General features: G+C 36.0%; 7 protein-coding genes, 1 long non-coding RNA gene and 2 pseudogenes across 17 annotated transcripts; 1 reads left to right on the plus strand and 9 right to left on the minus strand.

The window, feature by feature from the left end:
- Positions 1-216: 216 nt before the first annotated feature.
- On the plus strand, positions 217-5,297 carry UBP2 (ubiquitin-specific protease 2). The gene is made up of 3 exons (XM_086661993.1): positions 217-1,198; positions 1,474-4,082; positions 4,766-5,297. Exons 2-3 carry the CDS (start codon positions 1,480-1,482, stop codon positions 4,992-4,994), a joined length of 2,832 nt encoding a protein of 943 aa, XP_086518119.1. The 5' UTR covers positions 217-1,198; positions 1,474-1,479; the 3' UTR covers positions 4,995-5,297.
- Positions 5,298-5,953: 656 nt separating this feature from the next.
- Positions 5,954-12,004, minus strand: LOC147560003 (HMG (high mobility group) box protein with ARID/BRIGHT DNA-binding domain-containing protein). Of its 4 annotated transcripts, none has more exons than XM_086661995.1 (7): positions 11,850-12,004; positions 10,203-10,468; positions 9,148-9,226; positions 7,890-8,052; positions 7,680-7,808; positions 6,748-7,142; positions 5,954-6,583 (listed from the first exon to the last, which is right to left on the minus strand). In XM_086661995.1, exons 2-7 carry the CDS (start codon positions 10,445-10,447, stop codon positions 6,164-6,166), a joined length of 1,431 nt encoding a protein of 476 aa, XP_086518121.1. In that variant the 5' UTR covers positions 10,448-10,468; positions 11,850-12,004; the 3' UTR covers positions 5,954-6,163. The 4 variants fall into 4 exon arrangements, with proteins under 4 accessions (XP_086518121.1, XP_086518120.1, XP_086518122.1 ...); XM_086661994.1 differs by having other exon boundaries at positions 10,819-12,002; XM_086661996.1 differs by lacking the exon at positions 11,850-12,004 and adding an exon at positions 11,603-11,623.
- A 1,773-nt stretch (positions 12,005-13,777) lies between these two features.
- Positions 13,778-21,573, minus strand: LOC147560004 (protein EMSY-LIKE 3-like). Of its 3 annotated transcripts, none has more exons than XM_086661999.1 (11): positions 21,537-21,573; positions 17,569-18,032; positions 16,916-17,130; positions 16,709-16,818; positions 16,341-16,593; positions 16,014-16,229; positions 15,862-15,930; positions 14,711-14,956; positions 14,563-14,631; positions 14,423-14,486; positions 13,778-14,183 (listed from the first exon to the last, which is right to left on the minus strand). In XM_086661999.1, exons 2-11 carry the CDS (start codon positions 17,594-17,596, stop codon positions 14,122-14,124), a joined length of 1,332 nt encoding a protein of 443 aa, XP_086518125.1. In that variant the 5' UTR covers positions 17,597-18,032; positions 21,537-21,573; the 3' UTR covers positions 13,778-14,121. The 3 variants fall into 3 exon arrangements, with proteins under 3 accessions (XP_086518125.1, XP_086518126.1, XP_086518124.1); XM_086662000.1 differs by lacking the exon at positions 21,537-21,573 and having other exon boundaries at positions 17,569-17,651; positions 17,731-17,969; XM_086661998.1 differs by lacking the exon at positions 21,537-21,573 and having other exon boundaries at positions 17,569-18,333.
- On the minus strand, positions 19,017-21,230 carry LOC147560005 (uncharacterized). Its single transcript, XM_086662001.1, has 2 exons — positions 21,084-21,230; positions 19,017-20,577 (listed from the first exon to the last, which is right to left on the minus strand). Exon 2 carries the CDS (start codon positions 20,495-20,497, stop codon positions 19,190-19,192), a length of 1,308 nt encoding a protein of 435 aa, XP_086518127.1. The 5' UTR covers positions 20,498-20,577; positions 21,084-21,230; the 3' UTR covers positions 19,017-19,189.
- Positions 21,574-22,035: 462 nt separating the features above from the next.
- Positions 22,036-58,137, minus strand: LOC147560006 (guanosine deaminase-like). Of its 2 annotated transcripts, none has more exons than XM_086662003.1 (4): positions 57,913-58,137; positions 23,003-23,196; positions 22,551-22,655; positions 22,036-22,403 (listed from the first exon to the last, which is right to left on the minus strand). In XM_086662003.1, the coding sequence occupies exons 2-4, from the start codon at positions 23,162-23,164 to the stop codon at positions 22,215-22,217; spliced, it is 456 nt and encodes a 151-aa protein (XP_086518129.1). In that variant the 5' UTR covers positions 23,165-23,196; positions 57,913-58,137; the 3' UTR covers positions 22,036-22,214. The 2 variants fall into 2 exon arrangements, with proteins under 2 accessions (XP_086518129.1, XP_086518128.1); XM_086662002.1 differs by lacking the exon at positions 57,913-58,137 and adding an exon at positions 23,414-23,514.
- On the minus strand, positions 39,240-40,648 carry LOC147560007 (uncharacterized). Of its 2 annotated transcripts, none has more exons than XR_015233659.1 (3): positions 40,541-40,648; positions 39,813-40,003; positions 39,240-39,466 (listed from the first exon to the last, which is right to left on the minus strand). It is a non-coding gene; the product is annotated as an uncharacterized LOC147560007 (long non-coding RNA). The 2 variants fall into 2 exon arrangements; XR_015233660.1 differs by having other exon boundaries at positions 39,813-40,015; positions 40,541-40,573.
- Positions 56,664-58,269, minus strand: LOC147560008 (guanosine deaminase-like; annotated as a pseudogene). The gene is made up of 4 exons (XR_015234155.1): positions 58,152-58,269; positions 57,424-57,614; positions 56,960-57,077; positions 56,664-56,845 (listed from the first exon to the last, which is right to left on the minus strand). The product of XR_015234155.1 is annotated as a guanosine deaminase-like (transcript).
- A 47,027-nt stretch (positions 58,270-105,296) lies between these two features.
- Positions 105,297-111,191, minus strand: LOC147560009 (uncharacterized). Of its 2 annotated transcripts, none has more exons than XM_086662008.1 (7): positions 110,345-111,191; positions 109,075-109,489; positions 108,775-108,931; positions 107,923-107,967; positions 106,995-107,157; positions 106,449-106,819; positions 105,297-106,013 (listed from the first exon to the last, which is right to left on the minus strand). In XM_086662008.1, exons 1-7 carry the CDS (start codon positions 110,519-110,521, stop codon positions 105,695-105,697), a joined length of 1,647 nt encoding a protein of 548 aa, XP_086518134.1. In that variant the 5' UTR covers positions 110,522-111,191; the 3' UTR covers positions 105,297-105,694. The 2 variants fall into 2 exon arrangements, with proteins under 2 accessions (XP_086518134.1, XP_086518135.1); XM_086662009.1 differs by lacking the exon at positions 110,345-111,191 and adding an exon at positions 109,973-110,095.
- A 1,281-nt stretch (positions 111,192-112,472) lies between these two features.
- LOC147560010 (G-type lectin S-receptor-like serine/threonine-protein kinase LECRK3) lies at positions 112,473-115,246 on the minus strand. The gene has a single exon (XM_086662010.1). The coding sequence runs from the start codon at positions 115,198-115,200 to the stop codon at positions 112,735-112,737; it is 2,466 nt and encodes an 821-aa protein (XP_086518136.1). The 5' UTR covers positions 115,201-115,246; the 3' UTR covers positions 112,473-112,734.
- A 10,066-nt stretch (positions 115,247-125,312) lies between these two features.
- On the minus strand, positions 125,313-128,027 carry LOC147560011 (G-type lectin S-receptor-like serine/threonine-protein kinase LECRK4; annotated as a pseudogene).
- Positions 128,028-129,433: the final 1,406 nt, after the last annotated feature.

Raw genomic sequence — 129,433 nt, forward strand, 5'->3', positions numbered from 1 at the left:
CCAAAGCAGCCAAAAGCGACTGCTTTGGGCCCCAAGTCAACAAGGGCCCCAAAATAAAAGTTTTATAGGCACTTATTTTTTGGAGAGCAAAAAAAAAATACAATTAACTGCTATAAACTAGGGTCAACTAAAATCTGGACCATAGGATGACGCCATTCCCTCAAATACGTTAACTATTCTCTTTTATCACACGTATTCCTCCCCCCTATTTCTCCTAAGTCCCCCTTATTTCTCCCAAGTTCCCTCCTCTGCATACTCTCATTTCTTTTTAGATTTTGTATTTTCTTCCTCCTCTTAAATTTTAATCTTAATTTAATGTCTTTCAATGTTTTTCTCACTCAATTTTGTTGCAAACTCAATATTCTAGTTTTCTAAATGACACAATTTTGTATATTTGTATAGTATTAAGTTTAGATAATCCTACTACACTGTAAGTATGTAACTTATTATTATTTTTCCTATTTTTTTTTTTTTTTTTGAGAAATTATTTTTCTTTTTTTACTCTAACGTTAGCATTTTACTTATGGAAATGAATTACTCCTCGATCATGGCATCTAATGCGAAGACAAAAGATATAACGGAGGTTAGAAAATCTCATGAAATCTCAAAAAAGTTTTCTTGACAAATCTGGAATCTTTTGCGAAGAAATTATGACATTGAGTAAAGGGCCCCCGATTTTATTTCGCTTTAGGCCCCCCGAACACTTGGGCCTCCCCTGATGGAGACCCAAAGGAGAAAAAACAAATTGAAACAAAACTTGCTTAACGTCGTTTGTAAATGGTCGATAGACTATTTGTTGACGACCCTTTTCGACAAAGAAAAAAAGAGAAACGGTAGAGAGTGAAATAATTTTGAATGAAAGGGTAAAAGTCAACTGTTAAAGTTGACTAACATAAATATGATATTGGGGGCCATTTTAGAATGATGAACAAATAAAGGTACCAAATGTTCAGTTGGTCAGAAATTGGGTCCAAATTGGAATTAACCCTTGTTATTGCTAATAATCTGCTCATATTTCCCACCTCCACTTTAGGTTTTCTGGGGGGTTGTCTTTTCTCTACTTAGAGAGAATAACAGTGGTGGATGAGTTACCATCTTCACCGGACTCCAATCTTCTTCCCATCTCTTTGAACACTTCAAATTACAAACATCGGAAGTTTCAGCTTTCTCAGTTACTTCTCTCATTCAGATCTTTAGGGTTAGCCTTCTATCACTATCACTCTCTCTCCTCTCTCTTATCTATAAGTAATTGCTTACTAATTCCTAATATATTGTGTTTCTAGTTAATTTAATGATTAGGGTTGTTTTCAAAATTGTAACTTGTTTGGGGGTTCTCTTGATCTGTTCCTGGAAGTTTGGCAAATTTTTTTTCTCTTGTTTTTGATTGATTTTGGTCTTAACGATCTGTTTTATTCTTCTGTTACTTGGGTATAAGTTAGTTTTAATTTTTTTTGTTGTTGTAATTTATTTTAGGATAAGATGGGGAAGAAAGTTAAAAAGAAGACTAGAAATACACATAATGAATTGAGGGTTTCCTCTGATTCTCCTGAACCAACTTTAGCTCAATCAAATCCATTGAGTGAGAGTGTGGATGATGGAGTTTTAGTTGTACTTGAGACAAAACCTTGTACCCATGTTTATAAAGATGCTAATTCCGAAATAGTTGGGTCGAAAATTGTATCGTCGGTATCTATTAAGTGTGAAGATTGTAGGGAAATTGCTCTTGATCGGCGATCAAGTAAAGGAAGGAGTAAACATGGGAAAAAGAAAGGAGCAAGCTCTACTGATAGGAAACCAGCCTCAAAATGTGTTTGGGTTTGTTTAGAATGTGGACATTTTGGTTGTGGTGCAGTTGGATTGCCAACAACCCCTCAAAGTCACGCTCTACATCATTCAAAGAGAATGCGCCACCCATGTGTTATTCAATTTAATAATCCTAATTTACGATATTGTTTTCGGTGCAATTTGTTGATTCCTTGTGAGGTATCAGAAGAGAATGGTGAACAAAAAGATGTTCTAGGGGACATTGTGAAGTTGATAAAGGGACACTCGTCAGAAGGAGTTTCAATGGACATCGATGATGGTGGAAACGTGACAAAGTCTGAAAATTCTGATTCTCTAGTTTCGGATGGAAAAGGACGGTATATGGTCCGTGGGCTTATGAATCTTGGGAATACTTGCTTCTTTAATTCAATCATGCAAAACTTTCTAGCTGCCGATCCGTTGCGCGATTACTTCATGAAGCTGGATTCCGCATTCGGGCCTTTGACTATGGCATTGAAGAAGCTATTTAGTGAAACAAGTCTCAAGACAGATTCAAGGAATGGGATGAGCCCCAAAAACTTATTTGGTTCTATATGTGCAAAAGCACCCCAGTTTAGGGGATACCAACAACAGGACAGCCATGAATTACTTCGATGTTTACTTGATTTATTGTGTACTGAAGAGTTGGGTTCAAGAAAATTACTCAAAGCTGAATGTTGTGAGGTTGCGTCTTCCCATTCTGCTCCTGCTATGGTTGACGCAATATTTGGAGGCCAACTCTCTAGTACTGTTTGTTGTGTAGAGTGTGGGCACGCTTCTATTGTTTATGAGCAATTTCTGGATCTCTCACTTCCATTACCATCAAAAAAGTCTACTAGCAGTAAATCTGTAGCAGTTTCTAAACTCAAGAAAAAAGTTTTGCCTCCTAAAAGGGATACAAAAAGAGGAAGAGCGGTTCAGATAAAGGGTAAACAAAGTGACACTCCCGTATTGTCTCACACAGCCGCTGGACAATCCAAAAATATGGAGTCGTCTTCATTGGTAACACCTGCTAGTCTGCCGGTCAAGGAAGAAACAATGGCTTCAGTTGATGATTTTTCATGGTTGGATTTTATTGGACCAGATTCAGCAGCAGATGGTTTGGATTCTGTTTCTGAAACTCTTGATAACTCAATTGTTCAAGATTCTGATGATAAACTAGTTTGTGAGACTGATCTCAGACAGAGTAGTTCTGAATCACAAAGCCAGGTTTTGCCCATGAATGAGGAACCAACGTTGGAATTGGGATCTTCTGCTCCGGTTTCTTGCACTGATGAAGTCCCTTTGCAGGCTCAAGGGCCTGAAGTTATCTTGCTTCCATATAAAGAGGAAAGTTCATTTGATGAGAAGCCAGTGATCAACAACGAAGTTGCAGCCTCCTCATCTGTTGTTGATTGTGAAAAGGATGCACTAGAATTTGATGGTTTAGGGGATTTATTTGATGAACCTGATTCTGATTATGTTCCAAGTGAAGGTCCTTGGTTTGCTGAAAAAACCTTCGCGGAAAATGATGTATTAGACTCTGGATTTTTGGATGGGATCAGCATCGAGTCGGATCCTGATGAAGTTGATAATAAGGACGCACCAGTGTCTGTAAATACCTGTCTGGCATATTTTACGAAAGCTGAACTTCTTCTCTTGAACGAGCATGGCTGGCATTGTGAAAATTGTTCAAAGAGTTTGCAAGGGGGTTTAGTTGATGCTCGAGATAATCAGCTAAAAGTAGCACTCAGTGGTCCCATTAATGGAGATCAGTTAAGGAGTCAAAGTTCTCATCTGAATGAGACTTTGGCTAGTACTTCCGAGCCAACAAAATCAGAAAATTGTGAGCATCAAGTTGGCGCTGTTTCTACATCATTATCAGAAGGAAATATCGATTCGACCTCATTATCAAAAGAAAATGTTGATTCTTCGTCTATTAATGAGAACTTGATAGCCCATTCTACGAGATCTGGTGGTTCAGCAAATCAGGCATCGATCGACGATTCATCTAGTGCAAATGAAATGGATGGTGCTCGAAGCAATAAAAAGAAATCAAAGAAAAAGGAATCCAAGTTTTCAGCATCAGGACAGGATTCAGATGATAGTGAGGAAGTGGACTCTAAAAGGCTCAAGGTCAAGAGAGATGCAACTAAACAGATTCTCATCAACAAGCTTCCAACTATTCTAAACATTCACCTTAAGAGGTTCAGCCATGATGCTCGTGGCCGCTTAAACAAATTGAATGGCCACGTTGATTTCGGAGAGACAATTGATCTTAGGCCCTATATGGACCCTAGGTAAAGCTCAAACCTTCTTAACTCTTATAATTTTAACCAATTATCCTTTTTATTTTATTATTCTTGTGTTCTGATCTTACTTTCATTATTGCCAATTTTGTTTTGCTTACTTTCGCCGTTGTGTTATATTCTTAAGTCTGTCATTCTACAAATATCTTCATTATATCATACCTATATAGAGAAAAAATAACCGATGATGCTCACTCATCTTTTTTTGTAGCCATAACTGTTAACACTTATTATATAGATCTTGGGCGTGGATATGATCCTTTACTAGCAATATTTACTTCTGCTTTTAATTGCTTGATTTCATATACAGGTACGAGGATAGGGGTCTAACCTTAAGCTTTGTCATGATTTTTATCATACTATAGGAAAACAGTATATATTTTATGTGGGTCGAAGAGTGCTCGATAGAGCAGTTCGTAAAGTTATTTATAGAGAGGAATTGAAGTCTTGCAAATATTGGGCACTACCTGCAAGATACATGAGCATTTTCATATAGAAATTGAGTCTGGGGAATCTTCTCAATCTGAGTATACAATCTTAACGAAATGCACCCAAGTCTGAAGCTTGTATATCGTAATGACCGAGTTGTAGGCGGTATCTGTTATTTTATGATTCTTGAATTGGTAATTTGATTTAGGGTTGACAAAGATTTATGTTGTTCTTTGTCTCTGCAGGAGTGTTGAGAAAGACAATTGCCACTACCGTTTAATCGGTGTTGTCGAGCATTCTGGAACAATGAGAGGAGGTCATTATGTTGCATATGTGAGAGGTTCAAAAAGCACAGAGGAAGATAATGGGGCTGCATCAACGTGGTTCTACGCAAGCGATGCCCACATTCGTGAAGTTACGTTAAGTGAAGTTCTACGAAGCCAGGCTTATATCTTGTTTTACGAAAAAATTTAGAAATCATTTTATTCTTTAGCTAGGTATGAAATCCATATTTTTCGATACTACTCCCCTAAAGTTAAATTCATTTTGTAAGAGTTTTCATCCCCATTAGAGAGAAAGGGGTTGTGAGAAACAAGAGAAGAAAAGAAGTTTGAAAAGTTTTGTATTTGATGAAAGATGTGAAAATTGAGGTGAGGGCTAATTATTTTTTTGAGGGATTATATCAAATTCCTTTTCTTTAATGTAAAAGTTTAGAAATTTTTTAATGAATCCTTGGGAAGGGTGGTTACTGTTGTGAACCACCCACCCCTAGAAGAAGAGAATGCTTTGAGTATGTTTAAATTGTATGTTTTGCTGGTCAAATCCTAATTTCCAAAACCCTAACCCCAATTTACATGTCAAATCCTATCCAATTAGCAAGACAAACTCTCCTAACCATACGACCTAAGAATGGATGAAGATTTTCTTCAATTTCACTTAACTTCTTCAAAGATCCACTTCAAAATCAAACAAATTCATGGATGAGATCACTTTTTTTTTTTCTTTTTCCTTTTTTGAAGATATTGATTTCCTACTCCCATCTTGGTATCTCACTTACATCCCTATTGGAGAATTGAGTAACTAAATTTGATACTATCGGAGAAAGAATTGAGTAATGTAGTAACTCGTTGAGATTAGAATACGGAGTTAAATTTTCAGATTCTGAATTTTTCAATAGCGAACTCCCAGATCTCTCGTTCCCTTGTTTTCTCTATCCCAAGCGGTCACATTTCCGTCGGAAAAAAATGTAATTGCGTTCTTATTAGAAAGAAAGTGATCGTTAGGTGGAGTATAAAATGACTATGTAACTATAATGTAGGAGCTCTCAAATTCAAATATTGGACCCTGAACTCTATAGGAAAAGATCCATAAATTAGTCGAAAATGACCCATGAGGTAACTCGTAACCCACCAAATGAGTTTTGGATTACAAAATTGGACCAAAAGAATTTGATTGATCTAGTAAAAAGACGACATCTCGTTAGCCACTAAAGTCTGAGATAGAAATCCTGATGTATCTAATACATAATTCTAACTAATTCATTATAATACTTAGAAGAGAACTGGATCGAAGACGATAAAATTGTGAAGGAGCTTCGTGCTATTCGGGAAGTAGTAATATAGTATGTGCTAACCTTCATCAAACTATGCCTCTTTCTTTACTGGTTCTGTTGGATTCTCCGACGAGCTTGATCCAAGTTGAACTTTACTTGCATCGACATCCTTTCTCAATTCGATACTCGTCATTGGCTTTCTGGATTCTATCCCATTATTGTTGCCCGATTCGATTGATATGTCCATTTCTGAATCCTTCTCTGCAGTTTTGTCCTTGTCAGAGTATTCACTTTCACTAGTACTAGTTTCACTTTCATGACTCTGAATTGAATCGCCTTCTTCAACTTCCATTTTTGAGTCTGTTCTCTCAGTTTCTACCTCTGCTTCCCCGGCTCGTTGCTGAAGTGGCACAGCATGACTGATAACTTGCCCGCATTTTAATCTCTCCTTGTACTCTTCCATTTCGCTCTTGTAACGTTCCTTGTCCTTCAAACCTCTTTCTTGATAAACCTGTCAACCGTAGAGGTCCGGGAAAGTTAATAGTCACTGTAAAAACATAGAAACACAAAAAGTGGTCGAAAAAAAATCGGGTTTGGTAAGGCCAGATACCGGGGTGGGTACGATGGACCGAACATTAGGTTTTTCACTACAAAAAATTATGGCACTTCACTTACAGCTTTCTCCACCTCTGTTAGGTTGTTCCAAAGTTCACCGATCATCCTACTAATCTCCCTATCTTTTCCTGGATGAAGTGGTTTCAGTCTGGCATGTTGTTCTTGAAAGAAAAAATTGTACCCGCTCCTATTAGGCTTCGGATGATCTGGATCTCTCTTTTTCATCTCACATTTCTTGCGTCGGCGACGACGACGGCGTACAGTCGATGTAGTGGCTGCTTCTTTGCTAACAGGGACCGACATCTCTGTGACTTGGCCACTTGGTTGCTCCGGAGCGTGATAAAGAATTCCTTTCAGCTTTTCTGTGCCAAACGTTACAGTTACAAGGTACCCGTGTTCAAATTTTCCGTCAATTACTCCAAGCACGGGAGTACCTGAAGATGAATGAGCTGCAACTGGAAGAATGATGATAATTAAGAAACCAAAAACAATAGCAGAGAAATAATTATTTCCTAATAATCTTACTTAGCGTTGGACTCAGAAGTTGATGTGATATTTTCTCTGAACAAATACTTCCATCAATTGTTTTTTTAAACCTCGATAGTGAAAAATCAAACGTAAGGATAATCCCATGAACACAAAGGAACAACTCAGTAAAATTCTAAGTGGTCGAAGCACTTAGCATAATGGCAAATGGTCCTAAAGAGAATTGGTTCGGGATCTAAAAGGCTATATTCTACACACATTAGCAATCTATTTCCAAAAGATTTGTGAGAATAAGTGAAACCGACAATTAGCTAAAGGTAAATTTTACCCATCACCCAGTATAGATGAATGTGAGCTTTACCCCGCTTGTAAGGTGGAAACGATTATCAATAATGTCTAGCTGACGGGTTATGTAGGACAGTGATCCGTGACCCACCTTACAAGAGGGTCTGCAAAATCAAGCTCCTCATGAAATTCCTCGATACAAGAAAAGTGAGAAAATAAACCTTCGGTTCTGATGTCTTCTTCAGTAGTTCTCTTTCTTTTGGGTGTGGAAGATGCAAGAAATTCGGACGATGGAGTTGGTGGTTCAAAATGACTTTGATATGGTGATGGAGAAGGAATATGATAAGGATCTGCAACACATTATAAGGAAAAATTGAAAATCAACAAAGTTTTCGCAGTCGGCAAAGTCAAATGAAGTTTTGTATGTATACCAGAGGAACGGGACCTCCAACCCTGCGCCCTAAAGAAGTATATCTGCTCATAGTGATGAATCAAAGAGACGTAGTACTTGCGCAAGACGAAAGATGCATTTGTAGCCGTAGAGGGAAAACTAAAAGCAGCAGTCACCTCTTTCCATCTTCTATCTCTAATTACCTGCATCGATATGTATGTCCTAGTTAGAATAAACGGCTAATAACGGTTAACCGAACAGTAGGTTACAAATGATGACTAGAAAAGTTATTTGTACAATCTCAGGAAACATCAAAACGAGAACATCTAGGTTGTTAATTAAGTAAAACAAGATTTTGGAATTTTAATCACACAAAAGTTAATGCAAACCCGTGTGATATGGATACTCCTTTTTAGTAATTTTTTCTATGCCGTATACTTGGACAGTCATATACTCATGTCGGATACTCAGATTACTCTCACTCATTCCACTGAGCAAGATGCGAGATTTTTTATCTACACCTTGTGTGTACTTGCCCAAAATCGCTTTAGAAACTAAGACAAAAAATAACGTATTTTTGGTGTACTATAACTTAAGTACATAACACAGATTGATCTAGAGTAACAACAACATAGAAAAAGGATCAAACAACTCGGACATGAACACAAAGACACATGTATTATGAACGATCTTATTCTTGTTTTGGCATTTCTCCACTCATTGTATCCGAATTGCCACACCAGTGCCAGATTCCAGTAAGTATCACCGTATGTTGTATGATAAAAAAAATTCCGAAAGGAAAAACGCAACTAGATAGGTCTTATAGTGGACAATATAAAAAGAATGAAGCTTCATTAGATAAACCATAAAATAATCTAACCAATGTCCAAACATGAATAAAAAAACAAAGAACAGCAACGTGATTGACAACACGCACGCTAAAAGCTCTTACTGACATTAGAACTAGTTGTATCATGTCAGGAACAACATGGAACTGGACATGAAATTAATGAATTCATAGTTTTCTTACGCACAGTGGCAGTTCAAAATATTGGTTATCTCGAAGTTATTATTTAACCCAAGTCTCTACCATCTTAGGAATGGGGATTCATATAACCTAGAAACAGAAAGGGCTTAGGACTATATACAACATTTCTATAATTATTCACAATGTTATAGATGACGATACTAGGAAAGGGACTACTTGAAGCATATATATGTAGATCAATCTGTCAGAAGTCAAGATAATCGATAAAGAAACAACATGCTAATCTAAGTTGTGCGTTATGTCATCTCACCTTCTCAATACCACCTCGAGAAGTAACCTCCACAAACAGTTGATGCAAGTCTAACTCCTTGCCCCCTATAATAGGAATCCTATAGTAGATGATCCAAAGTTAAAAGCAGATAATGACAGATCTAAACATAAATTCAACAAGCAAAGACACAAGAAAGGAAAACAGTGAAGCAACCATAGACAATTGAGACATGTTTAACAAATTAGGTCCATATATCGACCATTGACAACTCAAGAAGAATGACATTCCATTCACAAATCAAATAAAGCACTTACCTAGAATATCATAGAAGGAAGATTGAAGTTCAAAACAGGTGAAACTAACATACAAGAGAAAAACCGAGGCTTAAAGTGCTTACAATTGGCGAGTATATCTTTATTTAAGTCATGTCGAGTCATGAATCAATCATAGGAAAATAGTAAGTTGTAGGATATGCATCACAATCAAAGCGTAAGAAGTACCTAAGCTCAATGGTCTCATAAATCAGTTGTTGGTTACTAGTTCCTCTCTAATAGGTTAGTCATTCAATTAAGAGGAAAGCAATGATTTATCGATAAGTAATTTGTTGGACAAAATGATATCCAATTTATCTAGAAAGAAGTTTTTTAATGGGAAACAAGATGCAGCTCAACCATTGAAAATGATAACAAGTGTTTGAAAACATCAAGTTCTCAAATGTGTATGCCTAATTGCAAGTAAAATGCCAGGAACCAAGACTTCTATTTCAGTGATTACGGGAAAAAAAATAAAGCCATAAGAATCAAATCGTAAAATAGTGTAAATTATTTTTATGAATCCATTACTGAGTGAGCTTCACATTTCATCAACGGGTTGAAACTCAACGACCGGAAAAAAAATTAGGGGTTTTCAATAAATTCAAAGGGTCTTCCTCTAACGAAACACAATTTGTCATGTAACAAATCATACTACCATCGTAATTTATCGTCACAAGAACTAACATATATGCACTAGAATTTTTTGTATGCTTCGACAAAATAAAAAAATGGAAAGAGCAACACAAAAGTAAAAATGACTAAAAAACTATTCTAGCTTACATGAATTTAGTTTGAATAGTGGCGTGGAGCTTCTCGAGCGTCTCCCGGAAGAGCCTTGGATTGCTTACGACTTCTTCATACTTTGCTAATGGTGGAGGGTAATTGTAGTACTTATCTGAGGGAGCATCCTTGCTCTTACAACAAGTCACAGGAGGAGGAGGAGAAGAAGATGATGACACATTCATTATCTCCTTCCCTCTACTATTACCCCCTTCTTCCATACTCTTCTTGGTAGATTCCACCATTACTATTCAAGTCTTTGAACTCTACAAACACCGTACAAGATGATACAAAATAACACATATGAGATGGCAAACCAAAATACCAAAAGATGCAAAACAAATAACAAACTAGGGCAATGATATTGTAACTTTAGATTCCAAGAGACATAAATACAGGGAAACCAGAGTTCAGTTCAGTGATGAAAACATTGCAACAAACAATGCATGCAAGAGTAAACCCAAAAGACCCTCTTTCCCAAAGGAGAGAAGACACTTGAAGAAGAGAAAACTTAATCAAACATAAGATTTGACAAGGAAAAATGGAGACAATCACAATCTAAAAGTCATTTAAAGCTTAGGAATGAAAAATGAGAACTTGCATGCAAGAAGTATACCTGATGATAATCAACCAACATGAAAAAAATCTCCACTACCCCAACCAGCAAAAAAACTCAGAAAGAAAGCAATCTCAAATAACAATAATATGGGTAAGCAAAGATGCAAAAAGATCTTGGAAAATCCATAGTACTGTATAGCTGGCATAACCAAAACCCTAGACATATATTAGGCAAGCAAGTAAAGTAAGGACAGCTCTTCACTCTTTTCTTCATCAAATTCAAAACCCCTTTATTTCTTCTTCCAAATACAGAAGGACAAGGAAGCTCCTTTAGACCCATCAGGTCCAAAAGAGCTCTGAATAGCTTTCATGGATAGGGGTAATGGGTATCAGATAGAACAAACAAAACTAGACCTATAAGATTAAGTTTTCTTCCTTATCACAACAACCCAATCTGACTGACATGTAATTATACACATTAAACATAAATAGCAGTGGCAGTTATAGCAAACAAAACCCATCTTTCTCTCTCTCTCTCTATAAAACAATAAAGACAATGAATATAGTACAGTATAGAGAGAGAGAGAGAAAGAGGAAGAAATAAGGGTAACCCATTTCTCTCTCTTGATTAATACAACTATTGAAAGAGAAGATGAGGGATTTCAGGTGGTAATAGTGGGGACTCTGGGTATCTTCCATTGAATAAAAAAAGTTTTGAAACATTAACCCAAAAATCTAAATGAGAGTGACCCACAAAACCCAAGAGAACAAAATCCAAATCTGAAAGTTCTTTCTTAAAAGGATATAAAATATTCTCTTTTGTCTCATCAAAGTAAACTCACCATTTTACAAACAACAATGTCACCTTCAAATTTCAAATCAAACCCATCTTAATCTTTTGGTGAAAAAGAAAGACAAAAACTTTTACAGATTTTGTTACTATTTTATATTATTAAAAAAAGGGGTTCATTTATATAACAATAAAAGCCCCACCCACATCCACATGAACCAAAACAACAAACAATGACAGATTAGAGAGAGAGAGAGAGAAATCATAAGAAAATGAAAAATGAAAAGAACCCCACTTACCCTAATAGGAAGTTTAATAAGATGAAATTGACTAAATACAATTTCATTATAAAAAATGAAAGAGAAAATTATTATGGTTCTTGACCCAGAAGGAAGGAAAAAAAGGTAAACAAAATAATAATGATATAATATTATTTTCTAAGAACATAGAAATCAAATAAAGAAAAGAAAATATATTATTTAAAGTAATGACAGATAATGAATGAAGAAGGTTAAGAGATAGGGAGAGATATTAGGGGAAAACGTGTAGCATTTGACTTGTTATAGACGGCACATCTCACATTTTAACATGGATGCCCTAAAAATGGATCCCTAAGAGAATCTACTTGTGATGAACATCCCAATTTTGTCATCACAATAAAATTATTGTAATTATTTGGACCGCGTAAGAGTTAAAACTCGCAGACGAAGAAAAATGTCTATTTATTTTATTTAGTTTTTTCGTTAAACTAATGATTCTTTTATTACAGAAGATAGTAACAACCATTTCATCAAACAAACGTTTGTATTTTCATTTGATTTATGTATTTCGTTAATGGAGTTTTTTTTGATATAGTAATAGGTTCTTATTGTTGCAAATGTTTGTTCTTGTTATCACAATCTACTTGTTATCATTGTCACTCTGCTGAAATTTGAGGCGGTACCTAACTGTTATCACAACACACGTTTGAGACTAAACAATGACTTTTCTACTGAATTACGACATTATTATTGGGCCACTTGACTTAACTGTTACGTCCCTTGATGGACTAAAGACAAATATGTGACTTGTTGCGAGACTGGACTTATTTAATAACATACCGCATCTTTCAAAATGTATTTAGTAATCTGACATAAAACATCATTCTTTTGGCAGAGAGACAAAGGAGTATTAATCTTATTTGAGGTGGCTAAAAGGCCTTGACTCATAACAATAAAAACTATCATTCATGAATGTAACGAAGAAGAGTTACATTCATATCAAGACTACTATTGACAAAATCTCCATGTCTAAGTGGTGCAACCATGTCAGCCGGCGAGCATAAAATTGCGCCCAACAAAATAAAGCTTTTGCAATATTTCATAAATGTCCTCTCGATTATATTGAAATCGTTCGACCACTCCTTGCAACTTATTACCAAAATGTTTTTGAGCAGAAAAAGAAAAAACTTATTACTAAAATGTTATAGAACTTCTATATCTTATGTATCATTAATGTTTTGCTAGGGGAACCATCTTTTAAGGACCTAAAAATAATAGGAATAATTCGTTTTTGACCCTTCTCTCTCACCTCTCCAACTTATCAGATATCTCTAATCTCTTTCATGTTGACCAATCAATAACATCCAATGATTTGAAAACTCACATCCAATGACTTATCCTTTCTGAAATTTTTCTTTTTAAGTTGTCTCAAAGATCTTTTTTTTTTTTTGTTGAAATTTGTCTCAAAGATCTTGATAGATACTTTATATTGTACAATGTACATATTGAAGCTTTGACTTAAAACCTAAAAGAGTCAATATATGGATGAAATAATTTCTTAATAGATAGTAATATTTTAGTCTGATTGTAAAATTTCACCATTACCTACCAATATTTTCATCTTCTTCACTGCGCCATCATCAAATTAAGCATCCATATATTTTAAAAAATAAAAACAATACAGAGACGGCAAAGCAATTTCGTCATAAGTTGGAAGGAGCCTGGAGCATTTTCAAAATAAATAGCTCTTTTACTGCGGAAACTCTATCCCGCTTCCAATTTAACGGGTCGAGAAACTGTCAGTCTGTAGTACGTTTTTATGCAGTTGAGTTAACTTTCCCGATATCTACAATGCTTGCTAAGTTAGATTAGGCTTTCCGTTCGTTTAACAGCTCTACTTTCAATTTTCAAAAGCGACAGAATGATCTTAAAACAAGACAGGAACGTCAAATGGCTAGAGAGAGGTGTAGTTATGAAGATATAAATTAATAAAACTCCGTCTAACCTTTAAACAACATTACAAAAGCCGTTAGGGCGACCATTCAGATTGATAATGTTACAGGTGAAATATATAAATGCAGATCATCACCTACTCTACACATTTTCCTCTGCTTACTAAACATCAGAGAAGACCTATTCTATTCAAAGATGATTAGAATATGGCATCATCATTATACACGGAGGCGGAGGGGGTTAAAGAGAGCTACCTAATTGTGGCCTGTCTTCGTGGTGGCGGTTGTCATAAACCCTAGCCACCCATATTGTCTTCTCGATATCTTAGCTTATTACCTCCAGTACCACCATCACCATATCACTGATTTCTCCAGCCTCGTTCTTGCTTCATGGATTCCCCGTCTGAGAAACCTACATCACCTGTGTGCCACCGACGAAAAGAAATCCCATCACAACTTGCTCTAATTCTTTAGAAATTACAAACATTTCAGATGCTTGATTTTCTATGGGGCAGAAATAGTATCTTTCTCTCTTCTAATTAAAGGAAAATATACATAAAACCGAACCTCGGATGTTATTTCTTTAACCAACAGCTAGAAGATATGATGTAACAGTTATGTTTTATTTTTTTGAAACTTCAAAAAGTGTTCTACTCTTACCGCTTTCCCCGTCAGATGCTTCCGTAAGTCTTGTTATTGCATTAACCAGAGCTTGCTCTTGGTCCTATCAGTCCAACCAATTGACATCAGATATTGCTAAATGGTGTAGTAAATTGTAACAAATGAACATTATTTCTTACTTTCAGCACTTTCTTTATCCTTTCAACCTCATGAGGGTCCGAATGACTTGCTCCAAAAACTCTTTCGACCTGTTCAATAAACAAACAAGCAAAATGAACACATTTTGGTACACATACTGACGCAGGCGATCCACATGACCACAGTTACCTCCTTAATTAGATCATCTGTGTGAAGTATTTCAATATCATCCAAAGCCTTCTTCCCGATGCCATTATGTGATGGTGGTAAATCTTTCTTGGTCTGTCCCTTTGTGCCTCCCCGCCCTCTCCCTGCTCCAGGAACTGCACCACCACGTCCCATGGGTTTCTTATTCCCACGGCCTTGTCCGCCCAGACCTGCTTGACGAGAGCCTCCAGGATCTTCACCTTCCCAGAGGATATCTTCGCGGGAAATCTGTTAATAAATTAACAAAATCAGACACAAGCTGTAGCGCTATAATTTGGAAACAAGTAACAGATTCTTCTTGGTATCTGTCACAAGATCACACTGACATCTAGTAATGAATATAGTGAAGCCAATATCTCTTCAGTCTTATCCTATACGACCGATACAGGCAAGTGGTGCTTGACAAGCGACAACGCGTTAGATATATTGCAGCTTTGAGAAGGAGAATTAGTCGGTCTTGCATATCAAACCATTACAGTGACATCACAGTAATATAGCTTGTAGAAAAAAGGTTTCTGGTACACGTACTTCGGCAAAGGGCATACCAGGAAGAGTGTAAAGTGAACACTTAAAGTAAGGAGGTAGTTTGTTAGTTTGTCAATACGCCCAACGGAGAGCGCATGGAAGAATTATAGTTACTTTTAGTTAAAGGTTGCAGTTCTCATAGTATAGTTTATAACTCCAGGAATCTTTTATAATTGCAGTCTGCAATGAAGCTCACCTTGCCTAATTCCCTCCACTTCTTTATAAATTAAAATTTTCTATATCCAACAAGGAAGTTCGGCTATTGCCTATCCTTCATTTTCTACACCTGAAGTAATCTATATTCTTCAAAACAGTAAAAAGAAAATACTGTCAAAGTTAATCTTACATTTCGCACTTTGTCATCCATCAAAAAATAAAGCAATGGAATACCCAAAATAAGAAAGATTCTTGCAGACGGCAGAGAACCCATTAAAGATACTCATCAAGAAAATAAATAGTTATGCCAATTACAATCACAAAAGGGTTGAAGTGCATGGAAAGGATATTTGCATATCATGGGAACACAAGCATTCAACTTAGTACATAAATGACAGAAGAGATACAACTACAAAGATATATGGGACAGAAGAATTTCCCACACATTTTACCTCTTTAAGATTGACCCATTCCCACGTCTCATCTTTGGTGTTTATATCATAGACAAGAGCATGCCGGCCCTAAAACAGTATAAAAGAGATGGTTCAGCTAGAAGTTCGGACCTGTCTTCTTAAGACTTCCAATATGAGGTAAATTATCTAACCTCGGAAGGATTGTAATGAGTTATAACAGCCTCATAAAAGTTGTTGTCCTCAGGCCATCTTGTCAGCACTTTTCGTCCAATGAGATCAAGAGGTGCTGCATCTGCAGGTTCATTTGCACCAGAAGATCCGAGCACTGCAGCTTGCCCTCTTCCATTTGGGCCGGTGGAAGGGAAAGGTGTGGAATTCAGTGCTGATGCTCCAGGCAACGGCTGGCCCTGTTGAAAAGGAAAGAAAATGAAAGGGTTGATTTATGTTATGTTACATTGATTTATGTTATGTTACATACAATCCTTATGGAACACACTCATTTCAAATATTTGACTTACTGATTTAGGCTTCTTTCCCCTCACTCCTCCCACAGCTAGTCGTTTTGCAGAAGATGATGATGGTTGCATTGATGCACCAACTGTTTGTGGGTGCAGAGCAGAGGATGGTGCATTCAAGGATAGGGAAGGCCCTGACTGTGATGTCTTTTGTTTCTTGCGAGATGCTGAGACAGAAGGACTTGGTAACGGTTCATGAACAGGTTGACCAGTAGCGAGCATGCCGGATTTGTGTCCACCTGTCTGTCTCCACTCCCTAGTTGAATTATGCAAAACAGCTTCCACTTAAACGGCAAATCTTACCAAAACTTTTACACTTTATGAATTGATTCCATTAAATCATCAGAGAATGTTTCATAACATAATCAGACCTTATCCTTTGAATGACATCATCTGCGTTAACCCTGCTAAGAAGTTCTCTATGCTCCTCATCTGATACTCTCAACTCTTTTCTAAGCTCCGTTATTAAACTTTCCTTCTCCTGAGAATATAATAGTTCATACAACAAGTAATGTTAAGATCTGACTCAAAAAATATACTGAAAGTACAGCATCATCGAAAACCGTAATCGTAAATACCCATGAAATGGCATCAGATTGAGCCTTGAATGCTCTCAAGACTGAACAGTAGGCTTCTTGCTCAATAAGGTGGATTTGGGTCTCCATGTCAGTATGAGTATGTGTTCTCAAATATGGTGCAGGCGCACCACTAGCCGCGGATCTACCATTTCCAGTTACATGAACCCCTCTTGAAACCCTATTTTGATGTGACGGAGGAAGATCATCATCTGTCCCTGCAGCAAGTTAATAAACATTTGAAACATAAAACTAATAGAAACACTCAATACTGAAATCAGTTCAATCCATATTCGATTTCCAACCAAATCCAATTTTCAGCACATTAGAATTACAGCTTCTACCAAAATGAAGTCACCAAGTTAGCAATGCTAAATTTACTACTACAACTCACAAATTCTATCATGATGTAATGAACTAGAATTCGAAACTACGTGTAGTAAGTAACAAGAAAAAAAAATCGAATTCGAATACAACCCTAACTGAGTCTACTCGTTTGTAACCAATTTCATAAGGAAACAATTGTAAAAATATGATCTTTAATTGAAGTTCAATCAAATTGAAAACCCTAAAGCAATGTAATCAACAAATTAAGCTCTCAAAACTATTTTCATATAACCTAGTTCATATAGAAGCTTAAAAAATCATGAACTTACCGCTGCTATCAGAGTGTTCATAATCCATAGCCAGGTTTTCGTCAACCAGATCTTCCCCACGAATTACAAAACCCTAAAACCCACTTCCGAAAACAAATAGAAGAACAATTGATTCCGTCAGGAAAACGAATCAGCAATCAATTAATACGAGATTAAAGATACCTTTCTCTGAATTCTTCTCCTAATCAATACGATTAAGTGATCAATAAGCTTTGAATATGAAGAATTAAGAGAGGATTTGGAATTGAAGATCTAACTCGTTGAGATCACCAGCTGAAATCTAGAGAGAGATAGGTCAAATCACAGTCGGAGAGAAGAAGATGCAGGGGAAAATTGGTAGAGGAAAGGGTAAGCAAGCACAGATGGGTCGAAGTCTAACCAACCTAGACTGACCATTTTGGTTCAGACTTCAATATGGTTTGACTTCGGCTCGACCATTTTGGAATAACTGTAATCAAACTAAACTAAATCCGCTTAAGTTTTGATCGGTGAGAAAAGAGTTCGAGTATCTACTTTCGAAAGTGATTATGTAGAAGATAAAGATGGAAACAATAAAGAAGATCAGCATAGACCCGATAGTATAATCAAATCGTGGTTCGGTGTCAGATGACAACACAAAACTTTTTTACTTACAAAAGTAATTTGGTAACACGAAAACTTTGGACTTACTTAAGTTTTGACTTTCTTTTTACATTGTACTTTTGATTGATTTAGCATTCTCGGACCACGTGGCTTGTCACTTCATAAATGTTCTCACAATTAACCATTTTTTATGTGGCAAGGCACATCTTTAGTAAGGGGACTACTCATGTTCGAGCTTAGGTTTATTAGCCCATTCATATGCCAATTGGGTAGGGTCTCATCTACAAATATTGAGTTTGACTATCACTATACATGTAAATCACATCAAATCACCTAAAACTTAACATATTCAACAAATATCTTTTATTTCAGTCTCGGTAAGATTTCGACGTTTAGGATATAAAAGGTTTCTAAAGAATTCCTTGCTACGAGATGGGATAGTCGTATTCTTATAGAAATATTAGCCAAACATTAACCTTAATTGTGAAGGTTATATTTCGACAACAAATAGAAATAAGAAACTACTAATGCTTTTGAAACTTTGCCTTTGTTTTCTCAAAGATTTCTTCTGCCATGAGAGCCTCATTGCCTTCTGCCCTTTCGATCTCTAAATCTACTTTGTGGTAGGAACCAGTACTACTCCTCAATGCCTCTGAGGTGAATTTGTTAAATCCAATAGGCCATGCATGCTGCTGCTGCTTTAGCTCCGTATACCAACCTCTTATATCAAGAAGTATATATCGAAGCACTCAATCGAGTTATTATCAAAGAAAGAAGATTATATATATATATATATATATATATATATATATATATATATATATAAGATATATATATATATATAAGTGCACGAGAAGCAGAGAGAGTGACCGTCCAATCTTTATTCGTGAACTATATGGAAATGAAATTACAAGTATATTGAACTGAGTTTTATTAGAAAAATCTGTGAACTATACAAGCAAAAGATGGTTCACCTTCACTTTATTTGAATTTCAGGTCATGTACTCAAACCATTATTACTCTTTCACTCCTGCAATTTTCATCTATGTAATCTGTGAACTATATAAAATTTCAATCCCTTTTCCCCAATACTCGTACCATCTTCATCATCTTTACCTTTCTCTTCTGAACTATTCTTTATGTTTGAGTCCTCAAGCAATGTATTTACCGTACTTTCCACTTTTTCAAACTTTGCTTCTTGTTCTTCAATCTGTTCTTGCAAGTTGGTATTAGTAAGTTTCATCTCTGAGCATTCATCTCTCGACTCTTTAGTTTCATTTGTAGGAGCTTTCACCTGATCTTCAAGTGACTTGTTTAGCTGTGATATAATTTCATTCTCAGCTTTCACCGAAATCTTCTGCAATGAAGTCTTTTCAAGTTCCAATTGAGAGTTTTTATCCTTCAAATCTTCATATTTATTTAACTTTTCTTTGAGAGATTGAATTGCTTTACACATGAGTTTATTTGGCTCTTTCTGTAATTTAAGCTGATTCTCGGTCGATAACCAACTTCTTTCAGACTTCTCAAAGTCATTCTCGGATGATTTCAGTTCTTTCTCCAAACGTGAATTTTGATCCATCAAGTTGGTGATCATAAGTTCCTTCGCCGAGCAGTCATCTTTCCACTTTTTAGTTTCATTTGTCTGAGCTTTCACCTGATCTTTAAGTGAATTGTTCTTGCTTACCCATGAATTTATTTGACCTTCGAGACGATCCGTAGTCTCCTCCAATTGAGAGTTTCTGTCGTTCAATTCTGCACATTCATTTGTTCTTGCTTGAACTTCTTCTTTCAGAGATTGAATTTCTTCTGTTGCTTCATTCATGGCATTCGTCAAATCTTTCTGAAGCTCAATCTCGCTCGATAACAATCTGTCTTTAGACTCCATTAACTCATTCTTGAGTTCTTTTAGTTCTTCATTTAAACCTGAAATTTGATCATTCAAATTCTTATTTTCTGATTCCAATTTATGAACCTTCTTTTTCAAGTCTAATTGGGTTTGAAATGAGGTAATTTGCACTGATGTTTCATTCGTGAATTTGTTGAAATCTTCGTGAATATGATCGAGGTTTTTCTTTTTGTCTTTCAGTTCTGTTACAACATTCATACAAAGAATAGCTGAAGCCTCTGCATCATTTTCAGCCTCTAGTATTCTAATCGAGTCCAACATTATGATTTGATTCAAATCATGAATTTTTCTTTCACAAGTTTCGTGCTTCCGTTTTATAGATTCGTTCTCTTCTTTCAACTTATCAATCATATCAACGAGATCGTTGTTGGTTTCTGATTTGTTCTCTTCTTTCAACTTATCAACAGGATTGTTGGTTTTATTCTTCTTCTTCTTCCCCATTTCCGTTACCAAATTCTTTAACAAGTGTTTCTAAGAGAAAAACAGTATCTTTCACCTTACTTGAATAATTTGAAGAAGATCTGAAAGAAACAATGAATAATTCTCTTCAATAAATCATCACACAAAATGTGAAAAACTAAACCCAAGATTTTGTCATAAGAATGTGAAACATGAACTGTTTAGGGTTTAAGGAATTCATAATGCAAAAAGAACTAAACTTTTAGTGATCCAGACCCAAAATCTTGCCCTAAGTTTGCAGAAAATTTGACCCCAATAGATAAATTTAAGCAATTCTTGGAGAGATTAACAAGAATGTGAAACAAGAACCTAAACCCTAACTGGACTTTTGAGGGTTTAAAGAATTCATAAGGAACTACCCAAATTGCAGAATCAACAATCACTGTATTTCATTCTTTATAATTATTGATTGAGACAGATTCTCATTAAACTAAATTCCCATTTATTTCGTTCTTTAATACTAACAAGAAACTGAAGAACTTAAAGAAAAGAATTTCAATACATAAGTGAATTCAACCCTAGAAACTTCCAAGAACCATTAAAAAATGACAATGAAAGAAAAGAGTACCTGTGACTCTCTGTGAGAATGACGATTTCCACTTAACGACGAGACACTCTAGAGAGAGAGAGAGGGATTCTAGAGAGAGAGAGAGAGAGACAGAGAGAAAACTTCAGAATGACAGATGAAAGAAAAATGACTCGTTGGGTTTTATAGAGGGATAACAGAAATTTAAACCACCTAATTTAATTAGTTAGTAAGATATTCCAAAAACAGATTAATTAGTAAGAAAACCCCAATGATTATACAGAGAATTACGAACATGCCACTGTGAAGTGTGAACAAATCTAGGGCAAATCACAGTCAGACAGAAGAAAATGCAGGGGAAATTGGTAAGAGGAGAGGGTAAGCACATATTGGTTGAACCAACCCACACTGACCATTTTGGTTCGAATTTCAATATAGTTTGACTTCGGTTTGACCATTTTGGAATAGCTGCAATCAAACTAAACTGCATTAAACCAAATCAGCTTAAGTTTTGATTGGTGAGTAAGAGTTCTGAGAATCTATTTACGAAAGTGATAATGTAGAAGATAAAGATGGAAACAATAAGGAAGATCAACGTTGACCCGATAGTATAATCAAATCGTGGTTCGCTGTTAGATGACAACACAAAGATAAATAATCTTTTTACTTGCAAAAATAAGAAAGTTAGTTTGATAACGAAAACTTCGTACTTCACTTGAGTTAACTTTCTTTTTATGTTGTATCATTGATTGATTTAGAATCCTCGGACGATGTGGCTTGTCAATTCATGAATGTTCTCACAATTAACCATTTTTTATGTGGTAAGTTACATCTTTAGTAAGGGGACTACTCATGTTGGAGCTTAGGCTTATTAGCCTTATTCATATGCCAATTGGGTTTATAGTACCTAATCTCATCTAATGGAGTCCAAAAAACTTAACATATTAAGTTTGACTATCACTATACGTGTAAATCACATTGAATCACCTAAAACTTAACATATTCAACATCAAATATCTTTGACTTCAGTCTCGATAAGATTTGAAGTTTTGGATATAAAAGGTTCAGAACGAATTTCTTGCTGCGAGATAGGATAGCCGACAAAAATATCAGCCAAACATTAACCTCAATTATGAAGGTTACATTTCGACAACAAATGGAAATAAGAAACTACTAATATTTTTGAAACTTTGCCTTTGTTTTCTCAAAGATTTCTTCTGCCATGAGAGCCTCATTGCCTTCTGCCCTTTTGATTTCTAAATCGACTTTCTGGCAGGAACTAGTACCCCTCAATGCCTCTGAGGTGAATTTGTTAAATCCAATTGGCCATGCTGCTTCTGCTTTAGCTCCATATACCAACCTCTTATATCAAGAAGTATATATCAAAGCAATCGATGCAGTTATGCTCAAAGAAAGAAGATTATATATATATATATATATATATATATATATATATATATATGTAGATATATATAAATGCACGAGAAGCAAAGAGAGTGATCGTCCAACCTTTATTTGTGAAAACTGAATGGCACCGAAGCACATTGAACAAGGCTCGGACGAAGCATACATCTCACAGTCAGAGAGCTTACTTCTGTTTAGCTTTTTACAAGCCTATACAAGAAAAAGAAATCGTGTGTACTTTTTCTTAAGATCCGACTCTTTGGAGGTTAAAATTGTGAGAGTGGTAAATGTGCCTCATTTGTTCGTAAGTAGTCTTAGGTTTATCTCACCGCGAAAACTAGCTCAACATCTACGTGATAATTTTCTTCACACTTATAAAGTGATCACTACCTCCTCTTTCAACCAATGTGGGACTACACGCTAAAAGTGTGTCGCAATAGCTCTCAGTCAGATATTTTTCATCGAATCAAATTTCAGATCTGATATAAAAATTTAAGACAAATGTAATTGCTTGGCCAGTTGGTCCCTTTATATATATGAAGCAAGGGGAGACTAACCTCTCTTATTGCAGTCATCTCAGCATGGGTAGTTGGATCAGTGTGCTTCAGACACATATTGTGACAACTTACAACTATTTCACCATTTAGAACAATAACTGCACCAAAAGGGTATCCATCTCCATTTTCCACTCCTTTATATGCTTCATCTATTGCTTTCATTAAGAATGTGCTGTCCTTGTTCTCTTGCTCAACTGATAACATTATGAAAACTTTGATAATTACATGATTAAACCCTAAATCCTACCACTTAACCCATAGAATCAAATAGCAATATTCAAACAATATGAAACTATTTGTTTCAATATATGTACTTGGAATTTGAATCTTTTAGCTATCAATTAAACAAAAGGTAAAAGGCAGGACAAATTCAAGATCTCTAAAGCAATATGAGAGAGAAAGAGATAGTACCATTAGTGGTTTCCATCTCTTAGATCTGAAAGACTGATTAGTAGAGAAGATAAAGCAAGAAACTAAGTAAACAAGAACCAAATACCCACTCAAATTCTCGATAGATCAGAGCAATTACTTTTATTATTATTATTAGTGCCTGTCAAACTCATTATTTTTTTTTTAATGAAAAACTCATTACTTTTAGAGTTAATTCCTATTTGGCCCCCTATTTTGTGACCAGCTTCAAATATGGCCTCCAAATTTCTGTAAATTCAAATATGGCCCCCTATTTTCACACAAATGCCATAACTACCCCTCATATCAATGTATTTTCAAAATAAAAAAGAAAACCTAAATTCCACCTCACTTCCCTCTCCACCACTCATCTCTCTCCACGTCACCACTCTCTCTAACTCACCTCTCTCTCTCTCCAAGTCACCACTCTCTTCTCCGATGTCAAACTTAAATTTTTTTTTTCACTCATCTCCCTCTCTCTAAAAATTCCGGCGAAGGGAAAGTTCCGGTCTGTTGAACGGGTCTGTTCTTCAACACACTAGTTCCGGTCTGTTGAACGGGTCTGTTCTTCAACAGACCAGATTTCAGCGAAGGGAAACCCCCTTCACCGGAATTTTTAGAGAGAGAGATGAGTGAAAAAAAAAATTTTAAGGTTGAAGGTCGCCGGCCGAAATTTTTTCCGGCCGGGGACCTTCATCGGAGAAGAGAGTGCTGACTTGGAGAGAGAGAGAGAGAGGTGAGTTGCAGAGAGAGAGGTGACGTGGAGAGAGATGAGTGGTAGAGAGGGAAGTGAGGTGGAATTTAGGTTATTTTATTTTGAAAATACATTAATAGGAGGGGTAGTTATGACATTTGTCTGGAAATAGGGGGCCATATTTGAATTTACAGAAATTTGGGGGCTATATTTGAAACTGGTCACAAAGTAGAGGGCCAAATAAGAATTAACTCTTACTTTTATAATTGTTATTACAAGCAATGATCACAGTCTCACATATAACTGTTCCATATGTTGATTTATGAGTTTGACATTTTGCTTTTTTGTAGGAAAATGTTAGTGAGGATCAGTTAAATATTATGTAGGAAATTCGCAGTTTTAGTTAGGTTTAACACGTCATGATATAAATTTTGTGATAAACCACTCCACGGGAACTCGCACTCATATGACCCTGAAATTTAAAAGGGGTGCAAATGAGTGGCGAAAGATCCATTTGCCTTGAACTATTTTTTTCACGTCTATTCCAATATTCATTTGTTACCATTCATACTGGACCAACTCTGTTGGATAAATGGCTCCCAAAACCTTTAAGTCTGATAATTCCATTTGAAGAGAATAGTCGGTTTGACCAACACAGGTCTGGTCGAGTTTAAGAGTTGTGGAGGTTGGAGGAATTTAGAATACAATAAATACTGATTTGGTATTTATCCTTTCTAAATCTCTAGTATTTCTTTTCTTGTAGAACAAGTAAAGGATTCCATCAAATCCACAACTTCCTTATTCTCTTCCACGTTTTTTGGGAAACCCTAATAGGGTTTGCTTGGTGTATAAATAAGACCTAAATCAGAAGTGAAAAATATAACACCAAGAGGGATTCTTCTTCTACTATTAAAGATTGAGCTGATTTCCTGCTTCTCCAATATCCTCTTCTTCAGTGCAGATCATGGTAGCTGTGGTAAATCCTTGGGGAGTGTTCGGAGTTATACAATTTGCACCGAGGTTACTGAAATCCCTTTCAAGGCAATGGCCTCCATACCACGACACAGCAAACTCCGTTCTTGATTTTCCGAGTGATAAGATTTTCATTGATCTAACATAATATTTCTAACAAACTCTGATCAAAATACCTTTTAACAAAAAAAAACTCTGATCGAAAGACCAACCTTTTAAAGACCACAAGTTATTGCACGCAACAAACACGGGAATGTTGCAAAAAATAGATTATTTCCATAAAAGAGTTACTTGTTTGCTCTGTGTATAACATACAAATGTCATGAAATCAATGGTTGTGCCTAGTGAATGTGAGATACTGCGATAAACAAAGTGGTCTATGTTAAGAGTTTATAAAAGCATCATGCAAACAAATGAGAAAGAGCGAAAAAAAAGAAATACAAGTATAGTGTTTAATGGTTACGATGAGCATATACGTATTTGCTAAATCAATATATATTTAAGTGATTAAGTAACACCTTGTGTTGGAACCATATAATAGAATGCTCCGATAACAATGTTTTTTTTTTTTACCAAAAAACGGACGTTAAGTTTGAAGAAAACCAGAAATGTCAATAAAAATGACGAAATAAATAAAGCATTTTCGAGTTTACTCGCTGTATCAACATCGTTTCTACAACAAGTTTAAAAAGCTTAAAACACCAATCAAATCTGTAAGGCACAAACTCGAACTCATGTGATCCTTAAATTTAAGAGGGGTGCGAATGCGTGGCGAAAGATCCATTTGCATGAAACTATTTTTTTCACGTCTATTCCAATACTCATCTGTTGCCATTCATACTGGATCAACTCTGATCAAAAGACCTTTCAGCAAAAAAAAAATACTTTGACTGAAAGACCAATCTTTTAAAGACTAGAAGTTATTGTGTGCAACAAACACGTGAATGTTGCCAAAACTGGATTCTTCCCGAATTACTTGTTTGCTCCGACCTCGGTGTCACATACAAATGTTTTTTTGTTTTTTTGGTTAAGTTAACATACAAATGTTATGAAGTCAATGGTTGTGCTAAGTGAATGTGAGATATTGCAATAAACAAAGTGGGTCTATGTTAAGAGTTTATAAAAGCATCATGCAAGCAGATGAGAAAGAGCGAACACAAAATAAATACAAGTATACCATTTAATGGTTACGATGAACATATACGTATTTGCTAAAATAATACTTATTTACGTGATTAAGTAACACCTTGTGTTGAAAGCATGTAATAGAATGCTCCGATAACAGTTCTTTATGTTTTCTTAACCAAAAACAGATGTCATGTTTGAAGAAAACCAGAAATGTCAATAAAAATCGCGAAATAAATAAAGATTTTCGAGTTTGCTCGTTGTATCAACATTGTTTCTACATCAATTTTAACAATGCTTAAAACACCAATCAAATCAGTAAGACACAAAATCTGAGTTTTGGTGGTAACATCTATAAAAAAAAAATATTTATGAGTTTGTTCGTTGTATTAACATCATATTTTAAAATGCTTAATACACCAGTCAATTTATCTGTTAAAAATCAACATCTGCTAAAAACTTGATATCTAGAGAAAGAACCGAAAAATAGATCTAAAATTGTACTTCTTGTTTTTTAGAACAAGAATTTTTTTTTGTATAAAGCCTTTTCACTTTGTTAAGAAATTATATGATATGCAAGTAAAACTCAGAAATATTATAAGAAGATTAAACATTGTAAGATAAAGAAACACGTAGAAGAATCTCATTAATGGTGCTCAAGATAACTAGATTTGAAATTTACAAAATTTATTTCTCTAAAACACTATGAAAAGAGCAAAAGTAGGAGTGTATGAAGATAGAGATTAAAGAAGACGGAGATGGAGATTATAGACGAATACGTTTGGAAAGTTGAATATATATTGAAAGGTAGAAAGGTTATTAGGTGAAAAATGGACCACTTCCAGATGAGAAAAACAATACCGAGATCCGTATTTGGGTTTGAAATGAAGTGATTTTAAAAAACTAATTTTTTTTATTGTTTTTTCTGTAGTGGATCTAGTTTTTTATTTTTTATTTTTTTTTGTTGAATATCTAGTTCTCTATTTGATGGGCTTTTCACTGTCTTTTTAAAAACTAATCTAGTATACCACTTTACTTAGGTGGAAATTTTTCTCTCTTCCATTTTTAATTTGGTGACTTTTTTGGCATTTCATTTTTTTTTTCCTCAAATACATATTTCCACAAAAAATCATCCGTTAATTACTTGGCACATCTAAGTTTTTTCATTTTTGTTAGTTAGTATGTCAGAGTGAATAGTAATTAATAAATGCAATTACTTACCCTAAAATGTCTGTCCCAATGATTATAACCAAGTTCATAAATTCAATGTGGGCCGGCATTGAGGTTATAGACTTGTTATATATAGTGCCTCACTACTTTCACCTTCTTTGATAGCCCAGCTTCCTTCACTAGAGAAAAAAGGTTGATTAAAAGTCTAGTTAGTCATTTTATAATCCCTTTGGAGATCAAGGGCTCAAGTTGCTTATCAAGCCAAAGAATTTTGAGAGCTATTCCTCATGGAGAGAAGATCAAACATAAAGAAGGTCAAATATCTTCTAACTATCTAACTTTTATTTTTCATGTCTTTTAAAGTTTGCCTCTCATTGTTTTTACTATTTTCTCTAATGCTCAATATTTTGTTTGATACCCTAATTTTGTCCCAAATTTGTCACCCTTTGACCCACTCTAGTTGGCATCTTTTGGGTTTTTTTGTTCCAACCTTTGGTTGGTTGATGGGCACACAATCTATAAATATAAACACATTTGATTAGAATCTTGTCACGAAAATATAGTGATTGGTCTACCCGGCGAAGGAAAGAGATAATTCCACCCCAAGAGGTGAACAATGAGTTGAATATCGTATATCATATTCATATATGTATTAAAGAGGAATCGTCAAGGGCTCTTAGGTTGTATTCGTGCTTCTAATGGATTTAAGCGTGAAAAGAGGAGTGGGTGGAATTGTCAAGGGTTCTTAGGCTGTATTTGTGCTTTTAGAGGATCAATTTCTAATTTTGATATTTATTTATGCATAATGTCTTCAAAAATATATATATATTTTTTTTACGTTGTTTTCGTTTTTTTACTTAAGCTCCAAATCAGATTTACTTAAACACTATTAGTGAAGGGATTATTACGTTGTCTATAACTTGCATGCACCGAGTTTAACGAAGGGGAAGGAGATGATTTATTTTGTCAATAATATTTTGAAGTTATAGACAATAAACTTCCCAATAAGAAGAATCTCCTCAACTCATCGAAGATATGCTTACAAACTAAGCAATAACAACCACACGAAAATTAATACAATATAGAAAGTAGATAGTCCAAGTCAACTCAAAAAGATCAAATCCGTCCACTCCTTGTGAAGACCTAATTCCGTCATTAAGCGGTAGATGGGGACAAATCAAGAAACTAGTGATCCTATAAGATGAAGAAGGGAAATGATTCGACAAATATGTAGGTAATTATGATGCAACAAAGAAATCTCTTTTGTCATGGAAACTGCTAAGCGCACAAAGGATTTCTGACAAAAGTTTCGACTTGATGAGTCGTACGGGTAAAATAACGGTACAGATCAAACTCAAACTTTAGAAAAATGTGGTATTTTAGTAAAAATGAGTTAAATCAAAGATTTTGTCATGGTAGCACTCCCGTTTTGTGATTATCTTTGGGGGAATGGTCCTAATAAAATGACTTACTGGAGAATTTGGAGTGGAGGGTGTGTAACAAGGGGAATGGGGCTCTCCTTAGTAAATGGAAATGATGTTATGGTAATCAACCCTTGGTACTCAAATACACTAGTAAAAGACCACTTGTATATGGAAGTGGTGGCTCTGCCTTTGTGCTGGCTCTTGCGTCGTAGAGATTGGGTAATAATGGGTGATGTAGTTAAAGGAAGACAAAAAGTTGGGATGGTTTTTGAATATGTGAATGTAAACTCAAATAGCGATCCCATATACTATTTTTTTTTTTTGTGTTGAGAAATATATTGGTGAAGTACTACTTAAGTAAAAAGAAGAGCAACTTTCGTTGTCAAATAGACCCTAATTTTACTCGTTGTTTTATTTTCAGATTATGCATGATAAGATTTTAGCCAATAAGGTTAGAAACAAGAGATCGCAAACAAAAACAAGGCAATGCGGTCGGATATGGTACATGTTAAAACTACAAAACATATTGTTATTTCAAGTACATTAAAAGCCCTAGCATTTTAATTATTTGATTGATGGATTTGTTTCTTTGTAGGAACTCAAGCAATATAGCTCATGAAGCTACTTCTATTGAGGAGGCAGTCCCTATTCTCTCATCTTTTAGTGGAGGTATAACATGCTCCATGCTTTTTTATATCTTTAGTTTATTGACATTACCTCTCTCATTAAACTCTATCACTTTTCTAACCCTAACCTAAATCTTAGTTGTATCTATATTTTAGGCATATGAGTTTATTTATTTGCAATAACTTATTCTTTTTTTGTACAATGCAAGTTTGGAATCGACTTCTTCCACCGAGAAAAAGGAGAAGTGAGTACAAGAGACAGAGAGAGGAAGAACAAGAAGAGCTTGAAAAGCAGAAAATTGTACAAGAGAAACAATTCGAAAAAGAAATAGCACTCGTCAACAACGAAAACATCAAAAAGAGTTGTACTGACAACGTAAAAGAAGCAATAGTGAGTACAAAATGTAGCCGATACAGCGGAAACGGTTGGAGGTGCAAAGGGATTCCTTTAATGGGATACTCTCTTTGTGAGTACCATCAAGAGGTTACTAGGAATGCAAAGCTGAAGAAGCCTACTGGTTCAACAGTTGAAGGTATTAACCATTCAGACATGGTTATTGATTAAGGATAGTTATGGTAGCAGTGAAAGAAGACTAGGACAAGTTAATTGGTATTCATGGGAATTTGAGAATGCAAACAAAACAATATCTTAAGCTTTTTGTTAGAAATGAAACCCTAGCTTTATTGATTTTACAAAAGTAAGTAGGATTACAACTAATGAGCTATTTATAGCTTTTAGAGACAGATTAATAAACTCCTAACAAACTTGTTAACTACCATTTAGCTCATAACTAACTCCTAAACAGAATCTGTTATTATACCAAAGGGACCACTGTAGTTAATCTTTTGATTTAGTTACATCATGATTACACCTCAACTTATATACTCTAACATCCCCCCTCAAGCTGAGGGATCGATAGAGAGAGAAGCTTGGACCTTAGCGCAGCAAATTGGGGAGAAGGCAGACCCTTAGTGAAGAGATCAGCTGGTTGATCCGAGGTTGGGATATAACGAATCACAAGCTTACCAGCAGCTACTAAGTCACAAACAAAATGAAAATCCACCTCGATATGTTTGGTTCGAGCATGGCAAACAGGGTTAGATGCTATATTCTTGGCACCAACATTATCACAGGAGACAACATAGGGATAAGTAGGAGAGACTTGTAGCTCAGTAAGTAAATAAGAAATCCAAAGTAAATCTGCTGTGACAAAAGATAAGGCTTTGCACTCAGCCTCTGTTGAGGATCGAGCAACATTGGACTGTTTCTTTGAGCTCCATGAGACTAATGAGTTGCCTAGAAGAACACAATAACCATTGGTGCTTCTCCTTGTGTCTGGGCAGCCAGCCCAATCAGAGTCACAATAAGCCACCAAATGAGAGATATCACCAAGAGTGATAGTTACACCACAATCAATTGTTCCCTTCAAATATTCTAAGGATTCTCTTAAGTAATAGCAAGTGAGATTCAATAGGTTCTTGCATAAATTGAGCCACATAATTCACAGCAAAGCATATATCTGGTCTAGTCATAATGAGATACTGTAGGCCTCCCACAAGTGTTCTATAGAAAGAAGGATCAGAAACAGGAGCACCATCAAGTTTAGACAACCTATTCCCAGCTAAAACAGGTGTAGAACATGACTTGCAATCCAACATATCAGCCTTTTTGAGCAGTTCAAGGGTATATTTCTTTTGGGTAAGAAGAATAGACTTGGAGAGAGTATCAGGCAGTACTTCAATCCCAAGAAAGAAATGCAAGTCCCCTAGATTCTTCATAGCAAATTCACTACTCAAAGTAGAAATTAAAGAACTTAAAGCTTGAGGAGAACTTCCAGTGAGGATGATATAATCCACATATAGCAAGAGAACAACTATGTTGGAATCATCTACCAAGAAGAACATAGAGTGATCATGTGCACTCTTAAGAAAACCCAGGGTTAGAAGAAAAGAACCAAATCTATGAAACCAGGCTCTAGGAGCCAGTTTCAAACCATATAAGCTCTTATGTAATAAACAAACATGTTTAGGTCTTGACTCATCAATAAACCCTTGAGGTTGGACCATATACACTGTCTCTTCTAGGAGGCCATGCAAGAATGCATTTGACACATCAAGTTGCTGTATTTTCCAAGACTTAGACACTGCAAAGGACAGAATAGTTCGAATAGTAGTAGCTTTCACAACAGGGCTAAATGTTTCAGTATAATCCAAGCCCTCATGTTGATGAAATCCCTTAGCTACCAGCCTTGCCTTGTACCTTTCTATTTGTCCATTAGATTTGTATTTAATCTTGAACACCCACTTATTACCCAAAACATTCATGTGAGGTTCAAATGGAACAAGAGACCAAATGTGGTTTTGTTTCAAAGCTAGAAACTCCTCTTCCATGGCTTTAACCCATTTATAGCAGCTTGTTTAAAAGAGGAAGGTTCACAAGATTCAAGCAAAGAAAGAAAGGTAGAGTGAATGGGATACCTGACATTAAAGTGAACTACATGATCAGGAATATATTTGGGTTTGATGATTCCATTCCTGAGTCTAGTTTGCATACCATGAGAAGCAACAGGAATACTTGAAGTATGAGTAGAGCTTAAAGATGGTTCAGAAGCAGCTATAATAGGTGCAGGTGATGTAGAAGGAGATGACATGGATACTTGTAGTTCATTAAGAGGAGACAGCAGAGAAGCCCCATTTGAGTTAGAACTAGAAGAACGCTCCTTGAATGGGAACTCATTTTCACAAATATGACATTTCTTGTCATATACCATCTCTCAGTTGATATATCCAGACACTTGAACCCTCTATAAGACATATCATAACCGAAGAAGACACATTTCACAGACTTTGGACTTAATTTGTCCATTCTGGAATGAGAAACATGAGGATAACAGGTGCACCCAAATATTCGAAATTGAGAATAATCAGGATGTTTCCCAAATAACATCTCAAATGGTGATTTTCCTTCAAGTACCATAGTAGGTAACCTATTAATGATGAATGTAGCAGTAGCATAAGCTTCAAACCAGAATCTCTTTGGTGCTTGAGAATGAAATAGAAGAGAGTTTCCAATTTCTGTTATATGTCTATTCTTCCTCTCAGCCTTGCCATTTTGCTGAGGGGTGTATGGATATGAACACCTAAAGGAAATTCCACATTGATCTAGGAAGAATTTGAACTCTCCCTTAGATAACTCAAGAGCACCATCACTCTGAAAATACTTGATAGTAGAGAGAATAAGTTTTCACTAAGTTGCTTGAATTTTCTGAAGCAATGAATACTATCTGACCTGATCTTCAGAGGAAAAAACCAAACATGTCTCCTATAATCATCTAAGAAAAGAATGTAGTACCTATATCCTTCTTTTGAAGGAATAGGAGAGGGTCCCCATATGTCACAATGTATTAAATACAATGGAGAAGGTGAATGATTTTCTGAAGTTGAAAAGGGCAAGGACTTACTCTTAGCCAATCTACAAAAATGACATGGCCCTTCTGAATCCTTAAGAGCAATAGTAATAAGCTTGTTTCTTTGTAAGAGATGTAGAATAGACTCAGAGGGATGGCCTAACCTTTTGTGCCAGGTTGAAGAAGATGCAGCCAATATAGAAGAGTAAGCTTGCTGTGACAATGACTTATGAACTTGAAATGTAATAGGATACAAGTTATTCACCATTTCTCCCTCATTTAAAACTTTATCAGACCATAGATCCTTCACTTTGTAACCCCAAGGAGAGAATTCAACTAGACATTGATTGTCTTTTGTGAACTTTGAGATAGAAAGAATTTCTCTGAATATGAGGAACTAAAAGAACATTCTTAAGCTGAAAATTATGAGAGGTAGTAATGAGTTCAGCATCACCAATGCTCTTGATAGGGATGCACATCCCACTACCAACCATAACAGAGTCAGAGCCCTCATAATCTCTTGAGCTTTTCATGGTTAAAGTAACATGGGTCGTATGGCTCGTGGCTCTAGTATCAGCTAGCCATACTGTGGGCTCAGACTCATGAATAGCAGATTCTAAAACATTTGGTACTAGAATAGCCATATTAGCTTCATGAGGTTCAAAATCTTCTGGTGAAGTACCAAAGAAAGACTCATATGCTTCATCATCACTAGGATTAAAAGAGGGAAAATCAGATTGTACCTGAGTAGAGATATCTCCTTCCTCATAAAGATGAAGACCAGCAAAATTGTGTCTTTGTTGACTCGAATGATTGTTGAATTTCTTGAAATTGTTTCTATTGGAGTTGCTATAGATGTAATTGTTACTTTGTTGATTGCTTTGTTGATTTCTTTGTTGATTGCTGTATTGATTGCTTTGTGAATTGTTGTAGTATAATTATTTGGACCTTGATTATAAGACTGTGGATTACTGTAATTAGAAGTAAAATTGTGAACTTTGAATTGTTCCTCAGAAGGTGTATAACGAAATCGACATCTAGAAGCTGGATGTCCCCATCGCCTGCAGATTCCACAAGGAATTGCTGTGAAATCATAATCAATAGCTCGTTCACCTGCCTGATTTGAACGAAATGATTGATTTTGAATATTAGGTCGTGATTGTCTCATTTGTGAAGAATTGAAATTCTTCATACTAGAATCAGACTTGAACTGATTAGCAAACTGTTCTTTCTTAGCAAAATAAACAGCATTAGTTTCAGTTGTATCTTGTAAACTCAACCATTGTTCATGATGGATTAATCGAGTTCGAATTTCAGCAAATGATTGAGGAGAATCTCGATTATGTATAGTGATGATAAAATGATTATATTCCTTACCAAGACCTTGAAGAGTGATTTTACATAATTCTTTATCAGGAATCTTCTCATTAACAACAGTAAGAGCATCAGCCAATGATTTGATTCGACGAAGATAATCAGTAATGGAAGAATCACCTTTTCTGATATGTTGAATCTGATATCGAAGTGTCGTGATCTTAGATTCATATTCCTCAACAAAACTTAGAGAAAGGAAATTCCAGATCTCATAAGCAGTTGATAATCCTAGCACATCAGAAGAAATTAATCGAGTGAAAGTCGATTTGAGACACGATTGGACATAGTTATCATTTTTTCTCCAAGTTAAGAAATCTAGATTCATAACTTGTCTTCCTCCATCATTAATGTTTTGTGGTGGAGCAATGATCGAACCATCAACATAACCAAAAAGATCAGCTCCAATCAAAATAGTCTCAAATTGATTTTTCCAAATGAGGTAATTTGAATTATCAAGTTTCTCAGAAACATAATTCGATAGATGAGAAATTGAATTACCAGGCATAGGAACAATCGAAGAAGAAGCAGATGAAGAAGAAATCACCATTGATAACGATATAAGGTTTCGTAGTGATCACAGTAGAGAGAGAAAGTTGAGAAGAGAAGAAGCTTCGGAAAAAAAAAAATCTACTCTGGCTCTTATACCATGTTAGAAATGAAATCCTAGCTTTATTGATTTCACAAAAGTAAGTAGGATTACAACTAATGAGCTATTTATAGCTTTTAGAGACAGATTAACAAACTCCTAACAAACTTGTTAACTACCATTTAGCTCATAACTAACTCCTAAACAGAATCTGTTACTATACTAAAGGCACCACTGTAGTTAATCTTTTGATTTAGTTACATCATGATTACACCTTAACTTATATACTCTAACACTTTTTAAATCAAGACTTGTTGCTATTTTTTTTTTTCGATATGAAATCAAGACTTCTTGTTAAGTTAGTATTAGTATTCCCTTTATTTCTAGCAATTTTTGATATTTATCTGCAGCTACATACCATTTTCGAATACATTGTTAAATTCAACATTAGAAAAACAAAGCAGAGGTAGGGTTTCTTGGGTAGCAGCAGCAGCAGGAAGCATGATTAGTCCAGCTGAAGGAGTTAGGTCTAAAAGGATGCTTTAGCTCCTTGACCTACTCTGAAACAATAAGAGAGTTGCTTGCTTTAGTCTTCGTGGAACAATCTGTGAATGTGATTGTTTATGGCGTGGCTGTAATAAATTTATCTACAGTCACTGTGAACAATAAACCCTATTCCAGCTTTCTCCGGAATTGAAAACATGATAACTAGGGTGTGAGAATGACTCTGTTAAATAAGATGGAGATTACAGTCACTGTGAACAATAAACCCTATTCCAGCTTTCTCTGGAATTGAAAACATGATAACTAGGGTGTGAGAATGACTTTGTTAAATAAGATGGAGATTAAGATTAAAAAAGATGAAGATGGAGATTAGAGAAGGTGGAGGCTGAGATCAGAGATGAATTTTTTTATTTTTTTTTACATTGATAAGCAGGGAAAGGGCCCCGACCCAAGAACTACAAGAAGAAGTCAGAGGCTAAAGAGCCACAAAAAAGAACAAACACAGATAACAGGAAGCAAAATAAAGTCAAGGCCAATATTTCCTTAGTCTAACTCTACCCCTATTATCATCTCTAATGATGCAACTCAAAGCAGGAGGCAAGCAGTTAATCTCCAACTCCATCTCTGTAGTAGGTCTCATTTTAGCAAGAAAGTCAGCTGCATAATTCAGCTCTCTAACCACATGAATAATGCTACAGTGGACAAAGGAAGCCCATAACTGCTTGATAGAAACCCACAACTGCCAAACACCCCATGGCGGCAGCTTAGACCAATCAGATAACAGGGAGAACACCACTAGAGAGTCAGTAGCAATGATCACTTTATCCAAATGATGTCTTCTGGCCAGAGATAGACCTAAGAAGACACCTTGCAGCTCATGGAAGACAATGCCCTTCCTAATAGCAGATCCTGCCCCAAGAGACAGCACAACACCAGCATGATCCCTAAGGATTGCTCCATAACCAACAGAGGAACTAATCATTGAACCATCTGAGTTGATTAAAACATGATCAGATGGAGGGGGTTCCCACCTAAACCCCCTATACTTAGGCCTAGCCAGGGTAACACAAAGGTTCAAATTCTCAGCAAAAGTAAAGTTGGAGAAGTTATCTTCAATCCTCCCCTTCCAAGAAGCAGCTATGATCTTAATTTCATCAACAATGGAGGTCAGAGTAGCAGCAACAGTATTTGCATGGTTCCTGAATACCCTACAGTTCCTTTCCTGCCACACATGATACACGAAGGAGTTAAGAGCCAGACATCCCACCTTAGCCAAGATGGAACCACCTTTAAAATGTTCAGCACACCACTGAAATTCTGCATCCAGAGAATGAAAAACCTGCCTATGAAATCCCATTAAAGCAAGCAATTGCATCCAGAGCAGCTGGGAGAAAGCACATTCAAAAAATAAATGAAATTCAGTTTCAGGAGCATTGGCACAAATACCACACCTCTCCTCTATATCCATACCCCACTGCTTAAGTCTGACTCTTGTTTTCAACCCATCATTTAGGACCAGCCATGTTATAAAACAGTGTCTTGGAACACAGTGAGAAAACCACAACAACTTCTTCCAATATACCTCCTGCCCCTTAGGTCTTATAGCATCATAGGTATCCTTCAAGGAATACTCACCTTTAGTGTTAACTTTCCACACAATTCTATCATCATTGCCTGCATTAAGAGGAACCCCAGACAACCCAGCAAAAACCTCCTGGAGGTCGAAATCCACATCATCAGGGGCATGCCACTCCCCATTGAGAACAAAGGAGGAAACCTTAGTGTCAAGACCAAAATAGATGCTATACAAAAATCTGTCCTCATAAAACCTGTACAGGACACCTAGAGGATGCCAAGAGTCCACCCAAAAGAGTGTGCTCTCACCATTCCCCAAGATATGAGAGATAAGGTCCCGAGCAAGGCTCCTACTAGCAAGTACTTTCCTCCAACACCAGGAGCAATCATTGGGTACCTTCATAACCCAAAAAGAATAGCCTTTGATCAAGTTACTCTGCACCCACCTCACGCACAAAGTACTCTTCCCAAAGACAATATCCCAGACATGCCTCATATTAAAAGCCCAATTGAGGTATTCAATGTTTCTGATTCCCAGACCTCCCTCACATTTAGGCAAACACACCTTAGTCCAAGCAACAGTAGCTCTTTTGTGGCCATGATCTATTCCTGACCATAAGAACTTACCAAAGAGGCCATTCAGCTCAGTATAAACCCTCTTAGGTAGCAAAAAGACAGAAAGCCAGAAGATCAGCATGCTATTAAGAACCACATTGATAAGGAGCATTCTCCCAGCAAAGGTAAGATACCTTGCTTTCCAAGACTGGACTCTCTTCTGAACTTTAGAAATTAGTGGAAGACATTCAGTACAGGACAGGCAAGAAGAAACCAAGGGTAAACCCAAATACCTCATAGGTAGAGTGACCTCCTAAACCCCAACTTTGCTCTGATAGCCTGCTTACCAACTTCCTCAACACCAGCAAAGAAAATAGAGCTTTTGTTGTTATTAGCTGCCAATCCAGCGCAAACCTGGAAATCATCCAAGACAAGATCATAGATGAATTCAACCATAGAAACTTCCAAGAACCATTAAAAAATGACAATGAAAGAAAAGAGTACCTGTGACTCTGTGAGAATGACGATTTCCACTTAACGAGACACTCTAGAGAGAGAGAGAGAGAGAGAGAGAGAGAGAGAGAGAGAAAACTTCAGAATGACAGATGAAAGAAAAAGGGCACGTTGGATTTTATAGAGGGATAACAGAAATTTAAATCACCTAATTTAATTAGTAGTAAGATATTCCAAAAACAGATTAATTAGTAAGAAAACCCCAATGATTATACAGAGAATTAAGTGTGAACAAATCTAGAGAGAGATAGATAGGGCAAATCACAGTCAGACAGAAGAAAATGCAGGGGAAATTGGTAAGAGGAGAGGGTAAGCACATATTGGTTGAACCAACCTACACTGATCATTTTGGTTCAAATTTCAATATGGTTTGACTTCGGCTTGATCATTTTGGAATAGCTGCAATCAAACTAAACTGCATTAAACCAAATCAGCTTAAGTTTTGATTGGTGAGTAAGAGTTCTGCGAATCTATTTACGAAAGTGATAATGTAGAAGATAAAGATGGAAACAATAAGGAAGATCAACGTTGACCCGATAGTATAATCAAATCGTGGTTCGCTGTATAGATGACAACACAAAGATAAATAATCTTTTTACTTATAAAAATAAGAAAGTTAGTTTGATAATACGAAAACTTCGTACTTCACTTAAGTTTTAACTTTCTTTTTATGTTGTATCATTAATTGATTTAGCATCCTCGCAGGATGTGGCTTGTAAATTCATGAATGTTCTCATAATTAACCATTTTTTATGTGGTAAATTACATCTTTAGTAAGGGGACTACTCATGTTGGAGCTTAGGTTTATTAGCCTTATTCATATGCCAATTGGGTTTTTAGAAACCTAATCTCATGTAATGGAGCCCAAAAAACTTAACACATTAAGTTTGGCTATCACTATACGTGTAAATATATCACATTGAAACACCTAAAACTTAACATATTCAACATCAAATATTTCAGTCTCGGTAAGATTTGTAAGTTTTGGATATAAAAGGTTCCGAACGAATTTCTTGCTACGAGATAGGATAGCCGACAAAAATATCAGCCAAACATTAACCTCAATTGTGAAGGTTATATTTCGACAACAAATGGAAATAAGAAAGTATTAATACTTTTGAAAGTTTGCCTTTGTTTTCTCAAAGATTTCTTCTGCCATGAGAGCCTCACTGCCTTCTGCCCTTTTGATCTCTAAATCGACCTTTTGGTAGGAACCAGTACTACCCCTCAATGCCTCTGAGGTGAATTTGTTAAATCCAACAGGCCATGCTGCTTCTGCTTTAGCTCCCCATACCAACCCTCTTATATCAAGAAGTATATATATCAAATCAAAGCACTCGATCGAGTTATGCTGAAAGAAAGAAGATTATATATGTAGATATATATAAATGCACGAGAAGCAGAGAAAATGACCGTCCAACCTTTATTTGTGAAAACTGAATGGCACCGAACCGAAGCACATTGAACAAGGCTCGGACGAAGCATACATCTCACAGTCAGAGAGCTTACTTCTGTTTAGCTTCTTACAAGGCTATACAAGAAAAAGAAATCGTGTGTACTTTTTCTTAAGATCCGACCCTTTGGAGGTTAAAATTGTGAGAGTGGCAAATGTGCCTCATTTGTTCCTAAGTAGTCTTAGATTTATCTCACCGCGAAAACTAGCTCAACATCTACGTGATAATTTTCTTCACACTTATAAAGTGATCACTACCTCCTCTTTCAACCAATGTGGGACTACACGCTAAAAGTGTGTCGCGATAGCTCTCAGTTAGATATTTTTCATCGAATCATATTTCAGATCTGATACAAAAATGTAAGACAAATGTAATTGCTTGGCCAGTTGGCCCCTTTATATATGTGAAGCAAGGGAGACTAACCTCTCTTATTGCAGTCATCTCAGCATGGGCAGTTAGATCAGTGTGCTTCAAACACATATTGTGACAACTTACAACTATTTCACCATTTAGAACATAAAATGCACCAAAAGGGTATCCATCTCCATTTTCCACTCCTTTATATGCTTCATCTATTGCTTTCATTAAGAATGTGCTGTCCTTATACTCTTGCTCTAACATGAAAACTTTGATCAATACATTAAACCCTAGATCTTCCCACTTAACACAGAGAATCAAATAGCAATTGAAACAATATTAACTTATTTTTATTCACATGTTATACATTATACCAAATATTCTATCTGCACATAATATTTAATTCCATAAATAATTCGTTTGCCAATTCAGGAACACGAGAACTATTTGTTTCAATATATGTGCTTGAAATTTGGATATTTTCGCTATCAATCAAACAAAAGGTGAAAGGTATCGCAAATATCAATAAAATTAATAAATATTCATAATACATACTATGCCAGCAAATCTTAAACAACCTTACGTTGTTCCGGAAAGTGAGACAAATCTAGACTGAAATCCACATGGATAGCTTGGTTTCAACCCACCACCGTTTTAAAGCTCTAAAAGTGGGTTGAACACAAGAAACCATCTTCTGATCGAAAAGACTTCAATTTTTTAACTTTTGTAGCTACCAAAAGAAAACTTGTAGAAATAAGATCTCTGAAGCAATATGAGAGAGAAAAGGATAGTACCATTAGTGGTTTCCATCTCTTAGATCTGAAAGATTGAATAGTCCATAAGATTAGCAAGAAACTAAGTAAACAAGAACCAAATACTTTCCCAAATTCAGGATAGATTAGAGAAATTACTTTTATTATTCTTAGTAGTCCCTGTCAAATTCATTACTTTTATAATCAAGGGTTATTATAGGCAAGGGGTCACACATAACTGTTCCATATGTTGATTTATGAGTATGACATTTTACTTTTTTAGGAAAATGTTATTGATGATCCGTTAAATATTATGAACGAAATTCGCAGTTTTAGTTAGGTTTAAAACGTTATGATATAAATTTTGTGATAAACCGCCCCACTAAAACTCGAACTCATGTGACCCTTAAATTTAAGAGGGGTGCGAATGCGTGGCGAAAGATCCATTTGCATGAAACTATTTTTTCACGTCTATTCATCTGTTACCATTCATACTGGATCAACTCTGATCAAAAGACCTTTCAGCAAAAAAAAATACTTTAACTGAAAGACCAACCTTTTAAAGACTAGAAGTTATTGTGTGCAACAAACACGTGAATGTTGCAAAAACTGGATTCTTCCCATAAAAGAATTACTTGTTTGCTCCGACCTCGGTGTCACATACAAATGTTTTTTCTTTTTTTGGTTAAGTTAACATACAAATGTTATGAAGTCAATGGTTGCGCTAAGTGAATGTGAGATATTGCAATAAACAAAGTGGGTCTATGTTAAGAGTTTATAAAAGCATCATGCAAGCAGATGAGAAAGAGCGAACACAAAATAAATACAAGTATACCATTTAATGGTTACGATGAACATATACGTATTTGCTAAAATAATACTTATTTACGTGATTAAGTAACACCTTGTGTTGAAAGCATGTAATAGAATGCTCCGATAACAGTTGTTTATGTTTTCTTAACCAAAAACAGATGTCATGTTTGAAGAAAACCAGAAATGTCAATAAAAATCGCGAAATAAATAAAGATTTTCGAGTTTGCTCGTTGTATCAACATTGTTTCTACATCAATTTTAACAATGCTTAAAACACCAATCAAATCAGTAAGACACAAAATCTGAGTTTTGGTGGTAACATCTATTAAAAAAAAAAATATTTATGAGTTTGTTCGTTGTATTAACATCATATTTTAAAATGCTTAATACACCAGTCAATTTGTCTGTTAAAAATCAACATCTGCTAAAAACTTGATATCTAGAGAAAGAACCGAAAAATAGATCTAAAATTGTACTTCTTGTTTTTTAGAACAAGAATTTTTTTTTGTATAAAGCCTTTTCACTTTGTTAGGAAATTATATGATATGCAAGTAAAACTCAGAAATATTATAAGAAGATTAAACATTGTAAGATAAAGAAACACGTAGAAGAATCTCATTAATGGTGCTCAAGATAACTAGATTTGAAATTTACAAAATTTATTTCTCTAAAACACTATGAAAAGAGCAAAAGTAGGAGTGTATGAAGATAGAGATTAAAGAAGACGGAGATGGAGATTATAGACGAATACGTTTGGAAAGTTGAATATATATTGAAAGGTAGAAAGGTTATTAGGTGAAAAATGGACCACTTCCAGATGGGAAAAACAATACCGAGATCCGTATTTGGGTTTGAAATGAAAGTGATTTTAAAAAAATAATTTTTTTATTGTTTTTTCTGTAGTGGATCTAGTTTTTTTTTTTTTTTTTTGTTGAATATCTAGTTCTCTATTTGATGGGCTTTTCACTGTCTTTTTAAAAACTAATCTAGTATACCACTTTACTTAGGTGGAAATTTTTCTCTCTTCCATTTTTAATTTGGTGACTTTTTTGGCATTTCATTTTTTTTTTCCTCAAATACATATTTCCACAAAAAATCATCGGTTAATTACTTGGCACATCTAAGTTTTTATTACAAGTGTCCAATTGTTAGTTAGTATGTCAGAGTGAATAGTAATTAATAAATGCAATTACTTACCCTAAAATGTCTGTCCCAATGATTATAACCAAGTTCATAAATTCAATGGGGTCCGGCATTGAGGTTATAGACTTGTTATATATAGGGGCACTACTTTCACTTTCTTTGATAGCTCCGCTTCCTTCACTAGAGAAAAAAGAAGGTTGATTAAAAGTCTAGTTAGTCATTTTATAATGAGGGGTTGGGCAAAAGGTACATTTTTTTCTCCAAAAGAAGAAGCAGGCCCACTGCACATAAAGTATGAGGGGCAGGTCCACTAGTCAAATCATTGTGGGAAATTACAACAATAACAAAATTTTTACTCCTATTTACATAAATTGCCACCCGAAATTACAAAAATGCCATCCCGTGTTTCACGTTTCTCTCCACACTTTGTTCTCCACTTTCTCTCTCTACATTAACAAATTAACGCCGTCCTCTCCATCTTTCTCTCAAATCTAAACTAATTTTTTTCTCTTTCTACAAATATTTTTCTCTTTCTCTTCAAATACTTTATATCTTTGTGATTTTTTTCTTTTGTTTAAGTAAATAATTTTTTTAAAATCTTGAAGTTCTTTTCTTTTTTAGGAAATACGAATAGATATTACTACTAAATTTTTTTTTTGGTTTAGTAACAATTACGTTTTGATAACAAACTGTACAAAGAGAAATTTTTCTTATTCTTGGTAGTTTTTCATTAGTTTGTTTCCAATATTTTTGGTAGTTTTCCATTAATTTGATTCTAAACATATTTTCTCTCTCCAATCTTAACTTCTTTCCTTCTCTCAAATATTTTCTCCTTATATGATGGAGAGTTTATAGGAAGGAAAGACATTCCTTCCAAAACATAAATTACTTTCAAAGAAAATTTATGGGACATTTTTCTTTGTATTGTACATTTTTTTATTTACTGGACACTTTTGTACTAGGAATTGTCATTTGTACCAAGAATTTTTTTGTTTACTGGGAATTGTTTTATGACCATTTAGTTATGTACTAGACACTTTTGTACTCGAATTTTTCTTGTGTACTAGGAATTTTTCTATGTACTAGGCATTTGGTTATGTACGAGACTTTTTTTCTGGGAATATTTTTTTTGTGCGAGGATTTTTTTTATGTACAAGTCATTTAGTTATGTATCAGACACTTTTTGTATTAGGAATTTTCTTGTGTACCGGAAATTGTTCTATGTACTAGCCATTTGATTATGTACTGGACACTAGTAAAATATTCGAAGGAAACTTTAAGATGTTAAGTAGTGTGACTCTATGCACCCTACATAATCATCTAAATGTGATAATATAAATGATATTTACTGGACATTTACGAATTTACGATGCATAGTATAACTTTTTATGTACTCTGCCTTCTTAACATGAACCAGGAATTTTGAAATGTACAGGACATTTGGTTATTTACTAAACATTTTTCACTGAGAATTTTCTTGTGTACCGGGAATTGTTTTATGTACTATACATTTTTTTTTATTTCTAGGTCACTTTTGTACTGGGAATTATCTCGTGTACCAGGAATTGTTTTATTTACTAGCCATTTGGTTATTTACTAAACACTTTTGTACTGGGGATTTTCTTGTTTACCGGGAATTGTTTTATGTGCTGGCCCTTTGGTTATGTACGTGACACTTTTATATTGGAAATTTTCTTATGTACCGGGAATTATTTTATGTAATTTCTATTTGGTTATGTACTAGACACTAGTAAAATATTTGAAGGAAACTTTAAGATGTTAGGTACTGGAAATTTTCTTTTGTACCGGGAATTTTTTAGTAAAAAAAAATAAAATAGTCAACGCAAATCAAGTTAAGGATAACTCTTAAATTGGAAATTTAAACATTTATCAAATCTTCATTCTTCACTATAAGCTCTGTTTCTAAACCTAAATTGGAAATTTCTCGAAAATCTATGAATCTCTGTCTAAGAAAAAGATTTCACGTTGCATCCTTGACAAAATAAGGAAAAAGATAGAAATATGAGGCGAATGAAAATAGAAAATGTACAGTGAACTTCCACATAACAAAGAAACGTGGGAACGGATAAGGAACGGTAAAATGTGGCGGGAACTGAAGAATGTACACTACATTTCAACACGTAAAGGTAGATCTATGACGTTAAATTTAACAAAAAATGGTACAGTTTCCTAAAGGCTATAAGTTTGGTTGATGAAGAAGGTTAAATTAGGGTTGGATTTGTCTTGCTTAATTGTATCTGAAAACCTTTCATCTTCGTCGTCAACGGGAGCCTGAAGTTTAAATCTTGACTTTTTAGATACTCAAATCCTAAATGACAGAATATCAAAACCATCTTAAATCATGAAAACACATTCACCATTAGAGTAAAGTCAGAGTTCAACTCAAAACTACTCATGCAAAAGATTTAAACTTTCATTCATTTTAAAATAGAAAATCGATCTTATATTTGACCAAAACTAGACTCAAACAACCCAAAAGCAAAACAAACAGAAATCAAAATCCAAAAAACAAACAAGATGGAGAGGAAGAAAGGAGAAAAAACAAAATACCCAAAACTGGACAAACAAAGGGGTGAATAACAGGTGAAAAATCCGTTCAGAAATCGGATAGCTGAGTCCTTTTTCCTTGTTTTCCCCCTTTCATAAAGACTTATTTGGGGGAAATGAAACCTAAATTCCTTAACATTCAAAATCAAGCAACTTTAAATCCATAACTCTAGATCAGAACTTTTCACCGTAAAAAAAAATCATACGATCTGAACTTAATCGGAACTCAGAATTTCTTTGCTTTACTAAGAGAGAGTATGATGAGAGAGACAAAGAAGAGAGAACTGTATAAATTTGAGAGAGAGAGATGTAGATGTGAATAAAGAAGATAAAGATAAAAAGGGTATTAGGGTATTAAAATAGTTAGGCACAATTCCCCCAATTCCTGCTGTACTTTTTTTTATCTCGGGCCCACCAAAATCTGACGCGTTGGACCCCCTCCTTATTTCCAAAAAGCCTAGGGCCTTACTCACATTCACACCGTCCTTTTTGGACTGTTAACTCAAAAAGGCTTTTATAATCCTTTTGGAGATCAAGGGCTCAAGTTGCTTATCAAGCCAAAGAATTTTGAGAGCTATTCCTCATGGAGAGAAGATCAAACATAAAGAAGGTCAAATATCTTCTAACTATCTAACTTTTATTTTTCATGTCTTTTAGAGTTTGCCTCTCATTGTTTTTACTATTTTCTCTTATGGTCAATATTTTGTTTGATACCCTAACTTTGTCCCAAATTTGTCACCCTTTGACCCACTCTAGTTGGTCTCTTTTGGTTTTTTTTTTTGTTCCAACCTTTAGTTGGTTGATGGGCACACAATCTATAAATATAAACACATTTGATTAGAATCTTGTCACAAAAATATAGTGATTGGTCTACCCGGCGAAGGAAAGAGATAATTCCACCCCAAGAGGCAGGGGTGGCCCGGGCCCAAAGCAGCCAAAGCGGCCGCTTTGGGCCCCAACGTGATGGAGGGCCTAATGTTTTGGATTTTAATGTCTGTTTGTCAAACAATAATAACGTTCTAAACTATGTTAGACCATATCTTGAGTTGTAGCTCAATGGTTAGGGTTTTTGATTATATGTAAGAAGTCAACGGTTCGATTCCACCCATAAGCGTTCTTTTTACAAATTTTGTTTTAACATATAGGGCCCCGATTTTTAACGCCGCTTGGGGCCTCCAAAATGTTTGGGCCGGCCCTGCCAAGAGGTGAACAATGAGTTGAATATCGTATATCATGTCCATATATGTATTAAAGAGGAATCTTCAAGGGCTCTTAGGTTGTATTCGTGCTTCTAATGGATTTAAGCGTGAAAAGAGGATTGGGTGGAATTGTCAAGGGTTCTTAGGCTGTATTTGTGCTTTTAGAGGATCAATTTCTAATTTTGATATTTATTTATGCATAATGTCTTCAAAAATATATGTTTTTTTTTACGTTGTTTTCGTTTTTTTTACTTAAGCTCCAAATCAGATTTACTTAAACACTATTAGTGAAGGGATTATTACGTTGTCTATAACTTGCATGCACCGAGTTTAACTAAGGGGAAGGAGATGATTTATTTTGTCAATAATATTTTGATGTTATAGACAATAAACTTCCCAATAAGAAGAATCTCCTCAACTCATGGAAGATATGCTTACAAACTAAGCAATAACAACCACACGGAAATTAATACAAAATAGAAAGTAGATAATCCAAGTCAACTCAAAAAGATCAAATCCGTCCACTCCTTGTAAAGACCTAATTCCGTCATTAAGCGGTAGATGGGGATAAATCAAGAAACTAGTGATCCTATAAGATGAAGAAGGGAAATGATTGGACAAATATGTAGGTAATTATGATGCAACAAAGAAATCTCTTTTGTCATGGAAACTGCTAAGCGCACAAAGGATTTTTGACAAAAGTTTCGACTTGATGAGTCGTACGTGTAAAATAACGGTACAGATCAAACTCAAACTTTAGAAAAATGTGGTATATTAGTAAAAATGAGTCATTAAATCTAAGATTTTGTCATGGTAGCACTCCCGTTTTGTGATTATCTTTGGGGGAATGGTCCTAATAAAATGACTTACTGGAGAATTTGGAGCGGAGGGTGTGTAACAAGGGGAATGGGGCTCTCCTTAGTAAATGGAAATGATGTTATGGTAATCAACCCTAGGTACTCAAATACACAAGTAGTAAAAGACCACTTGTATATGGAAGTGGTGGCTCTGCCTTTGTGCTGGCTCTTGCGTGGTAGAGATTGGGTAATAATGGGTGATGTAGTTAAAGGAAGACAAAAAGTTGGGCTGCTTTTTGAATATGTGAATGTACAACTCAAATAGCGATCCCATATATTGGTGAAGTACTACTTAAGTAAAAAGAAGAGCAACTTTCGTTGTCAAAGTACACCCTAATTTTACTCGTTGTTTTAGTTTCAGATTATGCATGATAATATTTTAGCCAATAAGGTTAGAAACAAGAGATCTCAAACAAAAACGAGGCAATGCGGTCGGATATGGTACATGTTAAAACTACAAAATATATTGTTATTTTAAGTACATTAAAAACCCTATCATTTTAATTATTTGATTGATGGATTTGTTTCTTTGTAGGAACTCAAGCAATATAGCTCATGAAGCTACTTCTATTGAGGAGGCAGTCCCTATTCTCTCATCTTTTAGTGGAGGTATAATATGCTCCATGCTTTTTTATATCTTTAGTTTATTGACATTACCTCTCTCATTAAACTCTATCACTTTTCTAACCCTAACCTAAATCTTGGTCGTATTTATATTTTAGGCATATGAGTTTATTTATTTGCAATAACTTATTCTTTTTTTGTACAATGCAAGTTTGGAATCGACTTCTTCCACCGAGAAAAAGGAGAAGTGAGTACAAGAGACAGAGAGAGGAAGAACAAGAAGAGCTTGAAAAGCAGAAAATTGTACAAGAGAAACAATTCGAAAAAGAAATAGCACTCGTCAACAACGAAAACATCAAAAAGAGTTGTACTGACAACGTAAAAGAAGCAATAGTGAGTACAAAATGTAGCCGATACAGCGGAAACGGTTGGAGGTGCAAAGGGATTCCTTTAATGGGATACTCTCTTTGTGAGTACCATCAAGAGGTTACTAGGAATGCAAAGCTGAAGAAGCCTACTGGTTCAACAGTCGAATGTATTAACCATTCAGACATGGTTATTGATTAAGGATAGTTATGGTAGCAGTGAAAGAAGACTAGGACAAGTTAATTGGTATTCATGGGAATTTGAGAATGCAAACAAAACAATATCTTAAGCTTTTTTGTTAGAAATGAAACCCTAGCTTTATTGATTTCACAAAAGTAAGTAGGATTGCAACTAATGAGCTATTTATAGCTTTTAGAGACAGATTAACAAACTCCTAACAAACTTGTTAACTACCATTTAGCTCATAACTAACTCCTAAACAGAATCTGTTATTATACCAAAGGCACCACTGTAGTTAATCTTTTGATTTAGTTACATCATGATTACACCTCAACTTATATACTCTAACATCCCCCCTCAAGCTGAGGGATCGATAGAGAGAGAAGCTTGGACCTTAGCGCAGCAAATTGGGGAGAAGGCAGACCCTTAGTGAAGAGATCAGCTGGTTGATCCGAGGTTGGGATATAACGAATCACAAGCTTACCAGCAGCTACTAAGTCACGAACAAAATGAAAATCCACCTCGATATGTTTGGTTCGAGCATGGCAAAAGGGTTAGATGCTATATTCTTGGCACCAACATATGTACCTCAATAAGTAAATAAGAAATCCAAAGTAAATCTGCTGTGACAAAAGATAAGGCTTTGTACTCAGCCTCTGTTGAGGATCGAGCAACAGTGGACTATTTCTTTGAGCTCCATGAGACTAATGAGTTGCCTAGAAAAACACAATAACCATTGGTGCTTCTCCTTGTGTCTGGGCAGCCAGCCCAATTAAAGTCACAATAAGCCACCAAATGAGAGATATCACCAGGAGTGATAGTTACACCACAATCAATTGTTCCCTTCAAATATCTAAGGATTCTCTTAAGTAATAGCAAGTGAGATTCAGTAGGTTCTTGCATAAATTGAACCACATAATTCACAGCAAAGCATATATCTGGTCTAGGCATAGTGAGATACTGTAGGCCCCCCACAAGTGTTCTATAGAAAGAAGGATCAGAAACAGGAGCACCATCAAGTTTAGACAACCTATTCCCAGCTGAAACAGGTGTAGAACATGACTTGCAATCCAACATATCAGCCTTTTTGAGCAGTTCTAGGGTATATTTCTTTTGGGTAAGAAGAATAGACTTGGAGAGAGTATCTGCCAGTACTTCAATCCCAAGAAAGAAATGCAAGTCCCCTAGATTCTTCATAGCAAATTCACTACTCAAAGTAGAAATTAAAGAACTTAAAGCTTGAGGAGAACTTCCAATGAGGATGATATCATCCACATATAGCAAGAGAACAACTATGTTGGAATCATCTACCAAGAAGAACATAGAGTGATCATGTGCAATCTTATGAAAACCCAGGGTTAGAAGAAAAGAACCAAATCTATGAAACCAGGCTCGAGGAGCCTGTTTCAAACCATATAAGCTCTTATGTAATAAACAAACATGTTTAGGTCTTGACTCATCAATAAACCCTTGAGGTTGGACCATATGCACTGTCTCTTCTAGGAGGCCATGCAAGAATGCATTTGACACATCAAGTTGCTGTATTTTCGAAGACCTAGACACAACAAAGGACAGAATAGTTCGAATAGTAGTAGCTTTCACAACAGGGCTAAATGTTTCAGTATAATCCAAGCCCTCATGTTGATGAAATCCCTTAGCTACCAGCCTTGCCTTGTACCTTTTTATTTGTCCATTAGATTTGTATTTAATCTTGAACACCCACTTATTACCCAAAACATTCATGTGAGGTTCAAATGGAACAAGAGACCAAGTGTGGTTTTGTTTCAAAGCTAGAAACTCCTCTTCCATGGCTTTAACCCATTTTGGATCAGAAGCAGCTTGTTTAAAAGAGGAAGGTTCACAAGATTCAAGCAAAGAAAGAAAGGTAGAGTGAATGGGATACCTGCCATTAAAGTGAGCTACATGATCAGGAATATATTTGGGTTTGATGATTCCATTCCTGAGTCTAGTTTGCATACCATGAGAAGCAACAGGAATACTTGAAGTATGAGTAGAGCTTAAAGATGGTTCAGAAGCAGTTATAGTAGGTGCAGGTGATGTAGAAGGAGATGACATGGATACTTGTAGTACATTAAGAGGAGACAATAGAGAAGCCCCATATGAGTTAGAACTAGAAGAACACTCCTTGAATGGGAACTCATTTTCACAAAAGATGACATTTCTTGTCATATACCATCTCTCATTTGATATATCCAGACACTTGAACCCTCTATAAGACATATCATAACCCAAGAAGACACATTTCACAGACTTTGGACTTAATTTGTCCATTCTGGAATGAGATACATGAGGATAACAGGTGCACCCATATATTCGAAATAGAGAATAATCAGAATGTTTCCCAAATAACATCTCAAATGGTGATTTTCCTTCAAGTACCATAGTAGGTAACCTATTAATGATGAATGTAGCAGTAGCATAAGCTTCAAACCAGAATCTCTTTGGTGCTTGAGAATGAAATAGAAGAGAGTTTCCAATTTCTGTTATATGTCTATTCTTCCTCTCAGCCTTGCCATTTTGCTGAGGGGTGTATGGACATGAACACCTAAAGGAAATTCCACATTGATCTAGGAAGAATTTGAACTCTCCCTTAGATAACTCAGGAGCACCATCACTCTGAAAATACTTGATAGTAGAGGAGAATAAGTTTTCACTTAGTTGCTTGAATTTCCTGAAGCAATGAATACTATCTGGCCTGATCTTCAGAGGAAAAAGCCAAACATGTCTGCTATAATCATCTAAGAAAAGAATGTAGTACCTATATCTTTCTTTTGAAGGAATAGGAGAGGGTCCCCATATGTCACAATGCATTAATTACAATGGAGAAGGTGAATGATTTTCTGAAGTTGAAAAGGGCAAAGACTTACTCTTAGCCAATCTACAAAAATGACATGGCCCTTTTGAATCCTTAAGAGCAATAGTAATAAGCTTGTTTCTTTGTAAGAGATGTAGAATAGACTCAGAGGGATGGCCTAACCTTTTGTGCCAGGTTGAAGAAGATGCAGCCAATATAGAAGAGTAAGCTTGCTGTGACAATGACTTATGAACTTGAAATGTAATAGGATACAAGTTATTCCCCATTTCTCCCTCATTTAAAACTCTATCAGACCATAGATCCTCCACTTTGTAACCCCAAGGAGAGAATTCAACTAAACATTGATTGTCTTTTGTGAACTTTGAGATAGAAAGTAAATTTCTCTGAATATGAGGAACTAAAAGAACATTCTTAAGCTGAAAATTATGAGAGGTAGTAATGAGTTCAGCATCACCAATGCTCTTGATAGGGATGCACATCCCACTACCAACCATAACAGAGTCAGATCCCTCATAATCTCTTGAGCTTTTCATGGTTAAAGTATCATGGGTCATATGGCTCGTGGCTCCAGTATCAGCTAGCCATACTGTGGGCTCAGACTCATGAATAGCAGATTCTAAAAGATTTGGTACTAGAATAGCCATATTAGCTTCATGAGGTTCAAAATCTTCTGGTGAAGTACCAAAGAAAGACTCATATGCTTCATCATCACTAGGATTAAAAGAGGGAAAATCAGATTGTACCTGAGTAGAGCTATCTCCTTCCTCATAAAGATGAAGACCAGCAAAATTGTGTCTTTGTTGACTCGAATGATTGTTGAATTTCTTGAAATTGTTTCTATTGGAGTTGCTATAGATGTAATTGTTACTTTGTTGATTGCTTTGTTGATTGCTTTGTTGATTTCTTTGTTGATTGCTGTATTGATTGCTTTGTGAATTGTTGTAGTTATAATTATTTGGACCTTGATTATAAGACTGTGGATTACTGTAATCAGAAGTAGAATTGTGAACTTTGAATTGTTCCTCAGAAGGTGTATAACGAAATCGACATCTAGAAGCTGGATGTCCCCATCGCTTGCAGATTCCACAAGGAATTGCTGTGAAATCATAATCAATAGCTCGTTCACCTGCCTGATTTGAATGAAATGATTGATTTTGAATATTAGGTCGTGATTGTCTCATTTGTGAAGAATTGAAATTCTTCATACTAGAATCGGACTTGAACTGATTAGCAAACTGTTCTTTCTTAGCAAAATAAACAGCATTAGTTTCAGTTGTATCTTGTAAACTCAACCATTGTTCATGATGGATTAATCGAGTTCGAATTTCAACAAATGATTGAGGAGAATCTCGATTATGCATAGTGATGATAAAATGATTATATTCCTTACCAAGACCTTGAAGAGTGATTCTACATAATTCTTTATCAGGAATCTTCTCATTAACAGCAGTAAGAGCATCAGCCAATGATTTGATTCGACGAAGATAAATAATGGAAGAATAACCTTTTCTGATATGTTGAATCGGATATCGAAGTGTCGTGATCTTAGATTCATATTCCTCAACAAAACTTAGAGAAAGGAAATTCCAGATCTCATAAGCAGTTGATAATCCTAGCACATCAGAAGAAATTGATCGAGTGAAAGTCGATTTGAGACACGATTGGACATAGTTATCATTTTTTCTCCAAGTTAAGAAATCTGGATTCATAACTTGTCTTCCTCCATCATTAATGTTTTGTGGTGGAGCAATGATGGAACCATCAACATAACCAAAAAGATCAGCTCCAATCAAAATAGTCTCAAATTGATTTTTCCAAATGAGGTAATTAGAATTATCAAGTTTCTCAGAAACATAATTCGATAGATGAGAAATTGAATTACCAGGCATAGGAACAATCGGAGAAGAAGCAGATGAAGAAGAAATCACCATTGATAACGATATAAGGTTTCGAAGTGATCACAATAGAGAGAGAAAGTTGAGAAGAGAAGAAGCTTCGGAAAAAAAAAATCAACTCTGGCTCTTATACCATGTTAGAAATGAAACCTAGCTTTATTGATTTCACAAAAGTAAGTAGGATTACAACTAATGAGCTATTTATAGCTTTTAGAGACAGATTAACAAACTCCTAACAAACTTGTTAACTAACATTTAGCTCATAACTAACTCCTAAACAGAATCTGTTATTATACTAAAGGCACCACTGTAGTTAATCTTTTGATTTAGTTACATCATGATTACACCTCAACTTATATACTAACACTTTTTAAATCAAGACTTGTTGCTATTTTTTTTTTCGATATGAAATCAACTAATCAAGACTTCTTGTTAAGTTAGTATTAGTATTCCCTTTATTTCTAGCAATTTTTGATTTTTATCTGCAGCTACATACCATTTTCGAATACATTGTTAAATTCAACATTAGAAAATCAAAGCAGAGGTAGGGTTTCTTGGGTAGCAGCAGCAGCAGGAAGCATGATTAGTCCAGCTGAAGGAGTTAGGTCTAAAAGGATGATTTAATTACCTCCTTGACCCACTCTGAAACAATAAGAGAGTTGCTATGCTTTATTCTTCATGGAACAATCTGTGAATGTGATTGTTTATGGCGTGGCTGTAATAAATTTATCTACAGTCACTGTGAACAATAAACCCTATTCCAGCTTTCTCCAGAATTGAAAACATGATAACTAGGGTGTGACTTGTGAGAATGACTCTGTTAAAAAAGATGATAACTAGGGTGTGACTTGTGAGAATGATAACTAGGATGGAGATTAAGATTAAAAAAGATGAAGATGGAGATTAGAGAAGGTGGAGGCTGAGATCAGAGATGAATTCAACCCTAGAAACTTCCAAGAACCATTAAAAAATGACAATGAAAGAAAAGAGTACCTGTGACTCTGTGAGAATGACGATTTCCACTTGACGATTTCCACTTAACGAGACACTCTAGAGAGAGAGAGAGAGAGAGAGAGAGAGAGAGAGAGAGAGAGAGAGAGAGAGAGAGAGAGAGAGAGAGAGAGAGAGAGAGAGAGAGAGAGAGAGAGAGAGAGAGAGAGAGAGAGAGAGAGAGAGAGAGAGAGAGAGAGAGAGAGAGAGAGAGAGAGAGAGAGAGAGAGAGAGAGAGAGAGAGAGAGGGATTCTAGAGAGAGAGAGAGACAGAGAGAAAACTTCAGAATGAGGATGAAAGAAAAAGGGCTCGTTGGGTTTTATAGAGGGATAACAGAAATTTAAATCACCTAATTTAATTAGTTAGTAAGATATTCCAAAAACAGATTAATTAGTAAGAAAACCCCAATGATTATACAGAGAATTAAGTGTGAACAAATCTAGAGAGAGATAGATAGGGCAAATCACAGTCAGACAGAAGAAAATGCAGGGGAAATTGGTAAGAGGAGAGGGTAAGCACATATTGGTTGAACCAACCTACACTGATCATTTTGGTTCAAATTTCAATATGGTTTGACTTCGGCTTGATCATTTTGGAATAGCTGCAATCAAACTAAACTGCATTAAACCAAATCAGCTTAAGTTTTGATTGGTGAGTAAGAGTTCTGCGAATCTATTTACGAAAGTGATAATGTAGAAGATAAAGATGGAAACAATAAGGAAGATCAACGTTGACCCGATAGTATAATCAAATCGTGGTTCGCTGTATAGATGACAACACAAAGATAAATAATCTTTTTACTTACAAAAATAAGAAAGTTAGTTTGATAATACGAAAATTTCGTACTTCACTTAAGTTTTAACTTTCTTTTTTATGTTGTATCATTGATTGATTTAGCATCCTCGCACGATGTGGCTTGTCAATTCATGAATGTTCTCATAATTAACCATTTTTTATGTGGTAAATTACATTTTTAGTAAGGGGCAGGGGCGGTCCTGACTTTTCAGTGGCCCGAAGCGAGGTCTGATAATGTGGTTGTCTCTATCAAATTGTAAAACGTATAAATGTATTTACATGAAAATAATAAGTACCGCAAAATATTTTCATCATATTCATATAACAAAATAATTTTTTTTGATAATTACAATCACTGAAATTTTGTTCTTCTTCAATTTTTCGATGCAAAGTCACTAACAATCGTCGAATAATCAAGATTGTCAGTCGTATTCTTCTCAATAGATAATGTAGCTAACCCGTTTAACCTTTCTTCTGACATAGTAGATCGAATATAAGACTTAATCAACTTCAACTTAGAAAAACTTCCTTCAGAGGCAACAATAACTGGTATCGTTAACATAATTCTATAAGAAACCCATGTGTTCGGTTAACAACCTTTCATATCTTTCAAAAAATCTAGCACTTCAGTTGGTCTTTTGATCTCATTTGGTAAAAGACGCTTCAACACTTTCAGTTCAGAAAATAAGTCTAGTCTGTTTATGTCATATGACTCATTATGCTTGAAAAAGGTTTCAAGGCGAACACATGAATATCTCAAATCACCATCATCTTGGGAGTTTAACTTTTTTTAACTCAAACATAAAACTAAATATTTTTTTTGTATTTTTAGTTTGCTCGAAACTGCACTTAAATGAAGAAAGAGTCTGATCTAATATGTATATGTAATAATTAACTCTAAATGCTTCTTCAGGTAACATTGATGGATCTTCACACGCATTCTCATCAAACTGTTTCTTTCTTCGAATAACACGTTTTCCCGAAATGTTGTTTCAACTCCCATTTTAATGGCAATTTCTTTAGCTTCAACCATGCCTTCTTCAAATCTCACTTCTTTATAATCTTCAAGATAACGAATGAGTCCATTCAATTTCTCTAATGCAACATCAATATCTATATCAGTTTGAAGTGTTTTACTAGCAGAGTTTACCGCAAACAATATATTATGCCAAATAACCATGCTCAAAAGGAATTCAAAATTTTCAAAGTCTTGTTTTAATATATTTTCGGCATCATAAACTGTTTTTGAATCATCACTTGTCTCCACCATTTCTTCTAAAGCTTCTCGTAATTATGGAGCTTGCAACCTAATGTCTTGGTGGCCCTTTTTACTTAACATTTTTTAAATGGGTTAAGCTTCTTGTAATCATCACTTGTCTCCACCAGTTTTTGAATCAACACTTTCTACTCTATTTCCCATAAATCAAACAAACTGTCGGACCCACCATTCATTTAAAGATCATCAAATTTGGTGGCCTTTTTTACTTAACATTTTTTAATTGGGACCCTTATAATTTTCTAAGAGAGTTGGACTTCTTATATATTTCTTACAGAAATTAATGTATCGGTGGCCCGAAGCGACGCTTTGTTCGCTTTGGCCCAGGGCCACCCCTGGTAAGGGGACTACTCATGTTGGAGCTTAGGTTTATTAGCCTTATTCATATGCCAATTGGGTTTTTAGAGACCTAATCTCATGTAATGGAGCCCAAAAAACTTAACACATTAAGTTTGGCTATCACTATACGTGTAAATATATCACATTGAAACACCTAAAACTTAACATATTCAACATCAAATATTTCAGTCTCGGTAAGATTTGTAAGTTTTGGATATAAAAGGTTCCGAACGAATTTCTTGCTACGAGATAGGATAGCCGACAAAAATATCAGCCAAACGTTAACCTCAATTGTGAAGGTTATATTTCGACAACAAATGGAAATAAGAAAGTATTAATACTTTTAAAAGTTTGCCTTTGTTTTCTCAAAGATTTCTTCTGCCATGAGAGCCTCACTGCCTTCTGACCTTTTGATCTCTAAATCGACCTTTTGGTAGGAACCAGTACTACCCCTCAATGCCTCTGAGGTGAATTTGTTAAATCCAATATGCCATGCTGCTTCTGCTTTAGCTCCCCATACCAACCCTCTTATATCAAGAAGTATATATATCAAATCAAAGCACTCGATCGAGTTATGCTGAAAGAAAGAAGATTATATATGTAGATATATATAAATGCACGAGAAGCAGAGAAAATGACCGTCCAACCTTTATTTGTGAAAACTGAATGGCACCGAACCGAAGCACATTGAACAAGGCTCGGACGAAGCATACATCTCACAGTCAGAGAGCTTACTTCTGTTTAGCTTCTTACAAGGCTATACAAGAAAAAGAAATCGTGTGTACTTTTTCTTAAGATCCGACCCTTTGGAGGTTAAAATTGTGAGAGTGGTAAATGTGCCTCATTTGTTCCTAAGTAGTCTTAGATTTATCTCACCGCGAAAACTAGCTCAACATCTACGTGATAATTTTCTTCACACTTATAAAGTGATCACTACCTCCTCTTTCAACCAATGTGGGACTACACGCTAAAAGTGTGTCGCGATAGCTCTCAGTTAGATATTTTTCATCGAATCATATTTCAGATCTGATACAAAAATTTAAGACAAATGTAATTGCTTGGCCAGTTAGCCCCTTTATATATGTGAAGCAAGGGAGACTAACCTCTCTTATTGCAGTCATCTCAGCATGGGTAGTTGGATCAGTGTGCTTCAGGCACATATTGTGACAACTTACAACTATTTCACCATTTAGAACAATAACTGCACCAAAAGGGTATCCATCTCCATTTTCCACTCCTTTATATGCTTCATCTATTGCTTTCATTAAGAATGTGCTGTCCTTATTCTCTTGCTCTAACATGAAAACTTTGATCAATACATTAAACCCTAGATCTTCCCACTTAACACAGAGAATCAAATAGCAATTGAAACGATATTAACTTATTTTTATTCACATGTTATACATTATACCAAATATTCTATCTGCACACAATATTTAATTCCATAAATAATTCGTTTGCCAATTCAGGAACACGAGAACTATTTGTTTCAATATATGTACTTGAAATTTGGATATTTTCGCTATCAATCAAACAAAAGGTGAAAGGTATCGCAAATATCAATAAAATTAATAAATATTCATAATACGTACTATGCCACCAAATCTTAAACAACCTTAGGTTGTTCCGGAAAGTGAGACAAATCTAGACTGAAATCCACATGGATAGCTTGGATTCAACCCACCACCGTTTTAAAGCTCTAAAAGTGGGTCGAACACAAGAAACCATCTTCTGATCGAAAAGACTTCAGTTTTTAAACTTTTGTAGCTACCAAAAGAAAACTTGTAGAAATAAGATCTCTCAAGCAATATGAGAGAGAAAAGGATAGTACCATTAGTGGTTTCCATCTCTTAGATCTCAAAGACTGATTAGTCCATAAGATTAGCAAGAAACTAAGTAAACAAGAACCAAATACTTTCCCAAATTCTGGATAGATTAGAGCAATTACTTTTATTATTCTTAGTAGTCCCTGTCAAATTCATTGCTTTTATAATTAAGGGTTATTATAGGCAAGGGGTCACAGATAACTGTTCCATATGTTGATTTATGAGTATGACATTTTACCTTTTTAGGAAAATGTTATTGATGATCGGTTAAATATTTTGAACGAAATTCGCAGTTTTAGTTAGGTTTAAAACGTTATGATATAAATTTTGTGATAAACCACCCCACTAAAACTCGAACTCATGTGACCCTTAAATTTAAGAGGGGTGGGAATGCGTGGCGAAAGATCCATTTGCATGAAACTATTTTTTTTCACGTCTATTCATCTGTTACCATTCATACTGGATCAACTCTGATCAAAAGACCTTTCAGCAAAAAAAAAAAAAAATACTTTGACTGAAAGACCAACTTTTTAAAGACTAGAAGTTATTGTGTGCAACAAACACGTGAATGTTGCAAAAACTGAATTCTTTCCATAAAAGAATTACTTGTTTGCTCCGACCTCGGTGTCACATACAAATGTTTTTTTTTTTGGTTAAGTTAACATACAAATGTTATGAAGTCAATGGTTGTGCTAAGTGAATGTGAGATATTGCAATAAACAAAGTGGGTCTATGTTAAGAGTTTATAAAAGCATCATGCAAGCAGATGAGAAAGAGCGAACACAAAATAAATACAAGTATACCGTTTAATAGTTACGATGAACATATACGTATTTGCTAAAATAATACATATATACGTGATTAAGTAACACCTTGTGTTGAAAGCATGTAATAGAATGCTCCGATAACAGTTGTTTATGTTTTCTTAACAAAAAACAGACGTCATGTTTGAAGAAAACCAGAAATGTCAATAAAAATGGCGAAATAAATAAAGATTTTCGAGCTTGCTCGTTGTATTAACATTGTTTCTACATCAATTTTAAAAATGCTTAAAACACCAATCAAATCAGTAAGACACAAAATCTGAGTTTTGGTGGTAACATCTATAAAAACAAATAAAATATTTATGAGTTTGCTCGTTGTATTAACATCATATTTTAAAATGCTTAATACACCAGTCAATTTGTCTGTTAAAAATCAACATCTGCTAAAAGCGTGATATCTAGAGAAAGAACCGAAAAATAGATCTAAAATTGTACTTCGTGTTTTTTAGAACAAGAATTTTTTTTTGTATAAAGCCTTTTCACTTTGTTAAGAAATTATATGATATGCAAGTAAAACTCAGAAATCTTATAAGAAGATTGAACATTGTAAGATAAAGAAACACGTAGAAGAATCTCATTAATGGTGCTCAAGATAACTAGATTTGAAATTTACAAAATTTATTTCTCTAAAACACTATGAAAAGAGCAAAAGTAGGAGTGTATGAAGATAGAGATTAAAGAAGACGGAAATGGAGATTATAGACGAATACATTTGGAAAGTTGAATATATATTGAAAGGTAGAAAGGTTATTAGGTGAAAAATGGACCGCTTCGAGATGGGAAAAACAATACCGAGATCTGTATTTGGGTTTGAAATGAGGTGATTTTAAAAAACTAATTTTTTTTATTGTTTTTTCTGTAGTGGATCTAGTTTTCTATTTTTTATTTTTTTTTGTTGAATATTTAGTTCTCTATTTGATGGGCTTTTCACTGTCTTTTTAAAAACTAATCTAGTATACCACTTTATTTAGGTAGAAATTTTTCTCTCTTCCATTTTTAATTTGGTGACTTTTTTGGCATTTCATTTTTTTTTTCCTCAAATACATATTTCCACAAAAAATCATCCGTTAATTACTTGGCACATCTAAGTTTTTATTACAAGTGTCCAATTGTTAGTTAGTATGTCAGAGTGAATAGTAATTAATAAATGCAATTACTTACCCTAAAATGTCTGTCCCAATGATTATAACCAAGTTCATAAATTCAATGGGGGCCGGCATTGAGGTTATAGACTTGTTATATATAGTGCCTCACTACTTTCACCTTCTTTGATAGCTCCGCTTCCTTCACTAGAGAAAAAAGAAGGTTGATTAGAAGTCTAGTTAGTCATTTTGTAATCCCTTTGGAGATCAAGGGCTCAAGTTGCTTGTCAAGCCAAAGAATTTTGAGAGCTATTCCTCATGGAGAGAAGATCAAACATAAAGAAGGTCAAATATCTTCTAACTATCTAACTTTTATTTTTCATGTCTTTTAAAGTTTGCCTCTCATTGTTTTTACTATTTTCTCTAATGCTCAATATTTTGTTTGATACCCTAACTTTGTCCCAAATTTGTCACCTTTTGACCCACTCTAGTTGGCCTCTTTTGGGTTTTTTGTTCCAACCTTTGGTTGGTTGATGGGCACACAATCTATAAATATAAACACATTTGATTAGAATCTTGTCACGAAAATATAGTGATTGGTCTACCCGGCGAAGGAAAGAGATAATTCCACCCCAAGAGGTGAACAATGAGTTGAATATCGTATATCATATTCATATATGTATTAAAGAGGAATCGTCAAGGGCTCTTAGGTTGTATTCGTGCTTCTAATGGATTTAAGCGTGAAAAGAGGAGTGGGTGGAATTGTCAAGGGTTCTTAGGCTGTATTTGTGCTTTTAGAGGATCAATTTCTAATTTTGATATTTATTTATGCATAATGTCTTCAAAGATATATGTTTTTTTTTTTACGTTGTTTTCGTTTACTATTAGTGAAGGGTTTATTACGTTGTCTATAACTTGCATGCACCGAGTTTAACGAAGGGGAAGGAGATGATTTATTTTGTCAATAATATTTTGAAGTTATAGACAATAAACTTCCCAATAAGAAGAATCTCCTCAACTCATCGAAGATATGCTTACAAACTAAGCAATAACAACCACACGAAAATTAATACAAAATAGAAAGTAGATAATCCAAGTCAACTCAAAAAGATCAAATCCGTCCACTCGCTGTAAAGACCTAATTCCGTCATTAAGCGGTAGATGGGGATAAATCAAGAAACTAGTGATTCTATAAGATGAAGAAGGGAAATGATTCGACAAATATGTAGGTAATTATGATGCAACAAAGAAATCTCTTTTGTCATGGAAACTGCTAAGCGCACAAAGGATTTTTGACAAAAGTTTCGACATGATGAGTCGTACGGGTAAAATAACGGTACAGATCAAACTCAAACTTTAGAAAAATGTGATATTTTAGTAAAAATGAGTCATTAAATCAAAGATTTTGTCATGGTAGCACTCCCGTTTTGTGATTATCTTTGGGGGAATGGTCCTAATAAAATGACTTACTGGAGAATTTGGAGTGGAGGGTGTGTAACAAGGGGAATGGGGCTCTCCTTAGTAAATGGAAATGATGTTATGGTAATCAACCCTAGGTACTCAAATACACAAGTAGTAAAAGACCACTTGTAGCCTTTGTGCTGGCTCTTGCATCGTAGAGATTGGGTAATAATGGGTGATGTAGTTAAAGGAAGACAAAAAGTTGGGATGGTTTTTGAATATGTGAATGTACAACTCAAATAGCGATCCCATATACTTTTTTTTTTTTTGTGTTGAGAAATATATTGGTGAAGTACTACCCTAATTTTACTCGTTGTTTTATTTTCAGATTATGCATGATAATATTTTAGCTAATAAGGTTAGAAACAAGAGATCTCAAACAAAAACGAGGCAATGCGGTCGGATATGGTACATGTTAAAACTACAAAATATATTGTTATTTTAAGTACATTAAAAACCCTAGCATTTTAATTATTTGATTGATGGATTTGTTTCTTTGTAGGAACTCAAGCAATATAGCTCATGAAGCTACTTCTATTGAGGAGGCTGTCCCTATTCTCTCATCTTTTAGTGGAAGTATAATATGCTCCATGTTTTTCTATCTTTAGTTTATTGACATTACCTCTCTCATTAAACTCTATGACTTTTCTAACCTAAATCTTCGTAGTAATTATATTTTAGGCATACGAGTTTACTAATTTTCATTTATTTATTTATTTATGTTTCTGATGCAAGCTTGGAATCGACTTCTTCCACCGAGAAAAAGGAGAAGTGAGTATACCAGACGAAGAGAGGAAAAACAAGAACAAAAAGAGCTTAAAAAGCATAAGATGCAAGAGAAAGAATCGGAAGAAGAAAAAGCTTTCGTCAACAATGAAGATAACAAGAAAAGTTGTACTGACAACGTAAGAGAAGAAACAAAATTAGGAACAAAATGTAGCCGCTACAATGGAAGCGGTTGGAGGTGTAAAGGAATTCCTTTGATGGGATACTCTCTTTGTGAGTACCATCAAGAGGTTTCTAGGACTGCAAAGCTGAAGAAGCCTACTGTCGAAGGTATTAACAATTCGGACATGGTTATTGATTAAGGATAGTTATGGTAGCAAGGAAAGAAGAGTAGGACTAAGTTAATTAGTTTTCATGAGAAGTCGAGAGTGCAAACAAAACGATAAACTTATGGTTTATAAATTAAGACTTCTTGTTTTTATTTTTCAATAAGAAATCCAGACTCCTTGTTAACCTAGCTAGTATTAGCATTAACTTTTTCTATTTCTAGCAATTTTCGAAATTTATTTACAGCTACCATTTTCGAATACATTGTTACATTCAACATTAGTATCAACGTTAGTGTCAACTCGGGTCAACCTACACTCGGCTACACCACACTTACACCCGGTTGAACTAGTCAAATAACCAATTAGCATAATATCTTGATGTATCTTTTACTTAATCCCATGTAAATCTCATGTAAACAAAACCTATATATACTTTTGTAACCATATTAGATATGATAATAGAGAATAGAGTTTGAATCTCATCTTTCCCTCTCTTCTCATACTCGGTTTCCTCTCTCCCTCTATCTCTCACAGAGACTCAACCGAGTCTCCTCCTCATCTCTTCTTGTTACTTCTTATGGTATTAGAGCAAATCACGATTTTTTTTTAAGCTATGACTTCATCCGACATCTCGGGCTCCACTGTTACTCCTCACCAAACCACCACTCCCACGTTTGATGTCCACCATTCTGACTCCCCAACAACCATTTTGATTACTCATTTGCTTTCCGGCGATAATTATCCTTCATGGTCTCGTGCCATGAAGATGGCTCTTCGCGCCAAAAGCAAGTTTGTCTTCGTTGATGGAACGATTCCTCGTCCATCTTCTCCCACCGAATTGGAATCATGGGAACGTTGCAATGACTTGGTCACTAGTTGGCTTCTCAATTCCGTTGAACCGGACATTCGTCAATCCATTTTGTATGATGAAAGTGCTGTAGAGATATGGAGAAACCTTCATGAACGTTTTCATCACACAAACGCTCCCAAAATCTTCAACTCAAACGTGCCATTTCTTGTTTGAAACAAGAAGGTTCTGACGTATCGGCTTACTTCACACGTCTGAAATCCATCCAAGACGAACTTAACTCACTTATTGCTATCGAACCATGTATGTGTGGACATGGAAAATTGATCTTCGAACGCTACAATCAAGATCGTGCCATGGAGTTTCTCCAAGGTTTACACGATCGATTCTCTGCGATTCGAAGTCAGATTCTTATTATGGATCCGTTTCCTTCACTTCTTCGAATCCACAGTTTGGTTAAACAAGAGGAAGTTCAACAAAACCTAAGTCATGACTCCTCCATGAATCCTGAAGCTGCTGCCCTTGCTGTTAACAACTCAAACCATGGTTCTTTTCATCGTTCGGATCGTCCCGAACGATTCGAGAAACAACGTACCAAGAGGCAACGTCCATTCTGTGATCACTGCCGTGTCCATGGACATTTCATTTCAACTTGTTACAAGCTCCATGGCTTTCCTGAAACTCACCGAAGTCAACCTACTGCTGCCTCGGTTCAGCCAGTCGGAAACACATCTGCGGCGCCTTTAGCCACATCCATGACACCCGAACAGTACATCCACATTTGCAATCTGCTGGCCCAGCCGAAACATTCTGCAGGCACCCCATCTACACCACCTCCTTCGGCTGCAACAGCAACACTTAAACTCGGACAGGCCGCTAGTGTAAACTTTACGGGTATGTCTCTCTCTTCTTCGCCTTGGGTCATTGACTCAGGCGCTTCTAAACACATTTGTTCCGATTTATCTTTATTTTCTACATATAACTGAGCACCTCCGGATTATTTTGTCTAACTTCCGGACGATTCACGAATACAAGTTCTTAATATTGGTAGTATCTATTTTACTAATAATTTTTATCTTCACAATGTCCTTCACATTCCTTCTTTTAAATTTCATTTAATTTCCGTATCGAAAATTTCTCGTTCACTTGCTTGTGACGTTACATTCAATTCCTTTTCGTATACCTTTCAGGACCCAGTGACGGGTAAGAGGATTGGACATGGTGATCCCAAAGATGGTCTCTACTTTCTTCACACGGAACCTAGAGTTTTATTTTCTGCTTTTCGTACTTGTAATTCCGTCTCGGATTTATGGCATAGTCGTTTAGGTCACCCTAGTTTATCTCGTTTGAAATTTTTATCTAGCAAAGTTCCTTATGGTTCTTTGAATTTGAATAATAAAATTCCGTGTGATATGTGTCCGTTATCTAAACAGACTCGTTTGCCATTCCCTATTAGTACTAGTACTTCTTCAAAACCTTTCGAATTGGTTCATGCAGATTTATGGGGACCGTTCTCTGTCCCCTCTCTGTCCGGCAATCGATACTTTCTTACGCTTGTCGATGATTTCTCACGATGTACGTGGGTCTTTCTTTTATCTACTAAATCAGATACTAAGAAATACCTTTCTAATTTTCTTAATTATGTCCGTACACAATTTAGTACTGATATCTCATCTCTTCATTCGGGAAATGATAGCATAGTCTTTCCGAAAATTCAAACAATTCGTTCCGACAATGGAACCGAATTCCTAAATATTGACGTTCAAAATTGGCTCCTTACTAATGGTATTTTACATCAAAGATCATGACCCTACACACCCCAACAAAATGGGGTGGTAGAGCGTAAACACCGACACATATTAGAAGTTGCCAGGTCCCTTAGATTACAAGCACATCTACCTCTCGAATTTTGGGCTAAATGCGTGTTAACTCCAGTATATACAATTAATAAGTTACCCTCACCTTTACTTCATGGGTTGTCACCTCATGAAAAATTACTTGGTTCCCCCCCCCCCCCCTCTCTGACTCATCTAAGAGTATTTGGCTGTCTCTGCTATGCTCGTCATCCGTCCCCGACAACAAAAATGGATCCGCGTTCTATTCCCGGCATATTCATTGAATACCCACATGGACAAAAAGTCTATAAGATTTTTTGTTTTTCTTCCAAGAAAATCATTGTCTCTCGAGATGTTGTTTTTCGAGAGGATCGTTTCCCAATGAGTACTCTCCTTCCACCTACTAATAAATCTTCTCGATCATTCATCAACATTCAAGATGATGGCTCTTTTCATCCTTCTCACGACTCGGTACCGATTTCCACTTCGGGTCAACATTTGGATCCACCGATCCCAACATCTCCCATCGTTCCTGTTTCTTCTACGGGCACACCGGCCATAGCTCCTGTTTCCCCTACAGACACACCGGTTGACAACCTTTCTGATTCTTCAGGCACCTCGTCTCTCCTACAGGCACCTCGGCTCCTCTTCCAAATCCCTTACTTCCTGATGAACAGTCCACTCCATCTTCCGCTTCTATAGGCACCTCTCCTGCCTCCAACAGTAACATAACCACTCCCTTACTGCAATCTCGTCCGGCCCGGTTACGTCGTCCCCCAGCACGTCTCCATGACTATCACTGTAATGCGTTACCGACCCCGGACTCGTCCTCTTCCATTACATATCCGTTAATAAATCACATTTCTTTTGATAATTTCTCAAACGATCACAAAATTTTCCTTACTTCCGTTCTTTCTCAAACGGAACCTCGCTCCTTTTCCCAAGCAATGACCTCATCTCATTGGCGAGAGGCAATGTCTAAGGAAATAGCCGCCTTAAAATCAAATCATACTTGGTCTCTTGTTGATCTTCCCCATGGAAAGAGACCCATTGGTTGTAAATGGGTCTATAAAATCAAACATCGCTCCGATGGTTCCATCGAAAGATATAAGGCCCGCCTAGTGGCAAAAGGGTACACCCAGATTGAGGGATTGGACTACACGGACACCTTCGCACCGGTTGCAAAATTGGTTACTGTTCGTGCCTTATTATCCATCGCCGCCATCAAGGGTTGGTCCCTCCACCAACTTGACGTAAATAACGCCTTCCTCCAAGGTGACCTCGACGAAGAGGTTTTTATGAAACTACCACCCGGTTTTTCTAGTAAGGGGGAGCAACGTGTTTGTAATCTAAACAAATCTCTATATGGTCTAAAGCAAGCATCGCGACAATGGTTTGCTAAATTCTCTTCTGCACTATTATCTCATGGTTTTACTCAATCTTTTGCTGATTATTCTTTATTCACTTTTTCCAAAGGTTCTACTGTTGTATATGTTCTCGTCTATGTTGATGATATCATCATCACAGGTAATGATACTACGGCTATTTCCAAGTTAAAAACTTTCCTCGATACCACTTTCTCTCTCAAGGATTTAGGTCGACTACAATATTTCCTTGGTATCGAAGTTTCCCGTTCATCTCATGATATATTTTTATGCCAACGTCGCTATTCACTTGATATTCTCGAAGATTCTGGTCTCACTACTTCCCGTCCTTCTGCTTTTCTTATGGACCAGAAACTTCGCCTCAATTCAACTGACGGTGATTTACTTACTGATCCCACTATATATAGACGTCTCATTGGTCGTCTAATTTATCTCACAGTAACTCGACCCGACATTACTTATGCGGTCAACACTCTCAGTCAATTTATGCAATCTCCGCGTAGTACACACCTCGACACTGCTCACAGAGTACTACGTTATCTGAAAGGCTCTTTTGGCAAAGGTATTTTTCTATCCTCCAAAAGTCCTTTACATGTTTCTGGTTTCAGTGATTCCGACTGGGCGGGTTGTCCCACAACCCGACGTTCCACTACTGGTTACATTACTTTTCTTGGCGACAGTCCCCTCTCTTGGAAATCCAAAAAACAATCTATAGTTGCTAGATCCTCTGCGGAGGCCGAATATCGCGCCTTAGCATCTCTCACTTGTGAATTACAATGGATCAAGTTTCTTCTCCAAGATCTTGGCATTTCTCATTCTGCTCCAATGACCGTCTACTGCGACAACAAGGCTGCACTACATATTGCAGACAACCCGGTCTTCCACGAAAGAACGAAACACATAGAAATCGATTGTCACCTGGTTCGCGAGAAGATCAAAACCAAGCTAATTACAACACGTTTTACACCAACAACGGAACAACTTGCCGATGTCTTAACAAAACCGCTTGGATCAGAAATTTTTCAACGATTGATTGGCAAGTTGGGCTTATCTTCGATTTCCGCTCCAACTTGAGGGGGAGTATCAACGTTAGTGTCAACTCGGGTCAACCTACACTCGGCTACACCACACTTACACCCGGTTGAACTAGTTAAATAACCAATTAGCATAATATCTTGATGTATCTTTTACTTAATCCCATGTAAATCTCATGTAAACAAAACCTATATATACTTTTGTAACCACATTAGATATGATAATAGCTAGAGATAGAGTTTGAATCTCATCTTTCCCTCTCTTCTCATACTCGGTTTCCTCTCTCTCTCTCTATCTCTCACAGAGACTCAACCGAGTCTCCTCCTCATCTCTTCTTGTTACTTCTTAATTAGAAAACAAAAGCAGAGATAGGCTAGGGTTTCTTGAGTAGCAGCTGCAGCAAGCATGATTAGTCCAGTTGAAGGAGTTTAGTTTAAAAGGTTGCTTTAGCTCCTCGACCCACTCCGAAACAATAATAGAGTTGCTAGGCTTGTCTTCATCGAACAATCTGTGAATTTGATTGTTATGGCCTGCAGGCTGTACTAAATTCTCTACAATCACTGTGAACAACAAAACCTATTCCAGCTTTCTCCGAAATTCAAAACATGGTAACTAGATTGTTGAGGACTAGAAAAAATTAAGTGGTTACCAAAGCAAAAAGTTGCAAGGAGTTTTGACCAAAATTGGCCTATAAATATCAAACTTAAATATCAAACTAATCAAAGATTGGAAACCAAAGAAAGGAATAGATAGAAAAAGTTCCTTGATGTTATGCATTCCTACGGCAATCATATGGATTGAAAGAAACAAGAGGATGATGGATGATTTGTATGAGAAAGAAGCTACAGTCGAGGAAATTATTGTCCAAACAAAAGCTTCCATTTTCTATTGGAACATCAACCAACCATGGAGAAAGAAATTGAACTTCTCGAACCTAATTACAAACTGGGATGCGTTAATTAGGCTTTAAGCCATTTGTAATCTTCTTTAGTCACATTGTTGTTTTGTGTTTTGTGAAGTTAGTCTTCTCATCTAACTTCTGTAAGCTTTTTTTAATCAATGAAACTATTCTATGTTTTCCAAAAAAAAAAAAAAAAAAATTAGCCTGGTAGCTAGAATTCTAAATCAAGGTACACTAGAAAGATGGATACTTTTCCCGACACACTTAACCGAAGGCTTAAAGAGAAGCCACCGGTAGATCGGTTATTCTCGATAGTGTTTCAAAATGTTGTCGCAAATATGTAGTACAGACTGTTAAAGGCTAATACTGCCGATAAAAGTTTAATTGCAATGGTTTATTTCCTTTTGTACTGTGGGGAGTGAAAAGAATTTCCTGCCCCCTAGACGCACAATATTTCCGAAAAAGATTTATGCGGTAGGGAGGTGCTAGAGTGCCCAGCTCCGTGCCCAAAAGGGTGCCCAGCTGACGTGGAATTTACTAAAAGACAAGGTTTTTTCAAAGTTTGACTACGGTGGGGACTCCTTTTGTTTCTAAATGAGGAAATTTGGGCATTTTACTGGACATTCTAGCTGGGCACTCTATCATTTCCCTATGCGGTAACCTATTTTCTTATGTTTAAATTCATTTTTACGGTCGAAAAGGAAAATTTCACGAAAAAAAAGTCTGTAGAGAAATATTTCCGACGGGTTTTACTCAGTCAAAATTAATCTTTTTTCGCCGACCTTGGAGATACAAGCCGTCCAAATAATGAGGTTATTGGTGGGACCACTAAATATTCCCGTCAATATTTAACACTACTTTCGTACAAAACCTTCTCAACTGAAATTATCCGTCTAAAAAAGATTCAATGAGTTGTTGGATTATGGTGTCTCCTAGTGTTGTTAGCAGAATCGCAGGCATCTAATGTCTAACACTGGTATCCCCAGGATCTCATGCATAAACTAATAATGAACTAAGAAATTAGAGATACCGTAATCGCTAGTTTTTCCCGAACCTTTCCAATCGCTTTAGAAGACCAATAACTCCAATTGTAGCTCCTTTACTTGAGACACAGAGCAATTAACTTGATCTCCCACCTTGTTGTTAGCTAGAACTCCAATGGTGGTTAGATTGAAGAACACTTCTTCTTTGACTAGATAGTGGAGAATTATCTCTCTTTCTTTCTCTACTTGATGTTGTAGAGGTAGAAAGCTTCTTGAGAATTTTCTACACCTTATTCAAGTCTTAAGAGACATTATATAAAAACCCTAAGTTAGAGTCCAACCATAATTAGGTTTCTTAAAAATTCATTTTGAATAAGATTCAGGAAATACATGAAGTTGTTATTTTCTAGTTTCCTTAACTTATGGTCGGTCAGGGCATGTCCAAGAGGGCAGATCTGGCCGACCCTATAAGACTGACTCTCTTTTGGGCCTAAAATCCCTCTTTAGGTGTCCGACCCAAATTTCTTTTATTCGGGCATTTTGTACTATCTTTGTCCAACCTTTCTTTAGCTTTTTTGGACATATCTATGGGTCTAACCCATGGTTATAGGGTCCGTGGGTATATAGACCAAAATAATATTCAAAAAAGGTTTATGATCCAATCTTCCCAAAACATGGATATTTAGTCCTTTTACATTATGGACATAATAGCCCATTCTTTATGAGAGAACTACCGTCCATGTCCCTCCTACAAAAATCACGGGATTTTTAATTTTCCAAGGTGAATTTAGAATGTTTCTAATGTGGGCGTGATTTAGGGGATTTAAAGCAACTAACGTATAAATCCGAAATTGATTTTTCTATATCTTCTAACCGTTTTGGAAAGCAAATCTATTTCCAAATCAATTCAAAACAAAAATCGTAACCAAATCAATTTTCTCTCTCTTTACAGATTTGGAAACCAAATCAATTTTTTCTCTCTTACTATGTAATTTTTTTTCTATTCAAATCAATTTTCTCTCACTTAACTTTCAGATTTGGAAATAGTATATTTTCTAGGATCAATTTAACGTGATTTGGGGGTTAATATACAAAACATATATATCACTTTCTCTCACTTAACTTTCAGTTTTGGAAATAGTACATTTTTCTGGGAACATTAAAGCAACATATGTTTTCGTTTTTACTCATACATAAATACACATAGAATACAAATTATGAAACAAATACGTAAATTATGTATTATTTATGACGAGGAAACCATCATTTGTCAAGTATACAACATAATTTATCAAATGTATGTGGGTCTTGTTCAATAAATTACACATAATTTCTTTTACATTACACATAATTTTTATTACATTACATATCCTTTACATTCTGTTACAAAAAAAAGTACAAAATCTTCTGTGGTTCAAAAATGGTGCCCATCCATGTACTCTCCATTAGTTTTGTTGACTCACTTTGATTTGATGATTCTCTTTGAAATTTCATCTGGTATATCAAATCTACACACATAAATACACATACATTAAAGAAAAAAAATCATATATTCTATTATAAACTACATGTACAGTTTCGTAAATTATATATAATGTTTGTCAAATTTTGACAACATTTGAAGGTTTTGAGTAGTTTGGTAAACTTATCAAAGCTACTGTTTTGAGTGAAAAGTACACGTAACGATAAATTAATAATACACAATTTATGTGCACTTATACGTAAATTATACAGTATACATAATGGTAAGAACATGAAGATATACGTAAATTATATATACTTTATTGCAAAGTACACGAGATTTGATAGTAAAGCGAAGTATTTCTACTAATGAAATGAGTACTGTTTTGGTGTTAAAGCACGGGTAATGTTCTATAAATTACCCATAATTTACTATAAATTGTGGTAATTTACGATAAAGTATATGTACTGTAAATTCTGTTATGAGTAACCGTACGAAAGAACAAATGTTTCATAAATCCGTACGGATTGAAAACCAGATCTGAAGAAAAAAAATGAGAATATCATTAAGCTTAAACTACAAATCTAAAGATATCTGCTATGATGATTGATTGCAATAATGTCAAACTCGAGTTGAAGGATTAAACATCAAGATCAAAAACATAAATGAAATTTTAAGAGAGAGAAGAAAATAAACATCAAACATTCGATTGATGATTGATAATCTGATCTCACGAAATATCAGAAACAACAGAAGATTAAACATAGATCTAAAGAAATATGATATTATCACTGGATGCAAACATAACATACTAGCTATGAAGGAATCATTGAATAAGGAATAAACATAAAGATCTTAAACAGTTATGAAAATTTTAGAGAGAGAAAATAAACATCATACATTCGAAGTTAATGAATTAGTAAACAGATCTTATAGATATGTATCATAAATCTGATACGTTTTATAATAGAGCGAAATAATTAGGGTTTTAGTTACAAGAAGAAATATTAGATATTAACAATGGTGTTTATAAAGATTTCGAAAGTATTAAACCTGATAAATGATGAATTTGGACAGCAATATAATGTAGAAGAAGAAGATTTTCTGAGTTTAATGGAGGTTTGTCAACTAAATCGATTTTAGAGAGATCAAATAAAGAGTTTCCGTTACTGAAAATAATGAAGATATCCTTACTTTGAATATAAACATGATTGGAGAGAAATATGGGAGATAATGATGAAGATATCCTTACTTTGAATAGAAACATGATTGGAGAGAAATATGGGAGAAAAATATGGAAGAAGATATGCATAGATTTCGAAGATAAATCAGTTATAAAATATGGAAAGGTTAGATTAGGGATTATGAAATAATATTTATTCTAGAGATTTGTGTTTTCTCTCTAGACGAGACCAAATGGACTAGATATCCATTTATATTATTTTTTTTGGTTTTAAAACCCTTTATAGGATTAGAGAGGATTATATCTACTATTAGGACCCGTTTTTTGGACTATAAACCCAAAAATTCATGGTTATATGTACCATCCCTCTAATCATGTCTTCTGATCAAATCGACACTCTTTGGTGTAACCCACTGTAGGACCAGACAAAGTTAGCCGTGAATCGCTTCGTGATTCGACGATTGTAGTTGGTTTCTGGCTAAACACTACGATCCCTAAATCATCCGAACTTGATGATCTTATTCATCAATTGTCCTATCCGAAAAATTACTCGCGTTGCGTCTTTGGTCGAAGAACATCTCCTTCATGAATTAGGTCAGGCTCAAATTCTCTCTCAGAAAACGAAAAATACGATATATTCTTTACATTGATAACACTCACTAATAAGATTAGGGCAATCACAAAAAACTCGTCAAGGCAAAATTTCAAGACATGGGCATAATTTATAATGGCCGCGACTTTGAGGAATAAAGAAAATTCTCCAGGGAATAATGACTTTTATTAAAACTAGTCAAACAAGATTGACTTTTTATGTTTCTTTTTATTGCTAAGGGGCTTCTAATTTTAGAAGATGCTATAAAAAAGGCTCCTCCATCTCATCACCTCTCTCTGCCACTTCATCTTCTCGACACTTTATCATCTTCTCCGGCGAAAGTCGCCGGCCGGTTAATTTTCCGGCCGACGACCTTCAAACATTAAAAAAAAAAACACTTTTTTTTCTCTTTTCTCTCTCCTCTCTCTCTCTCTAAAATTTTTTTTAGAGAGAGTGTGTTGGGATTGAAAGTGATCCTGCTTTTGAGGTGAAAATAGCATTGGATTTTGTTTTTGTTGTCTAGTTTGCTGTGAAAGAGGAGGAAGAAGAAAGGTCAAAATAATTTATAAAAGTAAAAAAAAAGTAGAGAGAGAGAGAGAGAAAGATGTCTGATTGAATGTAGGGCGAGTTTGCGGGCATAACTTTGTATTTGGTCTGTGAAGAACTTAACAAACACTCATTTTCCTTCTTCTCTCGGTCTCTCTCTTGTCAGTCACTTTTCCGGCTCAACTCCCCCGTCCCGCCACCACCACCACCACCGTCGCTCTTTCTATTTCCTTCCTTCACCACCACCACCGCCACCACAAAATTTACCGATTCTTATTTCTCCGGTCATCCTCCCGACTAACTCATCGAAATTCTCACAACTTCATACATGAGGTAATTCATTTCTCCTCCACTGTTTGACTGAAGTTGAGTTGATTTAGTAGGAAATCTGATATTAAAATCAACTTCTCATCTGTTCTTCCTGTTCACTGTGAGCTAAAAAAAATGAGGCATTTGACAGAAATCAAGTTTTCACTAATCTGTTTTTGAAGAGGATTGAGAAATCGGACGGAGAGGTTGATCGATTTCTAATAGCTTGAGCTTCAGTTAGGCTAAACTAGTAAGGTGATTTGGGTTGGAATCGAGAAAGGAAAAAGGATCTTTTCTCTCTATTCTTGCTGTATAATAGCTACCGTCATAGGAAAAAGGATCTTCTCTCTCTATTTTCTTCCTCCTCTTTCTCAACGGACCTTCTCTCTCTAGATCTGTTCTAGAGAGAGAGAGAAAAAAGAAAAAAAAAACATTTTAGAGAGAGAGAGAGGAGAGAGAAAATTTTAATTTTAATTTTAATTTTTAATGTTTGAAGGCCGGCCGGCGACGACTTTCGCCGGAGAAGAGGATGAGGTGTCGAGAAGATGAAGTGACGGAACAGATGAGATGGAGGAGAACTTTCAAAAAAATGTATTCTGTATTCCCCATAAAAATTTATTCCCCGGAGAATTTTCAAAAAAATCTGGATTCCCTCGAGAATTTATTCCCCGGAGAATTTTATTTATTCCCCAAAGCCGCGGCCTAATTTATTAAATCCATCAATTTTCGTTGTTGTTGATGGTGAGAGAATTTCTAAAGATATTTGAAAAACTTAGAAATTTTATAATCTAGTTAACTAAGCACTTTATATGTTAGATCAGTAGAGAATTGTTATACTCAATCCTTTTAGTTTTATGAAACTTTTTATGTTTTAGATTGTACTTTTTATTTATTTTGTTTTGTTAATTCGAATTTTTGACAACTGTAATTTTTATTGAAACAAATGTTTAATACAACATGTAATTCCAAACCAATAATTTACTTGTGGGTGCTTCTAAAGGCACCAGGCCAAAAAGCTGTTAGCATCCGGAAACTTTATTGAGTCGGGTCAATGGTCATTTACCCGAGTTCTCTATAAGCACCGGTTTTTTTAATGTGGGTGACGTTGACCGTCGTTTGTTTCTTCCATCTTCTCCCAAAACAAGAGAGAGGGAGATGATCTCGAAGAAACGTAAGAGTCTTTTCAAGGAAGCTGCTGAACTTTGTGTTGAATGTGATGCTAAGATTGCAATAGTTACTTTCGATAATGATTCTGGCGAGGTGCATACTTTCGGCCATGATTCTGTGGACTCATTACTTGATAGTTACTTAAATGGTGTTCAAGAAGAAGAAGAAGAAAACAAGAACAAGAAGAAGAAACCAGATGATGATGAAATAAGTGTTGGTGGTGAAGGTACTAGTAGTAAGTTTTGGCGGGAAAACATAAATGTTAATGAACTATCGTTCGAAGAAATACAAAAACTTAGGAACATGCTGCTGAATATGAAGAGAAATGTCTGCATGAGAATCGAGGAGCTTGTAGCATCTTCTTCATCCTCATCAACAACAGCTGAAGCAATTGGAGATTCTGTTGCTGATCCTGCTGCTACTCTTCCCGTCGGTTTTCGTCCAGCTCTGCCATCCCAAAGTGAAGATGCTTTTGTTTAGTTGTCATGGAGAAAATGAAATTTTCACTTCTTTTGGGATTGAGATTCCGAGGTGATTTTGATAACTGTTCAAGTTCACGATCTTTCAAATTGAATCGTTCTTTTTTTAGTTTACTCTTGTGATTTAAGCTCTAGATTCAGAATTTAACTTCGTAGCATTGATGATTTCTAAGTTAAAAACATTATAGTTTAGGTTTTGTTTAATTCATAGATGCTTCAATTAGTTCAGTTATTAATGAAAATTTGGTTCCAATAGAATCGACGACTTTCGATTCAATCTCTTTGATGATAAAAAAATCTCATTATATTATGAAATCAAACTCATTTTATGGATTTGTATGCTCAATAGTTCATATTCTTAAAATAGATCATCTGCTTCAAATTTAAGTAGATCTTGTCATTTTTTTTCTTCATTTTTAGATAGAGAACTTCCGACTGTAATTCATTCATGAAAAAAAAGCCCAAGAGATGGATGGAGGGGTTAGGGTTAACTCCACTTGACCGGTGCCTACATAGTTGGACGGTGCTAATAGAAAAAAGAGCGGTTGGGCCTGGTGCTAACAGAGATGGATGCTAACAGCCTTTTGGCTCGGTGTCTTTAGAAGCACCCTTTTGGCTCGGTGTCTTTAGAAGCACCCTTTACTTGTAAGGGCTTTTGACTGTATATGTCAAAATAATATAGAAAATCAGTAAAAAAAACACAAAACATTTCAAAATTATTATTCAGGTAGATATAAAGACTAAAATATTTTTTATGTCCTTTTATGTAACTAAATTATTTTATTTTTCTTAAAATTGAAATCGATATAACGTTTGTTTGAGATGTCGGATTTATATAAATACTATATATTTAGAAATGATTTTTCATTAGCTTTCTAACAAGATCCACTTTAAATATTTTTTTTTTCAAAAAACATTCAGAAAAAATACGTTTTTCTGCAAACACATGTTTGCAGTTGCAAACACGTGTTTGCAAACAAGTTCTGCAAACATGTATTTGCAACAATCTTTTTTGAAACAAGTGTTTGCAAACAAGTTCTGCAAACAAGTTCTGTTATGTCCCCCTCTTCCACCACCACAACTTTTGCCCTTCACTACCATCCCGACAGTCCGATCACTAGCCATCTCGTCTCTTTTTCTCCCCCTCTCTTTTTGTTAGTGGTTTCAATCTGAAGTTTCATTCGTTATCTGAGATTGTGAAAACTACAAATTCTTTATTAAGGTTTCAATATTTGCATTACTGCAAAAGGAGAGTGACTCAGGATTTACTACTACTGAAAAAGAAATCTGCACCACTTCCTAGAATTACTACTCATCAATAAACATATAAATCCTACGGGCAGTATATTGAGATAAACTTACTGCCATCTATATAGGACTTTGTCACATGTTAGAGCTCAAAACCTTTTATGGGAATAATGAGTTCATAGTCTATTGACTTTGATATTAGAGCATAAATGGACACCAAGAGGCTGTAAAGTTTCGCCCATTTGAACTGAAAACATTAATAAAAAGAATATATATCTCATAGTTCTTTCCCCCAAGAACCTGTCTGAGGATAGTCTCAATAGGGACTGAGACACCCTCTATACAGTCCACCACAATGAGGACACCATCAGTTATACGTAATGCGGCAGTGATCTCAGATAAATAGTCAATGCGCGCAGGAGAATCAAAAAGATTGATGAGGTACTTATTTCTTAAATGTTCGCTTCAGTGATTCTCGTAATAGAGAGAGATCCCAGTAGATTTAATTATGATACCACATTCTGCCGTACCAACACGAGTATCAGTCCATTTGCCAAACAACAGTCCCATTCACCATCACCAGATTATTGCACACATCAGATAGATAGATATATGGGCAATTGGACTGGCTTTTTCCCTTCTCCTTTTTTTTCTATAAAAAATCCTCAGTGCAAATAAGAAAGGTATTCATCATTGATTCATAACACGGTTTTGTGAATCAATGACATAACAAATCTTCATTACTTGGACCTTCTTCCATCTCTGTGTATAATTGTTTCTTTCTCTACATAACTCAAAACAAATTTCCTTTCTCTCTCATTCAAAACAAGAGAGAAGGAACGGTTCATCCAAGCCTTTGGACATGAAGAGGGTAAATATTAGCCCAACTGAAGAACGTGTAAGGATCTTTGGCTTTAATAATTACAAATACCAACGCCAATGAGATTAGAATCGTTGCTAATTTCAGTGGCATCTTCAGAGAGAAAAAGTGTTGAAGAAAAGTTTTTCAGTTTTTTTTATTCACAAATTTATCAACAATTTCAATTGTCGGAAAACAGGGATCCATGATTCAAATAGAACATCAAAATCTAAGTAAAAACACAATATGGGAGCATGAGAGCCGCATAAATTAACAATACACAAACTTTCTTAGTGTGATATTGGGTGTTTTTGTTTTATCTCATAATTAATTTCATGCATGGACAGTGGGTAACCTGAGTAGGTCGTGATCATGCATAACCAAACTAACGTCACAGTTTTTTTATTTTTCATGGTGGTAGCCCATGGATGACAATGAGGGAGTATGACTAAGAACACCAAAATCAATTGGTGTCTTTCTTAACGTGAAGCATAAACTTCCAGTACACAAACTAGACCTAGTATGGCATCCCCAATAGTCAAGAATCCAATCCGAAACTCATGATTGTCTTAAGATTGTTGGCATCGGGGCCTACGGTTCGATTCTTGACAGTCTAATAATATAATAATATCAAAATATATAAATATAAAAGTGAAAAACTTATCTTGTTTGATCGAGGCGAGTGGTCACTCTTTCCTTAAGACAACCATGTCCCCGCAACGGTGCTAACGGTCTACGGACATTTGTCTCCCAAGATACAACGATCACGTCATATAGAAAGAAGCACTACAATTCTATATGCTCCATCGAACTATCCAGTTACTATGCTCTCAAAGACGACTCTAGATGACTCGACTATTGTCTTTAAATTTATAACTAAAAGTTGTCCAAAGAACTTATTTAAAAGAGAAATCAAATGGTGTAGAGGGAAGTGAGGTGGAATTCAAGTTTTCTTTTTTATTTTATTTTGAAAAAATATTCATAAGAAGGGTAGTTAAGACATTTACATCAAAAAATGAGACCATATTTGAATTTACAGAAAATAGGGGGCCATAAAGGAAGCTTGTCACGAAGGAGGCCAAATAGGAATTAACTCATTTTAAACATTAAAACATTTTCAATATAGTCATTTTAAAGTGAAAATACGACGATTTATTTAATTTTCTGGAAAAAAGGTGTACTTATTAAAAAGACCAATGTCCGTCTACTAATTGTGTCCCTGTACATTAGATACAAGTCCCTTTACCAAAGACCCGACAGTTTTTAACAGCTAGTCTATGACTAAACAATGTGGGGCCGGAGTGGGCCATGATATACATGTATACGGGTTGGGCCGACATGAGTCTGTTGTGGATGGTTGGGCCAGACCGGCCAGTCCAGCCTGACCCGTTTGACACCACAAGATGCAGTACAAGTCTGTGATTTCAGATGACCGCCCTTCCATAGAGATAGATAGGGGTGGGAATCGGTCCAGACCGGTCGGTACTGGACTCTAACTTCATCGAACCGGTCGACTCGGACATAAATTGTTGGTGACCACCTATTTACTCGGGCAGACTCGGGCGGTCACTCTCAAGAATTCTTTATCCATTGACCGTCTAAGACCGTTTATTTTACCGGGCCAGTCGGACACCGGACGGTCTGGGTCCGGACTTTCCTATAAAATTTACTTCAGAACTTTATTTTTATTACCACAAACAAAATTACTTACAAATAAAGATGTTTAACCAAGAAATCAAAAGTAAATATAAAAAAGAAAAAAACACAGTTGATCATCATTTGACAAGATATAATAAGCCATGTACTAATGTTTGGTCTTCCAGAAGACTAATATATTCATATTTAGTCGGTCAACCTATTCGGTCATTCGTACCGGTCGGTTATTTAGACGGTCTATATTGGTCGATCGGTTATTTAGACGGTCTATATTGGTCGATCGGTTAGTAGTCGGTCGGACACTGACAACTATGACCATTGGGTATTTATGGACATTTTTTATCTGTGTCGAACGGGTCGGATAGCGGTCTTCCGGATCTTTTTCCCACCCCTAGAGATAGAGTACAAGAGGAAGATAGAGATGGAAAGATAAATGTAAGAAGACATTACATACTCTATATGGTTTTGGCTTTGAATCTGGGGCCTATTCCAGTCTATATCCATTCAAACCAAAACTGTGTCAAATGTGGAATATATATATTGAATATAGAGTATTCATTTATTATTAATTTCTTATATTCATTTAAAATTTAACATAAATAAAATTTGTCGTTTATCGTCGAGGAAAACTAATCAGAACCGAACACGTAAGCTCATTTAATGGCCAATGTCAAAAATACACATTTTGAATGCATCAAGGGCCAGCATTTACAAAATATGTCATGAACAAGCCTAAACCTTAATCATTTAATGGTATTTCTAACTTATGATTTATTTGTAATAACTGCCAAAGGTAGAATATGGAATAAATTCATTTAATATTAATCTCTAATATTCATTGAAAATTTAACATAAATGTAATTTGTCATTTATCGTCGACAAAAACCAATCAGAACCGAACACGTATGCTCATTTAATGGCTATAGCCAAAATGACATATTTTGATGTGCATCAATGGTTAGGATTGATTTTTCTCCAACTTGATTCTCTCAAAATAGGTCATAAACAAGTCCAAACCTTAATCATTAGAGAAAAACTTTTTCATTTTCTCTCTCTCTCTAAATCGAAAAAGACAAGCTTAGAGTGTTTATATATGACAAGTATATAGACTGCAAGTGACAAAAATATAAACTGTCATCATGAGAAGAATACAATGCCAATGTATATGTGTGGTTTAAAAATGGAACCCTAATTAATACTCCCACTACCTTAATCTCTCTCTCTCTCTATAAAACCCTCATACTCTTCTTCTTCCTCCTCTGTCTCTCTATCCCTCAAAGAAGTATGAGAATTAGGAAGTCATTAGGTATTAATGCTGCTAATCCTCCTTCACCTTTACCACCCTCTATAATAGCTTTGTTTAACTCACTTAAGAAAAGAGGAAGCAGGGAGGTTAATCAAGAGCTAACAGTACTGAGAGACAAGAAGATCAATCTTGGGCAATTCCCATCTAACCCACCATTGATAATTTGTAAGGAGATCAAATTTGGTCTGGGTTTCTTCAATGAAGAACAACAACCTAAAGAACTAGTGCTAGTGAAGTTCAGGTTCCTTCCTCTCCTAATAATCAATCATTATTTACCTAAAGATTTTTTTTTCTTTTCTTTATGACCTTCTTTCTTTAATGTAACGACGTTTCTTGATTTTGATTTCAAGGTTTTGCAAGGGATGATGGAATTCAGAGGTATTAAGAAGAAGAAGAGATCACAAAGGACTCGTCTGAACGAAATGTGTGTAAATAATGTTACTCAACCATGTCCAAATTAGTGATAACTTCGACAGTCGAATCAGTATGCTTCTTCAGCTTTCCCATCCTAGAAACAAACCTCTTGGTGGTATTCACAAAGAGAGTATCCCATTAAAGAAATTCCTTTGCACCTCCAACCGCTTCCGTTGTATCGGCTACATTGTGTTCCCCTTGTTGCTTCTCTTACGTCAACGTCAGTAATACTCTTCTTGATATTTTCGTTATATACGATAACTTTTTCTTCTTCGGATTCTTTCTCTTGTAAACTGTTTTTCTTTCAAGCTCTTCTTGTTTTAATCCTCTTATTTATTATACTCACTTCTCCTTTTTTCGGTGGAAGAAGTTGTTTTCTTCAGTGGAAGTAAGTATAATAAACGAAGAGGAAAAATAAGAAGAAGAGCTTGAAAGCAGAAGAGTTTACCAGAGTAAGAATCCGAAGAAGAAAAAACTGTCGTCAACAACGAAAATATCAAGAAGAGTAGTACTGACGTTGAGAGAAGCAACAAGGGGAACACAATGTAGCCGACACAACGGAAGCGATTGGAGGTGCAAAGGAATTTCTTTAATGGGATACTCTCTTTGTGAATACCACCAAGAGGTTTCTAGGATGGCAAAGCTGAAGAGGCATACTGATTCGACTGTCGAAGCTATCACTAATTTAGACATGGTTGAGTAAGGATAGTTATAGTAGTAGTAGTAGTGAGGGGAAAGAGGAGTATAAGGATAAGTTAATTGGTTTTCTTGAGAGGTTGGTAATGCCAACAAAAGAATACTTGTGTGCATTCTTTTTATATCAAGACTTCTTTTCTTTTTCGATAAGAAATCATGACTTCTTGTTAACATAGTATTAGTATGTTTTTATGTCAAAATAATGAGAGAGTTGAAGCTTTCATCTTCATTGAACAACCTGCGCATTTGATTGTTATGGGCTTCTTGGAACAAATTCTCCACACTCCCTGTGAACAGCAAAACCTATTCCAGCTTTCTCTGGAAACATGATGTTCTAAATATCACAGAGTTAAACTTAAAGAAAGTTAGCTTGGGAGTACGATGCCAAATCGAGGTATATTAAATATTGAATAATGATTCAATGAGCTCAACCTTTAGTATATCTTGCTAGACGTAAAGTAAAAAACTTAGAACTCAGCCGCCCTTAACTCTCTCCCTAAAAGCAGAAAAAATCAGATACTGTTAGTACTAAAAGTCGCGGAAGCTATCGAACCTATCTTAGAAATTGATCCGATTATGAAGATTATTCGAAAAGCTAAGCCAAAATCTAAATATGCAAACAGAATTAACGAGGTTCGGCTTTAAAGCCTACGTCCTCGGGCGAACAAGAAATCTTTATTGAAGGATAGATGAAGACGACTCACACAACCCGAAAGTTGTCCCAAGATGGTACCGTATAGAATTTAACCTTCTATACTAAATCTTCGACGACCGAGAAATTAAACACCGCTCAAAACTATGAACAAAATTTCTCTCACTTGCTCACACTCTTTAGCTCTCTATTGAGTTGTTGTGTTGTGTGTTGATGATTACAAGCACTCAAACCCCCTATTTATAAAGGATATCCACCGTCATAACAAGCTCAATAATAGAAACTTTGGTTTCTAAATATTAGTGCCTTTAAATTGAAATATTAGTGCCTCCAAATTGAAACGGCCTACAGCCTACATCCATGCTCCAAAACCGCCTCTTCAATTTTTAGAAACTGCCTCTTACAGATACGTACACCATTAGGAACCTGTTGTCGATCTTCTATCATCTGGGGATCCAGCCCAATCAGCATCAGAGAATCCTATCAAGGGAGAAGAACTAGCTTTTCGAATACAGAGACCTTCATTAATGGAGCCTTTGAGATATCTTAGTATTCGTTTGGCTGCAATAAGATGAACATTTGTTGGAGATTTCATGAATTTAGAGACTTGATTAACAACATAGCATATATCTGGACATGTCATAGTTAAGTACTGTAAGGCCCCAACCATACTTCTGAATAAGGAAGAATCAGATAATTGATCACCACCATCTTTCGAAAGCTTCTTGCCTGTAAGAACAGGGGTAGTCACAGGTTTGGAGTTAGTCATGCCAAATCTGTGTAACAAATCCCTAATATACTTTTGCTGAGTGAGAGTAATTGATGATGAATCACGAATAGATTCCATTCCAAGAAAATAAGACAGATCTCCCATATCTGTCATGTCGAATCTGTGTTTCAAATGTTGAATCAATGGCTTTAAATTTGAGGAGGATGCTCCAGTAACAATAATATCGTCCTCATATAGTAATAGGATTGTTAAACCAGAAGATGAATTAGAATAAAACATGGAGGGATCAGATATTGATTGCTTGAATCCCAAAGAGATTAGGAAGGTACTGAACTTAGAGTGCCAAGACCTTGGAGCCTATTTAAGGCCATATAAAGCTTTATTGAGCTTGCACACATGATTTGGAAGATTAGGATTTATAAAACCCTTGGGTTGATGCATGAAAACAAATTCAGAGAGATCACCATTGAGAAATGCGTTTTTCACATCTAATTGTCGAATTCCCCAATTACCAGAGATAGCCATTGATAAAACTGCTCTAATAGTAGCTGGACGAACCACCGGGCTGAAAGTTTCTTCATAATCGATGCCCTGTTGTTGAGAATATCCTCGAGCTACCAATCGAGCTTTAAACCGTTCAATTTGACCATCAGATCATTGTTTAATACGATAAATCCATTTACTATCAAGGATATTCATATTAGGGTCTCTGTGAACCAGGGTCCAAGTTCTATTTTTGTGGAGAGCTTTCATTTCAGCCTCCATTGCTTTTATCCATTGAGGTTGTTTCGAAGCTTGAAGAAATGTTGATGGTTCTTCAAGCTTCAAATAATTGGCAGAGGAAACATTATTAGATAAAGTAGAAGAGAGAAAAACCTTAGGTTTTCGAGTGCCATCTTTACTTCTTGTTATCATTGGATGAATAGAGGTTGTTGAGGATGAAGGTGGTGCAGCTGCATGAGACACAATAGTACTCTGTTCGTTCAGAGTATTTGGAATTGGGGAAGAAGGTGGAGTAGTAGATATATTAGTGGTGGTAGGGGAGACAGATGGAGGGACCACAGGGATTGGCGTGGGAGACATGTGGGCAGGAGTGGAAGTAGAAGTACTGTTAGGTTGTACAGCTGAGACCAAACGGCTAGAATTTCCGTTAGAGATAGGGTTGGGTGTACGTTCTTGAAGATTAGGTGAGTTATCATGACCTTCATTTGAAAAAGGAGAATGAGAAGGTGGGTGAGTATCACCCACACGAGTAGGGTGAGGAAGAACCGATGAAGATTGATTACCAACTGGTCCATTCGTTCTCATTGGAACAGACCAGGTGAGGGAAAATTGAGAAAAACTAGGGTTTGGAATTGGGGATTTCACTTGAGAGGAAGAAGAAGCAAAGGGAAACAAAAATTCGTCAAATACGACATTTCGTGAAATATATACACGAGTGGAATTCTCATCTAAGCATCGATATCCTTTATGATTTGTACTGTAACCAAGAAATATGCAAGGTTTTGATTTGAAATCAAGTTTTGAAGATCGATAGGGAGTGAGTAATGGGAAACATCGACAACCAAAGATACGAAGAAAAGTATAATCAGGGTTTCGATGAAATAATTTTTCAAAAGGTGAGATTCCCTTATGAATTGAGAAGGGTAGGCGATTAATTGTAAAGATTGCAGTTTGAAAAGCGTCAACCCAATATTTCAGTGGTGCAGACGATTGATGAAGAAGACAAAGAGCTGTTTCCACAAGATGGCGAATTTTACGCTCAGCCACTCCATTTTGCTGAGGAGTGTGAGGGCAGGTTTTTCTATGATGAATGCCATGTTGGGTGAGAAAAGCTGCTAATTCATTACTGATATACTCTCCTCCACCATCAGTTTGCAGAGTTTTTATTGGATAGGAGAATTGTTTTTCAACTAGGGTTTTGAAATTTTTAAAAATGGCACTAACTTCAGATTTCTGTTTGAGGAAATAAATCCAGGTGAACCTGGTGTAGTCATCGACAAACAACAAGACAAATCGAAATCCCAAATTGGATAATTCAGGTGAGGGTCCCCATAGATCTGAGTGAATTAATTCATTAGGGTTTTTAGATTGATGAGTAACAGAAGAATAAGGAAATTGATGATGTTTCCCAAAAACACAACTATCACATTGAAATTTTGTCATTACAGATGTAGATAAAGGTAATAACATCTGATTGAATAATAACTTAAAACTTTGTTGATTGACATGACCAAGACGTCGATGCCAGACATCAGATGATGTACGAGATCCAGGAGGTAGATGATGAGGAAAGAAACTGAGAGGATTGATGGTGGCAGGAGCAGAGGAGAGTCGAAAGAGGCCATCAGACATCATTCCGACGAGAAGTTTCTTCCCTGTGGGAAGATCCTGAACATAAAAACCATTACGATGAAACACAACAATGCAATTTAGATCATGAAGAAGACGAGAGAGAGAAATTAAATTTTTCTTGAAGGTAGGAACAATGAGAGTATCTTTAAGAATTAAATTAGTGTAAGGTAAGTAGAAATTACCAACTCCTGAAACTGAAGCTCTGTTACCATTGCCAACCATTACATTTTTCAGGAACAGGGGCTTTCGATCGAGAGATGAGAGAAGCTGAGTCTGAAGCAATATGAGAGGTGGCACCAGAATCTAAATACCAGTGAGGATCAGCAGAGATGGAATCAATTCCTAGAGCAGCAAACGACTGATTAAGGTCAGTTGTTCTTTGAAGAGAATAACATTGACGAGCAAAATGACCATATTTTCCACAATATTGACATATCAGCTGTTGTCGATCTGGTGGTGGTCCAAGAACAAAGTTCCTTTGAAAATATCCTCTGTTTGAAGCTCGTCCTCGACCACCACCTCTGTTAGAAGATCTTCCTCTAAAACCTCTGGTATTGTTATAGGTTGGGTTGTAGGAACGAGTAATGATAGGAGCAGGAGATTGAGTTAATAGAGCTGTGGGAGAGGGACTTGAGCTTGCAACATATTGAAGTCTGAATTCATGAGTAAGTAATAAAGATGAAGTTCAGAGAAGGTGGGAGGAGTATCTCGAGTGGTAATGGAGGTGACAAGTCCTTCATACTCGGGACCTAAACCAACAAGAACTATAAGCACCATTTCATCATCAGCAACAGGATGCCCAATGGCAGCTAATGAGTCAGACAGAGTTTTCAGATGAAGGAGGAAATCAGAAACAGAGAGAGAACCTTTCTTAGAAGTTTGAAGTTGGAGTTTGAGATTCATTAATCTTGCTGAGTTAACAAAGGAGGAGGTTATTTCAAGGGATTCCGAAACAGCCTTAGAAGAAGTAAGACCAAGAACTTGGGTAAGAATTGGTTCAGTTAGGGTAGCATTCAGCCAAGAGAGAAGCATTTGGTCGACTCTGTACCAATAAACATAATCAGGGTTGGGTATAGAAGTAGAAGAGCCATCATGAGAAGGAGCAGAAATGGTAGCTGGGGGTGGAGGAAGAGAGCCATCAACAAACTTAAACAAATCTTGAGAATGGAGTATGGGAAGAAGCTGACTCTTCCAGAGTAGGTAGTTAGAGTTGTCAAGTCTAATAGAAATAAGATTAGCAATGTTGGTAAGAGAAGGCAAAGTGGAAATGGTGGTGTTTGTGTTTGAGGGAGAAGAGATAATAGGGGAAATAGTGGTTTGTTGAGTTGGAACCTCCATTGAAACAGTGAAGAAGAATGTTATAAAAAGAAGAAGAAGAAGAAGGATGGCACTGAAAGCAAAAAAAATTTAGAAACTTTTGGCTCTTGATACCATGTTAAGTGTTTGAGTCAAGATGCCCAAATAGTAGGGCAGAGAGATATATTTATAGTAAAAACAATACAAGTGTAATTACGTGAATGTCCTTAACACAAAGAGTAAAATACAAATGAATACAACTTCTCCTAACAAGCCATACCTGAAGGCACTTTCCACACGAAGTAGCTTTCATCATTTCAGTGTGAATTAAAACCCAATGATTCAATCATCAATGGCATCCTTTTTTTTTGTGTAAATTTAATCATCCTATCTTTGTTGTTGTGTAACCTTGTCTCAAAATTCTTAATGCAACCACCCCTTTCCAATATTTCCTTGCCCCCAAGAGAAACTAGGTGGTTTCTCAATCATAATCTTCAAAATGTGGTTTGCAAAGTCTAAATGAACTAAACTTGGTGAAGTAGAAACCATGCATAATGAATCCCCACAAAGTTTAGCTTAGCCCTGAATACTGGCCACTTGATGTAGGAGACAAAAACAAAAAATAGAGAAAAAAAAGATAGAACCCAAATTAACGGAAAATAGTGAAAACTTTGCAAAAGACTAAGGGCAAATACAATAGGAGCTCCTAATTAAGACGGGGTCTCATACCTTTTAGGGAGCCTCTAAATTTTTGGGAGCATAAACTTTTGAATTTTTATAGCAGCTCTCAACCCAAATTTAATTTGTTTTGTACGTGTGTGAGATTATAATTGGAAAATTTTGTTAAAACTCCCCTTAAATTTTTTAATATCGTTCGACTCTATTTTATTTTTGTGTTTTGTGAATAGGGTACCTGAGAAATCTTGATTTGAATCACTGTCTTTTCTTTGACTCTTGTCATTTCTTTATCTTATCCGGGAGCTAATCTCAAATGAACAGATTTTTGTTTTGGTGTAAAATAATCACTCAAATTTTTCTGGTCTTCAACTCTCTATGTATTTTCATAATTTGCAACATCTTGCACGAGGTTTGCAACAACTTACAAGAAGTTTGAGTGATTGTTTTTATAACAACTTGCAAGAAAGTTGCAACAACTTGCAACAGAGTTGCAAAACATATTACGGTTTTATCTCAACAAAATACTAACATTTGGATTTTTAACCAAACAAAATATAACATGTCTTTGTAGCTTAAAACTTTTTAAAATTAGATCTTCGGTCTAATTTCCTGATTTTCTTATTCTATTTTTCAGCTATAAATTATTAAATCCGAATACAAATGTGCTATATTTCTTGAGAGAGAATTTAAAAAGGTGAGAAATAATACTAAACGACCCCAAACCGGGCCTTGAGAAGCCCAATGACTAGTTAGGAGGAAGGCCGAAGCCCCAACCGAGGGACTCCCCTATTAGAGCATAGGTGATTCCAAATTTTAAAATTTGGAAGACCAGCCCAACTCCTATTCGGTTTGCTCTGATACAAGAAATTAAATAAACAAAAGTGAAAATCTACAATAGTGAAATCTTATTTACCTCGTAGAAAATGTAGGCCTCTTTGGTAGCGAATGACGGACTCCTTTTTTTGTTGAAAGTGCGAACCACTACTCTCGACGGAGAAGTTACATTACATATTGAACTGGTCGCTTTTTTTTCTGGCCCAACCCAACACTTAGACAGGCGAGACTGGCCCATGAGTTAGTTTGGGTTGGACCAAGTTCCTCTACTGCGCTAGGCTTGAACGGACCATATGTGGCTTGAGTATGTCCTATGGCCCGACAAACTGACCATCTTAAAAGCTCGTCGAACCTGATTACTTGTTATTTTTTAACATTTGTGTATTTTTTTTTAACATTTGTGTATTTGTGGAAGCCAAGATAGGTAGTCAGCCCATGCAGACAACAAACCAAGAACAATTATCATCTACAAAAGGCTCAAAGCCTACATATGGCATCCCAATCTCTAATTAATTGACTAGACAAAGTGTTCTTAAACCAATTTTAGGAAGAAGCTCAGTAGTAAATGAGACTCTTAACTGAAACAATGACATTCTCCAATGATTCTTCTTTCTCACACTTTGTATTCAATACTTTGTTATTCCTTTCAAGCCATATCGACCAAATTATGGCGGGGGGGGGGGGGGGGGGGGGATACATAGATTACTAAAGGACTTTCGATCTGATATCTTACGTTGCTTCTAATCCTAGATAAGATGAGAGATTGAGATGGAATTGTTAAGGAGATTGGAGTTTAAGGTGTCGTTTGGCAACCAAAAGTAAAAGTACTTTTGCTTGTAGTAGAAGTTATTTTGTTTTAAAAAGTAAAAAAGTTTCAAAAGTATATTTGGCAAAAATGTTACTTATAAGTAAAAATGTCAAAAAGTTAGTTTAGTAACTCAATTTACTTTTGATAATTTTATCTTTCTTTCTCATAGAGATAGTTGATTTTAATTGAATTTGTCTATAATTTCCACGATTACTCTCGTATACGAAGTAGTGATAATATTGGTGGTAGTGGTGGTGTGATGAAGGTATGGTTATGGGGTGTGGTGGTGATTGACGTTTGATGGTAGTGGTGGTAGAGGTATGATGGTGGCAGCGGTGGTGGTTGTGGTGGAGGTATGATGGTGGCAATGGTGGTGGTGGAAGTACGGTGGTGGTGATGGTGGAAATAAGTTGGTGGTTGGGATACGGTAGTGGTGGTGGTGGTGGATAAGGTACGTGAGTGATAGTGACGGAGTTATGGTGGTGGTGGTATGGTGATGGTGATAAATGTGGTGGATAAGATATGTAGGTGGCAATGATGGAGGTAGGGTGGTGGTGGTGATGAAGGTACCGTGGTGGTGAAGGTATGGTGGCGGTGAAGGTATGGTGGTGGTGGTGGTGGAGCTACGAACCGGTTGTTGTCGAAGTGTGGTGGTGTATGGTGGTGGTGGTGGTACGAATGTTGTGGTTAAGGTGTGGTGGTGGTAGTTGAGGTAGGGTGGTGGGGGAGCTGAAATGCGTGTTGTGATGGTGGTGGGGGTAGAATTGTACGGTAGAAGTTTAGTTGTGGTAGTGGAGCGGAGATAGACAAAAAAATTTCGTCACATAAAATTCATGCATGTCTCAAAAAAAAAGTTACTTTACTTTGAAGTCAAAAGCTAAAAGTTTGAACTTTAAAAGAAAGTCAAATTTTAACTTAAATGAAGTCGGTAATTTTTGCGTACCAAACTAACTTTTTGACTTTTTTACTTAAATAATTAAAAACGTAACTTACTCTAGTGTTGCCAAACCACACGTAAGTAGATAGTTTCCCAAACCTTGGTTGTAAAGGGGCACTTGAGGAAAAGATGAGTTGAAGTTTCACAATTCATCTTACAGAGGGAGCATCTGTTGGGGGAAGTGAATCCCCTTCTTATAAGCCTATCCATTGTAGGAACACCTTCATGAATGATAGCCCAAAGGAGGAATGACACTTTAGAAGGAATCACTTTGCGCCAAATCTATTTGGAGGTCATTATTTGAGAGAGTGTCGACTGATTCTCAAATTCTTGATAAAAGGATTTAACAGAAAATCCTCGACAATGAGGGAGCCAACTTTGAGAATCAGAACAAGAATTAAGGCTGATAATAGCTTCAGATGTATCTGTAAGGAGAGCCGATAATTTTTCGATCTCTGAATTCTTGATAGGACGAGAGAAGTGGAAGTTCCATACATCATCACTGAAACGATCCCCTAAATTTTCTTCAATGGTTGCATACTTTTTCCTTGTTAATCTCCATAGAGTGGGAAATCTAGATTTGATGGGACCTTTATTGGTCCAATTATCAAACCAAAAATTAATCTTGTCTCCTCTGTTAATCTCTAACTTGGTGTTTTACTGAATTTGTGGAATCATAGAAGTTATGGCTTTCCATGGACCTTTATGCTTTGATGTTTTCTGTTCTTGAGAGAACCAAGAAGACGGAACACCCTTATACTTATCATCAATAACTTTCTCCATAGGCTTAGGGGCTCATTACCATATCTCCACACTCATTTGCCTGTAAGAGCTTTGTTCATCAATTCCATGTTCTTTATACCCAAACCTCCTGACTTCTTGCTCAATTTGATTTTCGACCAGGCCACCCAATGATGCTTCCGTTTGTTAGAAGTTGTTCCCCATAGGAAATTACGAATAATGCACTCAACTTTGCTTCTAATTGAGACTGGCATTAGAAATAAGGAGGGAAAGTACAACGGTATCGCCGATAGAGTACTTTTGATTAACACCATTCTACCTCCTTTGATAAGGTATCTACATTTCCAGACGGGTAATTTCTTTTGAATTTTCTCTATAACAGGGTCCCAGAAAGATTTGCATTTAGGAGATTTACCCAGAAGAAGGCCTAAGTAGGTGAAGGGTAGCTCCTCTTGAGAACAATTGAGGATACCTTGGATATCGTTAAGCAAACCTTGTTCCATGTTGATACCAATAACAGTCGATTTATCTCTATTGATTCTCAATCCAGTGAGAGCTTCAAACTGTAATAAGATTACATTAAGAGCATTGATATGATCTTTGTTAGCTTGTAGGAAGATAATTGTATCGCCTGCGAATTGCAAGTGAGATATCTCCGTACCCTGCTCGTTGACTTTGACACCACAGATTCTATTAGAGGCAAGAGCTTCAGACATTAGTTTTGAAAAAATTTCCCCCACTAAAATGAAAATGAAGGGGGACATAGGGTCCCCCCTGTCTTAGCCCCTTGTAGCTTTTGAAGAATCCAGTCCCTTCTCCATTAAGAAGCACAGAAAAGTGAACTGAACTAAGCCCTTGCTTGACCCATCTTCTCCATATCCATTTAAACCCCATCTTATCGAGAACTTTATCTACTGAGTCCCATCTTACATTGTCGAAAGCTTTTTCAATATCCAACTTGAGAATCAGGCTCGGAGAATTTTATTTAGAAATGGAATCAATGACCTGTGAAGCTATTAATATGGAGTCTAACATTTGTGTGTTAGGATATCAATTATATCGTGATAATATATGACATGTCATATACAAAACAATCTAGGCTGTTGTGTCTAAAGATTGTTTTATATATCTAAATTCTCTCACAAGTATTTGTTTAACCATTTGGAACATTGATTTAATTCAAACATTTTTATGTCATATTTGACCATTTTGGATATTACTTTGAACACACGTGGCCATTCAAATATATGATTTGACTATATCTGACTTTATAAGAAACTGTTTTGAATATATTAGACTGTGCCATAGTCAACATTATTCTGTGATATATAAGATAGTTTGCCCTTTAAGAAAAAAGATGGGCCGGCCCAACTCTTTTCCTAGCAAGCCCTGTTCGCCCCATTTCTTAGCAGGCCCGACTCGACCCGTTTCTTAATAGGACGACAACAACATGTTTTTAATAGCTGGGCCATGACTAACCAGTGTGGGTCCTGACTGGGTCATGATACTTGTGTATAAGGACTGGGCCTGCTGGGCTGTCATGAGCTTGCTTTGGATGTGTCGAGCCAGGCCAGGCCGACCGCTTAGACACCACTAGATGGAGTACACAAGTCCCTGTTTTCAGATGATCAACCTTCCTCAATTGAGGGATGAGTTGCATAGAGTACTAGAAGAAGGTGGAGGTGGAATGATAAATGTAAGACATTAGATGCATTGGTTTGGCTTTAGGTCTGGGCCAAGATGTATCAAATATGGAACAAAAACATGGTATTTCTAACCTATGATTTACTTGTAATAACTACCAAAGGTAGAATATAGAATAAATTTATTTAATATTAATCTCTTATATTCATTTAGAATTTAACATAAATGTAATTTGTCGTTTATCGTCGACAAAAACCAATCAGAACCGAACGCGTATGCTCATTTAATGGCTATAGCCAAAAATAGATATTTTGAATTGCATTAATGGTTAGGATTGATTTTTCTCGAACTTGATTCTCTCATTATAGGCCATAAACAAGTCCAAACCTTGATCATTAGAGAAAAACTTTTTCTTTTTCTCTCTCTCAAAATCTAAAAAGAGAAGCTTAGAGTGTTTATATATGACAACTATTTAGAGTGCAATTGTCTAAAATATAAACTGTCATCAGAAGAAGAATACAATGCCAATGTATATCTGTGGTTTTAAAAATAGAACCCTAACTAATGCTCCCACTATCTCTATAAAACCCTCATACCCTTCTTCTTCTTCTTCCTCCTCCTCTGTCTCTCTATTCCTCACAGATCACTATGAGGATTAGGAAGTTCTTAAACTCATTAGGTGTTAATGCTGCTAATCCTCCTTCACCTCTACCACCTTCTGTGATAGCTCTGTTTAACTCACTTAAGAAAAGAGGAAGCAGGGAGGCTTATCAAGAGCTAACAGTACTGAGAGAGACGAAGATCAATGTTGGGCAATTCCCATCTAACCCACCATTGATAATCTCTAAGGAGATCAATCTTGATTTTCTTTTTAAGGTTTTGCAAGGGATGATGGAATTCAGTGGTATTAAGAAGAAGAAGAAGAGATCACAAACGACTGGTCCGAACAATATGTGAGTAAATATTGTTCATTTAATTAGAGTAAATACATTCGTTATCGTTGAACAATCATGATGTTGTGCCCCACTGTCATCCCATCTGAATCTCGGTCGCGATATATGGTTGGTCAAGATTTAGAGAGAAAAAAAAGCGGTTTACTTTCATAAGTGGCTAGGCAGAGCATCAAGAATGTTTTCCATGTTAGAATATTTGAACAGCTGATAACTAATGAAACTAATTATCCATAGGTTCCTAACTAAGAGCTCCTCTGGAGGAGGTACTTCATCATGTTAATTATAAAGGTATCCTTCTCCCATTCATAAGTTATTTGTTTTTCTTTTCCTTTTCTTCTTTTGTTGAAAGATAATACATAAGGGTTCTGTTAAGGAGATACCCATTTTTCCATGTGGAACTATTTCTCACACGCCCCTTCACGTGTGACCTTCTTTGAACCTAGCACGTGTTGTTTTTTCTTTCAGCTGTCGTGAAACACGTTTGTTTTTTAAATCTATCACGTTAAATTTGTGGTTATCTGGCTCAAAACCAATTATCAATGAGTGGAGAAGACCTATTACTAAATACCCAATTTCCATGAAGATTATTATCACAGAAGCTTTAACTTTTTTTGTGTAAAGATAATGATTTGGAAATTGTTCAATAATTTTTGGGTGTATGTATTTATCCAATAAAAGAATTGACCAAAAATTACTTACCGAAAAATTCTAAACCCCTTAAAATATAATTTTGATTTTGTTTTCATTAGTGTAATGTAAATGTAATGTTTGTGATGCTATAATATCCAATGAGGTCGTGGGATCGAGTCTCTTTGGAATCAGTTGTCATCAAGATTTATCCTATGTAATTTAGGCTATAAATAATGGAAAGATTTGTCGGGCTTTAGCCCTCTTTGTTGTCGGGTTTTAGGTCTCTTTCATTCTTGGTTTAAATTACGCGGTTATCGTACTTATTACATCTTAAGGATGCATCAATGCCTTGTACTAACGTAGAATGTGATACGTGTATGCTAACATTTTTAAATGTTTGGGGCTATTTTAGGTCACATAATGTTTTGTTTATCTTTAAACAAACGTCAGTGCTACTCTTCTTGATATTTTCGTTGTTGATTGTAGTTTTTTCTTCTTCGGATTCTTTTGCTTGTAAACTCTTCTGCTTTTCAAGCTCTTCTTCTTGTTTTTTTCCTCTTCGTTTATTATACTCACTTCTCCTTTTTTTCGGTGGGAGAAGTCGATTCCAAGCTTGTCTCAAAAAAAAACAAATGAAAATAAGTAATCTCATATGCCTAAAATATGAGAGTAACACTAGAAGAGTCAAAGTCTACTCCATACTTACATGAAATCAACCGTCTTCATTTTTTATTTAATTCTCTCTCTCTCGGTGAACTTTTTCACTCTCGAAGATGAAAGACCGTTGATTTTGTGAAAGTCTGTAGTAGATTTTGACTTGTAGCATCTATGACTCTTAAATTTTAGGCTTATGAGTTCACTTATTTTCATTATTTTTTTTGTTTCTGAGACAATCTTGGGATCAACTTCTTCCACGGAAGAAAAGGAGAAGTAAGTATAATGAGCGAAGACCAGAAAACAAGAAGAAGAGCTTGAAAGCAGAAGAGTTTACCAGAGAAAGAATCCGAAGAAGAAAAAACTGTCATCAACAACGAAAATATCGAAGCAACAAGGGGAACTCAATGTAGCCGATACAATAGAAGCGATTGGAGGTGCAAAGGAATTTCTTTGACGGGCAATACTCTCTTTGTGAATACGACCAAGAGGTTTCTAGGATGCGAAAGCTGAAAAAGCATACTGATCGAAGCTATCACTAATTTGGACATGGTTGAGTAAGGATAGTTATAGTAGTAGTGAGTGGAAAGAGGAGTATAAGGACAAGTTAATTTTTTTTTTTTGTTGAATGATAAGGACAAGGTAATTGGTATTCATGAGCTAGAAGTTGGTAATGCAAAGTGCAAACAAAACAATACTTGTGTGCATGCTTTTTAAATTAAGACTTCTTTTTTTCGATAATAAATCATGACTTATTTTAAAGTAATGAGAAAGTTGAAGCTTTCATCTGCATGGAACAACCTGGGCATTTGATTGTTATGGCCTTGCTTGAACAAATTCTCCACACTCCTTGTGAACAGCAAACTCTATTCCAGCTTTCTCTGATAACATGATCTTCTAAATATCACAGAGTTAAACTTAAAGAAAGTTAGCTTGGGAGACTTTGAGTGGTGAAAGGTATAGTCTTCCACCTTAGAGGTCAAGGGATCGAGGCACGCTGAACAATTCAAAAAAAAACCCTTTGTAAGACTAGGACAAATATAGATAATTTGGTCGGGCCAAAGTTTCATGTCAGAAGCATTGCATATTAAACGGTTTTTCAGGTCGCAAACTGGATTAAATGTCGAGCTATAGCCATACTGAAGGCACTTTCAACATGAAGTAGTTTTCATCATTTCAGTGTGAATTAAAACCCAATGATAGCAATCACCAGTGGCATCCATTATTTTTGTAAATTTAATCATCCTATCTTTGTTGTTGTGGAACCTTGCCTCAAAATTCTTAATGCAATCACCCCTTTCGAATATTTCCTCGCCCCCAAGAGAAAGTAGGTGATTTCTCAATCATAATCTTCAAAATCACCATTTTCGACACAAGTCTAAACAAACTAAACTTGGTGAAGTAGAAATCATAAATGAATCCCCACAAAGTTTAGATCGGAACACTGGCCCGAGCACAAAAAATAGAGAAAAACAAACTAGAACTAAAATGATGAAAGCAAAACAATATTGATAAACTTGAAAAGATAGATTTAAGAGCAACAAGATAACCAAGAATAAAATAGTCTGTCTATTGATCAATGTGTGTTTACTGTTTTAACAAAGGGGAGACAAGCTCTATATATAAGGATTAATTGAGCTAAAGAATGTTCAACTTTCTAAAGTAATAAGTTTCTAATCTATTAAGGCTCGAACCTCAAAACACTGATATTAGAATAAGAATGATTAGAAACTGAGCTATCAAATCCATAAAATTTTGCACAAGACTAAGAGGAAATCAAATAGAAGCTCCCATACCAGGGGCTTCCATCCCATTTTGGGAGCCTCTAAATTTTTGAGAGCCCCTAAAATTTTCAATTGTCGTAAGGACTCTGCCCCAAATATAATTTGTTTTGTATATGTGCGGTGTACATGTATGAGACTTTAATTGGAATTTTTTGTCAAAATTCGCTGTAAATTGTTGTTTTGGGGAGAAATAACCACTCAACTTGCAAGAGCTAGCAGAAGCTTGCAATAGGTTTGCAGAAGCTTGCAAGAGGGTTGCAGAAGCTTGCAAGAGGGTTGCAAAAAATATTGCGTTTTTTAACTAAACAAAATACTAATATTTAGATCTTTAACCAAACAAAATAAAAATATTGGGGTTTTAACCAAATAAAATATAACGAGTCTTTTTAACTTAAAATTTTTAAAATTGGATTGTTGGCCCAGTTTCCTACTTTTTAATTCTAGTTTTTAACTATAAATCATTAAACCTAAATTTACTATTTGATCTATTTCTTGAGAGAGAGAATTTTAAAAATATTAAAAAAGAAAAAAATTGAAAAAATATTTAAAAGAATTTTTATGCCATATTTGACCATTTTAGATATTATCTTTGCCACATGTGGCCATTCAAATATATGATTTTGACTGTATTTGACTTTATAAGAAACTATATTGACCATCTTAGACTGTGATTATTACATTATTCTGCAATATATAGTTTGACCCTTTAACAAAAACATGGGCTGCCCCAACACATTTTTTTAACGGGACATACGCGGCCCATTTCTTAGCAGGCCCGACTCGACCCGTTTCTTAATAGGACGACCTGAGGCTTGTTTTTAACAGCTGGCCCATGACTAACCAATGTGGACCCGGACTGGGCCATGATACTTGTGTATAAGGATTGGGCCTGCTGGCCTGTCATGAGCCTCTTTGGATGGGTCGAGCCAGGACAGCCCGACCGGTTGGACACCACTAGATGGACTGATGGAGTACAAGTCCCTGTTTTCAGATGATCACCCTTCCCCAATTGAGGGATGAGTTACATTGAGTACTAGAGGAAGGTGAAGATGGATGGATAAATGTAAGACATTAGATGCATTGGTTTGGCTTTAGGTCTGGGGCCTATTCCAGTCTATCCATTCAAAACCAAAATGTGTCAAATATGGAACAAAAACATGGTATTTCTAACCTATGATTTCCTTGTAATAACTATCAAAGGTAGAATATGGAATAAATTTATTTAATATTAATCTCTTATATTCATTTAGAATTCAACATAAATGTAATTTGTCGTTTATCGTCGATAAAAACCAATCAGAACCGAACGCGTATGCTCATTTAAAGGCTATAGCCAAAAATACATATTTTGAATTGCATCAATGGTTAGGATTGATTTTTCTCCAACTTGATTCTCTCAAAATAGGTCATAAACAAGTCCAAACCTTAATCATTAGAGAAAAACTTTTTCTTTTTCTCTCTCTCAAAATCTAAAAAGACAAGCTTGGAGTGTTAATATATGACAACTATTTAGAGTGCAAGTGTCTAAAATACAAACTGTCATCAGAAGAAGAATACAATGCCAATGTATGTGTGGTTTTAAAAATGGAACCCTAACTAAGACTCCCACTATCTCTATAAAACCCTCATACCCTTCTTCTTCTTCCTCCTCCTCTGTCTCTCTATCCCTCACAGATCACTATGAGGATCAGGAAGTTCTTAAACTCAATAGGTATTAATGCTGCTAATCCTCCTTCACCTCTACCACCTTCTGTGATAGCTGTGTTTAACTCACTTAAGAAAGGAGGAAGCAGGGAGGTTAATCAAGTGCTAACATTACTGAGAGAGGAGATCAATCCTGGGAAATTCCCATCAAACCCACCATTGATAATCTCTAAGGAGATCAAACCTGGTCTGGGTTTCTTGAATGAAGAACAACAACCTAGAGCTCTAGCTTGCATGAGAACTAGTGCTAGTGAAGTTCAGGTCATTTCTCTTTTAATAATCAATCATTATTATTGACTTAACGATGTTTTCTTGATTTTCTTTATGATCTTGTTTCTTTAACATAACGATGTTTCTTGATTTGGTTTTTAAGGTTTTGCAAGGGATGATGGAATTCAGAGGTATTAAGAAGAAGAAGAGATCACAAAGGACTCGTCCGAACAAAATGTGTGTATATATTGTTCATTTAATTAGTGTAAATACATAATTGTGATGCTCTGTCCGGCCACTATCCCGTCTGAATCAGGGTAAGGGTGTGTGGCCGGCCAGAATTTAGAGGGAAAAAGTGATTTACTTTCATAAGTGGTACGGCAGAGCATCACGATTGTTTTCCATTTTTGAATATTTAAATAGATGCTAATGTAGCTAATTATCCATAGGTTCCTAACTAAGAGCTTTTATGGGGGAGTCATTTCTTCATCATATTACAGAGGTAAAAATAGATCAACATATGTTTCTTTTTTTTTTGATGAAAGTAGATCAACATATGTTACTTTATTAATATTTTATTTCAAATCTAGTAAACTTGAGCCTTAGGGCATATGTTATATAAGATAAAAATTTGGGGCTATAATATATTTATTTATTTATTAGTTTATTTGTAAAAATAGAGATTTGAAAATTGTTCAATTGATTTTGGGTGTATGTATTTATCAAATAAAATATGTTGACCACAAATTACTTTTGGAAAAATTCTAAACCCCTTTGGTATATAATTTTGATTTTACTATTCGTATTCACTATTGTATTGTAAATATAAGGTTGTCATGCTACTTTGCTAGAAATATCCAATTGAATTGTGTCTTACAAATTGTTAGTTTTAAAATGATGAACCAACATGTTTATAGTAAAAATAGTAACCTAGTGCTAAACTTAGCATTAACCCTCTAACCTTAAATGTAAATTTAAGGAGATCACTAACGAGAATGCTCTGTTTCATAGTAAAGGAACTCGAATGTTATATGAAGTATGCTAACATGTTTAAATGCGTGGACATATTCTAGGTCATAAATTTTTTTGTTTACAAGTGAAAATTTTAACGGTTTGTTTATATTGTTGTACTTTAACCCAACGTTTATACTTCTGGAAGTATTTGATTGGGTTATTTCGTGTGTGATTGTCTTAAGTTTATGAAAATAATGTATTTATGGTGAAAAGAATATGCTAGTGCTAAACTTGGCATCAATCCTCTAACCTTAATATGTAACTCTAGTGAGCTTATATGGATGAGGATGCTATGTTTCATTATAATGGGCTAGAATGTGATGTGCAGCATGCTAACATGTTTAAATGGTAATTTCATAAAAAAAAAAACATGTTTAAATGGTCCGTGCTATTTTAGGTCACATAATGTTGTTTCGTTAAAAAGCTTAATCTTTGAAAACGATACCTTAATTTGACTACTGTAAATCTAACATTTGTAATCGAGAAGCATTTGATTGAGTTGTTTCGTGTGTGTTTATTTTAAATGATGAAAAACATATTTATAATGAAGCTAATATCGTAGTACTAACTTAGCATACATCCTCTAACCTTAATATGTAACTTTAGCGAGACAACAGTGACATGCTCTTTTTCGTAGTAAAAGAACCAAAATGTGGTATGCAATATGCTAAGATGTTGCAATGCTTGGCGCTATATTGGCCAATTGACATTTTTTTTTATTTCTAGTGAAAGAATAACCCTTAAAATGTAATTTTCACTTAACATTTTATTTCTTCTATTGTAATTTGTTGATACTGGGAGAAATATCCAATTGACTTATTTCATGTATACATGTTTTAGCTAATGGGTAAAAATAACCACCTAGTTGAACTTAGCATAAATCCTCTAACCTTGACATGTAATTAACGACACTGCAAACGAGTATGCTCTGGTTTGTCCTAAATGAACTCGAGTATGGTATGCAGTATGCTACATGTTTAAATAGTTGTTGTTGCTTAGGTCAAAAAACATTTATTTATTTATATCTAGGCTTGAAAAATACAATCTATATTCGATCGTTTGCTTCCATGTTGGGTTTGAAATATAATGTTAGTACTACTACAAAATATATTGTGTTGTTTCCTCTATGATTGCTTTAAATAATGGAAAAAGAATATTTATAGTAGAAAATATTTTTCGTAGTGCTAGACTTAGCATAAATCCTCTAACCTTAACATGTAACTTTAACGAGATTACGAGACCACAAATGAGGATGCTTTGTTTCTTAGTAAAGAAACTCAAATGTGGTATAAATACGCCATAGAACTTTGAGTGTCATTGAACTATACCTTATCGACAGTTTCTTCAGAGCTCCTAGGCAGGTGAAATGGTTCTACATTATCATTTTACTTAAGAGTCCTGCAACTCTATTTATACAGCTTACAATTCTATTTGTGATTTTATTCTCCTTCTGGGATTGTGTAGCTGTGAAAGAAGACCAACCTTTACCATTCAAGAAGAGAAGAATGACCTACATGATGAAACAAGAAGGAAGTGGAAGCAAGAAGGCGATCGTGGTAAGTGAAACGACGAAGGCTATGGTGAGTTATGAAGGGAAGGTAGAGGAAACTAAGAAAGGAAAAGGCGGGAGAAAGAGAATTAAAGAAAGTATGGAAGAAACAGAGAAGAGACGGTGTAGTCGTGTTAACGGAAGAGGTTGGAGATGCAGCATGACACCGTTGAACGGGTACGCGCTTTGTCCTCACCACCTGAGAAAGACCAAGATTTCAAGCATCAAGAACACAAAAGCAACCGCCATTAAAGCACTGAAATACTGATGAAATCAATGGAGCAAAGGGAAAATCTGTTCAGAATATGATGAAGAGAAGTTGATGAGTTGGGTAGATCTATTTAAGTAAGATAGTAAGTGGCCATAAATTGAAGTTTAGTTCAAACCATGAAGTAAGTTGTCTTTGTTGTTTGTCGATAGTGTTGTTATTGGTTTTGTTGTTGTCTGTCTGTCTGTCTTTGCAGGTTTGTTGGGTAAGAGTCGGGAGTTTGGTCCATGGTCATGTTAAGTTTTATAACTTCTAAATTAAATTTTCATGGTTTTAGTGTCTTTTGACCGAGTTTGACAAAGAATTTTTTTTTTTTTTTACTGCGAGAGAGCCAGAAAAACGAGACAAATTCTAGATATAAATCTTGTGTGATTTGTCGCGATTCGTGTTTTCGATGATTCTGATCCACCAAACTGCGAATTACTACTAGTCACATAGAATTTAATCTCGGAATCTGCTTAGTTTTCTTATTCTCTAGCATTACTCTATTTTGTAATAGATGGTTCTCTTTTGATGCAAACTCGTAGGGGAGAGTTAGAGGCTATATGAGAAGAAAATAATAGGTTAAAGAGGAAAAAATGAAACTAGTACTTAAAATAAATCCTTAGATACAAAGAAAATTACATTCATACATCACGAAGAGATAATACAAAGATACATCAACATTCAAGAATTGAATGAGCACTATAAATGTTTGAGATGAGCTTTATAGGTCATATATATCTGCTCTTAAAGGCCATTCCAAGGGCATGCCCAACGTGATGGGGTTCGGCTCCTGACCATCCAATCCAGGAGCGAGCGCTGGAGTTGGGCTTCCGGTGGGCCTGGGAGCCCCACCCTCTCGGGCTCCCAACTATGACTGTAGAGGGACTTTCCTAACGGTCATAATTGGGTGGATACCCTAAAAAGGAATCCACCCAATAGTTTTCAATTAAAAAAAAATAATTAAGTTTTTTTTATAAAATGTTAATTGTTCGAAATAATTTCTTTTTAAATTCTTTCTCTAATTATTTTTTTTATCTTTTCTTAATTCTCTCTCTCTCTCTTTAGAAAAATATCAAATTTTTATGTTATACTTGAAACTAATAATTCATAGTTGAAAATTGAAATCAAAATTCCGCACACGTACATCGCGCACGTACATAATTTGGATTTGGGAGCCCGACATTGGAATTGAAAAAATTCAAGGTCTCCCAAAATTCAGGGGCTCCCAAAATTTGGAGTCGGAGCCCTAACATTGAACTTGCCCTAAAAGGCCTAAAATCCAGCTAATCTCCTCTACATCATTCGTACCAAAGTTCAACAAATCCTAGATTTTCACTTCTATGGGTCGGAACCTGCGATATGTGGGTTGCAGAGTGGGTACCAAAACGATTTTTGCACTTATTAAGTGATTTTCACTTATTAAGTGTGGGCCGACAGTTTTAGGTCGTTTGTTTTTTCACTTATTAAGTGAAAATCACTTCTAAGTGGTGGCAAAGTAAGTGCAAAATAGTAAGCTCCAAGTTGGAGCTTATTTTTCTGCACTTACTTTATAAGTGCTAAAAATGACATTTCTATCGTTCTCCTAATATTGTAATTACCAATATAATTTTAACTAAGAAGAAAATCTTAAACAATTGATAAATACAAAATCTTTTTATGACTTTCGCTATGACTCTTCTTTATCTTCGCTCATCCTTCACCTAAGTTTTCCTCCCAAATTTTTTTTAACATCCCTTCCTTCGCTAATCATGGAACACCCAAACTCCATGATACAACTAAGTTCTTTCACCTTCATAATTCTTAATTATTTACGATTTATATTTTTGACATAGCATTCGTAAACCGTAATTCTCTTTTACCTAAACTAACGAACTTATTACGAATTAGTATGAAATGCTAATGTGTAAATACACTGAGGTTAAAACAGACAATTTTTCATTTTTATAACATTTAGAATTAATATAAAAATTAAAATCAAAACCGATGGGAAACAAATGCCATTGCACTTACATTTGATATCACTTACTAAGTGATTATTACTTAGTAAGTGGTAGCACTTGTAAGTGCTAAAAAATCAAACACCCTCTAAGAAGTGGTGGATAGCATAATGGTATATTGATGATGCCTTTTTCAATTTAGTAATTGAGTTTACTCCTTGAGTTTACCTCTCCAATTGACTAGTTTCCACCGGGGGGTAATTCTATAGGCACCCATATTATTGTTCTAGCCGCCCTCTCCAAACCCAATATTACAACCCATTCATATTTAATTGTGACCCACATAAATATGTGACAAACTATTAGCTTTAAATTTTGAATGGGAGAATTAATTCACCTTCTTCTCTCTTTGCTTCATCATCATCTTCATATCCTTCTGTACCTCCAAATCCTCCTCATTTTGTCACTCTTTTCTACTCAAAACCTTCAAATATTGTCAAAATTTGACAAACATTATACATAATTTACGGAACTGTACATGTAGTTTATAATACAATATATGATTTTTTGTTTAATGTATGTGTATTTATGTGTGTAGATTTGATATAACAGATGGAATTTCAAACAGAATCATCAAATCAAAGTAAGTCAACAAAACTAAAATCTGATGGCTGGGATAAAATATTTCTGAAGTTGGTCAGTTGTTTTCTCGTGGTGCAAAAGTATTTGGTTATGCTCTTCCACAATATAGTGTAACTGTTGTTTGTCATGCTCAAGACTGCAAATGGAGAGTACATGGATGGGCACCATATCTGAACCAGAGAAAATTTTGTACGTTTTTTTTGTAACAGAATGTAAACGATGTGTAATTTAATGTGTAATTTATTGAACATGACGCATATATATTTGATAAATTACGTTGTATACATGACAAATGATGGTTGCCTCGTCATAAATAACACATAATTTACGAACCTGTTTCATAATTAGGAAATTTTAAAAGGCCCCCCCCCCCCCCTTTTTGTTAAAAGGCCTTCCCGCTAAAAGCGCCCCTCATTATAACCCATTTGGTTATAGGGCCCCCTCTACAAAAGAGCACCTCCTTCATCAATATTTGACCTAACGGCAAAGTTAACGCCGTTAGGTCAAACTTAACCCAAGACTGGTGATGTTGACCACGCCACATCATCATCTTCTCCGGCAGGGTTGCCGGCCGGCCAAATTTCCGGCCGGCGCGACCTTCAAAATTTTTTTTTTTTTTTTTATTCTCTCTCTCTCTAAAAACAAATTTTTTTTTAAACTCTCTCTCTACAGATCTAGAGAGAGAGCTGATCCATTGAAGGTCTGTTCGCAAACCTTCAATGGATCTGTTTGCAGACCCATTGGAGGTCTGTGAACAGACATAGATCTGCTCTCTCTCTCTTTCTCTAGATCTATAGAGAGAGAGAGAGTTTAAAAAAAAAAAAAAATTTGTTTTTAGAGAGAGAGAGAATTAAAAAAAAAAATTTGAAGGTCGCCGGCCGGAAATTTGGCCGGCCGGCGACCCTGCCGGAGAAGATGATGATGTGGCTTGGTCAAATGATGTGGCAGAGAGAGAAAATGGGATGGAGGAGAGAAAATGTGGGTGAAATACATCTTTAAAGGGGTTTTTTTTTCACCCATTCAAAGAGGGGGGGCCCTTTAACCAAGCTAAGTCAAAGGTCTTTTACTAAGTCAACGAAACCATGGGGAGGCCTTTTAACAAAAACGGGGAGGCCTTTTAAAATCTCCCTTCATAATTTTGTATTCGATGTGTGATTATGTATGAGTAAAAACGAAAACAAATGTTGTTGTAATGTTCTTAGAAAAATATATTTTTTCCAAATTAAGTGAGAGAAAGTGATACATACGTTTTGTATGTTAACCCCTAAATCGCGCTTAATTGATCCCAGAAAATATTCTCTTTCCAAATCTGAAAGTTAAGTGAGAGAAAATTGATTTGAATCGAAAAAAAAAGAATCACATAGTAAGAGAGAGAAAATTGATCTGGTTTCCAAATCTGTAAAATGAGATTGGTCTCTAAATCTGTAAAGAGAGAGAACATTGATTTGGAAACAAGAAAATCCAGACAAATTCTGGGCAAATGCCTTCTGTGACTTGTCATAATTCGCACTTGGGAATAATGAAAATCACAAACCACATAGGATTTCTGTCTTTTTCTGCATTTTTCATAGAACTTTGTTTAAAGGGATTGTGAAGTTTCAAAAGGCTTAATCAAGCCTCTGACTTCGTGTGCATAATGCAACTGGCTTGCCAACCCTACACCACCAAGCACTACAAAGAAGGGGTTTGATATCTTCAGTACAAGGGGTTTTCGCCCCAATGGGCAGACCCTCAAGCAGTATCGCCACTTCTGTCGCGCCTCTTTATCCTTCTCGCTAACATTCTCTAAAATGGAAAGAGGCCATGGACCACCATCCACTGATCAAGATAGAATGATGTAACAAGGAGCTGGTTCCAGGTTATCCAAAAATTGCTTAAATTTGATCGCAATGGATCTTTATACAAGATGAATGTTATTCCATATGAGTGCACATACATGAACATGAAGCCTTTAAAACCCAAATATCTTTAGCTTAACTTTAACTCTGCACAACAACTTCATTCTGTTCTGATAACTATTTGAAAATAACTTATTATTTCACAAAATGGTTTACCATATATCAGTAACGATTTTCAAGTATAAGGGCGACAAAAACGCTGAACCCCTTCGACTCAGTTTTCTCTTCATGTCTTCAGTACAACAACTACTCGGTCTTGCTTCTATCTGTATTATTTTCTATGCTGAAAACAATATAAAGGATCTTCCTCTACTCCAACAAAACAAAATTAAGGAGTAAGAGGATTCATAATTCTACTTCTAAGAAACCTTGTGCAACCCAATTTGCAGATCGGAGGATATGGAAATGAGAAGAGGATGGGTATTGTGCCATACTGCTTTAAATACCCGTTTCTGGTGAGCTTTTATTGACTGAGAAGGTTTATTAGCTGTAAACCTGATGTCGAAAATGTGGATTGTTGGATCCGCTGAACCAGATGATATGTATAAACCGTCAGGAGACCATGCTTGATTTATCAAGGCTGATTGTGATTCACTGCTTTCTTGTTTCCACCCAAATTCATGAAGCTCGGTTCTCCTCAATCTGATATCATACAGTTGAAGTTGCTTCCCTGGAGTCCTGAAAAGACGCGAAATTTGATAAAACCAAATGTTCCCCTTCAGCAATAGCATGTTGGTAGGAAGAAAAACTTATCACATATCCACAAACAAAGTTCGTGAAGCATTGCAGAAGAAAGGTATTCTGAAACAGATTATGGACGGTTCCGGTGAATGGATTTTCAGGGAAATCACTTAACGTTTAAATACATTATCTCATGGTAACAGGTGAAGCAACTATATTTTTTTTGTTGAAAAAGGTGAAGCAACTTATATTTCAACAGACAACCAGATAGACAAAGAAAGTAAGCACCTCCAGTATTTATATCTGTGGAGCTTCAATTTAGCCCGTTACACAAAGTACAAAATGTATTTGAAAACATGTTCTCTAAGATATTAGATACGATAATAATCGTTTATACTTGTATAATTAGAGAAAGAGAGGATTCGTCTTTACCCAGATTGCACCATGAAAAGGTTGAAGTCAGATGGATTAGGCAAAATGCTCATGCATTTGCTTTCTATTTGATGCCTATAATCTGCTCGTCCTGTCGTCATATCGTAGCCGATAATTCTCTTGTCTGCACCAACAGACATAACTACCGGCTTTTGCTGCAATCCAGCAACACCCATTACAGCAGAGGAGTGCAAGTTCCTATGCAATGCTTTCGGTTTCCATGAGTTTTCACCATCGTTCTCTTTCCAAAGTACAACAGCATGATCACTCCCACCGGTCACAAAACATAAATCATCACATGGCAAAAAACTTATACTGTTGATAATGCCTTTAAGATGAGGTTTCTCTTCTAAGAAGGTCACTCTTTTTTTCTGTTCAAACAAATAGGTCGACGTCGATCAGAAACTTTTCTTAATAAAAACCTTTAATTGTTGACACTGAAGCACTAACTAATATTGTGATATAGCAAAAGCGGATTAATGCAACTAACGGTTTTCAAATCATAATATCAATAAGACCATTCTACGTGTGAAATGTGATTTTTACCTGATGTGATGCATTAAGATTAAGGATTGAGACTTGGGAATCCCCGCCATCAGCAGTATAGACGGAAAACAGACTATCTCCGTGTGGGTGCCAGGCTATGTCCTCGGGCCATCTCCTCTTGGGAGATATACAATCTGTAGTACTAAGTAATGAAGCACCAAATCTGCAATTTCAATACCATCAAACTGATTTACCAGATGTACAGTATTTAATCGCCCTGAGTAGGGTACGGTAAAAAACAAGAGCTAGTTTACATTATCAGTTTACGCATATCAACAAAATGCAATCAATTTGATAAAGCAAAGAGGTGGTATAGATTGTAGGAAGCTGCAAAATGTCAATGAAGCATTTGGAAAATGAAATATTTCTCAGAACTATTTTGGTTACTGCGCAAATAACTACGAATTGATAGAAATGAAGGAAATGTCTTGTAAACAACGGAAATATGTGGAAATGGTTAGGAAAGTTGTAAAGCAATCATGGTGTACAGCTGCGTAGTCAAACTTGGCCGAGATCGGCTCGGGCTCGTGGGTAGCCCGAGCATCCTTAGCCGAGCCCCGATCCAGGGGCTTGGCGAGTAAGTCGGTTTAGGCTCCCCTGACTCAGCCGAGCCTAGCCAAGTCCCAATGTGCTCGGGAACAATTGATGTTAGATGAAGAGTGATTTTCACCGAAGTAGTCACAACTCCACATGATATCTTGAACTTGTCTCTCTTGCCATCGAAACCAAAATATTTCGGTCCTTCCAAGTTTCGACCAAAATATTTCAAATTTAATACCATGATCAATAGAAGACTAGCAGGTTACTAGTCTTAAGTCTCAACTTGAGTTTTCTCTGATTCAGAGTTCATCAGGTTGCACAATACAATCTTATAAAGACTGAATATCTATCGCAATAGCAGTTTAGAAAAATGTATCAGTAAGATTACCCTTTGCCCTGAACTTGCCAAAAGTTAACGACTCCATCCAAAGCACTGCAAAACATAATAAAACAGTGGTAGTAATCAGATCCTGACAAAGGGATAAACACTAATAAGTATATAATAAATGGCATTTGGGGAGGCACCTCTCGAGCACATCAGTTTTGTAAATTCATTACTTAAGATTTTCCCACAAATAACCAAGTTTTTTTTTGAAAAGGTAAATATGTATCCGCGTCTCGAACCCGCGACCTAAAGGATGAAAACTAACTTGGTAACCACTTGTTAAAATAACCAAGTCAATTTTACTAGAAGCAAAAGTGGCAACAAAGTAAAAACATTATAACTTGAATCTGTAAATTCTAAATAAATATGAAGCATGAATCTTTCAGAAGAAAGCATGCATTTACATCATTGGAGAAGGAAGAAGTGTGCATCAAAATGATTCTACTGCTAAGAGAGGCATTTAATGATCTCAGCGATTGGTAAAGATGCTATAAGAAATGTCAAAAACGTTTGGGCCACTAATGGTATCTTTTGTTGCATAATAAAAACTACAGATATTGCCTGTCAGAAAAACACATTTTCAAGTAAAACTAAAGAAAAATGGTTTCACAAGCAAGGAGAGGTATTATATATTTTCACTTTTTGCGGTTCTGCAAATTATTCTTATTGTCGAATACATACACGTCAATAGTGACTTTATAGAAGGTAATACACTGCTAAAAATGTAGGATTTATTGGTATTAATGTATTATAGCCACCACATCCTTTCATTTGTGTGAATTATACAAAGGAAACTAACTAATACAAAAACCGATGAAAATTTTAAACTTTGTGTCTTTATCTCCCCTGGCCTACCTTGTCACGAAGAGTTGATCGTTAAACGGATTCATAGCGAGACTTCTCAACTTTCTCTTGTGTTGACTAGATATGTGAACACCAGATTGACAACGTATTAAGCATGGGGACCCTGAGGTCCTTATCAGTGGAATGACTTCCTTATGTTCTTTTTGCTCTGCAAGATTCAAAAATGTAACAAGTCAATTAAATCAACTTCAATTAGAAGAGATGCAACTAGTACTAATAGGATATCACATCAGGCTATAAGGACTAACTTTGACAACCGAAAAGCATTAAGCGCGTAGCCAAAAATCTTACCTAACTTTCTCTTTCTCCCTTTATCTTTTGATTCAACAATTTCCATCTCAGAAGAGGATCTACGAAATGATTCTCCTTTCACTTTTTCAGCACTGTTAAAATGATTAAGATTTGATAGACTGCCCCGATTTCCAATAGTTGTTGAAGCTTTTGCATTGGACTCTGACAACCTTACAGGTTGAGCAATTTTTGGATTAACGGTAGGAATAACGAGCTCGGGTCTAGAGACTTTGGACTGAGCTTGAATTCGAGAACGACCTTCATCAGTAGAGGCAGGGCTCAACGATCTCTGTTGTGCTTTTACATGACTACTTCCATTACTCTGTTGCTTCTTAGATCCTGCAGAATTATCCTGTGACCGAAGCTGAGCCAGTTTAGATTTCGAATCATGCAACTTCTTCTCCGCTTGTTCAAGCTGCACACAAGTTGAAGTGAGATAAGAAAATGTAAGAGATCCAATAAATTCGGCTACTTGTTTTCATTGATCATTATTTTATTTGAAACTGCGTTTGAGTTTAAGAGGGGAAAAAGAAAAACGACCGAAAATGGCAATGAAAAAGTAAAGAATGCTCAACAAACGAAACCCCATTCGAAAAGAAAGAAACCCGGAACTGTAAGAAGAATCTTATACAACACAATTCTATAATCTGTTCATAAGGGCTCCCAATTTAAACATAAAATGAGAATCTTTTATTCAAGATATCATGATCTTTATGCCACGAGGCGCTCCAATAATGAGATTAAGCCTCAAAAGAATCCGACACATAGCTATGCACCATTGCTTCGACCATGGTAACAAATGATATCTTAACTTACAGTTTTCGCCCACAATCATGTTATTTCCAGTTTATTGAAATTCGGATATCGAATCTAGCTAAATTCCAAAATCCATCCTTACCCAAACTTGCATCACGAATCCTTCTATATTGTATTGGTTACGTTACCAATATTACCATAAAGACGCGAAGAGACAAACTAACATCTACCAAGTAATTGATAAGAACAAAAAAGGAGCTTCATTTTTCACCTTACCCAGGTTCTAAATCTTAGAACTTGACATGTAAACCTATGAAATAGCAGATTTTGAGGATGATTCTTATCCACTATACCATATATAGTTCATCAACAAATCACCATTAAATTATAATAAAAACTAAAAAGAGTAGGTTTTAGACATATACCAACTTCCCATTAATTTCAGTAACAGAGATAATAATAATAATAAGAAGAAGAAAGAGAAATGAAATTGAGAAGAATCATTCATAACAACCTGAGATTTGTAATGATTGAACCTGTTTCTGAGATGCTCAACTTCTTTAGTTCTGTGTTCAATTAGGGCAACTAAAGCTTCTTCTTGTTCTTCATCTTCCCCTGATCTTCTTTCACTCTTATCATCTCTAATCGACTCAATAATCTCCATTTTGGGTCTTTTCAGAGAGCTATTCATTTTAACCTGATTTCCTCCCTTTTAAGGGTTTGATTCTAAATGAATCCAAAACCCAATTTACAGAAAAACTCAGGTTTTGATTTCCCTCTCTCTCTCTCTCTCACTCTATACAAATTTAGAACCCTAAAAATTTTAACCCAGAAATTTTCTGTCGTCTGAAAAACCAAAGATTTCGAACAAAACCAGCACACAGCATAAAATAAACTAGCCGGGGATTAAACAAACATCTAGTTAATCATTTCAACAATTTTTTGTTGCAAAAAAAATTACTCCGTAGTTAAATCACTAAACGAGTTAAAAAATGTTCTTTTTTTTTGTTGACAAGAGTTAAAAAAATTGTTGTTCAAATAAGTAAACACGGTTAATTCTAGTTTGGGCCCTTAATTTATGATTAGTGTAAAAGTTTGCCTTCATTTTTGTCCAAACTTCTAATTTAATTCTAATTATTATTACGATTGGATGCAAAGTAAGACTTTTTTTTTAGCATTCAGAAAATAATTGATTTAATTCTTTCGACAAAGCCCTGAATCTATATTGGAAGTAATAAGAAACCCAGTAATTAAATCCATCGATCATAAATCTTTTAGTTTTTCAGTAATAAAATGGTGGTGACGATCGGAATTTTTTTTTTTTGGGAAGACGACTACGATCTACGTACGTCGTGATATTTGGCATTTGATACATCATAGATGTAATAAGCTCGATAACTGCCCAATCAAACATAAACAACATCGGGCCTATAGCCCAACAAAAGAAAATGGCCTAAAGCCCAACAACTTTATTAATACCTACATAATCCCAATTCAAATAACCAAAGATTCCACCTTCTCTGGGATTCGAACCTGGGACCTCCAAGGATTCAGTTGAATGAATTTTTCAGTTAAAAAGTAAATATGTCCTCTAAGTATTTATGCCCCGGCGACTTTACTTCATGCCCCAATGTCGCGGCCTTTGTTACTCGAATTAATCAGTATCTTTTTCCTTCTTTACCCTTCATTTAAAAATGTTCCCTTCCTAGTTTACTGTCATGCTCTCCTCTTCTGACCTTTTTGTATTGTTCTAGTCCACTAGCAACGTCATCGTAAGGGATTTGTTTCTTCATCTTCTTCTTCACCAAATAGGAAAAGCAGTATTTCGCATTCGAGGTATTCAAGTTTCCATTGTCTAACAAATACATATATTTTTGAAGAAGATAATTGCAATTAGGTGTGTGAAAACCTATATGGTGTGTTTGGATGGCGGAATCATGAATCCGCGGATTCATGATTCCACGGATTCATGAATCCAAGTAATATTTTTTGGCTTGTTTGGCAACTAAGAATCCTATGATTTATTATTATTTGAGTATTTTTAAACGTCTTTAGAAAAAATATGATTTTTGAAAAAACAATGATGAAAAATAATGATTTTGTAGAAGGAAATATTTTTTTTTGTTGATTTTTAGTTTGAAATGTAGGTTCATTAATCCAAAATCCTAGCAAATCCTAGAAGGTATGGTGGGATTTTGGTCCAATACAAATTTTGGAATTAGGAATCCTTAGGATTCAAGAGTCCTAGGATTCTTGATAGCCGAACAGACCAAGGGTTCATGATTCCTACCAAATTCCACTTTTGATAGGAATCCTAGTTAGGAATCCTGCAACCAAACACACCAATAGTTTTCAATTTTAGGAAGAAAACTATATGCATAAAAATGTTAGGAAACAGAGATGTTTGGCTTAAGAAATACATGTCCGCATCCACAGTTCGCAAAACAAGTGTTTGCATCCACAGTTTGGTATACATGTATTTCCAAGTAGCAACAATCACTTCTTTGCAAACATGTAGAAAATTCATAATATGAGCTAAGATCTTCTAAATAAAATTGATTTTTTACAGAAATCACATAGCAAGGGAAAGAGACGGAAACACACAAGAGAAAGCTATAAAATCATATTCAAGAAAAAGTGTAAAGGAGAACGTGAAAATTTTACAACTATAGATGTACGATGAAGAATACAACATTATTTCTTAAGAGATTATCAGGTAAACTCACTACAGAACAACTCTTCGTTTTATCTAATACACCTCTTGAAGGATTGTTCTAGACATTTTTCAATGGAGATATCGATAAATAAAATCGTGAAAAGTCAATTTCTATTATAGATATGAGTTACTAAGATGCTACTCAAAAGAAAATAAGAGATTTATTTTTAGTGAAATTGAACAAGCGCTTAACTGGTGTTCGCATAAGAAGAGTTGATGGGATAAGGACATGGGGGCACAGGAACATCAACTACTCCTTCCAACATATGTATCACCTTCTTCATTGATGGCCTAAGTGATGCTTCTTCTTGAATACACCAAATTGCTATCATCACAATTCTTTCGAGCGTCCTCATATCGTTGATTACACATTCGTCGTTCTCAACTAGATCTTTTAGGGTCCCATCTCTGTAAGTATCATAGGCCCAATCTGTTAGAATGGCTTTCTCTTCTTCTCCTTCTTCCAATTGGAGGCTCTTTCTGCAGCAAATGATCTCTAATAACACTACACCATAACTATAAACATCCACCTTTGCTGTTATCGGTGTGTTTCTGAACCACTCTGCTGCCACATACCCTCGAGTCCCTCTAACCCCTGTACGAGTTCGAGTTTGGTCCTTCATCAAAAGCTTTGCCACTCCAAAGTCTGATATCTTAGCCGTAAAGGTGTCATCTAGAAGGATGTTTTGGGGCTTTATATCACAATGAATGATTTGAGTGTTGCATTCTTCATGCAAGTACACCAATCCTCGTGCGACCCCAAATGCGATCTGAACTCTTTGATACCAGTCAGGCTTTGAAGATCCAAAAATGTGCTCTGCTAAACTTCTATTGTTCATGAACTCGTATACCAAAATCCGATCCTGCCCCTCCTCGCAGAACCCAAGCAATTGGACTAAATTCTTGTGATGGGTTTTACCGATAATGTTCACTTCAGTTTTGAATTCCTTGTCACCCTCTGACATCACCTTGTCTAGCTTCTTCACCGCGACAAAAGTTCTAAATCCCATCTCGTCTATGACCCCTTTATATACTATGCCATAAGAACCCCTTCCTAGCTCTTCCTTGAACCCACTTGTAGCTACTTCGAGCTCTTTGTAAGTAAAAGAACGAAGACTGGATTTCGGAACACTGTAATCTTGGCTACTTTTTGTAGACTTCTTGTTGTTCCTGAAGAAGAAAACTAACAAGAGTACTGCAACAAACAATAGAAAATTGAGAAACACAGAGCTACCTAAAAGCACCGACATTACCCGTATCAATGAAGATCGATCTTTCTTTTCTTGTGAAACTTGTGGAGGGTAAAAGGGATTCGATAAGTTGCCCTTTCTTACTTTAATGAGAGCCTTTGAGTACAAATTGAAGCTATTTCTTCCGTTCGAGAGCGGTAGCTTCTTCTTCCAACAGTTTCCTGCTCTAGCAATGGCAACATCACATAGGCAATCACTCAAGCATGAAATTCTGCATTGTTCTTCACTATAAGACTCCAATTTTTCGAAGTCAGACGTTGGCCAATCTATGTTATCCAAGGTTTCTAATTCGAACAAATCGTCTTGCGCTTTCCATTCATCTAACTGACATCCTTGTACGAAATTCGGTCTACAACCACCATATGTGTTGTTTGGATCTACAAAGATGTACTTAGGTGGGCATACACAACTCGGTCTTTGATCTGATGTGAGCATACAATAGCTATTGTATCCGCAAGCACCACTACCCAATACACCACCAATTGAAACACAAATGTTATCGGGAATTGACCCGACGATCGACCAGCCTTGCTTATCACCACCGGGACGCCTTGGGTGTGAGTATAATGTAAATACTCCATCAAAATCAAGTGTTCCCCTGTAATATACATCGTCACTTGTACCCGCGCCTGTTTTCTTCAACTTAAGATCCATTTTTGATCCATTACGTATCGCAACATAAATGTCGCCCGTCTGGTTGAATACTACCTGAGAACCAGCATTCGTGGTGTTTTCGTTATTCGTTTTGCTCTCGTAATAAATATCATATTGAACCTCAGTTAAACTTGGAAAGGCAACACTATAAAGTACAAGATTTCCATCACTTCCGAGACGAAATCTAAACCTCCCCTTAGAAAATGTGTTTGTGGTCCGACGAGAATCAAGCACAGAATCCAGTTCCATTGCTTGTGTAGGTAAGATGGTATCGGTCGGATTGTTGAAGCTCTGCCATAGGTATGGAGAAGAACTGCTCGAACCAACAAGAACGAAATTCCCATTATCTAGCATAGCACCATAGCTCACTCCAACTCCAGCCGCCCATAGCTCTTTGCCTTGAGGATCATTAACTACAAACTTACCGTCTATAGTTAACGAAATTACGGATTTAGTTGGAATTGTTATATTAGTATCCGCATACCAAACTATAGTTTTTTCAGGAATTTTATCATACCAGATTGACAACAAAAAAGTATTGTCATCTAGTTGACTAAACCCGAAGGCAAAATCTCCGGACGGGGAAGTCCATGAATTGTTGGTACTGTCACCGGCAGTTAGAGACCGACCCAGAGTCACGTTAGCGTAGTTTTGTCCGGCGGAGAAGATAGGCTGAAGGAGTAGTAGGAGAGATAGGAGAGGTAGAACAAGATGACTTGGAGAAGAATACATATCTAGCTTCCTATCCATTACCTTGTAAATACAGTTTTTATGTGTTGTATAATTTACAGGTAAACTGATTGAAATGAGAGTGTTTGATGTAAAGGTTATAAAGATTAGGTCAGTCAAGAGTGAAGACTTGGAAATTCAGAGGGAGCAGTAGATTTTTTTCTTGTATTCAAACGGAACCTTCCAAGTAGAGTGTTTTTCACGGTTGGTTTCTTTTTCTTGTCAATACTTAATATTCATTTACTCCTCATGAGGAATTGTCTTGTTTTGATTTTTCAATTCAAAAATTGACTTGGGGTCAACATCTTTCATTTGATTATTGTTTGAATAGGAAAGGAAAAATTTCAGATCAACTATAGCCAGAAATTTGATGTGGTTGCTGGAATCTGTCGTCCCGAACCGTTTTATGCATATTTGAGTGGACTCCGCTCATCAAAACGACTCAAGAAACATATATTTACGTTCGTGTCGCCGAGGGTTGGAATTTCAAGTTAAGGAGCATAAACCAATTTCGACCATATAAGTGAGATATTTACCCTTCAAAGAATGAGTTATATAGTGAGGGAGATTTAAGCTAGCTAAAAACTTTAGCCAGCAATGTTGGAAGAAATTCCAATGTATGTGGGCTCACATATGTATAGACAAGTGTAAGGCTATCTCAGTAAATTGTCAAGTCGTAAAGTGGTCTAATATGCATTGACTTGACTAGTAGGTATCAAAGGGTCATGGAATAAACGTGCAGAGACCATTAAGTGATTTCTAATTTGATGAGGGGCCAAATTAGAAATTTAGTGTAGGGGTTATGGTCCCCATTTGGACTTCTTCTCGAGTTCTCTAATATTTGTGTGACATCCCTTCATCACAAAGAGCTTTCAAGAGAGCATGAACCAATTAAGTGGAAGATCAACCTAATCAATCAATCTAGTTCAATCTATGGATTAAGGTACGCTTCCGCTTATGTTTTCTTTAATCTCCTTGAAACTTATGGAGTTCATGTCGTATGTAAATATGGTTATACATGTTAGTTGATTTCATCTTAATCATCCTAGAGACATGATTAGATTAAGCATACACAGTTAAATTTTCTAACAAATTGGCATCAGAGTCTCTTTAATTTTAAGGTTCATTGAGATATTTTATGAGTCCCTAATATGTGATTCGGATTATGAACAAAATTTTTGATTTTGTATAAAATGTGGGTTATCTTGATCTTCCATGGAAATTAAGTTCGATTATCCATTAGACTACGTTACAATCAAGTTTTTATATAAGATTGAATCATATTAATTGATGAGTCCAAAAAGGTACACCCGCAAGTATACGGGCGTCAAGTAGTAAAAACTCGGTAAAACCGGAATCAAATCCTCAGGGACTAAGTATAATCTATTCTAAAACTTGTATCTATGGTAATTTCCTCTTTTAAAGATAGTCTTAAAAGTAAAATAACTAAAACAGAAACAATAAAAAGTTGATAATCGGGAAACTTATAAGAAGAGGGAATCTAAGGTTACAGGATCCACTTTAGCAAGTATGACTTCTAACTTATGCAATTCAAATCTTCTTATTATATAACTCAAGGAAGAATAACCAACCTCGGATGATTTTGACTTTTTAGAACACTTACTTTAAGACTTTCAATTTCGATACGTAAAATCACGGGTACTCTAACTATTAGATATCAGACGTAAGCATGAAACATTGAAGAACTAAAGTCTAAATATGAAACATCAAACATAAGTATAACTAATGAAATGGGTTATCGTAAAAGATACGCGAAGAAATCTAAGTATTTAAGTACTTAAAAGAGATTAAGTCAGAAAATCACATAAAACTAAAGCTTAACCTTAACCCTAGATCGGAAAAATTAGTTACTCATGATAGATGAGAGCATAATAATGATTAAAGAGAAGAAATATAATAACATTAAAGAAAGAAAAAGAATCGGAGAAGAAAACACTTTTTTTCACGAAATTTTACTCTGTGCAGCCAAACAGACCCTTAGGAAAATATTTTTCTCGTCTTCTCGGAAAATAATTCTATGTGGGAAAATTATTTTCCACAACTGGTTTTTCTCCTTCTCTACTGTTTTCTCTCTCTTTCTCACTCTAACCTTTCTCTCTCTATCTCTATAACACAGTAATATACTCTCTATTTCTCTCTCTAACAGTAACAGTAATAAAAGAAGAAGAAAAGATGATTTTAATGTAGTTTTCAAATTAATTCAATCTCTCTCTCTCTCTACAAACCAGGAGCTCTCTCTCTCTCTACTCTTTCAATCTGATCTTCTCTCTCTCACAAAGAGAAGAATCGGAAGAAGAAGAAGCAGAAAACAGTAAACTCGAATTCTCTCTCTCTCTCTCTAACCTCGGGTTTGATCGTTAATGGAGGTAGGGGTGAGCAACGGTCGGTTTTTTTCGGTTTTGGCTCGAGCCGAAGCCGAACCAATAAGTGACGGTTTGACTAAATCGTCGGCCGAAGTCGAGCCGAACATTCGGCCGGCCGACATGGTTCGACTCGGTTTGGTTCGGCTCGGTTGAGTTCGATTGATCGGTTTAACCGATCACAATTTAGAGAAAATTGTAAACTAATGTCATTCATTTCATTGCATACACCGAAAATAAAAATTAAGAACTTATCATACTTTTCCACCATTACATATGCTGAAAATAAAAATTAAAAATTCATCGTACTTTTCCACGATTACAAAAATAAATAAATAAATAAATAGAAGTACGAATAGATAATCTATAATTGTAAGTTATTAACTAAGAATAGGTTGTGGTAAATAGAAAATCAGTGAAGACTTACCTTCAAAACTTTTCGACTTGGTTTGGTTCGGCCAATTGGTTCGGTTTCTGCTCACCCCTAAATGGAGGCTCCCTTTCATTACTCGATTTCTTCTCCTTTATATAGGTCTTCAAAAGTCGGTTTCCATCGTCCAGTCGGTTTCCATCGTCGAGTCGGTGATGATCTTTGGAAACTTTCTGATTTTTCGAATCGGAAAAGAGGAAGAAGATGATGGTCGTGTATTGCTAGGTATACTCCTACTAATACCGAACGTAGCCCGCTTAGATTCTGATTCGTGTGATTATTTCCTGGATGCGCGCCACGTGTCCTTCTTTGACTCTTAGTCCACCAAATTTTGACCCAAACTTTGACTCGCTCTATTTTACTCATCCGAACTCCGATTTGACTTCCGTTTTCGCCTACGGTTTCGTCTTGGACTCTACTTTCCATCCGAGCACTAATCTTGACCTTGAAATCAGAATCAACAAATGACCAAAATACCCCTAGTCTGTATTTTTCTCCGACTTTTATCCGTTTTGTACACATAACTCTGAAAAAAGATACCTGAGTAGAAAAAGGTGTAATTCATGAGAGTAACTGCCCTCAATAGACTAACTTGTCCAAATTAAGGGACTCGGATGGGATATTTTCATGTCTCATCATTAATCTTTCACATTTGGATTGAAATTAGTTTGATTGATTTAGTATTTTTTTTTATTGATTTAGTATACATACATGTTTTTTTTTTTTTTGTTGAAGAGTATACACACATGTTAGTAAAGTAAAATTTTGATATTGGATAAACATTTTTTTTTTGGGTTATTTCCCTAATGGCCCCCTACTTTGTGACCAGCTTCCCGCCTGGCCCCCTACTTTACGAGAAATACCTATATGGCCCCCTATTACCGTTAACTTTAACTTTCCGTCACTCTCTCTCCTCCATCTCTTTTTCTCTCTCTCTGCCATGTCACGCCACCTCATCTGTTAGGCCACCTCATCACCTTCTCCGGCAGAGGGTCGCCGGCTGGCCAAATTTCTGGCCGGCGACCTTCAAACTAAAAAAAAATTTTTTTTTTTTTTTTTTTAGTTTGAAGGTCGCCGGCCTGAAATTTGGCCGGTCGGAGAAGGTGATGAGGTGGCCTAACAGATGAGGTGGCGTGACATGGCAGAGAGAGAAAAAGAGATGGAGGAGAGAGAGTGACGGAAAGTTAAAGTTAACGATAATAGGGGGCCATATAGGTATTTCTCGTAAAGTAGGGGCCAGGCGGGAAGCTGGTCACAAAGTAGGGGCCATTAGGGAAATAACCTTTTTTTTTTTAGGTTATTGGATAATCATCTTATTTTAAAAAAAAATAAAAACAATAGAATAACAGAATTAAAGGCCTCACTTAATGTGGGGCATTTTAAGCACCCCACATTAAGTGGTGCGTTACTAATCCCACTTTAAAGTCGGGGATAGGAAGTGCCTTCGTTCCATAGTAATTGGAACATGGGCAGTTCAATCAGTTGGTCTGACCAAATCAACTGACTGGTCAGACCAAATCTGACTCGGACGAGTCAGTCATATCTAACTCAGATCTGACTCGGATCTGGCTCGATCGAGTCAGACAGACCTAACTCGGTTGAGTCAGACAGTTCTGCATGATCTGATTCGGCTAAGGCAGACGTATTTGACCGGTTTGAGCAGGGACTGAACCAAAATTCTTTTTTACGGGGGGCCAGACTATTATAGTCAGCTCTCGCTAGTTATTTCAATTGTACCTACTTAAAATACACTTCATTGACATTAGTTAAATAATTACTTACAAAAATATACACAATTATGTAATTAACTTGTAACTGAGGAGAAGAGAGATAGAGAGAGATAGAGTAGAGAGAGAGAGAGGGAGGGAGAGATGGAGAGAGAGAAAAAAAATAATAGTTCTCTAAAATTTTACCTGTTCTCGAGTTATGATTTGAGAGAATCGATTTTGGTTAGTGAGAGCTCAAAATTTGGATGACTCGAATTGATTTCGCTTTACAATCGGAATCGATATAGTTAACCTATCGAAAAGAAATTAAAATAAGTTAATAGTTGAAAGTGGAAAACAAAAACTTGTTGTTGGGTTAATTGGTTCATTGGGTAAGTTGACTGGTAGCTATGAATTGTGGGTGGTAAATTGAAACCTAAAATGATAGAACTAATCGGAAGTTAAGGCCATTAGGAACAGGGCATTGACGACTGTGAGTTGTGGGTTGTGGCCTGTGGGCGGTGGAGGTCAATTGGCATCTTTGGTTAGGTCATTGGCGGTTAAGAATTTAAGTTGGGCTTTAGGTTAAGATGAGGGTTGGTTTAAGTTTGGAATAAAGGGGGGCCAACAAAGGGTAGGTGATGCAGGCGCATAAACGTGTGGGCCCACGTCCACGCGTGCCCACATCCTATTTGGTTATAATAGTAGTTTATTTAGTATAGGAGAAGTTACTTTAATTTGATATTTCTTTATTTTTAAAGTTTCTATGTTTGAGTAGTTTATTATTTTAGGAATCCTAGTTTGAGTCTATCTAGGAAGGTTTATTATCTTATAAAAGGAGATCTAGTCTATGTTATTATTCACCTTGAAGAGAAAAACCATTGAAGTTATTAAGAATTTTAGTTTATTTTATCGTTTCTTACAGTTTTCTTTATTGTTCTTAGTTTATTTTATTGTTCTTTATTTATTCCGCTGCGTCTACATCAAGTGGTATTCAAAGCCATTTTTTTTAACCAATCACCATGGTTAATCCTACCGTTCCTACTCCAACAATCAAAGAGAAGACACCAACTTTTGCCTCCGAATGGGACAACATCAACAAGAAGTTATCCTCGGTTACAAAATTGGAAGAAGTTTTCGAAAATTACAAGAAGGAAAATATGGAAAAATTCGATCAAGTCAATGATTCCATCATGAAGTTATCTAAACAAATCGAAGGCATATGTAAGTCTCCCTCTTTTACCACCACTCCTTCATCTACTACTTCCATTCAAACATCATCACCACAACCACTCCCAACTACAACACAAATTTCAATTCCCATACTTGGTCAACCTATCACTAACCCATGCCCGACCACTTTCCTCCCACCGATTCACATCAACCCTACATCACCACTCTCACCGGTTTTCCCATTAACATACATAAACCCTACAACCATTCCAACCACACCACCTTTTTCCTTCAACGACCAACAAACATCAAACCAACCCGAATCGTTCTCCCACCATTCTACTACCAACCCAAGTATAACCCAACCGTACCCCTTTCAAGCACCTCGGCAATATTATTCACCAAGCACCATTCCACTCGAAACCCACCACCAAAACTGCAAGCCCGAACCCTCATCTCTACCGACACCACCACCATCCACCGCCCAACAACCCACTTCTTACCCGACTTCCATTAGTCCACCAACAGTACCCACCAACACTTTCAACATCCCAGGAAGTTCCAACACTTATGCCACTAATCCAACTACACACACACTCTTTGGTTTTACAATATATAACCCATGTCCCACATCGCCGCTTTCTCTATCAAATCTCTTCCTACCGAATTTTCTTCAAACAATTAAGAAAAAGAGGATCAATTTCCCAATTCTTACAATGAACCTATACTCAATGGTCAAAGATCACATACCAATTGAACAACTTCCATCTAGGTTTCACATATCAATTGAAGAAAACAAACAGTGGGCTCCAGGTATTGATCACGTTAGAGTACATAAACTACATGAAGATGAACTTGGAAAAGTCAATTTTGCGTGGCATATCTACACTACATGGTTCCATATCGATATCTTAGTTAGCGATGGTTATGCTTATACTTTGGCTATTGATGAAGTATTTTGGAAATTTGTTACAATTACTCTTACTTCACACTTGCTCATAGTACTTCACACTTTCTTGAAGATTAAGTGGTTGTGCCTACCGTGGGAAGATGGCGAGATGAACATTATTTATTCACTAAGGTTAATTTTGCGAGAATCATTGGCATATGAGTTTGGGTACGAGGTTGACGATTACTTGCACATTAGTATCCTTCCATTCCAGTGCAAACTTCGTTCGTAGTAGGAATTACGGATCGCCATGTCAAAGTTCATCGTCTGCGGGTGCATCAACTTGTTTTCTTCATCGAAATCGGTTCGGGACGTACCTTCTGGGGAACAGGGTGCTGATGCAGGCGCATAAACGTGTGGGCCCACGTCCACGCGTGCCCACATCCTATTTGGTTATAATAGTAGTTTATTTAGTATAGGAGAAGTTACTTTAATTTGATATTTCTTTATTTTTAAAGTTTCTATGTTTGAGTAGTTTATTATTTTAGGAATCCTAGTTTGAGTCTATCTAAGAAGGTTTATTATCTTATAAAAGGAGATCTAGTCTACGTTATTATTCACCTTGAAGAGAAAAATCATTGAAGTTATTAAGAATTTTAGTTTATTTTATCGTTTCTTACAGTTTTCTTTATTGTTCTTAGTTTATTTTATTGTTCTTTATTTATTCCGCTGCGTCTACATCAGTAGGTTGAATATTTTAATTGTTTATGAGTGATAAACAGTGGGAACATTTAAGGGTCAGGAGGGGCCATGGCCACTCCTGACCTTACATACCTCCGTCCATGAGGTCTGAGTCAGACATATCTTTTGACTGGGTTAAATCGGTCTGACTCGTCTGAATCAAACTGATCTTACTGGGTCAATTACAGACCAAATTAAAGGTTCTTTTTGGACATTTATTTTATACAATTTAAATAAGTAATAACTGATACATCCTTCAAATAATATCCGACATTTGATATAACTAATTGAAGTAAAATGTCGCCAAAGTGACCTCTTTTATGTAGATTAGTTCAATGACAATGTTGGAGTAGGTCGTGTGTATGTAAATTCATGCGGGTATTAAGTCAAACCAAAGGTAGTTTAATATTTGGCCGAACTACATATACACATGCGGTGATAAATGTGAGATGATTGTAAGGTGTCCATGTGAATAATGAGTTTGTCCAAAGATAGACTTATTGTTTGACAGGACTTATCGTCTATATTTGATTACTGCAACAGAGATACCACTTACAAATTAGTATTATTGTCCAAAGACTTGATATTAATGTTGTGTTCCGTATTCTGCTATGTATCTCGTTATTGTTTAAATTTTAAATCTCCCTTTAGTATAGTTATGATGTGAACATGTAAAGTTATTATATCTATTCTCTGTGTAGTTGCTGCAAATATACCAATGAATGCTAACAACATTCTCATTCTCAATGGGAATAATTTTAAGGACTGGAAAGAGAGCGTTCTGATCGTTCTGGGCTGCATGGATCTGGATTTTGCACTTAGTGTGGAGCAACTCGCCCCTCTTACAGATGATAGTTCTCCTCATAAAAGGAGACACTATGAGAGGTGAGATCACTCCAATTGCATGAGTCTCATGATCATTAAGCACGACATTGCAGAAGCTTTTCGAGGCACAATCTCTGCTGAGGTAACTAAAGCCATTGATTTCCTTGCCGAAATCGATAAAAGATATGAAAAGAACGATAAGACAGAAACATGAACGCTTTTGGCGAATCTGACCTATATGAGGTATAAAGGAAAGGGAAACATAAGGGAGTACATCATAAAGATGTCTCATATAACTTTCAAACTTAAGGCAATGAAGCTCGAGCTGTCTGAGGACTTACTCGTGCATTTGGTAATGAACTCTCTTCCTGCACAATTTGATCAGTTTTAGGTCAATTACAACTGCCAAAAGGAGAAATGGAATCTTAATTAGCTCATTTCGAATTGTGTGCAAGAAGAGGAAAGAGTGAAGCACGAGAAATCTGAAAATGCTCATTTGACTAGTACCTCAAAAGGGAAGAGAAAGAAAAGGAATAAGGATAATGAAGTTGCTAAGGGTCCAGAACAAAAGAAACCTAAGGAAGAAAATGGTTGTTTCTTTTGTGAAAACCTGGGCATGTGAAGAAAGAATGTACCAAGTATGTTACTTGGCGTGCCGAGAAGGGTATGTTATTTACTTTGGTATGTTCTAAAGTTAATTTATCTTCAGTACCTAGAAACATGTGGTGGTTAGATTCAGGTGCATCTACTCACATCAGTGTTTCTATACAGGGTTGTCTGAGCTACTGAAAGCCAATTGATGGTGAAAGATACATCTATGTGGGAGACGGGCAGACGGTAGAGGTCGAGGCAATAGGTCATTTCTAGTTATTATTAGGAACTGGATTTTATTTGGATTTGAAAGACACTTTTGTTGTACCGTCATTCAGACGGAATTTAGTTTCTGTTTCTGTTTCTGTTTTGGACAAATCTGGTTATCATTGTTCATTTGGAAACAATCAGTTTAGTCTTTCTTTAAATTCAAATAAGTGTTGTACTGGTTCGCTAAGTGTTTATGGTAAGCTATACTTGCTTGACACTATTGAATCATATAATGAAATCTTGCACGTGGAAACACGAAGTACGAAAAGAAAAATTACTGAAGTGAATTCAGCAAAATTATGGCATAGCGTTTGGGTCATATATCAAAAAATAGACTCAAAGGGTTGGTGTCAGAAGGTATATTGGATTCACTTGACTTCTCAGACTTAGATGTCTGTTGTAGAGTGCATAAAAAGCAAACATACCAAACAGAAGAGATTAGGTGTCACTCGAACTTCAGGCGTCTTAGAATTAATTCATATTGATATATGTGGACCATTCCCTTCGACTTCTTGGAATGGTCAACGATATTTCATATCATTTATAGACGATTTATCTCGATATGGGTACTTATATCTCATTCGTGAAAAGTCTGAGTCCTTAGACGTGTTCAGAGCTTTTAAAGCTGAAGTTGAAAATCAACTCAATACAAAAATAAAAGTCTAAGTCGTTAAATCTAATCGTGGTGGTGAATGCTACAGTAGATATGACGGTTCAGGAGAACAACGCCCAGAGCCATTTGCTAACTTCCTAGAGGAATGCAGAATCGTTCCACAATACACCATGTCAAGTTCTCCTAGCATGAATGGTGTAGCTGAACGGCAAAATCGCACTCTTAAGGATATGGTAAGGAGTATGATCAGTCATTCTACCTTACCAGAGTCACTGTGGAGAGAAGCATTAAAGACAACAACTTACATCCTTAATAGAGTACCATCTAAAGCAGTTGCTAAAACACTTTATGAACTTTGGACAGGGCGAAAGCCAAGTCTAAAGCATTTTACATATTTGAGGATGTCCATCTGAAGCAAGGCTTTATAAGCCGAACGAAAAGAAGTTGGACTCCAAAACAATAAGCAGCTACTTTATATTTTCGTTTCTTCTTTACCTTTTGTTTAAACGTCGTTTCATTTCCACTCTACAGATGTACGATGAAGATTACAACATTATTATTTCTTAAGAGTACAACATTCAAATAGTAAACGAAAAAACGTGAAAGCTGACTTTGTATTCAGGAAGTAATCGATGTTGGTCTACTTCATTTAGAAATTGCCCGTCATCCTTCAAGAAATTGCTACGGCTATCAATTGGTTGAAGTAATCACTGAACGATAGTGCAACTAGATTCTTAAGCAATGGATTCATGAAGCACTTAAGGGGTGTTCATATAAGATAAGTTGATGGTATAAGGACATGGGGGCACAGGAACAGCAACTACTCCTTCCAACATATGTATGACCTTCTTCATTGATGGCCTAAGTGATGCTTCTTCTTGAATACACCAAATTGCTATCATCACAATTCTTTCGAGCGTCCTCATATCGTTGATTACACATTCGTCGTTCTCAACTAGATCTTTTAGGTTCCCATCTCTGTAAGTATCATAGGCCCAATCTGTTAGAATGGCTTTCTCTTCTTCTCCTTCTTCCAATTGGAGGCTCTTTCTGCAGCAAATGATCTCTAATAACACTACACCATAACTATAAACATCCACCTTTGCTGTTATCGGTGTGTTTCTGAACCACTCTGCTGCCACATACCCTCGAGTCCCTCTAACCCCTGTACGAGTTCGAGTTTGGTCCTTCATCAAAAGCTTTGCCACTCCAAAGTCTGATATCTTAGCCGTAAAGGTGTCATCTAGAAGGATGTTTTGGGGCTTTATATCACAATGAATGATTTGAGTGTTGCATTCTTCATGCAAGTACACCAATCCTCGTGCGACCCCAAATGCGATCTGAACTCTTTGATACCAGTCAGGCTTTGAAGATCCAAAAATGTGCTCTGCTAAACTTCTATTGTTCATGAACTCGTATACCAAAATCCGATCCTGCCCCTCCTCGCAGAACCCAAGCAATTGGACTAAATTCTTGTGATGGGTTTTACCGATAATGTTCACTTCAGTTTTGAATTCCTTGTCACCCTCTGACATCACCTTGTCTAGCTTCTTCACCGCGACAAAAGTTCTAAATCCCATCTCGTCTATGACCCCTTTATATACTATGCCGTAAGCACCCCTTCCTAGCTCTTCCTTGAACCCACTTGTAGCTACTTCGAGCTCTTTGTAAGTAAAAGAACGAAGAATGGATTTCGGAACACTCAAATCTCGATTACTTTTTGCAGATTTCTTGGAGTTCCTGAAGATCAAAACTAGCACGAGTACTGCAACGAACAATAGAAAATTGAAAAACATAGAACTACCTAAAAGCACTGACATTACCCGTATCAGTGAAGATCGATCTTTCTTTTCTCGTGAAACTGGTGGAGAAGGGTAAAAGGGATTCGAGAAGTTGCCCTTTCTTACTTTAATGAGAGCCTTTCCATCCATATTCAAGCTATATCTTCCGTTTGAGAGCGGTAGCTTCTTCTTCCAACAGTTTCCTTTTCTAACAATGGCAACATCACATAGGCAATCATTCATGCACGAATTTCTGCATTCTTCTTCACCATAAAACTCCAATCTTTCGAAGTCAGACGTTGGCCAATCTATGTTATCCAAGGTTTCTAATTCGAACAAATCATCTTGCGCTTTCCATTCGTCTAACTGACATCCTTGTACGAAATTCGGTTTACAACCACCATATGTGTTATTTGGATCTACAAAGCTGTACTTACGTGGGCATTCACAACTCGGTCTTCGATCTGGTGTGAGCAAACAATAGCTATTGTACCCACAAGCACCACTACCCACTCCACCACCAATTGAATCACAAATGTTTTCCGGAATTGACCCGACGATCAACCAGCCTTGCTTATCACTACCAGAACGCCTTGGGTGTGAGTATAATGTAAAAACTCCATCGAAATCAAGTGTTGCCCTGTAATATACACCGTCACTTGTACCCGTGACTGTTTTCTTCAACTTAAGATCCACTTTACTTCCATTCGTATTCTCAACATAAATGTCACCCGTCTTGTTGAATACTACAGCATTTGTGCTGTTTTCGTTATTCGTTTTGCTCTCGTAATAAGAATCGTATTGACTCTCAGTTAAACTTGGAAAGCCCACACTATTAAGTACAAGATTTCCATCACTTGTAAGACGAAATCTAAACCTCCCTTTAGAGAATGTGTTTGTGGTCCGACGAGAATAAAGCACGGAATTCGGTCCCATTACTTGTGTAGGTAAGATGGTATCGGTGGGATTGTTGAAGCTCTGCCATAGGTATTGAGAAGAACTGCTCGAACCAACAAGAACGAAATTCCCATTATCTAGCATAGCACCATAGCTCGCTCCACCAGCTCCAGCCGTCCACAGCTCTTTGCCTTGAGGATCATTAGCTACAAACTTACCGTCTGTAGTTAACAAAATTAGGTGGAATTTTTAAATTAGAATCCTCATACCAAACTATAGTTTTTTCAGGAATTTTATTGTACCAAATTGACAACAAAAACGTGCCGTTATCTAGCGTACTAAAACCGAAGGCAAAATCTCCGGACGGGGAAGTCCATGAATTGTTGGTACCATCCCCGGCCGTTAGAGACCGACCCAAAGTCACGTTGCGATAGTTTTGTCCGGTGGAGAAGATAGGCTGAAGGAGGAATAGGAGAGATAGGAGAGGAAGAACAAGATGAGTTTGAGAAGAGGACATATCTAGCTTCCTATCTATTACCTTGTAAATACAATTTTTGTGTGTTGTATAATTTACAGGTAAACTGATTGAAATGAGAGTGTTTGATTTAAAGGTTATAAAGATTAGGTCAATCAAGAGTCAAGACTTGGAAAATTCAGAGGGAGCACACTAGAGATTTTTTTTGTCTATTGAAATGGAACCTTCCAAGTAGAGTGTGTTTCACGGTTGCGTTTTCTTGTCAATACTTAATTGTCTTTACTCCTCATAAGTAATTGTCTTCTTTTGATATTTCAATTCAAAAATTGACTTGGGGTCAATATCTTTCATTTGATATTTTCTTTTTCTTTTTTCTTTTTTTTTTTTTTTTTTTTGTTGAGAGAAAGTCAGTAACCGCAATTACAACAAATTAGGACTAGTAAGAAAGTCTGGAAGGGAGTTCCAAATGCGCTTCTGATGATATCTTCTTCCCATTTTGCAAGATAGTCCGCTTGGTTATTGCTTCTTCTTGGGATGTAGGAGAAGATGATGCTGGTGAATTTCGCCTTGAGGTTAAAGATAGCTTGAGTGTGCTTGCTGGATTGCCATTGGATAGATATGTTAGAGTCGTGAATATGATTGATGACGTTGAGATTGTCGCTTTCAATATGTAGATGGAATGTGTAGATCTATCACCCATTGAATTGCACATCGGATCACTATGCATTCACATTCTTCTGCGTTCTGTCCTATGGTAGTGTTTGTTTTGGCTGCTATGAAATTTGCTTGACTATCATACATGATGCATCCAATACCTGTTAATTCTGTAAGACTTGTAAACGAGGCATCTATATTTATTTTGATATATGGATTTGCTGGGGCGCCAGGATTGATGAGATTTGTTGTCGGGCTTGTTGTTTGCCTTCAGCGGTTTGGTTGACGTCGTTTTGATTTTGTTTATAACCTGTGTTGGAGTTAGTATCTGCGCAAAGAAGCATTTCTCACATCTAACCTTCCATATAAACCACATGATTTTAGCATAAAGATTAATTAAATCATCATCTAGATCTTTCCATTGAAGAATCCAATCTCCAACAGTGTTAGTGTAGTCTGTTAATACGTTAAAATAAAACCATATAGATCTAGCATAAGCACAGTGTAATAGAGTATGACCGATAGTTTCGTTGTTTCATTTCCAATGTACTTCCCAATTTTGTCTCTGACCGGTAGACTATTCGTACAACATTTCCAAAGAAATAGTTTGATCTAAGGCGTTGTATTAATATTCCAGATGAAAAACCATTCAATCGTATCGTTCTAAGTAGCGTACCTGATGGTCCTGAGGTTGTGGTACATAGAGTTGATAGTATAGTTTCCTGATTTTGCTAAAGGTCATCTGATTGTATATATCTTCTTCGTTGTCCCGCAGGTTAATGCTTAAGATCGCATTTCGCATCTCATTCGTAAAGCATTTGTTAAGTA

Source organism: Eschscholzia californica, unplaced genomic scaffold (genome assembly GCF_041429995.1).
Source record: "Eschscholzia californica isolate CP2 unplaced genomic scaffold, dmEscCali1.0.p SCAF_2, whole genome shotgun sequence".
Taxonomy (NCBI): domain Eukaryota; kingdom Viridiplantae; phylum Streptophyta; class Magnoliopsida; order Ranunculales; family Papaveraceae; genus Eschscholzia; species Eschscholzia californica.

Excerpts from the sequence above, each read along its gene's own strand:
- UBP2 (XM_086661993.1), top strand. The coding sequence starts at position 1,480 with ATGGGGAAGAAAGTTAAAAAGAAGACTAGAAATACACATAATGAATTG. Across the intron at positions 4,083-4,765 it reads AGGCCCTATATGGACCCTAG|GAGTGTTGAGAAAGACAATT; the intron begins GTAAAGCTCAAA and ends TTGTCTCTGCAG.
- LOC147560003 (XM_086661995.1), bottom strand. The coding sequence starts at position 10,447 with ATGGTGGAATCTACCAAGAAGAGTATGGAAGAAGGGGGTAATAGTAGA. Across the intron at positions 8,053-9,147 it reads CTCGAGGTGGTATTGAGAAG|GTAATTAGAGATAGAAGATG; the intron begins GTGAGATGACAT and ends ATATCGATGCAG. Across the intron at positions 7,143-7,679 it reads AGAAGACATCAGAACCGAAG|TTGCAGCTCATTCATCTTCA; the intron begins GTTTATTTTCTC and ends TCATTCTTCCAG.
- LOC147560004 (XM_086661999.1), bottom strand. The coding sequence starts at position 17,596 with ATGGATTATGAACACTCTGATAGCAGCG. Across the intron at positions 16,819-16,915 it reads AATCTGATGCCATTTCATGG|GAGAAGGAAAGTTTAATAAC; the intron begins GTATTTACGATT and ends TTATATTCTCAG. Across the intron at positions 14,487-14,562 it reads GGATAAAGAAAGTGCTGAAA|GACCAAGAGCAAGCTCTGGT; the intron begins GTAAGAAATAAT and ends TTGGACTGATAG.
- LOC147560005 (XM_086662001.1), bottom strand. The coding sequence starts at position 20,497 with ATGGGGAAGAAGAAGAAGAATAAAACCAACAATCCTGTTGATAAGTTG.
- LOC147560006 (XM_086662002.1), bottom strand. Across the intron at positions 22,656-23,002 it reads AGATGACTGCAATAAGAGAG|GCTTGTAAAAAGCTAAACAG; the intron begins GTTAGTCTCCCC and ends TTTCTTGTATAG. Across the intron at positions 22,404-22,550 it reads TTCAGTTTTCACAAATAAAG|AGGTTGGTATATGGAGCTAA; the intron begins GTTGGACGATCA and ends TCTTGATATAAG.
- LOC147560009 (XM_086662008.1), bottom strand. The coding sequence starts at position 110,521 with ATGAATAGCTCTCTGAAAAGACCCAAAATGGAGATTATTGAGTCGATT. Across the intron at positions 108,932-109,074 it reads AGGGAGAAAGAGAAAGTTAG|AGCAAAAAGAACATAAGGAA; the intron begins GTAAGATTTTTG and ends TGAATCTTGCAG. Across the intron at positions 106,820-106,994 it reads ATCTTAATGCATCACATCAG|AAAAAAAGAGTGACCTTCTT; the intron begins GTAAAAATCACA and ends TTGTTTGAACAG.
- LOC147560010 (XM_086662010.1), bottom strand. The coding sequence starts at position 115,200 with ATGGATAGGAAGCTAGATATGTATTCTTCTCCAAGTCATCTTGTTCTA.